At 32.0% G+C, this 112667-nt stretch overlaps 4 protein-coding genes, 4 long non-coding RNA genes and 1 pseudogene across 9 annotated transcripts; 2 read left to right on the top strand and 7 right to left on the bottom strand.

The window, feature by feature from the left end:
• Positions 1-3307: 3307 nt before the first annotated feature.
• On the bottom strand, positions 3308-5079 carry LOC148208399 (uncharacterized). Its single transcript, XR_015788542.1, has 2 exons — positions 4889-5079; positions 3308-3727 (listed from the first exon to the last, which is right to left on the bottom strand). It is a non-coding gene; the product is annotated as an uncharacterized LOC148208399 (long non-coding RNA).
• A 26634-nt stretch (positions 5080-31713) lies between these two features.
• LOC111017654 (uncharacterized) lies at positions 31714-47144 on the bottom strand (annotated as a pseudogene).
• A 3326-nt stretch (positions 47145-50470) lies between these two features.
• LOC148208400 (uncharacterized) lies at positions 50471-51310 on the bottom strand. The gene is made up of 2 exons (XR_015788480.1): positions 51121-51310; positions 50471-50790 (listed from the first exon to the last, which is right to left on the bottom strand). It is a non-coding gene; the product is annotated as an uncharacterized LOC148208400 (long non-coding RNA).
• Positions 51311-54012: 2702 nt separating this feature from the next.
• Positions 54013-55193, bottom strand: LOC148208401 (uncharacterized). Its single transcript, XR_015788539.1, has 2 exons — positions 55062-55193; positions 54013-54312 (listed from the first exon to the last, which is right to left on the bottom strand). It is a non-coding gene; the product is annotated as an uncharacterized LOC148208401 (long non-coding RNA).
• Positions 55194-58946: 3753 nt separating this feature from the next.
• LOC148208402 (uncharacterized) lies at positions 58947-60054 on the bottom strand. Its single transcript, XR_015788442.1, has 2 exons — positions 59737-60054; positions 58947-59287 (listed from the first exon to the last, which is right to left on the bottom strand). It is a non-coding gene; the product is annotated as an uncharacterized LOC148208402 (long non-coding RNA).
• A 4744-nt stretch (positions 60055-64798) lies between these two features.
• On the bottom strand, positions 64799-65472 carry LOC148208403 (beta-1,4-xylosidase). The gene has a single exon (XM_088117892.1). It carries the CDS (start codon positions 65386-65388, stop codon positions 65062-65064), a length of 327 nt encoding a protein of 108 aa, XP_087974018.1. The 5' UTR covers positions 65389-65472; the 3' UTR covers positions 64799-65061.
• Positions 65473-88578: 23106 nt separating this feature from the next.
• On the top strand, positions 88579-94615 carry LOC111017659 (vacuolar-sorting receptor 3). Its single transcript, XM_022293476.2, has 12 exons — positions 88579-89240; positions 90105-90797; positions 90880-90968; positions 91093-91162; positions 91233-91316; positions 91408-91484; positions 91576-91657; positions 92433-92515; positions 92594-92660; positions 93205-93333; positions 93673-93782; positions 94185-94615. The coding sequence occupies exons 1-12, from the start codon at positions 88931-88933 to the stop codon at positions 94281-94283; spliced, it is 1893 nt and encodes a 630-aa protein (XP_022149168.1). The 5' UTR covers positions 88579-88930; the 3' UTR covers positions 94284-94615.
• Positions 94616-98136: 3521 nt separating this feature from the next.
• Positions 98137-99927, bottom strand: LOC111017743 (uncharacterized). Its single transcript, XM_022293598.2, has 5 exons — positions 99302-99927; positions 98927-99193; positions 98765-98830; positions 98617-98682; positions 98137-98511 (listed from the first exon to the last, which is right to left on the bottom strand). Exons 1-5 carry the CDS (start codon positions 99893-99895, stop codon positions 98407-98409), a joined length of 1098 nt encoding a protein of 365 aa, XP_022149290.1. The 5' UTR covers positions 99896-99927; the 3' UTR covers positions 98137-98406.
• Positions 99928-105780: 5853 nt separating this feature from the next.
• BUB3.2 (Transducin/WD40 repeat-like superfamily protein) lies at positions 105781-109758 on the top strand. Of its 2 annotated transcripts, none has more exons than XM_022293644.2 (9): positions 105781-106099; positions 106169-106299; positions 106432-106514; positions 107259-107525; positions 107824-107899; positions 108419-108499; positions 108960-109038; positions 109132-109232; positions 109326-109758. In XM_022293644.2, the coding sequence occupies exons 1-9, from the start codon at positions 105980-105982 to the stop codon at positions 109411-109413; spliced, it is 1026 nt and encodes a 341-aa protein (XP_022149336.1). In that variant the 5' UTR covers positions 105781-105979; the 3' UTR covers positions 109414-109758. The 2 variants fall into 2 exon arrangements, with proteins under 2 accessions (XP_022149336.1, XP_087973045.1); XM_088116919.1 differs by having other exon boundaries at positions 105782-106099; positions 107243-107525.
• The last annotated feature ends 2909 nt before the right edge of the window (positions 109759-112667 follow it).

Here is a 112667-nt window from a genome sequence, read left to right on the forward strand (position 1 = left end):
AACACACGTTATTTGACCGAAGATGGTTTAAGAAATGAAAAAATCATTCAATAACCACACAAGCCTGCCTCCAGATTGCATCTGCAATCATCCACGCAGTCCAAGTCATTAACACACTGAGTCATAGGACAAAACCTTTGCTGAAGATCTCCCTTGACCTTCATCATCTTTCTAAAGTAATAATCATTCATTCCATCGGAAACTAGTTTAATCTTCTCATCCATGTCGGCAGACTCGGCCAAAGCAGCCAACAGCAACATCCCCACCATGCCCACCAAACCAACTTTCTTCCACTCCATTTTCTCTCTTTATCACTTATCTTCCTTCTCCTCTTTCTTGCCAATTGCTTGCTTGGGTCTTTGTATTTATAGAGAAAAAAATAACCTTCATTATTTTAACCTTAGATAAAAGGTGGGGGATTCATTGTTTTCAAATTATCGAGGGTAAAAGCAAGTTGGGGCTAATCCGAGCGTAGCTCAAGTGCATGTGGAAGTAATTTAATCGAGAATTTACATCTGCCACTTTATTTTTTGTCCATCCATTCTCTTTTACGGCTGTGTCCACCACATTAAAACAAATGGTCAACAATCGAAAGAAATTGAATAAATTTCTTGACACTTGATTTTTATTGTAAGGATCATACATGGATGATTTATACAGGAAGGAAAAGAAATAAGACACCAAATAATTTCCAAAATTAAATAACAACACGTTTATTTGGTGTGATTTCTTAAATAAGCTTAAATAAAGATATTTGACGGTCAATGTGGTTTCGGTGAACCAGACAATTTAATGTCATCTCAAAAGTTGATGATTCAATCTTTCACTGTAATAATTATTTATTGAATCACAAAAAACAAAAAACTAATTATTAAAAAGAGGTGTGTGACAACTGCGATAAAACATTTTATGAAATATTTCTCGGTTGTTTTTCACCTATGGGGTCAAATTAGTCAAATATTTATTCAGTAAGATATGCAATATCATAATTTAGTTAATAGTATTAACAAAGAAATTACATAAAATCACATTTTAAAGTTCAAGAATGTAATTAAACTTGTTAGAAGTTTATAAACTAAATTGTAACGTCTTAGGCCAATGAAATATTTGGGATCATGTCTTCATATTCAACATGGTCGATTGTGAGTCATCATTTGTTTTATTCGTGAATATTTTTGACGGTTATTACAGGTCAAAACAAGCTTTCACGTTAGTTGCTTGATCGTTCCAAACTATTTCATGCCCCATTTTTATTCAAAATATTAGTAAATATTTGCTTAAAAGATACTTTTAAAACGCATATAAAAAGTCAAAGACAAAATTAAAATTTGGAAATGATAGACCTATGTTAAAGTTGAGAGGTATAATATGTAATTTAGAAAAGAAAAAAAAAAGAGAAACTAATAAAACAAAAGGACATTAGCTTTAGTTAATTGTGTCGGAGTCTTTCAACACATTATTAAAATAATTGAGTGCTTTTTTTTCTTCCTTCTAAGAAAGGACATTAGCTTTATTGAGTCATTCAACCCCTTAGTTTGGATGAATTTTAAAATAAAATTTAAATATTGATAGCGATAGAAATATTGATATTTTAATTTTATAAAAATATCGATTGAAATATTAATAAAATATTGATATTCGTTGATATTTTAAAAATATATATAATAATAAAAAATTCGTACAAAATATTTAAATTAACAAATAAACATTTTAATATTTCTAAAAAGTGATTAACATTATTATTATTATGTGTATATTGTTGATATTTTGTTGATATTTTTCATATTTAGTAAAATTTTTTGTAATACTACAAAAATGTCGATTTACCTCTTATATTGATATCAAATTTATGATACATGAAAATGTCGACATGTTGACGGATATTTAATACCTTGTTTTAAACACGTGATTTTTCGATTTCTTTTAATATTATAAAGATTATAACTAATATGAGATGTTTGGCGTTGGTATGCAATTATGACTTATATATTTTAGGATGTGATTTAGGCTTTCAATTCCTTGATTTAGATATCTAAAAAATTTATTTGATTTAGATATTACTTTTAATTGTAGATGGATAGGGTTGTATCCCATTTAAAGAATTGAATTGAATATCAAATTTTATTTTATAATTATCTCTATCTTCTGTCCTCCCTAAAGATCTCGTAAATTTAGCAAAAACATTTTAATAAATTGAAAAAAAAAGCAATTGAAAAGAAAAAAAAAAGAATGAAGAATGGTAATAGAGACTAGAGTCACCCGAGTAAGTTTAAGAGAGAGTGCCAAAAAAGAAAAAATATCAATTTTGGAGATTCACGTGAATTCATATATTATCCCTTTTTCTTTTCTTTTTCTTTTTTCTTTTACGCATTTTTTCCTCCTCACTTGTCACTTCTACTTCTCTTTCCCTTTTCTTTTGTCTAATCATTCACCTCTATCTTTTTCTTGGGGATTTGACCAAAGTAATCTAAAATATTTTGGTTTTCAGAACTAACCTCAAAATTGAAAACATTTTTTTATAATCTAAAAATACTTTTTCAAACATGTCAACCATGTGAAAATACCAAATTACACTCTAAGATTGATAAAAAAAGAAAGTGCCGTGTCGAAGTAAAGAAATATGTCAAACTCGTTGAGACATTAGTATATGAATTAGATTTTAAATTGAAGGTTTTTTTGTTCGAGTCTCGACATGGTATTAGAGTAGAAGGTCTCGTGTTCCAACTCAATATTATTGTTTAATTATCTATCTATGCCCACAAGTGAAGGAAAGTATTGGATATTTATCCGCTTATTTAAAAAGTAAAATCTCAGATGAGGTTGCAAATTGTAATATACTTAAAAGCGACTTGTTTCTCCCTCAGAATTTTCAATGTTTTTTGTTTACTACTTTTGCAAGTTCCTGTTTTCAATTGTTGGAAGAAAAGATATAATCTAATCATTTTTAGATTTTTTTTTTTTTGAAACTATTGTTTAAAATAATTCTCTCTTTTTTTTTTTAAATATTTGTATGGAATTTTGACCTTTTGCCCACAAGATCTCTTTTCCATGGCAGCTTCTCCAACAGTTTAACAAAGAAAAACAAAAAAAGCAACCTTTCAAATGTCACTCTTTGTAAAAGAAAAGGAAAGGAAATTATTGAAAAGAGATAATCACGATTATCACTCTGATATAACCTTTTTTTTTTTAATACATTGCTGGGTGCTTCCAATAGCCACAACAAATATGCAAGAGTAATTTATAAAATCATTAAAGGATGATAAGTTGATACACATGAAAAAGATTACATAAAGTTTGATGGAACATGTTACACAAATTGATCACGTTGGAGAAAGTGATCAAAAGATCATAATTTATTAAAATTTCCATGGAAATAGAAAACACACATAGACGAAGAAGAAAGCGAAGATGGTTTAAGAAATGGAAAAATCATTCAATTACTACACATGAATACCTCATCATCACATCTGCAATCGCCCACGCAGTCAGAGTCATAAAAACACTCGTTTACAGGACAAAGTCGATTGTCCTTATCATCTTTCTAGGGTAATAATCATTCATTCCATTGGAAACTAGTTTAATCCTCTCATCGGTGTCGGCAGACTCGGCCAAAGCAGCCAACAGCAACATCCCCACCATGCCCACCAAACCAACTTTCTTCCACTCCATTTTCTCTCTTTATCACTTATCTTCCTTCCCCTCTTTCTTGCCAATTGCTTGCTTGGGTCTTTATATTTATAGAGAAAAAAACAACCTTCATTATTTTAACCTAAGATAAAAGGCGGGGATTCATTGTTTTCAAATTATCGAGTGTAAAAGCAAGTTGGGGCTAATTCGAACGTAGCTCAAGTTCATGTGGAATTAATTTTAGAATGAGTTGTATTCACTAAAGTGATTTAATTATAACTACTTCTGTAAAAAGTATTTAATAATAAATTATTTTGATGTTTGTTCTGATGTGGTTGTTAGAATAGGGTTAAATATATTGTTGAATTATTCATTTCTTTTTTGTTCTCATAAGTAGTTTTAGAATAGTCAGGTTGCTAAAAATGACATTACATTTCATAGGAAAAAGTTACAAGAGTGAGAGAGCCTAGGTAGTGATACAAATTTAAGAGAGGGAAAAAAATTGAGTTAGAGGAGAATTTTAGAAAACAAAAATTAGAAAATATAATATTAAAATGTATAACATAAACTAGAGCTCTACATAATCTATATTCATTTTCACCCAACGAACCCTCAATTAAACGGTTTACGTTGTATTACAGCTCGTATGAAAAAAAAAAAGAAAGGAATAATACTCTTATACATAATTTTTCCCCCCACTAATTTATGATTCATATTGTAAGAATAAGAATAAGGATAAGGATAAGGATTGAATTTGAACGAGAACTACTAAATTAGAGTAAACTACGAAAATCAGAAGTGAAGTGTAGGTAACATTATTGTACCTGATGCATTATTGTACATGATAATAATTATCATAATAATAATGCATACCAAACAATGTACTACTATAATAAATGATGGATGAATTTTTCAAAATCTTATTTTCCTTTATCAACTTACCATATTAAAATTAATATTTTTGCAAAAAAATAAAAATAAAAATAAAGAATAGCATCTCAATGCCTTGAACAATCAATGGTTTTCCTATTTTATTTATTTTTTCACCGGGACCTTTTTTTCTTTTACTAAAGTAAGATATGTTAAACAAGAAAAAACAAAAGGAGGATCTAACAGTCCGAGATTAAGACACCAAAAACTACAAGGGCAAACAGAACAACGTAAAACACGAAAATCACCAAAATAAGTCCCATGTAGAGATAAGCATGACTTCAGAGCTCCTACAACAGCTCCCAGGCCAAGTAGTGCAATGAAAATACACCTTAGCCTGAACGGCCTTGAGAAGCACAGACGATGAGCGACCCCTACCACCATGAATCCTCAGATTCCGCTCCCTCCAAAGAAGAGAGTTGATGTCCAAGCTAACCGCCACACATGACGACGAGCACAAGGACTGCTTTGATTTGATTGCATATTTTAAGAGAGGGAGATACCACAACAAGATAAATAACAATAAATGATACCTTTGTTAATTGTATAAAAAGAATGATACCTTTGTTAACATTTTCATTTTTTGTTTCGCTCTTATTTAGGTATTTGGTAACTATTTTTATTTCTTGTTTATCAATTTTTTAGAAAATGAAGGATCTATTTGGTAGCGTTTTCGTTTCTTGATTCTCATTTCCAATTTTCTTAAAAAATCTAAAATATTTTGCATTTGACTATGTTTTTTGTTTCTTGGGGAACATTCTCAAAATTATATAGAAATTTTTTAAACAACCAAAACAATTTATTCTTTCTGGTTCTCATTTCCAATTTCTGTCAACATAAATAAAGATATTGTTTTATCATTCTTGAATTCATGGGTATTAAGAGCCAGACAATTCTATTTTTCTTTATTAAAAAAGACAAAACAAAAATAAGAAATGGGAACGTTTTCAAACGAGTCTCAAGTTTCTTGTTTCTTGCTCCTATTTTAATTTTTTTTTCAAAACAAAAAACAAAAATATTATTTTACCATTTTTAACTTATAAAATACATAATAAATACATAATAAGAATGAAGAGATAATCCACCGACAGAGAGCGAGGTATATTTTCTTATTTTCAAATTGTTCATGATTTTGATAGGAAAAAATCGAGAAAGGAGTGAGAGAAAAGAATGAATGACAAGATCTCTCACTCCAATATTATCAGAAAGATGAATAAACCACCACTCACACAACAACTTAAGTTGATTGATTAAGTAAATTTAATTTATTTATTGGATATCTAACAAAAATCCCTTATTACTCACATTGTCCTCGAACCATCTTTTTCTTGAGTTTCTCTTTATTATTCTGCCCAACAATCCCTTCTCTCTTTTTCTTTCTTTTTTTCTTTCTTCTCTTTCCATTGTTTACCAAACATATATTTAAATTTGATATCTAGCCTCAATGTCTCCATATCTTAGTGCTTTAAAAAAGTAATATATTTTTTAAAATATGTTTTTGTTCTTTAAAATAGGTAATTTTAACTTTTATGTTTAATTAAGTTATACCTTGGATTTCCTAAAAAAAAAAAAAAGTTTATACAGTGGACTATATTTCTTTTAATAAATTTAAATTTATAATCATAAAGTGTTGTAATTTTTATTTTCTATTCAATATATGTTAATTAACCCATCAACTTAAAAAAAAACGGCTAACATAAACATAGCTTAACGATTAAGACATTTTGCTCATTCTTGAGAGATCGAATGTTCAATCAATTTTAGATTTGTTGTACTCATAAAACAAAAGCAAATATTTAAACCAAAAAAATACACAAAAAACTCACTAATTTAAGGTACAAATTTTGTTAGTACAACAAAAGTATGATGGTAGAGATTAATTCAAAATCTTTTGATGATTGGAGATAGAGCTGAGATATGTCAACAGTAATTTACCTTTCTGTTCTAATAGGATGAGATTATATTTTTAAATAATAATAAAACTTGATAGACATCAAAGTTGGTTTGTTCGAGTTCCTCACTGTTGTGGGCTGCTTTAAGACTTAATTTTCATTGCATCTTCTTTAAGTGGTTTTTCAAGAGTACATCATCGGATTGGTGATCTGAAAATATAGATTTAAAAACAAAAGATTCAATGAAAAAATTGTTTTTTTGTGTTTTCAACCTGTATTTGGTAGAATATTTGAAAATTAAATCTGAATTTAAAAAATTGATCGAGATGTTTAGTAGTATATTTGTAAACTAAACTAGCTTCTCAAAATTTAGATTTATCATCTTCGTCCACACATGTCATTATCAAATTGATAATATTTCTTCACGTAGTAATTTGTAATTTGGATAACTATGTCGTTAATTAGTCAAGAATATTTGTAATTTGCAACCGCCCGAGCATTTCTCTCCATTTTTCACCATCTTCTCCACAAGTTGTCCTTTATCCGAGGGAGTTCGATCACCTGGGTAAAGACATGTTCGGAAGTAATTTTAACCAAAGTAATTTTAAGGATGTTAATGCGTATTTTCAAAATATTAATAACTCTCGATGTGTTTGGGAGTGATGATAAGATGCCACAGAGATAAGCAAGCTGGTGCAATATTAGCATAACTCGGTAGTTGACATCTGCTCATTTCTTTGAGGCTGGAGGTTCAAACCGACGTACTCCTAATCTTTTGTTTTAAAAAAATTAATAATAATAAGCAAGTCGGCAATTGAGGGGTCAATATTTTTTTTAGTACAACAAGTAGAAACAGAGATTCGAAGACACGGTCTTTTCTTTATTTCAATTTTTTATTTCACACCGGAGAAGTAGAAGTCGATTCTCTTAATGCCGACGAGAAAGAACCATCATGAAGACTACGTGACATGACATTCACCTTTGTCAACCACCAAAACCACTAATCGATTATAAATTTCTTTTATTTCTAATATTTACCTCCCAACAATTCAGAAATAAACTAAGGGTATCTATACATTATACATGGTCAATATATGCTATATATAAAAACTTATCCATAATTATATCACACTTTTCTTTGTGTCTTTCAAAATAAAGAAACATATTTAAATAATTATATGTGTGGCCTTATATTATTGAAAATTTCAACATTAGATACTTCGGTGGTTAGATTTTGGAAAGAGTATGATATTTATAGAAGATAAAGGAGGGAGAGAGATATGAATTAAATATTTGTAAAGTTTATGCATACTAATTTTATAATTTAACAAATCATTTAATAGTTAATACCCATTAATAGCCTAAAAAAAGGACCGCACGTTGTCCCCTTTCTTTTATTTCAATTTACTTTTTTCATACTATTATTGGTATCTCATCTTTTCTTTATAATAAATTCCAGCCGCCATATTATTTGGGATTTGAAAATTTGAAGATTAAAGAAGAAATTGTAATTTATAGTTTATTTCATAACATTATAATATCTACATAACCCACCACCCTCTACTGATTTATTATTTATTTTGATCGAATGATGTTCATTCAAATTCAATCTTTTATGATTAGAGTTCAATTCAAATCACAAATTAATGAAAAAAAATGACCTGACCCTATTTTTCTTTAAGATATTTCTAGAAAGTATCTCTAGATGAATTAAAAAGATGAGAATGGCCAAAACGAGCATAGCTCAGCATAATTGATACATATATCCAATTAAGAAGTTATGAGTTCGAATCCATTATCTCTATATGTTGTACTAAAAAAAATTTAAAGATGAGAGTGATGCTACGCCGAATTTAATTTCTATCTGATTTTCATCTCCAAATTTGATGTAAAATTTAATTAAATTATAAATTTGATAGTGGTGTACATTGTCCCAAATATCTTTTTTTTAAGTGCATTTAAAATTAGGTACTTACCCCCATGAGGCTACAAGATGATAAGCCCGGAAGGAAATTGAATCCAAAGTTTCAGTCATACATCGGTTCCATCTCAAAATTAATTACGAAAATTTTTTTTTTTTTATAAACCTTTGTTAAATTTTTAGTGTGAGATTCTCAACGAACACTTATATCCTATGCTTAGGATGCAAGCCTCATTTAATTCATTTGATTCACGAGTAATTAGTGGAATAGTTAGTCCCTAAATTTTAAAAGATAATTAAATCCAGAAATTATAAATAAGAGTGGGAGAGTATTAATTAGGTTCGGTGTATTGTAGACTACATTTATTGAGCCTACAAAAGTTAAATATTAATTGAATTTATTTCTGTAACAGGTGGCATTTTATAAGGCCTCAAGAATCAGTTTTGTCAGTGGAATAATTTTTCTTATGCCATATATATATTCATATATATATATATATTTGTTTTCTGGAAGAATCATGCCTTACTAAATTTGTTGTTTTTAGGTCAAAACGAATATAACTTAGTGGTAATTGACATATATCTCTAATTGAGAGGTTGTGAGTTCGATCCTCACTCCCACATGTTGTACTACAAAAAGAATAAAAAAAACATGTTGAAAATGTTATCTTTATATCCTTAAGGATAAGGATTGAATTTGAATAGAGGCCACCCAATGAAGATAATGAACATATACCTAACATTGTACAAGGAGGACAAAAGTAATTGTGAAAACATATCCTTTTGGGAAAAAAAAAAAAAAAAAAAACTCTGCAAACATAGATCCGAATTTTTCTTCTTTCTTAAAAACATTTGAAGACCTTTATCGTCAACGTACTTTGCACAATTCAACGATTTTTCTATTATATTTTTCTTATTAGGTGTGTATGCATACGTGTACATGTGGCGTTAATAAATTACAAATGGCACAAACCACCCGAAAGTATAACAATTGATACAATATGATCAAACGCTTAAACTATAGAATTATTACAATTTAACTCAGGTATAAAATTTGAAAGTTAGAGTATTAACCTTAAGAATATTATATAATAGTTTTAATATTAAGAGCCGCCCTCGAGCGTGGAATCAAAATGGAAGAAAAATAGAAAGTGTAAAAGAGAAAGGGAAAGTGTAAAAGAAAGAAAAAAAAGTGTAAAACCAATATATGAATTCACGTGAATCTCCCAAACTGATATTTTTCATTTTCTTTACTTTCTCCGTTTTTTTTTTCTTTTACAATTTCTCCTGAACTCACTCGTGACTCAATTATTATTTTTCTTGAGTCCTAGACTGGTCCAAATTTGACTCGACCTGAAATTGAAACAACCCACACAGTTGGCGATTTAATTTGCATACTCATAAATAAGCGTCGTAAATCACTAGGTAGCTAGTCTTTACGTCATAGTTCAATTAAATAGAACCAAATTTTTAATAATAGAGACAACATTGTAACAAATTTTAAAGTACAGAGATCGAATCGTTACTTTTAAATTTTAGAGACTAAATCATTAATGTTGGAGGACTAAATGTGTTTTCTAACCTGATTTTTAACTTATTTAAAAAAATAAAGTGATTATTTTTTTAATTTAAATAGTATTTTGTGAATTTCTTGATTTTCATCGATTTTCTAGAAATATTCATCAATATCTACATTTTATTGACATTTTTCTCGACATTCTATAAATTCTTATTTCTTGTTCGTATCACATGTCTGGTCACTTTTGTCATTATCAAAATCAGTCTCACTTGAGTGAGGTTCCGCAATAATATATAAGTAATTTTTAAAAATTCAAAAATAATTTTGAGTAATTTCCAGTGAATTACTTGGAAGGTAGTTCCTATACAAGTGACATTTGGTTAGCTGATTGATATGAAATTTAATTTTTAAGATGGCTATTATAATTTTAAACATTTTAGTTTTCACTCTCTCTCTCTGTTTATTAAGGATATCCATATATTAATTCAATTTAATCAACTTATCAATTTAAAATTTTAAGTTAGAACGGTAGTTTATTCATGTTTAACCCTTTTTCTGTTTCTTTCACCTCTTTAGTTTTCTTCTCTCACTTTTTGCGTTCATTTCAGCCAAAACCAACCGATCATGGGTTTAGTAGATCGATCGGTATTGCAGAGCCTTCTAAAATCATCGTGCTCGAATCGACAGAAAATCGTCTTGTTGATCATTGGCGTCGGCTTGAGCTCAAAACCAACATCGATTGACCGATGCACACCCGAGGTCTTTTAATATTTTTTAAAAGGATCTTTATCTAAACCTATATATAATTTAACCTTAAGGATTTTTTTTTATTTTTAAATTTCAATATGTCCAGATTTGTACATCCAAATACTAAAATCATTGAAGAAGAAGATGCTTCATACCCACATATAAATTAAAGCTTACATTAATAATATAATATGCTTGATAATGGGTGTCACACAAGGTGAGTCCTAGACAGACTTTATTTCCATAGAGAAAGGAAGAAAGAAGAAGAAGAAGAAACGACACACATAATTTGCAGAATAAGGTGATACGATTAATTAACCACAAAAGCCATGTGAACGGCAGGTCCAGCTTTTGCACCACTTCACGCATTCGACGTCAGCGGTGCACCACACAAGGACTGCGGGGCAGATATCTATATTCACTCCATCGGACACAAGTTGAATCCCCATCCCCTCGCCGGGGCCAGCTCTGGCACAATCGGCTGCACCAGCTAACAGCAACATCCCCACCATCGCCACCAACCCAACTTGCTTCCACTTCCACTCCATTGTATTTCCTCTCTTTAATCTCTTATCAATTGCTTGCTAGTTTCTTGGGCCCTTTCTATTTATACACAACCCTCCCTCTAAATAATTACCCATCATCCAACCTAAATCAAACCTAATCTATACACTCTCGGGTTGGATGTCTGCTATATCTCATTTTTCGTTTGAGCGTTTTGAACTCTGATACCATATTAATATTCATGAGATTCCATTTCAAAATCAATTGACTATGACAGAAATGACTCATGTCTATTATAAATCTTGTTAGATCGTTTATCTGTAGGATCTTGACAATTTTTACTGAACTGAGAGTTTAAGAGTTTAATTTTAAAATACTTTCTTTTACTTACTATAAAATTACCTATAGATAAATTTTATCTTCATTTTGCTTCTATAAATTATTTATTCTATACCAAAGGATATTCCTTTGATTGTAAGCGGAATGGAGAGATTTGTTGGGTTTGTAAGGGGGTAAATAAAGTCTCACATTGGTTAGGGAAGGAAGTGATCCATAGTATAAAAGGAAGGACAATTATGTTTATTGGTATGAGACCTTCCGGGTGAAACCAAAAACAAAGCGGCACAACTTTGCTTCTGATTTCACTCCAAATATCTCTCTTATTATTAATTTTAAAAAAGTTTCCACAACATTATATGTAAATATATTTATTTTAAGTTTATTTCATTCAATAATTTTTTATGGCTTATTTATTTTTTTACAACTTTTATAAATAATTTTAAAGTTTTTATTAGTGTAACTTTTCACGGTAGGAATAAATATTGACTTACTGAATCTTTATTTAAAGTTAAAAAGTATGTAAATAAATATTTAAAATATTAATATTTATTTATTTTTTCTGGTTATACAGTCTTTTGAATGAGTGGCCAAATTAACCTAACTAAAATACTTTATGAATTCGATTGGGTTGGGAAAGTTTGGTATATAAAGAAGGGAGTAGAGAATTGAAAAATAAACAAACAAATAAAATAGGGAGCTTTCATTCTCAACATGGTTGGACCATTGCTTCTTTCATCAGAACCATTGGTGTCTGATATTTTCCTTTTCTCCTTTTTTTTTTAAATAAATCTCAGCCATCCAATCTGTTTTGGTTTTAACTTTTGGAGATTCAACATACAAAAAAACGTGCTGAATCAAGCTGGGTCCTTTACTTCATCATTGATTAGCTTTTATTTTGATGGAAGCTCTCTATTCAAATTTAATTCTTATGGTTAAAATTTAAAACAGTAATTAACAAAATAAATATATATATAATCTATTTTTAAAATGTTTTTTAGTAATATTTTAGGATGGGTTATATCATGAAGCACTTAGGGAATTCGATATTTTTCTTTATTCAAATCTAATTTTTTCCATTAAAGTTTCCAATCACAAATTAATGAAGAAAAAAATGATCTGGCCTATTTTTCTTTAAGTTATTTTTAGAAATATCTTGAGATAGGTTAAAAAAGTAGATATATTATTGGTGATCAGCAACTTATATATTTTTTTACCTTTGTACAAACTGACCGATCAATTGAAAATTTGATCGGTCGTTTTGGTCAATTTTTGGTAGATATGTTAGAGGACGAGTGAATCTGCCATGGCTATGGCTAAAAATGCAAGGTATAATCAAAGAGGAGGAATAAGGGAGGGAGATGAAGAAATTAGAGCTAGAGAGAAAAACTAATACCAAAGAAAAACGAGAGAGAGAGAGGAAGTAGAAGGAAAAAAAGGAGGGAGAGAGAAGTCGAAAAGATAGAGGGTTGAAAGAAAAAAAATAATTGAACACAATGAATTAGTTTTAAAACGAGGATAAATATGTGTCAATTATTCATATATATTCTCTTTTCCTTTTCCTTTTTCTTTTTATTTTTGTTTTCTTCTAGATATACAGTCCATAAATATCTATTTTTGAAACTCTAATGCATTTAAAAATTAGCTACGTACACGTAGGCTACAAGATGATAATTGTCCCAACTAACTAAAAAATTATAGAAACGTGGGTAGCTAGAGCGTCATAATTGTCCATCCCATCGAAAATAAAAAATAACATACAAATGTGAACATGAGTATAGTCTAACGGTAATTGGCACTTATTTATTCCTGTGAAGGCGGAGGTTCCATCCTCATATTCCTAAATTATTTTACTAAAAAAAAGTTCATAGGTACTAAATTTATAATTTAACAAATTATTTAATAGCCATTAATATCCTACCAAGGACCACATGGTGTCCTTGTTCATGCAAGTGGGACCAAACCTTTAAACAAATAAATGAGCTTTCATTTTACTTCTTTCGTACTATCATTGGTGTCCCATATTTTCTTTGTAACAAATTTCAGCCGCCTAAATAGTTTGAATTTGAATTTTTTGAGGAACTAGAAAAACAAAAACAAAAACGTAAACGTGCTCATCCAAGATGGTACTTTATTATTTTTTAGGTTCATACTTTTATCTACAAACGAAGTTTTGTATTATTGTTTATATCGCTACGGCTCTAAACACTTTCTTGTTCCTATTAACAAAACATCCCCTTTTTCTTCGCTCTCGCAAGAATAGGTTCCTTCGATGGCAGGAAAGGAAGTTGGCCACTTCTTGGCAAGTTCGGAAGCTTTGGTGAGAGGGGAACTAATGCTAATGGTGTCAAATATGACAACCTCGTTAAATGTCAATATCGATATAAATGTCAAGAAGTCATGAGTTTGAATCTCTCATCCCACAAAATGTTATATTAAAAAAAAATACTAAAAATAAAAACAAGAAACAATTGCCAAACATATTTTTGTTTCTATTTCTTTTTTTCAAGAAACAAGAAACAGAAATGGTGACCAAACGTATTTCTCTTTCTAGTTATAGAAAAGATTAGAAACAAGAAACAGGTAACACGAAATAGAAAACGAAAATAGGAAACGACAACGTTACCAAACGGACCCTAATATTCTTTTCTCTTGTCTCCAGCTTTATTAAAAAAGTCTAAGCATTTTAGAACTATTTATGTTTCTTGTTTAAACATTACTAAAATTGTACAGAAATTTTAGAAACAACAAAAACAAGTTTTTTGTAATTTCTTATTTCCGTTTCTAAAATCATAAATAAAAATATTGTTTTATCATTCTTATGAATCCATAGATGTTGGGACATGCAATTCTATTTTTCTTTAGAAACAAGAAAAATTAGAATATTACCAGACGAACTATTATTTGCCCATTTGTTCTATTCAATACAAAAAATCAATGAATCGATCGATCAGTAGAGTCTGACAAATAAAAAAACCGACAATCGACATATAAGGTTTTTTTTGGTTTGTTTGTTTGTTTAAATGCACTGACATTATATTTGTAGTCCCCGGAATTGCTTATAGAAAACTAAGGATATCACTCGTTTTCTCAACGGTACATTATTATTATTATTATTTTTTAAGTTTTGATTTATTATTAATTTTTTTTAAGTTTACGTACATCTTCTCCCCTTTCCTCTCCTCCCCTTCTCCGCCTCTGCTCTCCTCTCCTCTCCCCTTCTCTGTTCTTAATTCTTCCTTTCTATTCTTCTCCCACCTCTTTAAATCTCATTTTGTATCGGTTTTCATCAAAATCGACGATCGATATAGATATTGCAGAGCCTTCTAAAACTGTTGAGAAAAATGACTTGTTAGAACTCGGCATCAGTTTTAGCTCAAAACCAACACCGACCGATGCGCACTCATACCTATCAATAGGCACCTCTTAATTTTCAGATCTAAATTTTATTGGGTTGGTAAGAAAACAAAGTCCCACATTTGGAAAGGATGGTCCATAGTATGTAGGAAAGGACAATTATCTCCATTGAAACGAGACTTTTAAAAGTAGAACCGTGACTATGTCCAAAATAGACAATATCATACCAATACTTCAATATGTCTGGTTTGTACAACCAACGAGTACTCAATTTTGTACCAAACTCATTGAAGAAGAAGATGCTTCATATACACATAGAAAAGATTACATTAATAATGCTGCCACACAAACTGATTACATACTCCTCTCAGGAGTAGACAAGAGGTGTCAATACAAGACACGACAAACTTTATTCCATAGAACATAGAGAAAAAAAGAAAAACACAGAACAATTTGCAGAAGAAGATGATACATTATTATTATGAAGAAGCACCGAACCAAGAGAGAGCTTCAATCAGAATAACCACAATAGCCTGAAAGGCAATTCCAGTAAATGCATACTTTCTTGCATTCTGCATCAGTGGAGCACGGCAGAAGAATTTTAGGGCATGGCCCTATTGGATTATTGTTCACACCGTCGGACACTAGTTGAATCTCCTCGCCGGCGTCGGCGCCAGCAGACTCGGCTACAGCGGCCACCAGCAACATCCCCACAATCGCCACCAACCCAAATTTCTTCCACTCCATTATATTTCTTCCCTCTTATCTCCCTAATTTAATTTCTTTTTGTATTTACAGTGAACAACTCTTACTGTAAACACTACAAAATTTAAGGCTTTCAACCACGAAAATTTTTCCTCGCTGAAGCCTACATTCTTCAGCGACGAAATCCGTTACGTCGTCAGTTTTGTCGCTGATTACGTGTTGCTGAATTGTTTCAGCGACAAAAACAAGGTTTCGTGCAAATTTCATGATCGCCACATAAGTTACCATTAATTTCTTATATTTTCCTTGGCAACTAAATCTAGTAGAGTTAGACGGTTGTCCTATGTTGTCCTATGAGATTACTCTTGAGTTTTTAAGGAGTGTAAATAAAGTCTCATAGTATATAAGGAAGAACAATTATATATCTTCATTGGTATGAAGCTTTTTGAGTGAAAGCAAAAGTAAGTCGTGAGGGCTATGTCCAAAGCGGACAATATCATACGTGGGGTAGTACCGTTGTCCTTAACAATTACTAGGTGTGCACAAACTAAACCGAGGCAATTTGGAAAAGAAAATGAAAAATGAACATTTATAAAATATCATGTGCAATATGATTTTTTTTTGTTTTTTTTATTACTGAATGAGTTCCAAATAACTCAATCAAACCTATCTCAAATTGGGTAGATAATAATTGTTTGGATAACTATAATTAAATAATTGGATTGAGTCTAAACAGTACTTCAACTCAAAATAACTCAGAAACAACTGCTATAAACGAAAATAAGTCTTTGGTGCATTATAAATTTTTACATTTTAAGGGCTTTTTTTTTTGTTCTTTTTTTTTTTCCTTTTTAAAAGGGGATTAAAACAATAAATTGTTGACATTTTGGATATTTCGACGACATGCTAAAATCTTGATGATTTATTGACGTGTCTTACAATTAGAGGAAGATCGAAATTTCTCCGTGATGAAATGTGGAGCCAGTGTTTCTAGTGAGCTATGAGTATGAATGGCGAAACATTATTTGCCCATTTGGTTCTTTTCATTTATTATTCCTTTATTTTAATTTTTATCTCAAAAACTTTATAATTTAATATCATTTTTGCCTTTTTGTTTCTCTTCCTTCATTTCCCATCTCCTTATCCGAATATAAGTTTGCTTCGACACATTGGGCATCATAATTATCATTGATCGGAAAATTAAATTCCATCAACTTAAAAGTCAAATATCAATTTTCCATATCAAATTTAAGAGAATTAAACTGAATCCATTATTAAAAATTGAACTAACGGTATTTATACATAATCTAAGATGGTTAAATGATATATAATTACTATTTTATACAAAAAAGATATACATAATTAGATATCTTCTATTTATTTATTTAAAAATAGCAAAAATATATTACGTTAATTATATTACACATAACTTCCTATTATTAAAAATTATATCATTAACTACTCCATTGGTTAGATTTGTAAAGAATTTCATATTTGTAGAATATTATAAAGAAAGGAGATGTGTAGAGTGAATTAAATCAATTAGAGACATAAATTAAATATTTTTATACTCTTTTGAAGGTAGTGTTGCAGTGGCAAACACATGGAGCTTTGTGTTATCACCTACCCAAGTCATTTGAGATCGATTTCGAAAAATAAAAATAAAAAATAATTATTGTTAGTTTATATGTACTAAATTTATAATTAAAAAAATTATTTATTACCCATTAATAGCCTACCAACGACCACGTGGTGTGTCCTTGTTCATCCATTAATAACCTTTCAAATAAATAAATGAGCTTTCAATTTACTTCTTTCATCCTACCATTATTGGTGTCCCATTTTTTCTTTATAATAAATTTCAGCCACCAAACACTTAACTTAATCATTGGTGTCCTCCTTCACTTAACTTAATTATTGGTGTCTTCCTTTACGAACGATAATCCTACGTAACCTACGTATCTCCACAATAGTATGATATTATCCATTTTGGACATAGCCTTCATGGCTTTGTTTTTTGTTTCACCCAAAATGCCTCATACAAATAGAGATAATTGTTCTCTCTCATTTACCCTTGCTGATGCGAAGCCCGACTCCGGATCATTCCCTTCCTTAGCCAATGTGGGACTTTGTTTGTAATTATATTACAAACCCAACAATTCTCCCCTCGAACAAAGTACCATCAAGTCTCCCTTCAAGTAGTCACCCATCCGTCTATTCTCCGAGATCAGAACGAGAGCTTGCTCTTATCTAAAGCTCCAGACACACTTTGATAGAGCACACCTACAGATTATACCATAACCACACCTTCCGAGGCTGACTTCTTTGTTCGGCACTCGAGGATTCATCGACGCAGTTAGATTTAGATCGTGACTCTGATACCATAGCTTGTTAAAGACAACGATACTCCAAGGATCAAAAGTGTATTTTATTGTGAAGAAAACTCCCCGAGGATCAAAAGTATATTATCTAGGAAAACGTGCATTTATAGTGAGAGTTGCTTCTCTATGTTTGTCAAAAAATAACAAAAATATATTAAATAGTTACACGTGATATGTCATATTATTAAAAATTCTAACATTATTTATTAGATTTGGAAAGAGTTTCATACCTATAGAAGATAAAGGAGGGAGGGGAAGTGTGAATTAAAAGAATTAGAGGCACAAATTAAGTATTTTTAAAGACTAGCTAACATGAATATATTCCTGATTCTCGTTATAAAAAAAATTTGAAGCAAAAAACAGGAAGCAATAAACGAGAACATTACCAAACGGACTTCAATAGTATTGTTTCTTGTTTCTCGTTTTCAATTTCATTAAGAAATTTAAGCATTTGACAACTATTCATGTTTATTGTTTAAACATCCTTAAGAATGTATATAAATTTTAGAAACAACAAAAACAAGTTTCTTGTAATCTATTGTTTTACTTTTTCAAAACAAAAATATTGTTCCATAATTATTGAATAATGGATGTTGAAGGAACGCAATTCTATTTTTCTTTGTAACAAATGACGAAATTGAAACAAGAAATTGAAACATTACCCGACAAACTATTATTTGCCCACTTCATTCTTTTCAATATAAGAAATCGATGAATCGATCGGTTACTCTAGTCAACAAATAAAAAAACCGATAATCGACGTATAAGTTTTTTTTTCCTTTTTTTTTGTTTAATGCACTGACATTATATTTGTAGTCTCCCAAATTGCTTAGAGAAAACTAACGGTACTACTGGCTTTCTCAACGGTACATTAGTTTGTTTCTTAAAGTTTTAATTTATTCTTATTATCTTTTGAAGTTTACGTATATCTTCTCCCCCTTATTTTTCTTAATTCTCCCTTTCCATTCTTCTCCCACCTCTTAATCTCTTTCATATCGGTTTTGGTCAAAATAACTGCCAATATAGTCAATCGGTAGATATATGGCATAGCCTTCTAAAATCGTTGAGTTTCGACCCACGAAAAAATGACTTGTTAGTATTCGCCATCGATTTTAGCTCAAAATCGACACCGATCAATGTGCAGCCATACCTATTATACATCTCTTAATTTTCAGACGTGGTTTTAGACACAACCCTGGTCTAAACCTATACATAATTTAACGGTAACTCAGTTTTGTACCAAAACCATTGAAGAAGAAGATGCTTCGTACACATAGAAAAGATTACATTAATAATGCTTGATATGAGAGACCACAGACTTTATTTCCATAGAAAAGAGAGGAAGAAGAGAAGAAGAAAGAACACACAGAACAATTTGGCAGAACAAGACGATACAATATTATTATTGTGAAGAAGCATCAAAGCCAGAGAGAGCTTCAAGAAGAATAACCACAAGTGCCATGTGAAAGGCAATTCCAGTAAATGCATGTTTTCCAGCATTCTTCATCAGTGGAGCATCTCACAAGAATTCTAGGGCATGGCCCTATCGGATTATTGTTCGCACCGTCGGACACTAGTTGAATCTCTTCGCCGGCGCCGGCGCCGGCAGACTCGGCCACAGCGGCCACCAGCAACATCCCCACAATAATCGCCACCAACCCAACTTTCTTCCACTCCATTATTATTATATTTCTTCCTCTCTTATCTCCCTAATTTAATTTCTTATCTTTTTCTTATCGATTGCTTTGTTGGGTCTTTTGTATTTATAGAGAACAACACTGACTATAAATGATGGGTTTTCAGAAAATTCGATGATCCAAAAAAATCCCTAAATGCTTACCGTTGAGTTACCGATTTGTTTCGATTGGATTGAGTTCAAATAAATAAAAACTCTACGAGTTGGTGTGGTTAGTTCATCCAAAATAAATATGAGTTTGACTAAACCAACTCAAGGTTATTATCAATTTTAAAATAATTTCTAAAATTATATATATATATATATATATTTATTTTAATTTAACGTTGACTCATTGGTTGAAATAAGTCAAGGTAAATAAAAAAAGGTAAATAAAAAAGAATTTGGAGGTAATTAGTGCAAACTCGAAGATGGTCACATACCTTACAATTAAGTTCTTATATTTTCCTTGACAATTAAATCTAGTAGAATTAGACCGTTGTTTTATGAGATTAGTAGATGTGCTCAAGCTAGATCCGGGGCAATTTGGAAATTAAAAAAAAAAAAACTCTTTTCAATCTTGGAAATCTAGATTGAAAAAAAAAGGAAGATTTGTGAAATATCAGGTGTAATATGACTTTTTTTTCTTGTTACACTATCCCTTAAATGAGTGGTCGAAATAACTCCATCAAACCTAACTCAAACAATAACTCAAACAAATTGGGTCGGGTCTAAAAAGTATTTCAACTCAAAGAAACTCAAGACCGTAAACAAAAATAAGTGTTTGGTGCATGATAATTTTTTACATTTTAACGGTTTTTTTTTCATTTTAAAGGGAGATTTAAGATAAAATTGGGTATAATTTATCTTGAAGCTAAGGCCTACGCAACAACAATAAAGATATTTCGACAACATGCTAAAATCTTGATGATATATCCACGGGTCGTGGACATTAGAGGAAGAACGAAATTTCTGTGCGATGAAATGTTATGAGCCACTATTTTTATTGAGCTATGGGCATGAACTGTTGAGTTTGTAAGGTGATTGCAAACAAAGTCCACATTGGCTAGGGAAGGGAATGATCCATGGTATATAAGGGAGGACAATTATCTCCATTAGTATGAGGTCTTTGGGTGAAACCAAAAGTAAAGCCGTGCAGGCCATTGTGGAGATACTCAGGATACGAAGGGTACCGTTGTCCTTAACATGAATGGCGAAACATTATTTACCCATTTGGTTCTTTTCATTTATTTTTCCTTTATTTTAATTGTTATCTCAAAAACTTTATATAATTTAATATCATTTTTGCCTTTCTCTCTTCCTTCATTTCCCATCTCCTTATCCGATTATAAGTTTGCTTCAACACATTGAGCATCATAACTGTCATTGATGGGAAAATTAAATTCCATCAACTTAAAAGTCAAATTTCAATTTTCCAGATCAAATTTAAGAGAATTAAACTTAAAAAAACAAGGAAGCTTCTAATCAAATTAGAAATCAACTAACGGTATTTATACATATAATCTATGGTTAAATTATATATAATTACTGTTTTATACAAAAAAAAAATTATACATAATTAGATGTCTTCTCTTTGTTTATTTAAAAATAACAAAAATATATTAGGTAATTATATTACACATAACTTCCTATTATTAAAATTACATCATTAACTACTGGTTTGTTAGATTTATAAAGAATTTCATATTTATAGAACATTATAAAGAAGGGAAAGGCAAAGTGAATTAAAAGAATTAGAGACACAAATTAAATATTTTTAAAGTCTTTTGAAGATGGCGGGGTAGTGTGGCAAAGACGTGGAGCCTGGTGTTATCGCCTACCTAAGTCATTTGAGATCGATTTTGAAAAAAAAAATTAAATATTTTTAGCTTGTATGTACTAAATTTATAATTTAAAAAATTATTTAATACCCATTAATAGCCTACCAAGGGCCACATGGTGTCCTTGTTCATTCCATTAATAACCTTAAAATAAATGAGCTTTCAATTTACTTCTTTCATCCTACTATTATTGGTGTCCCATTTTTTCTTTAGTCACCTAACTTAACTAGTTCAAACATATGGTTGGAACAATCTCATTCTTTCAAAGGTTATTACATCTCATCTTTTTGTAATTATGATATAGCTATCATTTTTCTCCGTTAAATTGCCTTCATCTAAGGATTTCTCACCCTTTAATAAAATAGAATATTGGAAACAAATAAGAATTACTAATTTGTAAGGTTAGTAGTCATGGTACTTTTATTTCATAATATTATTTACAATCCAACCTCTATTATTTATTTTGATTGAGTTATCTTTATTTAAATCTATTTTTTATCATTACACTTCAAATCACAAATTAATGAAAAAAATGATCGCGACTTGTTTGAAATAAGCCATTTCAAGAAATATCTTGAGATGAGTTAATAAGATGAGAGTGATGCTACCAAATTTGATATCTATCTGATTTTTATCCCCACATTTGATTAAAAAATGAAATTTAAATTATAAATTTATTCCATTAAATTTGGTTAGTTGTGCCCTATTTAATCCCTAAAAAAATCATTTTTTTGAAACTTTAATGCATTTAAAAATTAGGTACATGGGCTATAAGATGATAATTGTCCCAACTAAACTGAAAAATTTAACAAAAGTGGTAGTTGGAGCGCCATCAAGTCGAAGAAAAAGAAGCAGCAGCTTCCTTAGCAAAATTATGCACCATCATGTTGCAATTCCTCCGAACATCCAACATATCCAAATTTACGCCTTCGAGTCGTTAGATTGATTTGAACAAATAATAGATTTAAAGGTTCAGACTTAGTACTCCAAAATTTGATAACACACAAAAAGATGAAAAGTTGAGAGAGTGGGAGAGAGGAAGTTAATTAAAATTAGTCTAACTTATACAAACATATTTATGATATAAAAATTTTAGAGAATTTTAAAGGGTTTAATTGAGGGAAAAAAATGGAAGGTCTCCCAACGTAAACTTAAGAGAATCAAGGGGTTATATTACCTTTTAAAGAAATTTAAAAGATTTAAATAGGGAATAAAAATATAAAGTTAACCGAGATGAATTTTTAGGTTGATTATGAATTTTTTTCTTTAGAGGTTTGTATTTAATTTAAGGTTATTTTTTCTTTCAAGAGAATTATATATTTTATTAGTTTGTATTCTCAATATTATAAGAAAAAATTAATACAAATTTATATTTTTCGATCTCAATATATTCAAATGTGATTCAGTAGTAGAATGAGTTTGAGAAAACTATTTCAGAGTAATATTTCTATGTAAAACATTTTTTTTTAACAAGCATTGAAAAAAGGAAAAACACTGATTATAAGTGTTTTTAGATACTCTTAAAAAATTTTAGAGCACCTGTGACTTGATAAGATCGATAACCAATCACCATAAAGAGAGTTCTTAAAAAAAATATTTTTAATTAGCTAAAAGTTGTATTATTACTATTTTAGAGGCAGATCAATCTTACCCTTTTAACATGTTTGATTCACTAGATTTGTGATCGAGTAAAAGTTAATGAGCCAATTAGCTAATTAGTAATGATTTTGTTTTTAATTTTTAAAAATTATGTCGGGGATGGCGATGAAATTTCATTCGAGGGACGCATCACCGTTGAGTTGACCGTTAGTCACACGTACTAACTTCACGGAGTAATTAAGTCCGGAAGCAAGTTCGGTAAAGTCAAACTACAAATTACCGAACTAAGCGAATTTTACAATAGAGATCTCCAAACTTGACTGTAACGTTTAAATAACTAACCGTACAACCGCGTTTCAACCTCAACGCGTATTTCACGTCTAGAATTACGGAAGTAACTGTGAATTTGAATTCATGATGCCAACAGTTATCTAGCCTCTATATAAATACACTAAAATTGAGTAAGTGAGGTATGCAAACTAGAATATTTGAAATTTTTGCATATTTGATTCATGTACTGACAATAACCTTTTGTAGGATCAATTTTCATCTTCGAATGTTCTTGAAAATTTTAATGCTTTAATCGAATTTTTGGGTTAAAACATGTCTATTTTCTCTCAATTTCTTCGATACATTTTTCTCTAGTTTTTTATGCATCAAATCCACTTTTTCCTCCCTTTTTTCCCACATTAAAAAGATAAAAGACCTAACAAGCGTTGGGTTTGTAAGGAATGCAAACAAACTCTCATATTGGTTAGGGATCATAGATCTATAAGAGATGACAATTACCTCCATTGATATTAAGTGTTTTGAGTGAAACCAAAAGTAAAGCTAAGGGCTATGTCCAAAACGGACAATATCATACTATTATACAACAAGAGTCGGAGCATCCAGATTTTTTTTTTTTTTTTTTTTTTACAGTTCTTCCTTGTTTTTGGGGGAAAATTCTCCAATTCTTTTCTTATTTTTGGAGTATTCTACTCCAAAGACCATTAATTAGTGGAGAAACATTGGTTACCCCCACTTTGCTCAATCTTTTCAATTTACCTACCTTTATTTGAACTGTTTTATATATCTCAAAAACTTTTCCTATCATTTTTTCTTATCTAATTCTCTTGATCATAATCTCCATCCCTCTCTGGCTATTTGGCCAATAGCAGTGCTACCATAACAACCTTCTTCATCATCTCTATCTTTGGTTCGTTTGCTTTGAAAATGGTTGTGTATTTAAAGACTCAAGGAGACTCATTTTTTAAATAAATTAAAATTTGCTTTTATTCTCTACTTGGTTGGACCATTTTTCTTTCCTCCTAACCGTTGGTGTCTGATATTTTTCCTTTTAATTGAGCAGATATGACGCTGAAAATGGGTGCCAGAATAGGGTCCATGAGTTGTTATATCAGTGGTCCATTGGCCACAATTGCTGAGCTGATGAGTTGGTACAGTCCCTCGGTGAGCTGTTATATTAGAATTGACGAGTCGATCACGTGGGCGGTTGTGAATAGATAAAGATGGAAGGATCGTGTGGATTTAAAAGACTACTGACATAAAAATGGACGGTCGAAAAAATAGCACGAGATAAAATGTATTGTTCCTTATATCTAGTATGAACATCCTACATTGGACTGGTGGGAAACTACAAAAGATACGTTCGAGAAATATGCATAGAAAAACTTAAAGGAAATACAAAATTAAAAATCCGAACCCAACGTAGCATTTTTCCTTAAGACAATTTTGTTCCATCTACAGTATGGATATACCAATCTGTGAATGCATCACTTCACACGCAAGACTCAACGAACTCACCGTATTTAAGTGCTCGTATAGAGGAAAAAAGAGAATTTTGAGGGATAATTTTCTGTGTTGCAAAAAACCACGTATTTATAGACTATATGTGGCTATTCAAATAGTCATATCTTTTCATCAAAGTTATGTCTTTTGATAAAAAGACATAAGCTTTTTAAAAGACGCACTAGTTCATGAAAAATTATGATTCTTCATTTTTAACAAAAATAATTTTATTCAAAAATTTCAACAATCCCCCACATGAATAAAATTTATTTTTAAAAACGTGTACGATTACTCATGAAGAATAACTACATCAGGATAAGTAGTCCAAGACTTTAAACTTTCCTTAGTAAAACTATGGAATTTACATAGCCGATCAGTAGTTAAAGAACTTTGAACTGTCAATTTTTTAAGAGTAAATCAAGTCCATAATAATTACATATAGATATTCTTCGAAATACTAATGGTTCTCATGTTTGTATTCATTTTGGCCTTGAATACCGTCTGGTTTCATGAGTGTTTTTAGAGAATTCAGCCGCAAAAGTTCTCATAGAAGCGGCCCCTTCACACCCACATAGGTGACTTCTTTAAAGAGTATCCCGGTAATACCCCATTTTTATAAAAGAGCTAAAGAGTCATTAAAAGCATATCTTAACCTCATCTATTTCCAGGTTAGCACTAACTTTTATAATAGGAATGGTTAGGAATTTATAATTCCTTCTTAGTGCTCCTCTGAGTTGTATACATAAATTTGTTTTCCCTTTTGAACCTAGATCTTGGGATCTCCAGTCAGCTAGGTTGGGTTACCATTATGTTAATTCTTATATTATATGCTTCAAACCCATTCCTATTGAAGACAATTTCACTCGTTCTCTTGCCAAAGCTTTCGTAAGCAGATCCCCAATATTATCTTTTGATTTCACATAATCAATTGATAGAATTCTATCAGAGAGTAATTGTCTCATAGTTTTATGTCGAGACTTAACATTATACATTAAAAATGGCACTTGAATTCATATTATACATTAAATATGATCCACCTTTGGATTTTGAATCATTAATATCAAAGATCCAATCTTCATTACTTTATCCTCCCAGTACAAGTGCAACCTGTCATTTCAAATACTTTTTAATATTCATATTATCGTCACTTTCCAATAATCTTTTCCAAGACTATTTACAAATCTTCTAAATTTACTCACTACATATGCTAAGTCCGAACGTGAGCAATTTGTAAGATTCATTAGACTGCCAACCACACACAATACTTGAATTGTGAAATACTACTACATCCAATATCTTTTTAGATAAATGGAAGTTTACATCAATGACAACCTGTTAGACTTAGTTAAGAGTATTTTTTTGCTTTTGTAAAGCGCCCCACGATTTCAAATATTTATATGAAGACCTTTCCACAACTTCTTATCCATACTTTAAAGTACATTATTCATAACAAGGATGTACTAATTACAAAAGCAATTTGGATATTTAACTATATATCCAGTTCAAGCATTTAACCATGCCGCTAAACTTAATTTCATATAAATATGAAACTATCATAGAGTAATTACTCAACACATAATTACATCCACACTCATTCACAAGAATGAAACCACAACTCTCATGAATCAATAAACTCGAGATGTATAGATAATATATCCAATATCGAACCATGCGATATATACCAATACCATCAAAGTATATATATTTACATATTGTCAACACAAAATATGTAATAACCCACTAAATCACAATATTTACAAATCTCAATTTTAAGACACTAGATTCAAGATACAAATTTGAGTGGCTTTTAGACAAACACACTTGTGTTATGTGATTCATACTCAATATAGTATTAAACATAACCTACACACAAGAACCGATGCATAAAATTGATCAATTGAATGACATTATTGGGTACAAATGTTGGTTAAGAAGCACATATCAATAAAAAAAAAACTTGCAATAAACTCATGCCACATGACAAATCAATGAATGCATTTCAAAGCATGAGTATAAAATTGCAAAATATCAATAAAATGTGATTAACAAAATTGAGATCACAACCTTTCATAACAGAGAACGAAATTGTGACAACTAAATAAAAAATGCAATTTGTTTCAAACCACAAAAAATAATAATGCATAAACCGTAGCCAAGATTGAAAACAAAATAAAATATAAAACCAAAATTGTCTTAAGATTGTTGGAGAAATATACATAGAAAAACTTAAGGAAATACAAAAATTAAAAATCTGAACCCAACGTAGCGTTGTTTCCTTAAGACAATTTTGTTCCGTCAACGGTACTTAAGGTTTTCATGAACAATTGTCTTCCAGGATAGGACAGATATACCAACCTGTGAATGTAGGACTTCACATGGAGGACTCAATGAACTCACAGTATTTAAGTACTCGTATAGAGAAAAAAGAGAGAATTTTGAGGGATAATTTTTGTGTTACAAAACTGAGAATAACCACGTACTTATAGAATATTTATGGCCACTCAAATAGTCATATATTTTCATGTAAGGTTACATCTTTTAATAAAAGAACATAAGCTTTTCAAAGACGCACCAGTTCAGGAAAAATTGTGATTCTACGTTTTTAACCAAAATAATTTTATTAATACCCAACTTTTAGACGGGGCAGAGGAATTTTTTTTTTCTTTCTTTCTTTTTAATTATTATTTGTTTTTATATGTTGGTTTCGAGGATAAGGACGATGAATGCTACGCCAAAATGATATAATAAAATAGGATTTATAAACCTTAGAAATTTTGTGTTTTAATATATATATTTTTTTACACAAAATAAAAGAAGTTTAGGAATAAGGTTGAATAACTAAACTTCTAATTGCATTTTAATTAAACACAACCCATTTTTCTCAATAAATAGAAGGTCAACACAAAAGCATAGAATAGGAGGAAGAAAGAGGAGAGGAAAGGGAAAAAAACATGGAGAGCAAGAAGAAGATTGGTTTGGTAGCGATGATGGTGGTGATGATGCTTATGATCGCTACTGTGGTCGACTCCGCCTCTCCTCCGACCGAGAATATCGTGGTCGAACTCGAACTCGTCACCGACCGTCGGGGCGTCAATGCTTTCCCAAGAAAAGTACTGAAAAATGGAGGATCTGGTGTGTGCCATGCAACAGGTTGGCCGTGCAACCCTATGTACGGTTGCCCTTTCCCCAACTGTGCTTGCTACACTGCCGGCCATTGTGGAGATTTCGTGTAAAATTATATGTTTCTTTGTTCGTCTCCTTCCATAAAATAAGTCTCTCGTTCTGCAGTATCATCTCTTTTTCGTGAGATCTCTTTCTTATGAGACTGATGATTGATTTGTGTAACAAAGTTTTTAAACGGGGAAGTTTATAAATAGTATATAAATGGGAGGAGGTTATGTTTATATATTGTGTCTTTTAAATTCAGAGTAATCTATCCGCTTAAGTTTTTCTATTTTCTTTAAAATATTAAAGAAAATGTATTAATAAAATATGGATGAGAAAATTTAAATATACAACTCGTAAATATGATATGTTATGTTTTGGTTAATTAATTAAACTATGTTCAAATTTGTTAATAAATTTAAACAATTAAGAACAGTTTTACAACATAGATATTTCGTGGTTGTTCTCTTAATTAATAATGTGACTGCTGAAAATTCTAATGTGAGGGTGATTCATGTGAGGAAGACGAGCAAAATTAAAGTCATTTTATTCAACCAGCAATTAACTTATTAAATTAAATTTCAATTAGCTAAATCAGTTCTGCGATATTATTCTGAATTTTATCCATAATTTAAGCTGAATGCTCTTGGAACCAAAAGGTCGAGTGAACCAATTGAGCGATTTGTATGGGCGATTGCCTCGACACAGTATATGAAACTTGATATATTCTCTAGAGAATCGTCCAAGACGCCATCACGCCTCCATGTTGTGCACAGAGGGAGTGAAAGTGTCAATGGTTCTCACGTCCTTTCAAAAGTTTCATTTTGATATCAGAGCTCAAAATTCTCAAACGAGCATCTTATCCAAAATGAAATTTGACTAAGATCGATAAGTCAAAAGAGTCACGATTTTGAGGAGGCATGTTAAGGATCCCACATTGAAAATATAACGGACCTAACAAAGATTTATAATATAAGTGGACTTCTTGTCTATTGATTTTGTGATGAAACCCATGATATTAATACTTACGTATGTCCCTCACTCTCTCTATCAACATAAATCGACATGAAATTCTAACAAAAGTCGGCAAGAATTTTTACGCGAATTTGACAATCAATCTAAAGCAAACTCTCACTAAGATTCTTGTCATTGTTCTGTATTCGGCGGAGTAACACACCGATACTAGACTGGGTGTAGATCATCTTGAACCAGAAGACAAGGATACGTACGTGAGGCACCGGTCCGAACATTTGACATCAATAATACCAACCACTCTTGGACAAAATTGACGGCTGAAAGTTATTATTATTATTAATTATATTGAATAATTTTATATTCAAAGGAAAACGTGTCATGTGTGTTTTTATTCGCAATATTTTAAACATTACGGATATGGCTAGTTAGTTTAAACGTAATGATCATCTTAAAAAAATATAATAATAATAAAATAAATAATCAGATAATTTTAAAATACCTAATATTCATAATATGATATTACAATTTATTACAAATATGATGTAAAGAAAATAATAATAATAAAAAAGAGATTTCATAAATCATTCAAAGATTACTCTTAAAAAATAAGTTCGGAACAAATAACAAAAATTCATTTTTGATAACAACGTTTACCTAACATCATCTTCAATTTTGAAAAACGGAAAAGAAAAAAATTGGTTTATGGAGACAAATTGTCAAACTAGACACTATTTTCAAATCGATATTTAAAGTCACTTATTTAGATTTACACTCAACCTCTCCTTATCCTATCCTATTCAAACCTAACCCGTGAACTAAATATTCTCTTATTTTGTTAAATTATATATTTGTATATAGTACTATCATTTATCAAAATAATATATGAAAAAATTCATTTTTTATTTTGTTGGATGTGAGTTAAGTTTGCTATAATGTTATATTGAATCACAAATTTTTACTAAGTGATGCAAATTTCAAAGGTTTACTCCTGTAGCATTTTTTACTGGAACAAGACAATTTTCATAACTTTTTGTCAAAGAAGTGTAAATTACCGTTCAACCAAACTGACTTTCTTTAATTATTATAGTTTGGTTTTGAGAATGAATTAAATTTAAGTCACTACACCATATAAAAGGATGAAATTTATCTAAAAAATACTTATAACCTAGCATTTCCTCTCTATAAATAGAAAAACAAAAAAGCTAAGAGCAAGAGCAAAAGAAATCATAGAATTGGAGAAATAAGTGCATATAAGAAAATGGAGAGCAAGAAGAATATTGGCTTCGTAGTGATGGTGGTGGTGATGTTTATGATCGCTACTATGGCAGACTCCGCAGCCTCCGTCGAGAATTTGGCGGTGGAGCTCTTGGTAGACGGCGGCGTTCAAGCTTTCCCGAGAAAAATTATACTGAAAAATGGAGGAAATGGTGTGTGTGAGGCAATAGGTCAGCCATGCAAATCTCAAGACGATTGCCCTTTTGACTGTGCATGCTACACCGCCGGCCACTGTGGAGATTTTGTCTAAAATTCTGTGCTTTTTTTTCTTTTGTGTCTTATCTCTGTCTTTTCCTCTTTGGATTTCTCTAATTTACCAAAATAAATCTCTCTATATGCATCATCTATCTCTTTACGAGACTTCTGAATTGTGATGATAGATCTATTTATGTAACAAAGCTTGTATTGGTGAAAGAATGGGAGGAGGGTTATGTTTTAATTATATCTTTCTTAGTTCATTGACTTTTAATAAGAAATACATATTCAAAATATAAAATTTTGTCTACTCCTATGAACTTAAGTGAATTTTTTTTTATTACCCAAAGTCGGCCTTTTGCCCCATTACCCAGGTGGTTTGCGCACTGTGAACTCAAGATCTCAACACCCAAGGTATCTCTTAGAGACTAAGTGAAAAAATAATTATTGTATTGTAAATAACAAAAGAAGATTTGAACCTACGACCACGTAGACACTCATGTTTAACTACTTAATTATACTCATATCTACCTATAAAATTTAAGTATATTTGGATCAGGTAGTAAATGAAATATCAAGAGAATACTAATGTTTAACTACCAGGATAAACTCATATCTACCTCTAAAGGTTAAATATATTTAGATCAAATAGTAATTAAGGTTAATAAAATAGAATCTATGTTAAGTTTTATATATATCAAATTTGATTTATTGGATATGATTGTGGTTGAGATATAAGTAGTAGTATTGTAAAAAAAAAAAAAAATAGAGGAGTTTATATAATATTTTACCCACTAACAAAATGTTCAAAATATATATTGAAAACAAAATTTCAATGTTTTATCTTTATTTATTTTTAACTAATAATCTTAGAATCGCCAAACTAATAATCTTAGAATCAGTTGACGGGGGAGAGGTAGTCGTAGTCATGTATCTTATAAACCTTATTAACTTAGAACAACTTAGAAGTGGCTTTCAAGATGGTGTTTCAAGATGGTGGCTCTCTCTTAGGTTCACCAAAGAGTAATATTTTTTATGTTAAGACTCTCAATGCTTTCGATGTGAGATCTTTTAAGTAACATGCCTTCTCAAGATGACAATTCTTTTTTTTATACCCACCAATCTTGATTGGATGATCTTTTTGGATCGGATGCTAGTCCTTGAAACGTGTTGGACTCCAATTCCATCTTAATACGTATAGGATAATTTCATTTCAAAATCAATTGGGTGATTGTTAATGTTTACCAAATTAAAAAAGGGGTTCCAAATCCAAACATATATCCAAAACATTAGATTTATTTTTATTTATGCACACTCTTAAAATGATATTGATCATCACATAGAGAGAGTGATGACATCATTGAAAGAAATTTCAGAAACAGCATAGTTTTCCAGTTTTTAGAGCTTCATCTTCAGTCTTCAGTTTTCAGATTTGATTATTAACCGCAGAACCCATGCGCCATGCAAATACACTCACCGGGGCAATCCGAGTCCTGTTTGCATTGCTTCAAGATTCTCGGACACCCTCTTTGATTCTCGTAATACACAACTTTCACAAACATTTTTCTTGGATAATCATTCATGCCTTGACCAACTACAGCTCCATCGTCGGAGACGAGAGGTCTCGTGGGTCTCGTGTCGCCCTCGTCGAAGGCGGCCGATGTTGCGACCAGCATCATCGCCACCAGCGCCACCACAACAACAATCTTCTTGCTCTCCATTTCAACTCCCTCTTTCGAATGATATGTTTTAATTTCTTCCTTCTTTTTCACCTTTGTTGTTTAAAGTTGCTTTGCTTGAGTCCCTTTTATAGAAGAACATAGGTGTGGTGAATATTACGTGGTGTTTCAAATAACCGTTTGATGCATATTCAAAATTCTATTTGTTTTTTTTAGAGTTTTGAAATTCTATGGCCTCGAAACTATGGACTAAGGGAATCTTTCTTGCATCTGGCTGGCCATGGCCATGTGTCTCAGCCATCATCTCTAGCTTCGTTTTCGTTTTGCCAACTGAGAGATGTGCATGGAAGCTTATTACCAAGTGGCGGAAGAAATTAAATTTTGTCCTTTTTAACTTCTAAGATCTAAAACTATACTATTTTTGTCCTTTTAGAAATGTCTAATTGGGTCCTTAGGTCTTAGGTTAATCTAATCTAATTTTCAACATTATATTAATATTCACAAAGTTTTATTCAAAATAAATTGACAATAAGAGGAGTTGTCTACCTATATTATAAACTCTTATTTGTTTAATGTGGAATCCTTAACATGCCATTTGGGTTCACCGATCGGTTAGATTTTATTTATTAACCGGACGTTTAAGCTTTTATACCATATCAAATATGTGTGTTAGAGTGCTTAAAAGCTATTTAGGTTGGTTGAGATAAGTAATGATTAAGTAGGTATTGGATAGCAAAATAATAGTAAGATCTAGTTTGTTTTATAAGTTCAAGGACTAAAATAAATATTTCGAAGGTTTATGAACCCTAGGAGAATAATTTAATAACCTCTACATAACTATTTTTATTTTTGGTTTCTTGTTTTTAATACTACTCCCACCTACTTGTTTTTTTGTGTTTCTTTTATACTTTTTGAAAATGTTTAATTATCTCAGAAAATTTTGGAAAGTACAAAAAAAAAAGGTTTTGTTTTTAAAATTCGACTAATAATAATATATGTTTATAAGAAAGGTGAAAATGTACTTAAAAAAATGGTTAAAAATTTAACATAAACTAAAAATAAATCGTTATTAAACAAGACATTAATTATTCATTTGTATTTTGATTTTTGTTTTTAAAGAAAAAAGAACAGCACAAAACTAAGGTTCATAATCAACTAAAACAGATAACCAAGTGGGAATTTGAATTTTAATTTAGTAATGATTCAACACTAGATTCGATTAGATGGACCCAATAAATGGGACATGACATGGATATTCTAATATTATATGACATTTTGTTACAAATGATTTAAGGAAACTAAAGAAAGAATATTTCATAAATCATTCCAAGATTATTTTTAAAAAAATTAAGAACAAACAACAAAAAGTTATCTTTGATAATAACATTTACCACATCGTCTACAATTTTGAGGAAAGAAAAGAAAAAATGGTTTATGGAAACAAAAAGTGTCAAAGCATATCTTTGGAAACGATTTATTTAAATCGGTGAGGATATTTAAATTTAGACTTACAGCTCATAACCTAATACTCTCTTATTTTTCTAAATTACTTATATGGAAAAATTAATTTTTTTATTTTTTATTTTTGCTTTTTGTATGTAGGTTAAATCTGCTCTAATGTTTTAGCTTAATTACATTGAACCAAAAACTCTTATAAGGGATGAAATTAAAACACTTGTTATCTAAAAACAAGTTTGCAAGTCAATTTAAGTATAGTTATATATAAAAGTTAGAAAATTTCTAATTTTCACTCTCAAATGTTATTCAACTAAGAAAATATATCACTTTTTCTCTCTGTGGGGCAACTCTATGATTTTCCAAGGTAGAAGAGCCCTGGACCAATTCGAAACAAAAATTTGGAGCGTGAAATGCAATTAGATAAATTTTTTTTTTTTGGTATTCAGATTAAATTATTAATTAGAATAATTTATAGTTTTCTTGGTTGTACTAAAAAAAATAAGGTATCCAAGCTCCACTTAGAAAAAACTTAATTTATAATCTATCTATTCTTCAATGTGAGATCTAAAAACATATTTTTCTCTGGTACTTAGGTAAGTACTATATGGTTCGGGTCTTTAGTCTAGAGATCAATCAAGTTTGGATTTTTTGGGCCTCAATTTTAGGTATTTAAAACCAATTTAAAGGAGATAGTCAAGTTTAATCCCCGTTTAAGAAAAAAAAAACAGCAACACTCATATTTATCACTTTATTAAAAACGGTTCGAAATTCAAACACATTGCACACAACATTAGACATATTTTTTATTTATGCACTCTTAAAATGATATTGATCATCACATACAGAGAGAGAGAGTGATGATATCATTGAAAGACAGATTTTATTTTTCCAGAAACAGCATCATTTTCCACTTTTCAGAGCTTCGTTATCTTGATGGCATGAGAATATTAACCGCAATGCCCGTCCACGCAAATACACTGAGCCATGCAATCGGAGTCGCGTTTGCATTCCATCCAGATTCGGGGACAGATTCTTTCCTCCTCATTGTACACCCCAATTTTTATAAACATTTTTCTTGGATAATAATTAACTTCACCAGTTTCAGCTCCACCGTCGTCGAAAGCGGCCGACGACATTGCCACCAGCATCATCACCACCATTGCCACAACAACAACGACCTTCTTGCTCTCCATTCCGACTCCCTTTCTTCCTTCTTTGTTATCTTTGTTGTTTAAAGTTGCTTCGCTTGAGTCGCATTTATACAAGAATAAATGTGCATGCATGTGGTGTGTGTCGAATAATCGTTGCATGCATATTTAAAATCTGTGCGTGTTTTAATAGTCGTTTGATATACACACAGTTTTTAGATTCCGTGGTCTTGAAACTAGGGGAATATGAGAATATTTCTTGCATCTGGCTGGCCATGGCCATTTGTCGCATCCATGCCCTCTGGCTTTGCCAACCAGAGTAATGTGCATGGAAGCTTAGAACCAAGTGGCCCCTTTGAAGAAGATTAAATATGTTCATTTCTTTTAACTTTTTAAGAGTTAAACTAGCTAGTAGTTAAAACATCAATTTTTAACTCAAGTTCAACTGATTAGATATATATATTCAATTAAAAGATTTGAAGTTTTAATTTTCATAAAAACAGGAATCGCTTCTCAGAGGTGTACCCGTAGATACCAGCATTCCTGCAGTAGAACAAGGCAATTTTTAGATTTTTTTTTACTGCATTTTCTTGGATGTTATTTGATTATTTGATAAGATTCAAGTATTCTCGTTTCTAATTTTATTAAAAATTTAAGTATTTAACAACTAATGATTCTTGTTTTTCATTTTATAGAAACATTCTCAAACGTATAGAAATTTTGAAAAAAATAAAAACAAGTTTATTGTTTATTTTTTCTAATACCAAACAGGCCATTCTTCGGACTTGGAAATACACTCTATGATGAAAATGTCAATAAAGCGGGAAAAGCCAAGTGAAATTTGGAAAATGTACAGCAAACAATGTCAAAGAGAAGCCAAAAAGGGGCCGTGCAAAAATAGATGATCCAAAGTTTCACGGGAACGATTGCATAAAACACACCGGTTTGGATTAATATGCATCAAAGGATATCGAACATGTAGCTTGTCCTGGGTGTTTAAGAATTCACACTTCTTAGGAAAGAGGAGGCCCCATAAACAAAGCAGGTGGACTATAAGATTGTTGTGCCGAGAGCCAACTTTTCAAAGAATTAACTATAAAGACCATTTGAACTATGGAGCCAACATAACCTGTCAGTCCCTTTATCCTCTGACGGATGCATAAGTATTAAGGATCCCACAATGATAAAAGAATGGACCTTACACAGTTTATAATAGACATGTACTATTCCTTTTATTGCCAGAATTGAGATGAAACCCCATAAATATTAATATGGTATCAAAATCCAAAGACTCTTAACAAGAAAGTGAGAATTTTGATGAATCCTTTACAAGACTGCTCAATAATTCCCCAAAACCCAACGGTACAGAGAGGTAATGACAACTGTGTAAAAATTAAAAAAACCAGAAGGATTCCAAATCCAAACATACAAAACATTAGATTTATTTTTATTTATGCACACTCTTAAAGTGATATTGATCATCACATATAGAGGGAGAGTGGTGATATCATTGAAAGACATTTTAGAAACTGCATAGTTTTCCAGTTTTCAGCGCTTCATCTTCAGTCTTCAGTTTTCAGATTTGATTGTTAACCGCAGAACCCGTGCGCCATGCAAATACACTCACCGGGGCAATCCGAGTCCCGTTTGCATTGCTTCAAGATTCTTGGACACCTTCTTTGATTCTCGTAATACACAACCTTCACAAACATTTTTCTTGGAAAATCATTCATGTCTTGACCAGCTACAGCTCCATCGTCGGAGACGAGAGGTCTCATGTCGCCCTCCTCGAAGGTGGCCGACGACGCGACCAGCATCATCGCCACCAGCGCCACCACAATGAAAATCTTCTTGCTCTCCATTTCAGCTCCCTCTTTTCAATGGTATGTTTTCTTACGACTTTGTTACCTTTGTTGTTTAAAGTTGCTTTTCTCCAATCCCTTTTATAGAAGAACCAAGGTGTGTCGAATATTACGTGGTGCTTCAAACAACCGTTGGATGCATATTCAAAAATCTGTAACAGATTTCATACCTAGAGTTTCGAAATTCTATGGCCTCGAAACTATGGACTATGGGAATCTTTATTGCATCTGGCTGGCCATGGCCATGTGTCTCAGCCAACATCTCTAACTTCGTTTTCGTTTTGCCAACTGAGAGATGTGCATGTGGAAGCTTATTACCAAGTGGCTGAAGAAATTAAATTTTGTCCTTTTTTATCTTCTTTGATCTAAAATTATACTATTTTTGTCCTCGATTTTTAGAAATTTCTAACTGGATCATTAGATCTTAGGTTGATTTAATTTAATTTTCAACACTATATTAATATTCGCGAAGTTTTATTTCAAAATAAATTGACAATAAGAGAAGTTGTCTACCTATATTATAACTAGAATTCTTTTTTTTTTAATGTGAATCCTTAACAGTCTTTTAGGTTCACCAATCTTTGTTAGATTTGTTAAGGATCCCACATTGATAAAATAAGGGACCTGACATAGATTTATAATAGATATAGACTACTCCTTTCATTCTCAATTGGATTTGAGATGGAACCTTATAAATATTAATAACGTTCACCAATCTTGGTTGGATTTTTATTTGTTAACGGGATCGTTTATCATTCTTGTAGTTGGTTTTAAGTTCAAAGACAAAAGTAAATATTCCAAAAAGTTTCTGAACCATACCATAAGGGAATAATTTAATTTAATAACCTCCCTAACTATTTTGTTTTTAAACACCACAAAATATTTCTTCTATAGTTACTGGACTTGGAAATACACTTTATGATGAAAGTGTTAATAAAGCGGGAAAAGCCAAGTGAAATTTGGAAAATGTACAACAAACAATGTCAAAGAGAAGCCAAAAAGAGGACGTGCAAAAATAGATGATCCAAAGTTTCACTGGAACGATTGCATAAAACACACCAGTTTGGATAAATATGCATCAAAGGATATCGAACATGTAGCTTGTTCTGGGTGTTTAAGCCTCTGTGTAAGATGCATCATATAAAGAATTCACACTTCTTAGGAAAGAGGAGGCCCCATAAACAGTCAATCAAAGTAGGTGGACTATCAGATTGTTGTGTCGAGAGCCAACTTTTCAAAGAATTAACTATGAAAAGGCCATTTGAACTGTGGAGCCAATATAACCTGTCAGCCTCTTTACCCTCTAAAGGATGCGGAAATATTAAGGATCCCACATTGATAAAAGAAGGGACCTTACATAGGTTTATAATAGACATGTACTACTCCTCTCATTGCCAATTGATTTAGAGATGGAACCCCATGAATATTAATATGGTATCAAAGTCCAACAAGCTCAAACGATTCAAACTGTAACTCGAGGTAGGGATGCTCCAAACGCCAGTTCTGTGAACGATGTCTGGTCTTGTGAGAGTGAGATGTTGTAGGATCTATTAATTCCTCATCATTATGAGATTTGGTCATTGAGGTTGCCATGGGAGTGGCAATATGAAAAGCTTCCAACATTTGAGCCTTGTGTAGTACTTCTCTAGTGTATTAGTTTGAGTAAGATGTATACCTTGAGTGGTAGGTTGTACTTCAATGCCTAGAAAGAACTTGAGATTTCCTAGATCCTTTAAAGTAAATTCATTGCTAAGTTGTAGGATTAGTTTAGATAAAAACTCAGTGTTTGTTCCTGTAAGTATGATATCATCCACATATAAGATAGACGATCAAACCAAGCTCGAGGAGCTTGTTTGAGGCCATAAAGGGATCTCTTTAATTTACAAACATGATTAGGGAGTTCGGGGTGTACATAACCTGGAGGTTGAGCCATGTAGACATCTTCTTTTAAGAATCCATGAAGGAAAGAGTTTTTGACGTCTAATTGTCTGAACGACCAATGTTGTGATATAGCAAGGGCAAGAACTAACTTGATAGTAGTGTGTTTGATAACCAAGCTAAATGTTTCATTGTAGTCTATGCTTTCCACTTGTGAGTATCCTTGGGCCACTAACCTTGCTTTATGTCATTCCACTGTCCCATCTTCCCTTAATTTAGTCTTGAATATCAACTTACATCCTACTATATTTGTGTTTGTTAGTCTTTGTGTGAATTTCCAGATGTGATTTTCATAGAGAGCTTTGATCTCATCATCCATAGCTAGCTTCCAATGAGGAATTTTCAATGTTGTCTTATACCCTTTGGGTTCTTCTACTTGTTGTACTGTTATAAAACAATTAGGATTTACTGATCTAGCATTTACTTTGCTTCTGGTGGTCATTGGATGACAACTACCAATAGTTATTTGAGGTATTTGTTGAGTCTGCACAACATTAGAACCAATATTTTGATTGTTAGTAACAAATTCAATTGGCAATTCAATGTATAACTCACCATGACTACTTAGAGCTGGAGGTAGTTGGAATTGAGATATGTTTTCATCATGCACATTATGATATGCATCAGCAGATGATTTAGTAGATGGTTCATTATGGATTTCATCAATCCTTGTTGTAATAGCAGGTAACTCAGTTTCTGACATCTCAAGATCCCTTGGTGTCTCTATTTCTGCGTTCCCGCTTATGGAAGTTGCTCTGCTACTAGTGTCCGGTATATCATCGAATTTGATCCTTGCATTTCTTCCAAGTTCTTCTTCTGCCATGATTGATTTTTGCAATCTTGTCCCTTGTATTTTGTCAACTGTTTGGAGTTCAGGGGAATGCTAAACTTTTTCATCTACATAGATACTTTCGCCCAGGCTTTGGGAGCTTTTAGCTTGGTTTTTGTCAGTTTGATTAAAAGGGAACACTTGTTCATCAAAGACAACATGTCGAGATATATAAACTCTATTGGTTGTTGGATCTAAACATCTATACCCTTTATGTATTGGACTATATCCTATAAAAACACAGGGATATGTTTGCTTAGAGAACTTATCTTTGGTATAGTTCCTCAAATAGGGAAAACATCTACAACCGACTATTTTAAGGCTATTATAGATAGGTTTCTTTTTGTACAATCTTTCAAAAGGGGTGCTCATTTTTAAAACCTTCGAAAGGCATTCTATTTACTAAGAAAGTTGTTGTAATAAAGGCATCAACCCAATACTTCATAGGCACATTAGATTGAGAAAGAATGGACAAGCCAGTTTCAACAATATGTCTGTGCTTCCTCTCAGCAACTCCATTTTGTTGTGGTGTGTGAGGACATGACATTTGATGCTTAATCCCACTTTGATCTAGGATGTTTTTTATGTTTGAGGATATAAACTCTCCTCCACCATCAGTTTGCAGGACCTTTATCCTCCTATTAAATTGATTCTCAACAAGTTTTTGAAATTTAGAGAAGCATAAATATACATCTGATTTCTTTTTTAATGGGTATATCCAAGTGAACCTAGAATAGTCATCCACAAAACTTATATAATACTTGAAACCTTGACATGAAGTAATAGGAGCGGGTCCCCATAAATCACAATGGACTTTATCAAGAGGAAACAAACTTAGTTCATTACTAGAATTAAAAGGTAGTTTGCAACTTTTACTTAATTGACAACTAGAACAAATAGACTCCTCCTTTTTCCAGTTTGACACATGAATCATGTGTTTATTGCAAAGAGATTTAAGTGCAGCATCATTTATGTGACCTATTCTTCTATGCCATTTTTTATGATCAGCTTTGTTTGATGTTGAATAAGCTGTAGTAGAAGTAGTAGTGTAGTAGGCATGTTGGGTTGGTTCTTCAAGAGCATAAAGACCTCCTTTCTTAACTCCTTTTGCTATGATTTTCCCCTGTTTGTTCTTTATAACAAAATCATCCGTAGAGAATGTTATTAAACAATCATTATCTTAAGTTAATTTACTCACAGATAAGAGGATTTTCTTCATATTTGGTACCACAAGAACTTTCTCAAGCCATAATGATCCATTTTGAGTAGAGATTTTACCATTTCCAATTTCAGTTATATCTAAAGCTTCACAATTTCCCACATACATTTGTTCATTGCCTATGTATTTTTTTTATAAGACATCTTACCTGAGTTGTTAACTACATGTGCTGTAGCTCTAGAATCTGCATATAAAGTTGGATCGGTTTTTTCCTCTAAAGCAAGAGTAGCAAGTGCCTCCGGGATGTCATCCGTTTGATAGGTATGATCAAACCTGTTCCAACACTTAATGGCAGTGTGATTAGTTCTACCATATATCTGACAAGGACTGATTTTACCTTGATTTGAAGAGAAGTTTATGTGAGCTGATTGTGGACTGAAGCTATTTTGCAGGGGCTTTTCTTGTGTATTGTGACTTCTACTGGGTTGAAAACCTCTTCCCCTAGATGAGAATTGTCTCCCTCTGCCACGACTTCTTCCTTTGTGGCTGTAAAAGGCATGATTGTGAATGATGTTTATTGATTTTTCTTCTTCTAACATCAAGTATATTCATCTGCTCATGAGCTTTTAAAGCAAGTATGAATTGGTTGAAGGTTGGATATGGTGCTTTTGAAAGCATTGCTGGTTTGAAATCTTTGTAGTTGGTGCCCAATCCTCTAGCCAATGTAAAAACCTTTCTTAAATCATCAAGAGGCTTCTTTATTGCAGCCAATTTGTCACTTAGGGTCTTGAATCCTTTGATATAATCTTCAAGTAAAAGATTTTCCTTCTTCAAACAATGAAGAGATTCGTTGATGTGGATCTCATTCTCCTTGGTGATAGATACTAATGTTTATTCTAGTGATTTCCACACTTGATATGCGCTTTCCATACCTTCAATCACAGTAAGCACTTCCTCAGTAATGATTCCTAATAACCATGAGGTTAAAAGACCATCATTGTTGAGCCAAACGGCATACAGTGGATTAGAGGTTGATTCACCATCTTTATTGATGATTTCTTCTTCTGAGCCTCACTGCTTGTCAGATGCTGATCTATTCCAAGATTTCTTACCAATGGTGAGACTTGTGACTTCCATAGAAGATAATTTGAGGAACTTAACTTCAGAGAAATCAAACTAGAACACTGGTGGAAAGACTAAATAGTAACTGTTGCTTCTGATTTGGCCATGAGATTGAATATAGCAGAATAATACCAAGAATTTCAGTAGTTTTCCTTCGTGTAAAGCTCTGATACCATGAGAATTTTGATAAATCCTTTACAAGACTGCTCAATAATTCTCCAAAAAGATATCTTTACTAAGAGGATTCATCCTCAATATAACATACATGAAGGAATATACAAGGAAAGAAAAAAAAACTCAAACTATTTCCCCTATTTACAGACTTGCTGCTATTCCTAACTAAAGAAATAAAGAGACTAAAAAGATAGAAACTATATACTTTCCTAATTTGAGAGGGAGAATATTAAGGAACAAAACCCAATGGTACATAGGGGTAATTACACAAGATTGACCAACAAAAAGACAACATAAATGCTTATGGATTTACTAAGGACAGTAAGTGATTTTAGGAGTTGCAGTGGCTAAAATCCTCATGTCTGAAGAAGGATTATTCTTTGGACTTTATGCCTCCATGATAGTGCACACATTGAATTGATTCTACACATCATTTAGGAGAGATTTTCTAATACTATATTAGCATCCTTTGACAGTATTTCAAGATTAACAGTGCACACGTTCAACTGGTAATGAGTGGGAATTTCAGTTGAAGGTTGGATAACTGTAGTATTTTGTCAAAAAGTAATATGTATAGGATAATTTCGTCTCAAAATTAATTGGTAACGAGAGGAATTGTCCATGTATATAATCAAAAGAAAAAAAAACAGAAGAATTCCAAATCCAAACATACAAAACATTCGATTTATTTTTATTTATGCGCACTCTTAAAGTGATATTGATCATCACATACAGAGGGAGAGTGGTGATATCATTGAAAGACATTTTAGAAACTGCATAGTTTTCCAGTTTTCAGCGCTTCATCTTCAGTCTTCAGTTTTCAGATTTGATTGTTAACCGCAGAACCCGTGCGCCATGCAAATACACTCACCGGGGCAATCCGAGTCCCGTTTGCATTGCTTCAAGATTCTTGGACACCTTCTTTGATTCTCGTAATACACAACCTTCACAAACATTTTTCTTGGAAAATCATTCATGTCTTGACCAGCTACAGCTCCATCGTCGGAGACGAGAGGTCTCATGTCGCCCTCCTCGAAGGTGGCCGACGACGCGACCAGCATCATCGCCACCAGCGCCACCACAATGAAAATCTTCTTGCTCTCCATTTCAGCTCCCTCTTTTCAATGGTATGTTTTCTTACGACTTTGTTACCTTTGTTGTTTAAAGTTGCTTTTCTCCAATCCCTTTTATAGAAGAACCAAGGTGTGTCGAATATTACGTGGTGCTTCAAACAACCGTTGGATGCATATTCAAAAATCTGTAACAGATTTCATACCTAGAGTTTCGAAATTCTATGGCCTCGAAACTATGGACTATGGGAATCTTTATTGCATCTGGCTGGCCATGGCCATGTGTCTCAGCCAACATCTCTAACTTCGTTTTCGTTTTGCCAACTGAGAGATGTGCATGTGGAAGCTTATTACCAAGTGGCTGAAGAAATTAAATTTTGTCCTTTTTTATCTTCTTTGATCTAAAATTATACTATTTTTGTCCTCGATTTTTAGAAATTTCTAACTGGATCATTAGATCTTAGGTTGATTTAATTTAATTTTCAACACTATATTAATATTCGCGAAGTTTTATTTCAAAATAAATTGACAATAAGAGAAGTTGTCTACCTATATTATAACTAGAATTCTTTTTTTTTAATGTGAATCCTTAACAGTCTTTTAGGTTCACCAATCTTTGTTAGATTTGTTAAGGATCCCACATTGATAAAATAAAGGACCTTACATGGATTTATAATAGATATAGACTACTCCTTTCATTGTCAATTATATTTGAGATGGAACCTTATAAATATTAATAAAGTTCACCAATCTTGGTTGGATTTTATTTCTTAATGGGATCGTTTATCATTCTTGTAGTTGGTTTTAAGTTCAAAGACAAGTAAATATTCCAAAAAGTTAACCGTACCACAAGGGAATAATTTAATTTAATAACCTCCCTAACTTTTTTTTTTTTTGGTTTCTTGTTTTTAATACCCTCTTATTTTCTGAAATTAGATATGTGCACTACTACTTAAATCATGAAATTATATGGAAAAAAATTAATTTATTTTCATTTTCTTTACTTTTTTGGATGTAAGTTAAATCAGCTCTAATGTTTTAACTTAATTCCATTAAATCACAAATTCTTATAAGGGATGAAATTAAAACACTTGTTAGCTAAAAACAACTTTGCAAGTGATCAATTTAAGCATAGTTGTATATAAAAGTTGGAAAAATTCTAATTTCCACCCTCAAATGTTATTCAACTAAAAAATACATCATTTTTCTCTTCGTGAGGCAACTCTATGATTTTCCAAGGTAAAAGAGTCTTTGACCAATTCAAAACAAAAATTTGGAGCGTGAAATGCAATTGGATATTTTTTTCATTTTCTTTTTCGGTATCCAGATTAAATTATCAATTAGAATAATTTATAGTTTTCTTGGTTGTACTAAAGAAATAAAGTATCCACACTCCGGTTAGAAAGAACTTAAATTGTAATCTATCTATTCTTAAATGCGAGATCTAAAAATATATGTTTTCGTGGCACCTGGGTAAGTACTATATGGTTCTAGTCTTTAGTGAGTCTATTAATAGAGATCGATCAAGTTTGGGCTTTTTGGACCTCGATTTTAGGTATTTAAGGGTTAACCTTCTCATTTCTTGTCTATCATTTTCAATAGGATTAGTACATATATTGTCTATTTAGGAGACCTAATTACATAAAAGGATTGAAAGTTAAAGAATTTACACTTTTGTCTAACATAATTTCTAAAATAGATGGTACCCATAATAGAAATTACTAATATATCCATCTCAATATTAAATCATTAATAAAATATGAAATTGGTTAATATTTATTAAAATATACCAAATCCCTAAAATTAAGCTAATTGAGATTTTTACAACCCACCAATTTGGTAACCCACGATTTTTAGAAACCCAATTTTCGTAACCACTTCATCTCCCTCTTCATCACTTCGACTGAAACCCAAGGTTCGCATCTCGTGCGGTTGCTTCAGAAAACTTCTCATCTTCAAGCTTCTCATCCCCGTTCTTTCAAAAGATTACTTCGGCGTCATCCGTCGCATTTATAGGGCAACATCGTCACCAGCTACGTCTCCGTCGCATTTATAGGGCAACATCTTCCTTTTTTATTGTCACTGGCTACTTCTCTGTCATCAGCTACGTACCCAAGCTTCTCATCTCCGGCGGCCTCCGTCGCATTTATAGGGCAACATCGTTTCAATTTTGCACAGAATTGAGGTATATATTTCTCAATTTAGGTTTCTTTTTTTGACAGAATCTGCTACTTTTTGGTTCCCATTATCTCTTCCTATCTGCTATTATCCTTTATAACAGTGTATATTTCAGTATATATAATATAGTCATACTGATTAGGATATATAATATATATCTAGATTAAAATATTTCCATATATAACAGTGAAACAATTTCCATGAAAAATGTATTAGGATATATAATATATCTCAAGTTTACATAGGACTTTCGGTATTACATTGGTATATACGAGTATATTTTTCTTTATTCGTTTGTTATGAGTAACGTATGTGTGGTGATATAGTGTTTAGATAAGGATATATATTATATCTCAAGATTTATGTATGTCGATATATACTGATGGTGATTCAAAGTTAAAAATCTATTGGATATATACTGTTAAGGATTTACATCAATACAAACGGATAAATTTTATATCTCATAAGGTTTAGTCTATGTTATATCAGATATATTATATATTCAATATGTTATACTTTATATCATGTCTTATAGAACTTCGTTTTGGCCTTCAACTAGGATTGTTTGCCCTGTAATGAGCCTTTAATATTTTACATGTTTTAGGTAGATATATATTAGTTGAATTACGTTAACATGGTCGAGTGCAAAGGACTACCAAAATATATAGTTTCAAGCATGAAAAATAGGAAATATCATTGCTAAATAGCAACTAGCAAGCTACAACCTGAATATCACACAAGCCTTTTTTAGCGGTTCAAAAGCACACTACACACTAATAATCATTTCTTTCACTGTTTTAGGTTAAAGTTTTGATATCAACTCTGATTACCTTTAATTCTGTCTACTGACGAGGACTTGGGTTGGATCACTATATTTGATAGATATTTAGCATCTTAATCCTTAATCACATGGCTTCCATTTAAATTTTGCTGCAGTTTCTTGGTATTGTAGCATTACGAGAATGACTATTTATTGTAGCACCGTAGCGTAGCAGACGACAAGGATGTTGTGTTGGGCAGTGAACGAAGAAGAAAAAATGGAAGAAAAAACGGAAGAAAAAACGAGAAAACTTGGAAGTGAACGAAGAAGAAAATCAGAAACAATAGAGGAGAGATGAAATAAATCTTTTTTGAGGGATTTGGAGGACACAATTAAGGAATTTGAATTCAGATAATATCTATGGGGCCCACATTTATTAAAGTATTGTGATATTAATTTATGGAAATAATAATTTTATATTTCAAAAAATCCAAATTCATTAATAAATGAAAATGCAATGGTAAATACGGAATTAAATTAAAATCCTAATTGCATAAATTTAAAAGTGTAAATTTTTAGAAATTTAGACATTTATGTAAATAAGTTTCTAAAACAGCCCTATCTCTATTAACAAATCTAAGCATTTGACAACTATTTAGGTTTCTTCTTTCTCACTTTTTAGAAACATTCTAAAGATTGTATCGAAATTTTAGAGTAACAAATACAAGTTTCTTGTTTCTTGTTCCCATTTTCAATTTGTTCTAACGTAAATAAAAATTTTGTTTTATCATTCTTAAATCTAACGAGAGAGATAGTCAATTTAATCCGGTTTAAAAAAAGAAACAACAACACTCATATTTATAACTTTATTAAAAGCGGTTCCTAAGACACATTTTTTATTTATGCACTCTTAAAATGATATTGATCACCACATATAGAGAGAGAGAGTGATGATATCATTGAAAGACAGATTTTATTTTTTCCAGAAACAGCATCATTTTCCACTTTTCAGAGCTTCGTTATCTTGATGGGACGAGAATATTAACCGCAATGCCCATCCACGCAAATACACTGAGCCAGGCAATCGGAGTCGCGTTTGCATTCCATCCAGATTAGGGGACAGATTCTTTCATCCTCATTATACACCCCAATTTTTATAAACATTTTTCTTGGATAATTAACTTCACCCGTTTCAGCTCGACCGTCGTTGAAGGCGGCTGACGACGTTGCCACCAGCATCATCACCACCATTGCCACAACAACAACAACCTTCTTGCTCTCCATTTCGACTCCCTTTCTTCTTTCTTTGTTATCTTTGTTGTTTAAAGTTGCTTTGCTTGAGTCGCATTTATACAAGAATAAAGGTGCATGCATGTGGTGTGTGTCGATAATCGTTGCATGCATATTTAAAATCTGTGCATGTTTTAATAGTCGTTTGATACAGGTTTGATATACACACAGTTTTTAGATTCTGTGGTCTTGAAACTAGGGGAATATGAGAATATTTCTTGCATCTGGCTGGCCATGGCCATTTGTCTCATCCATGCCCTCTGGCTTTGCCAACCAGAGTAATGTGCATGGAAGCTTAGAACCAAGTGGCCCCCTTGAAGAAGATTAAATATGTTCATTTCTTTTAATTTTTTAAGATTTAAAATTATACTATTTTAAAAAATCTTCTCCCCTAGACCTCGGTTTTTAATTCAATTTGAGTATAGTTCAATTAGTTAGAGATATATATATGCGATTCTTTTTGAAGTTTTAATTGCTATTGAATTAAAAAACAGGCATCGCTCCTCAGGGGCATACTCCTGGATACAAGCATTCGTGTAGTAAAAAAACAGGCATGATTTCTCAGATGTGTACTCGTATATTTTAGTTTTTTACTGCATTTTCTTAGATATTATTTAATTATTTGATTAGATTCGAGTATTCTTGTTTCTAATTTTATTTGACAACGATTATTATTCTTGTTTCTCATTTTGTAGAAACATTCTCAAAATTGTATAGAAATTTTGAAAACAATAAAAACAAATTTCTTTGTTTATATATTTTTCATGTTTCCATTTTGTTTAAACATAAATAAAAATCTTGATTTATTATTCTTGAATTTGGAACATTGAGGTCTTGCAATTCTATTTTTCTTTATTAAAAATGAAGAAACCAAAATAAGAAAATGGTTGGGTCAATCACGTTTATTAGAAGTGGACAATAGAGTGGTTCTACCAGCCAAAACTCATCTACGTATTATTGTAACACCTGCTGATGTACCTCATAGTTGGGCTGTACCTTCCTCAGGCGTGAAATTACGTCTTACGGCTTGAACCTAAAACCTCAAGAATATTCCTTTGTATTTTGTGGAAACAAATTTTCAACCCATCTAACAGCACCATTTATTCAAATCGGTCGTCGGTGAGGATATTATTTTAAGTATCCTATTTTAATTTAGACTCATAACAACTCATAAGCTAATACTCTCTTCTTTTGTGAAATTATATTTTCACTACGACTTACTAAATAATCATAAAATAATATTTAAAAATTCAATTTGTTTTAAACTTTTTTTTGGATGTGAGTGAAATCTGATCTAATGTGTTTTAGTTTTTTTTTTTTTTTTTGAGAAATAATGTGTTTTAGTTTAATTATATTGAATCACAAATTTTCATAGTGATGAAATGAAAAAACTTGTTAGCTAAAACGTCACTTTTTAAGCCAATTTAAATATAGTTCAATTGGTTAAAGATATCTTCGATCAAAAGATTGGAACATCCACCCTCGTAGACCTTTGCTTGAAAGAGAGACTTCTTCTTGGTATAACCATTCTTTATCTCTTCCGCATCTGTTGAGGAAAAAGGGGTTGGTTGAAAGGAATGGAAGAACCAAAACAGATGAAAATTGTTCAATATAATTCAAGATGATATTTTTACAAAGTCTTACATGGTTAGGTTAAATACAGAGAGTTGGTAGGGATACATAAGGAAATAAAGGAAAGCTGATAAATTGATTTTACATTAGCCAAATTACCGAAATTCATATAGGAAAGAACCAATATATTAAGAGAGATGATTGCAAGAATAATTCTAAATCACAGCTGGTATACAACTCACATATTGAAAACATGAGTTGTCATGATTTGCCAATTACTCGTTGCTTTACCTATTACTGCTATCTGTCACCTTCCTTTTTCTTATTCTTATGTACTAAAGGTTCTTGTTTACTCTTATGTGATGGACTGTTATCATTGTTTACACTTACCGTTTGTATTGGCTCCACAATTTAAAGAGATAATGTCTTGGATAAGCTATTTTACATAACTTATTTTCACAAATGGTCCAATGTTATAAATTTTACAGTTTTAGATTTCTAGATTTAAAACTTTTTTCAAATGTCAAATTTACCCATGACATTTATATTTATTATAATTTATATTTTATTTAAATGCAAAAGATTAATATTACAAATTTGATTTTGTAAACATTAAATTATGGTGTGACATAAATCAATCATTCTCATAATTCCCTAATTTACCCCTTAATATATTCTACTAAATAATGAAATTTATTACAAATATTTTTTCATTTTATTATATTTTTTGGCCAAATTTCAATAATATAGCCATTATAACATACACTTATATTGAAATATATATAAGCTATATCCAACTACCTTTTCAGTTATATAGAAATATAAACTATATCCGACTATAAACTTAAGCAACATATACTTAACAATTGTGATATAAACTATAGTCATTATAACATACACTTATATGGAGATATAACTTATATCTGGCTATAAAGTATATACAACTATATCCCTCTACAATTAACAAACCAAGCAAATAACCTACAAACTTTTCGGTTGGCGACTAGACAATGGCCGGGATAAACGGAGGGCTGGATTGATCGACGGGTGGCCGACGACAAAAAAGAAACCTCTGGATAAACGGACGGAAACAATGGACGAGCGGCTGAAGACGAAGGAGAAGCTAGACGGATTGTTCCGACGAAGAAGAAGAACGCAAACGGCGGCCGGATACGAAGGAATGGACGAAAACAGAACCATAGAAGAAGAAGAAGAAAAGTCAGAGGAATGAGGTTTTTGAATTTTTTTCAATAATGGAGGATTTTGGGGATTTGATATTTTTCACTTTTGGAAAGTCTAATTAGGCAAAATCTAAGGGATTTAAAATGTAACCTCCCAAGTAGTCCATTTTGGATTTTTAAAATTAATTAATATTGAGGTGAGATAATATATTAGTAAATTGAGTGATTGGTACCATAGAGGTTGTTTCATGACAAAAGTGTAAATTTTATACCATTCGATCCTTTTATGTAATTATAGTCTCTAAATAGTCTGTACTAATCCCCAATTTAAATCATAAAGATCAAATTTAAATTAAGCTCAAAACATAAGTTACCTTGGCATCAACGTTTTCTTCCGGTTGTCAGTAACCATCCGAACTATTTAGAATCACTCTGGCCGAGCTTAATAGCTCGGCCACTACACGTCTAAAGTTGTTATTAGGAAAATATCACATGAAATGGTCTATTATTCTCGTCCATCGTATTTTGCCCTCCAAAACATAATAAATCTGAGCTCACATCCACTAAATCACGTCATACAAATTAAGAGTGGGAGGGAGGAGATCGAAGAATGAATTAATTAAGCTAATCCTCCACTTTTATTTCTTGAAAAACATGGTTACAGAAATGGTAATATAGCATCCATCACCCTAAACTTGAGAAGTATAATTATATTTTGAGGATAAAAACACATAAAAAGGAAATGGATGGGAGGGCACAGATCGATAGATCTTGTTCTTCAAACATCCACTAAACTAGCAACTACACCATCCAGGAATGTACATGGAGCGATCGCAGTAGCACCCATCACCGCATTCGTCATCTCTGTAGCATTCACTGCTCAGTGCTCCATTTTTCAGCATTTTCTCGGGGAAATCTCCGTCGCTTTCAATCATCTGGTTAAGGACATGTTTGGAAGTAATGAGTAATGATCATTGGCAAAGTTATTTCGCTATAAATATTTTGGTAATAAGTGTTTAATAAATAAATTATTTAATTAATATTATTTTAAATGCTTCTGAACGATGTTAATGTTTGAATTTAAAAGTGATTTTGAAATATTGAACTGATATTGAATTGGATGAAAAATTCTTGGAGAGGGAGTGATAAAACTTTAAGAGATAGGAGAAAGTTGAGTTAGAGAAAAAGAAAAGGACCTTAACATGTCGTACAAATAAAAGTAAAAGTTTAAATTTATCCTAATCTATCGATTTAAGCAAACACACCTCGCTAATTGTAGCTTGATTTGAAGTGGCGAAGAGTAGCACGAGAGTCATTATTGCTGCCATAACAACCTTCTTCGTCATTTCCATCTCTTTCTTTTGCTTCTCTGGTTTGTTTGGTTTGAAAATGGTCTTGTATTTGTAGATCGAAGGAGGCTCATTTTAAAAATAAATAAAAATAGGTGGCTTTCATTCTCTACTTGGTAATCTTTTGATACATGTTCCATACATAGAGTTTTGAAAATTTGTGGCCTCGAAAATAGGGGCTGTGGAATCTCTCTTGCATCTGGCTGCGCATGGCCATTTGTCTCAGCCATCATCTCTAGCTTCGCTTTCGTTTTGCCAACTGAGTAATGTTCATGGAACCTTAGTACCAAGTGGCTGCTCTTGAATAATATTAAATATGGTCATTTTTTAACTTTTAAGATTTAAAATTAAACTATTTTAAAAAATCTGGTTAGCTAACACCTCACTTTTTACGTCAATTTGAATATAGTATTCAACTGGTTAAAAATATATATATATATATATATATATTCGATCCAAATATCTGAAGTTTTAATTTTTGTTGTTATTGAACTAAAAAAGAGGCGTTGCTTTGAGAGTTTTACTTGTAGATAGAATCATTCTTGTAGTAGAACATGGCAATTTTTTAGATTTTTTTTACTGCATTTTCTTGAATATTATTTGATTATTTGATTACATTGGAGTCTTCTTGTTTCCAATTTTATCAAGAAATCTAAACATAAGTCTTTGGCAACTATTATGATTTTTGTTTCTCATTCAAAATTGTACAGAAATTTGGAAACAATAAAAACAAGTTTCTTGTTTATTTTTCCGTTTCATTTTATTTCAACATAAATAAAAATCTTGTTTTATCATTCTTGAATCTCAGAGTGATGGAGGCTATGCAATTCTATTTTTCTTTATTTAAAAGGAGGAAACAGAAATAAGAAACAGAAACGTCACTAAATGGACCTAATTCGCTAGTTTATGTGAAAATTTAATGACGGATTAGATAGTTTTTGGCTTTTTTTTTCTTTATTAGTTTGATTTTGAGATAATGATATTAATTTCGGGAAAGCAGGAAAAAAATAAAATTAAACTAAAGTCACTAGACTAAAATGCTAAATACAAAATACATAAAAAGATGAATATTTATCTAAAACATACTAACAACCTAGAATTTCCTCTATAAATAGAAAAAAAATATACAAGGGCAAAACAATTAAGAAAATGGAGAGAGAGAAAAATATTAGGTTGGTGGTGTTGGATTTGTAAAGTGTGCAAACAGGTTAGAGAAGAGAGTGATCCAGATATATAATAGATGACAATTATGTATGAGACCTTTTGGGTAAAACTAAAATAAAGTCGTGAAGCTTAATTATATGTGTTTTTCTCTCACATGTTCAAGCTTAATTATATGTGTTTTTCTCTCCCATGTTCGGGCAAATAAATCTCAATCTCCCTCCCTCCCTTTAGTGAATAAATGGGAGGAGGGTTATGTTTAATACCTTTTACTACGGATGTATATTATAGTTAGTACATAAGAATGTTTTAATCTACAAACGGCCTACAAAGAGAGACACTTGAGCTATACTCGTATACGCTCATAAAGTGTAAATATTTAGATCATGGAGTAATTTAAGAAGATTGAGAAAAGAAAATCAAGTTTTTTGTACAACATGTAGAAAATAAATGGGGGGATCGAACTTACAACCTCTTAGTTAGAGATATATTCTAATTACTATTGAACTATGCCCGCTTTGACATTAAACTATAGGTAAGTTAACATAAATAGTATCGTAGATAATATTTAAAAATTTAAGCATTAGAATAAGATTTAAACCGGTTAATATTATAACATTAATAGAAGTTGAGAGAATAATTTATTTTTACTCGTGTTATGTACTGAACTTATTTAGGTAATTAATTATTTCATTAAATTAAACTCTTAAATATAAATAAGCGATTAAATTAATACAAATTTTATAATTAAACTAAAAACTGCACAGCAATCTGGTAGTACTCCACCTGCTTTGTTTGACTGTTTATGGGGGTATCCTCCTTTGTAAAAAGTGTAAATTCTTTATTTGGTGCATTTTACGCAGAGACATAAACACCCACTATAAAATACAGGTTTGATATCCTTTGATCCAGATTAATCCAAATTTGTGTGTTTTATGTAATGGATCAAGTGAAACTTTGGATCATCTATTTTTGCGTTGCCCCTTTTCGCCATCTCTTTGACATCGTCTAAAAACAATCATAATTATATGATACGTGATAATATTTTTTTCAACAATTTTTCAAATGAAAATCTATCGAATTGTAAAATTTGGTGTCTAGGTGAAAATTACAACACTCGTAAGTGTAAGGTGCAAATTGATACACATTGTTAAGTTCGAGATTAAAATGGATTTTTTTTCATTATGTTTATATGCATTTGTGCCCCCAACATAAAACCCTGGATCCGCCACTATTGTTTTAAAGAAATTATCAATATGATAAACGACAGGGACGATTTAAGAAGTTTGACGAAACTCATAGAGATCAAATCAATACTTTTAAAACCATAAGAACTAAATTTGATCTAAATTCAAACCATAAGGATTAAATTTAAACTGAGCGCAAAACATAAGTTCCTCAGCATCAACTTTCTTCCGATCGTGAGAAACCATCCAAACTATTTAGAAACACTCTGATCAAGCTTAATAACCAGGTCACTCCACATGTTTAAAGTTATTATTAGGAAATACCTCATGAAAGGATCTATTCTTATCCGTTCACGTAGTAGGTCGTATTTTGCCCTCCAAAACGTACTCAACCTTAGCTCACATCCACTAAATCACATCATACAAATTAAGAGTAGGAGAGAGGAGATCGAAGAATGAATTAATTAAGCTAATCCTCCACTTTTATTTCTTGAAAACATGGTTACAGAAATGGTAATATAGTATCCATAATTATATTTCGAGGATAAAAACACATGAAAAGGAAATGGATCGACAGATCTTGTTTTTCAAACATTCACCAAACTAGCAACTACAACATCCACGATGCAGGATAGAAAATGGATTCATCGCATGAGCACCCAGCACCGCATCCGTCATCTCTGAAGCAATCACCGCTCACTGCTCCATTTTTCACCATTTTCTCTGGGAAATTTCCATCGTTCAACGGGACTCCCATCGTCTGATTAAGGACATGTTTGAAAATGATTTTTCAAGATGAATATTCTTCACTAAAATTATTTTGCTATAATATTCTGATAACATGTCTTTAATAAATAAATTATTTAATTAATATATTATTTTAAATGCTTTTGACGAAAAGTGATTTTGGAATATTCAAATTATATTGAATTGGGTGAAAAATAGAATTGAAGATGTACGGGACAAAACTAGAAAGGAGCTCGAGGGAGGGACAAAAATGTTAAGGAGAGAAAAATTGAAAGATAGTGAAATTTTAGAGAAAGAAAAAAGTGAGAGACAAGGGAAAAAAAATAAAAATGGAGATATAAATGAAACTATAAAGGAGAATGACAAAAATTTTAAAGAGAAAAAATAAGTTAGTTCGAGAGAAATCGAAAACATAGAAATAAACAAAGCTAGAGAGACGAATAAAAGTTATATAGTTAGAGGAAAATAATTAAAAGAGAGAAAATAATTAACTTTTACTTGAATTCTCGAAAGGAAAAAATAGTGAAAAAGGACTTTTTTTTTATGTTTAAAACAATAGTCATTTAAAAAAAAATTGCACATCAATTGCTCAACCAAATATCATTTGTGAATCAACTCTCAATTAATCTAAGGTGGAGTAATTTTGATAACAATAAAAGTGACCTAATATGTGTAGGTTACGAATAAAAGTAAGAATTTAAATTTATCATAATCTATCAACTTAAACTAATTTGTGTTGTAGTTGATATTTAGCGAACACACCTCGCTAATTCTAGCTCGAGTTGAAGTGGCGAACAGCAGCAGGAGCGCCATTATTGGTACCATAACAATCTTCTTCGCCATCTCCATCTCTTTCTTTTGCTTCTCTGATTTGTTTGGTTTGAAAATGGTTTTGTATTTATAGATCGAAGGAGGCTCATTTTAAAAATAAATAAAAATAGGTGGCTTTCATTCTCTACTTGGTAATCTTTTGATACATGTTTCATACATGGAGTTCTGAAATTTTGTGGCCTCAAAAATAGGGGCTGTGGGAATCTCTCTTGCATCTGGGTGGGCATGGCCATTTGTCTCAGCCATCATCTCTAAGCTTCGCTTTCGTTTTGCCAACTAAGTAATGTTCATGGAAGCTTATTACCAAGTGGCCGCTCTTGAAGAATATTAAATATGGTCATTTTTTAACTTTTAAGATTTAAAATTATGCTTTTTTTGTCCTCAATTTTTAGAAATGCCTAATCGGGTCATTAAATTTTAGGTTAATTTAATTTAACTATTATTATTATTTAAAAAAAATCAATTCATTGAAGTATGTGAGAATCGTTTACAAAAGGATGAGGCCTAAATAAAAACACTTCAATTAAGAGGAATGTAGAAGCACCGTACCTACAAAAAAAAAGAAGAAGAAGAAGAATATTTGGATAACCAAAGGATGCAAAAATTATACATCTTCCCAAAGGTTTGTGAAGGATTATTGAACATTCAACCCTCAGAGTTTCTTCTATTTTGGACAGATGGATAATACTCTTTCAAATATGTGTTAAAGTGCTTACAAGGCCATGCGTACTATTTTATAATTTGACAACGAGTTGAAATATGTTTATAAGAAATGTCAAAATGTATCAAAAAAGAATTGTTTTGGAGTACAACACTTCTTTGTTGGAGATATATGTCAATTACCGCTGAGCTATGCTCGATTTAGCTACCATAAAAGAATTTTTGAAAATCAAACATGTAAACTAAAAATATAATCTTACTAAACCGGACATTAATTATTCAATTGTATTGTATGTGGCATTGCTCAGTGTTAATAAGTAACGCCAAGGAGTCCGCTACAGAAGCTGACGAAGAATTCTTTGTGGAAGAATCAGTAGGAGCTGAAACTGATTTAGAGTGAAAAGAATTCTGTGAGCGATAGTCCGGAGGATAACCATGAAGCTTGTAGCATCTATCGATAGTATGGCCTTGCAAGCCACAATGCGTACAAAATGGGCATTCACGTCTTTTCCCCTTGCAAATTGGAAGAAGAAGAGCGTGATTCTCCCGAAGTTGAAATTGAAGACGATTTAGCCAATAAAGCAATTGGCGAAGCAATTGGCGGTGTAGAAATCACGTGTTGTCGAGATTATTGAGCAACTAGGGCAAAAGCGCAATTGATGGAAGGTTCTGGCTCCATAAGAAGCAATTGAGCACGGATCTGGCTGAAGGAGTCATTCAAACCCATCAAGAATGACATTACATGCTCTGTTTGGAAATAGTCGGAAATAGCTTATACGCTGCCACAAGAACTTCGGCCACAGGTGCATGAAGGTCGATAGGAGGCCAATTCGGTCCACAATGTCTTCGATCGAGTGAAATACGTACTGATAGTCATCTGATCTTAAACTAACGTGGATAAATCATAGTGCAACTGAAAAATGCAAGGTCGATTCTGACGATGAAAACGTTCCTTGAGATCAAGCCACATTTCACGAGCCAAATCGGTGAATAATAAACTATCAGAGATCTCTTTCAATAAAGATTCAGAATCCAGGCGATGACCACGTTGTTACAGATTATCCAGGAATTAAGCAAATCTCCGGTAGGCCGAGGAATAGAACCATCTACAAACCCGATTTTGTTTTCTTAATAGTGAGAGCAATTGTCATAGAACGGCCCAGGAAGTGTAGTTTTCCTCAGTGAGAAGATCGGAGACGAGAAACAAGACTTGTATTGTCCGAGTGATGAATGAAGTAAGGATTAGCATACTGTTCAACGGGAGAATGATTCACCATAGTTGAAGCAACTGGAATCGCCGTTGGTGGAATCAGACGAAAGAACCGCAGTGGAATCGATTGGACCGATTGGATCGTTAGGCACCATAGCGAAGAAGAAGCAAGAATCAAGAATACCAAGAATGGTATATGGGCCCACAAGCGTACTCTCAGAAAATATAATTTTCATGTCATACCATATTAACATATGAGAGTAATTTAACTCTTGGTCAAGTGAGATATGCGCCTTATATATAGACCACAATACAAAAGAGTACATACTGTAATAACAGTTATTACAGTAATAAGTTACAGCTCGTACACATCCTAATATACGGAAACAAAATTGTCAAACCATCTACAAAAACCATTTATTCAAATCCCAAGGATATTATTTGTGAAATTATATATTTGCACTACTGCTTACTAATAATCATAAAATTATACACCAAGATGAACTTAACTGAGTTTAGCTCAATAGTAATTCACCTCACTTGTTGTACTAAAAAAAGTCATAAAATTATGTTGACAAATTCAATTTGTTTTAAACTTTTTTGGATGTGAGTTAAATATGCTTTAATGTGTTTTAGTTTAATTACCTTGAATCACAATCTTTTATAAACTAAGCGATGAAATTAAAAAAATTGTTAGATAAATCATTACTTTTAAGCCAACTTGAGCATAATTCAACAACGTTAAAAATATATGTCTTCAATCAATTAAAAAGCTGAAGTTCGGATTTTCATTCTCAAATGCTATTAGACTAAAAAAGACATCAATTTTTGGAGGTTTACTCATACGATACAAGCAATCTTGCATACAATTTGATTATTTGATTAGATTCAAGTAGTTTTGACCGCATTTTCTTGGACATAATTTGATTATTTGATTAGATTCGAGTAAGTTTAATATTAATTGAAAAAAAAAACTAAACTAATCTTGTCCAACCAAAAGAATACTAATAACCAAACATAAATAGTTTTTGATAAAAAAATAGTAATATGATTATTTATTAAAATTTATAATTCAATAGGAAAAAATTAAAAGTTAAAGTTGAATTTGGCTAAAAAAAAAAAAAAGAAGAAGTTAAAATTGAATTCTATTAGAAAAGTGAATTTGGGAGTGTTGTTGATTAGGAGCTAAGGCCTATTTGAGAATGATTTTAGGACGAGTGATTTTAGCAAAAATAGATTTAATGATAATTGGTTTTGTGAAATTCATTTTTATATAATTAATTTAACGTTTGGTTATATACTCAACTTTTTAGATAGAAAAAAGTTAAATATAAGAGTGAGACAAAAATTAAAAAAAAAAAAAACTAAACTTTGAAAAGAGATCTAGAGAGAGATTATAAAAATTTTTGAGAAAAAAATTAGAGATAAAAAATAAAATTAAAAATAAATAAAGTTAGAGAGTAACAAAATTTTAGAAGAGAAAAAAAACCTTGAAAATTAAGGTGAAAATAAGGTGAATATAAAGTCAATTTTTGAAAATTAAAATTACAAATAATCATTTTAAAGAGTTATCAAAGGACATGGACGATTTATGAAGTTTGATTAAACCTATAGAGACCAAATCAATACTTTTAAAACAATAAAAACTAAACTCAATCTAAATTCAAATCATAAGAATCAAATTTAAACTAAGCGCAAAACATAAGATGCCTCGGTGTCAACCTTCTTAAGGTCGTCGGTAGCCATACAATTTATTTAGAATCACTCTAGTCAAGCTTAATAACTCGGCCACCCCGCATATCTGAAGTTATTATCAAGAAAATATCACATGTGATGATCTATTTTCATTCATCCACTTATAGTAGGTCGTATTTTACCCTCCAAAACGTAACAAAACCTTAGCTCACATCCACTGAATCAAATCATACAAATTGCGTTGGAATGAATTAATAAAGCTGATCCTCCCCTTTTATTTATTGAAAAACATGGTTACAGAAATGGTAATATAGTATCCATCGCCCTAAACTTGAGAAGCATGGTGAGTGATAGTTTACCACAACATTTTGAGGATAAAAACACAAAAAAAAGGAAAAATGATAGATATTGTTTTTCAAACATCCATCGAAGTACACCATCCAGGACGGATCGTGGAGTGATCACAGAAGCACCCACGACCAGTACCGCATTGTTCATCTCTAACGCATGCACCCGTCCGGCATCTCCCAACTCCTCCATTTTTCACCATTTTCTCGACACGCCGTCCATCCTCCAATGGAAGTTTGACCATCTGGTTAAAGACATGTTTGGAAGTAATTTTAAGATGGGTATTCTTCGCAAAACTTATTTTGTTGGGATTACTTTGGTAAAAAATATTTGAAAATATTTTTGGAGGTTAATCTTTGTGTGTAAAAGTGATTTTGGAATATTTAAATTACATTGAACTGGATGAAAAGTGGTTGGAGAGGGAGTGATAAAAATTTAAGAGACGGAGTTGAGTTAGAGGAAACAAAATGAGAAGATGGAGGGGACAAAAACTTTTAAGGAGAGAAAAAAATTGAAAGAGAGTAATAAATGAAACTACAAAGAGAAATAATGACAAAAATTTTAGAGAAAAGAAATAAGTTAGAGAGAAACCAATAGGGAGGAATAAAAGTTATATAGATAGAGGAAAATAAATTTATTGTAATCTATCCGCTTAAACTCATTTGTATTTTAGTGAAAGTTTAGCAGACATACCTTGCTAATTGTAGCTCGAGTTGAAGTGGCAAAGAGGAGCATGAGTACTACCATTGCTACCATAACAACCTTCTTCATCATCTCCATCTCTTTCTTTTGTTTCTCTAGTCTGTTATTTGCTTCGAAAAGAGTTTTGTATTTAAAGAAGAGGTGACTAGCTAGACTTCATTTTAAAAATAAACTAAAAAGAAAAATGAACTTTGAATTTCAACTTATTGGTTGGATCATTTTCTTCTTTCATCTTAATCATTGGTGCCTAATATTTAAAAATATTGTGGCTCACATTTACATGATATTGTCCCTTTTTTAAAATAACCTTTCCAGCTTTGATTTTAATTTCACTCCAAATATCTCATACCAACAAAGATATTGTCTCTCACATGTATATCCATAATCTTCTCTTTCTCTAATCAACGTGGGAATTTATTTACACTCCTTTACAAACCTAACACTCTAAAATCAATTAGCTGCCCCAAGTGGATTATTAGTATTTTTAAGGGAAATACTCCAATTTAGTACTTGAATTTCTTCACAATTGTGTAATCTTGTCTATTTTGGACATAACCTTCACGACTTTGTTTTTTGTTTCGCTCAATCATACCAATGAAGATAATTGTCTTTTTTTATATGCCAATGAAGATAATTGTCTTCTTTTATACACCAATGAATAATCACTCACTTCCCTAGTCAACATGGGACTTTACTTACACACGTTTATGAACCTAACAAGTTTCATATATAAGTTTTGAAATTCTTCTTTCTTTTTTTTTTTCTTTGAGGCAATAGAGTTTTGAAATTCTATGGCCTCGAAACTATGGACTATGGGAATCTTTCTTGCATCTGGCATGGCCATGGCCATGTGTCACAGCCATGACCTCTAGCTTCGCTTTCCTTTTGCCAACTGAGTGACATGCATGGAACGCTTACTGCCAAGTGGCCGCTCTTGAAGAAGATTAAATATTGTCCTATTTTAACTTTTAAGGTTTAAAATTATTCTATTTTTGTCCTAATTTTTAGAAATATCTAATTGGATCATTAGAGATTTAGATATTAGGTAGGAAAATAATAATAATGTTAGATCTCGCTATTTGTTTACCGTTCAATGACTGAAGTAGATATTTCAAAAGTTTAAAAAGCAAAATGAAACAACTTTAAAATTTAGGAGCGTGGAATAATTTAAACTAAATAACTATTTGAATATCCGGTTTGTTGTTTTTGTCTACTTTTTGAAAATGTCTTCCAAATTGTGGAAAGTAAGAAAAAAATAATTTTACTTTTATTTTTAAAATTGGACGAAGAGTTGAAATATGTTTATAAGATCAAAATATGAAAACCTAAAAAAAAAAATTGTGAAAAAATAAACACGTAGACTAAAAATAGAATCTTCATTTGTATTTTATGGAAAAAATTTGTCAGACCATCTACGGACACAGTTTATTCAAACCGGCGAGGATATTATTTAAAGTACCCTATTTAAATTTAGACTCATAACTCATAAGCTCTTATTTTGTGAAATTATATATTTGCACTACTACTTAATAATCATAAAATTATATGGAAAAATTCAATTTGTTTTAAACTTTTTTGGATGAGATTTGCTCTAATGTGTTTTACTTTAATTATATTACATCATAAAATTTGATAAGCGAAGCGATGAAATTAAAAACCTTGTTAACTAAAACCTCACTTTTTAAGCTCATTTGAAGATAGTTCATTTTGTTTGTTAGAGATATATACCTTCGCTAAATGTTGGAATTAAGTTTTAATTTTTAGAGATTCTTTTTTAGAGATTTACTCATAGGATAGAAGCAATATTGTAGTAGAACAAGGCAATTTTTTTCTTTTTAGTCGTACATATTTTTCTTGTTTTCCTCTGTAAATAGAAAGAAAAAAAGGCTTTAAGGGCAAAACAAATAAGAAAATGGAGAAGAAGAAAAATATTGGGTTGGTGGCGATGGTGGTGATATTGGCGATGATGTTTATGTTCGCCATTGTGGTGGATTCCGACTGCCTCCACCAAGGATGTGAAGGTGGTGGCGGCGGCGCTAGCGGCGGCCGGCGGCATCCAAGCTTTCCCGAGAAAATTTATACTAAAAAATGGAGGAAGCCGATTCCGTGAAGGCAATGGGTCAGGCATGCACAAAATCTCCGTGTTTTTGTGTTTTCCTCTCTCATGTTCTGCCAAAGAAATCTCTCCCCCTCCCTAACCAAGCTTGTATTAGTGAATAAATGGGACGAGGTTTATGTTTAACACCTTTTACTAAGAATATATATTAGCCTTAGAGGAGTAGCCTTAACATGTTCCCTCAAGATCGGGATCCCATTTTTTGACCGCATGCTCTTTGAATTTGTTGGGCTCTGATACCATATTAATATTCATGAATTTCATCTCAAAACCAATTGATAATGAGAGGAGTAGTTCATATCCATTATAAATCATTATAAGGTTCCTTTTTCTTTTCAATGTGGGATCCTTAACATAGGACAAACTACAATGATATGAACTTAGTTCAACGATAATTGACACCTGCCTATAGTCAAGACAAGAGATCATGAGTTCGAATTCTCACCCTATTTGTTGTACTAATGTTTTACTTTGAAGTGTATTCATATCTACCTCAATTAAGAAGATTGAGAAAAGAAAATACATTGTTATTTATATATAAATGTTAATTCTTTAAAAAAATTCTTCCACTACAAAGAATTATATATATTTTGACTCTAGGGTAGAATATATTATTTTTATAATTATAATATTATAATTATATGAGAGGGAAAATTTTAAGGAATCGAATCAAAGTTATGAATGTGTTAACGGCTTAGCTAAATAGTATTGTAGGTAATATTTAAAAATACCATAAATTTATGCGATGACCTAATTGACAAATTTTAATAAATTTAAAAACACCATGGTAGTAGGTAGGATTTTTCGATTGCATTCTCTACTATTCTGCTTTGAACAAAGTATCATCAAGCGTCTTATAAAATGGTCATTCTATTTGCATTCACTTATTATTTAAAAATAATAATAAACTATTATTCCATACAAATTAGGATATTTTAGGATGGAAGATTTTTTTAGTCAAAATTTGAATTTATTATATATATTTTGAAAGAATTACATTTTCAATTTGTTCTTGTTTGAAATGTTGTAAACTATGTACTCATGTAGGACACATTTTATTTTCAAAAAAATATTTAATTTTGAAAGCACAAATATCCAGGCCGCGAGTGTGGAAATTGATCTATTTTTTCTTATGTTGATACTCGAGATGAGGAAGAGGAATAATTCTCTTTATATATATCCTGCTATTTCCCAACCTTGGAATTTCATTACATTCAAAGTTGAATGTGGAAAAAAACTTCAAAATTAAAATTAAGCCACTCAACTACTAAATAAAAATATTTTAGAAAAATACGAATATTTATCTAGAAAATACTTAACACCCAATAACGTTTCCTCTCTATAAATAGAAAAACAAAAATGCAAAACAAATCATAGAGCCAAGAGAGGAAAGCAGATAAGAAAATGGAGAGAGCTCGGAAGAATATGAGCTTGGTGGCGGTGGTGGTGGTGATGTTTATGACTGCTACTCCGGCGACCGCATACCTCGAGAATGTGGCGGCCGAGCTGGTGGCCGGAGGCGGCGCCGACGCTTTTCCGAGAAAAGTTATGCTGAAAAATGGAGGGAATGGAGTGTGTCTTGTTAGAGGTAAGCCTTGCAGATCTCACAAGGATTGCCCTTCCAACTGTGCTTGCTACACCGCCGGCCACTGCGGAGATTGGGTCTAAAATTCTATGTTCTTTTGGTTCTCTCTGCCATACAATAAAATCTCTCTCTCATGAGAATAATGACCAATTTCTGTAACAAAGCTTGTGTTGGTGCATAAATGAGAGGAGGGTTGTGTTTAATTTAGTTGTATTTTATTCATTAAGTTATATCAAAAATATTTATCAGAACATCAAATTTAGTCTTCTAGTCTATGGAAAATAAATTAGTTAAACTACGTTGATGTTGGCAATAAAACGAGACTAAAATTTCTAAGTGCGATAAAGATTTAACCTATAATATACTGACATGGAAGCTGATGCATGCCAGCCAAATGCCTCTCCCTTGGCTCGCCACTTCATTAGTTGGTGGGACACGTGTCTCCTTTTCCGTCGATCATGGCTGTTTTTCTTTTTTTTTTTTCTTTTTCAATTTGATAACGGCAGAGAATATAATTCATATCATATTACAACCTAACCTATGGAGGAGGGTTTCGAACTTACCATCACAATTTCAACTCTCGAAGAAATTTTTAATTTTACTTTAAAGTTTATTGGTTCATTGGTCTAAATGGACTATAATTAATTAAGAGGAAATGAATTCAAATTCCATGACAGTTGTCCCGTGAGATTAGTAACCTGACCCGAACACTTATAGATATAAAAAGAAAAAATTGATATCTTAACAAATATATTAATTGAATTTGTAAGGAGAATGATATGGGACAAAGCCTTTTGATGAAACAAAAAACAAAGGTACGAGGATTATATCTAAAGCGGACAATATTATACGGTTGTAGAGATATTTAAGGTACCGTTGTCAATTTTTTTCTTTTTTAAACTTTTTCACGCTTGAAATGGTCCTTTTTTCTCCTTATCTTGTCATTCTCCAAAATTTCTCGGTAACTTCTCTCTTTCTTAATTTTCTCTCTCTTTCCCTATCATTTCTCTCTCCCACTTTTATTTCTATCTCTAGAAATATAATTTTTCTTTTCTCCATTTATACATATTTCAACATATATTTAATTATATCTTCTCTAAATTTTCACATTTTCTCTCTCTAAATTTTTAAAACACCTTACGCATAAACTAAAATTTAGTCATCAAAACGTGCTTGTGTTTATCATATTCAAGACCCTTAATAATTTATATTAAGAAATTCGCCTCTCACATTATACACAATTAGTTCAACAAATAGAAATTTTAAGCTATCATAGATAATTCCTACAATTTATTTATCAATATAATCTAAACCAAAGACTTACAATTACGCCAAGATATTCCAACGCATAGTTATACAAATTTAGACTTCATTATTATTAAAACTATATGAAAGAAAAAGAATATTCCTACAATAATTCAATGTACAACTTTCAAAGTCTAAAAAGATGGCCGCCCACCAATTAATTTCTTGGAGACCCACCTCTTTACACATTAATATCTTCACCCCAAAATACAATCAAACAAATTTGAAGAAAAGAAAAAAAAAATCTCACAAATCAGTAAACTTTTTCACTTGAAACTTATGAATAATCCTTCCCACTTTGCCCGTTTTCTCAGCGAGGAGGATTACCATAATAAGTAGCCTTACTTGAAACCTTGCCAGGATAGGAAGATAAGCCAGATTCAAACCCATAGCTAGGTCTGGAAGATGATCCAAAGCCCTTGCTAACGCTGCGGGAATGCGTCAACTCGTTCGCCGATCGCTGCTCCGGGAACTCGAACGTTGGAGGCTGAAAATCCGATCGAGTTCGCCGGTGAGACGACTCGGCATTCAGGAGATGGTAGCTCCTACTTGAACCTATGGACTGGCTTCTATAGTTGTGTTGTGGCTTTTGCTTCTTAAGGGCATGGAGAAGATATGGAATTAAGCCCTCCATCATAAATTTTCAGCTTCTTCTTTCAAGATCTGTACAAAAGCTTGTTTGTTTTAGAGAGAAAATGAAAGCATATACACAAATTCATAATCAATGGTTGGTTTTATAGTAGAATTATGGAAGTGGGTTGGAAGATATTGATGGTGGAAATGAATGTGAAATCTCGTTTATATCCTTTGTATTTTGTGAAGGAAATGTCTTTCGGGTGAAATTGATTGGGGGCTTTTGTGTAAATTTAAATGTAATTGGATTGGCTTTTGGCTAATGCTGTGCCCTGATGGTGGAGGCATCAACTCTTGGGGGCGGCCACTAATTCAACGCAAAGACTAAGTAATACACAAAATTGTATACATCACTACAAAAATTGTGGCCAAAAAGTCAATATAAGCTTATCTAGGGCTCATTGAAAAATAGTAAACAGCAATAATACACACAAGTTGGTTTGAACGCTCACAGATATGTATACGCAGTTTCTATAAAAAAGAAGAAAAAAAATCAACTTTTCTACCATCTTAAAATAATCTCTTTCATTTTATGATGTAAAGTGTTTTAAACGATGTGTTTCATTGTCTAGAAGCTGACTACCAAAAGCCTCTTCTTGGCTGGCTGTGATTGCAAGTATTTATAATCCTCTTTTCATAATCATCTCGAACTTTGCAATCTCATTCTTGCATTATTTATAGATTTGGGTCAAGGGTTTTGCAAGCTGTTTGGCACAAACATCAAAAAGGAAAAGGATAGTTTGCTACTCCAACTTTAATTTACTCAAATAGAAGACACCACATTTGATTTTCTTTCTCCCATCTTTTTTTCCATTTGCCATGGAGATAATGTTTGACTCTTTGTGTCACCTACTCTTCTCAAACAAATCTTTGGGATTAAATGGAGGGAAAGGGGTCAATTTTGGAATGGAATAAATTAGAAGTTTCTTCTTTCTTATATTAATTTAAATTCTTGGTGTATTCATATATTTCTGCACTTTATTTTTTGCCAAAAGAAAGAAGTGAGAAAAAAAATAAAGTAAAAATTTTATTTTCAAATGCTAGAGACCCAACGCAATGACATAGGATATATGTTTTAAGTCGAGAGGAAAATCTTCCTCCCAAAAAAAAAGAATTAATTTAATAAAATTAGAGAGTAAGATCTATCAGGAGTGCACCGATGTGGGTGAGAAGACGAACCGACAGCAGTCGATCGATTTTTACACAAAATAGATGGTCGGTGGGTTTGGTCTTTACAAAGTCAACCAATCATCAGTTGGTTACTAAAAATATGTCTAAAATCAACCGATATATATGCAAAAAAAAAAACATTTTTTACAGTTGATTCCATCTCTTTTATTTTTTATTAATTAATTTATGATACATTTCTCTCCTTCCTTTTCTCTCCCTTTCGATCTCATTAATTACTCCTAGATTTTCGTCTATTTCTCCCTCTTCGTTTCCCTCCATTTCATTTTTTTCTTTAATTTTCCTTGATTGATTCAGATTCTCTCTTTTTAACTTTAATTTAGGGTTTCATGATTCCATCTCTATCTCTCAGCTTCCATCTTCTCACTCCCATCTCCATCTCCCCTCCTCTCCCACTCTTTCTCCCTCACTCTCTCACTCCCTCTCCGAATTGCACCCAACCTCCATTGCTCGATTTACGCTACAACCCAACCCCTCCGTTCAACATCGTTGAGTCCCACTCGTTATTGTCGCAACCCAGCCCTTCACAGTTTGTGAGAAAAAAAAAGTCGGTTTCTCGAAAACTGATCGACCAAACCAACAAAAATTTGGTCAGCGGAAAATTATCTATTCGGTCGATCGATTTCCATTTTTGCAAACCGACCATATATCAGTTAGCAGGAATTTCAGCCTGAAAACCAATCCGACTGACCAGTGTACACCCCTAAGACCTATTACTAAGCATATAATAGAGGTAAAGAAAAAATTAATAGAAACAATTAATTAAAAAAATAATTTATAAATGTGAAAGCTGGAATAGCTCAATTGGTTAGAGCGTGTGAGCCCTTAACCACAAGGTCGAACGTTCAAACCCTTCTTCTAGTGGAAACTATAGAGTAAGTTATTAATATTTTTAACCTCCCCAAACTAAAAACAAATTGAATGGAACCTAAAAAAAATTGAATGAATTTCACCTAAAAAACTCTAAAAATTTGACTTTTGTTTACCCTATTACAAAACTTTTATTCAACTATTATTAAGATTATATCAATTTGGCGTGTAGATCAAGGTTCTGAATTTATAAACTAAATTTTCGCCGTTGACAGCAAGGTTTTTAACATTATCTTCTCCCGTGGAGAAAACATAGAAAAATTCAACCACGTATGTGTGTGAAGTCTGAACAAGCCCTTTAGTTCGTATTATAAGCTAAGACACGTAAAGGCATTAATAATATGGATAAATCCATTGGTTCAAAATTTCATGCATTGGCTCCTATAAATACAAGCCTTGAGAAAAGCAAAAAAAACCATAAAAAAGAAAGAGATCAGAGAAATAATGGAGATGAGAAAGAAGGTTGCTTTGTTGGCTATGGTGGTTGTGGTGGTGGTTATGGGTCAATCGGCCACCGCGGCCGCCGCCGTAGAGGAAGGGATTCAGCTGCCGGCGTCGGATTACAACACGCCACCGCCTGAAAGAATCTGCCCTGTTATGATATTGCCATGCAAAACTGACTCCGAATGCTCTCCATGCTATTGTGTCAATGGGTCCTGTGTTTGAACCCAAAAAGTTTGTCATCTCTATCAACAAATTATATGTGTTCCCAATGGCTTCTGTCTTGTCTTTTTACCCCTTTTCTACGTTTACTGCAGAATAAAAACTTCCCTTTTGATCACTCTGTCATGTTTAATTTGAGCGATCATGATTCTGTACTGTTGCAATTGTGTTATTGAACTGCAAAATCAATTGGAGGTTGTTCCCATTAGTTTCCTCATATTGTTTCTCTCTCTTCATCTCTCTAATTTTCAATACTTTCTCCTTTCCACTCTCTACTTTAATTATTTCATTTAACAACCGTTTACTTTCGGGGACAAGAATCAATGAACACGAATCAAAATTTCACTGGAATTAATTGGTGAGATCTTCTTCAAATTTTGTAACCACCACATTTTAATTTGTCTTTCAACGTGGAATGCTTAACATGCTCCGATCCCATTTTTTTGATCGGATGGTCCTTTGAACTTGTTGAACTTCGATACCATATCGATATCTATGGGATTCCATCTCAAAATTATTTAACTATGAGAGAAGTAACTCATGTCTATTATAAACCTTTGTTAGTTCTCTTCCTTAACACAGTCGAGCTATCAATTGAGGTCGAGGTACTTCGTAGCTAAGCTACCAATTAAGGCCGAGATATTTCTCTTCGAAAAATGAGTTTGAAGCTTTATACCTCAGTTTATAGCCAGCAATTTTTATTGGTCCACGTGTCACATCGTTTTTCATCACCTAACACCAAACATTATCTTTTGAAATTAGTAAACGAACAAGAAACAAATATTAAAAAGAATAAAATCAGGACTGTCTACCAACTCTTAAAAAGCTTGTAGTAATTTAAAAGAAATCCTATAAAAGATTGTTATATTACAATATTAAGTGAAACCTTAATCATAAATTGAATTAGTTAGGTTATCAAATCGGTAGCTTCTTTACTCATTTGGTATTTACTTATTTGGATGATTAGTGTCACAGTCAAGCCTTAGCCAAAAATTTACAAGTTGAACGTACCTGCAACTTTAGCATCTAACCAGGAGGGCATGAGCTCACACCACGTGTCACTAAGGAACTTTAATTTTATCTAATGAAATTATTTCCAACGAAATTCAGAAGCATTAGCAGAAATAATTTATAGTAACAAAATTCAAATTTTGTCACCAAGCAAGTGAATGAATTTGAATCTAAAACCTCAAGGATATTTTTTGGGGCGGTCCAAGTTTAACTTGAGACTATATACATATACATATATATATATAACATTTTGTTTAATGATAAGGAAAGCTAACTTACGTTTCCGTTAGAAAAATCAAATTTATTGTAGTATGTAATAGGAATATACTTTTAATAAAACGAATGTGGTGTAATATCATCACTTAAACTATCACATAATGTTTTTCTTGGTTGTACTAAATCATTAGGCCCAAGAGAGTCCATATTGCAACAAAAATCTTTTGATGTATTTCTACATCAATATCAGAAGCCAGCAGAAAGTAAATATTATTGGTTTTTTTCTTTTTTAAACATAGAAAGTCAATATTGGTTGGTAGAACATTTGAAGACTTTTCCATTAAGAACCAATTGGCAGACATTATTGACTATATATATATATGGAGATTTTTTCTAAGATGAGATCTTTCTACAAAATTCATCTTTATCAATTAAGTTATTATGGATATTGAATTATTGAACTTTGGACATGGAATATATTAAAATGGTTATCATTTCCAAGACCTAATTTTCCATCCATCATCAAAGTGAGCATAGCTCAACGGTAATTGGCATATACCTTCAACCATGAGGTTGTGAGTTCGATCCCCCATCTCTACATGTTGTACTCGAAAGAAAAAAAATCCCAAAATTAAATATGTATCATCCAAACACCAGAATAGTTTTTTTTTTAAAGGAGAAATCATTTCATTAAAAGGGTACGTGAGAGACATACAAAAGAAGGAGGCTATATAAAAACGTTCCAATTAAGTAAAATGGTAGATAAATTATAATTACAAACAAAGGATGGGATTTTGAGGACCAAGTTGATGCCAAGACTATATTATATTTATCTTGTTTTTAGTTTTACTAATCTAAACTCATAAGGATGGTCCTCTTGTTTCTGTATATTCAATTTCATTTTCATATTAAGTCACTGTTAGTAGCAATGAGCAAACCCATTAAAAGTTAAAACAAACTTTATTTCAAGTATCCAAACACCAAAATTTCCATAAATTAATGTTCATAAAATATTTTGTTCAATTCATCAAATTATCGAATTTAGATGTAGCCGGTGAGATTTCAACTATAGAATATATATTTATGAGTCTGTGGGGAACTCAAAGGCTTTGGAACACCACAATGTTAATGTTAACATTCATTAAGTCACTCTTTATAGATATTTATTAATTTCTATAAATTATTTTATTCCTTTAATTAAATTATGAAATTTAAGTCAAGTATACGACATTGAAGTAATGTAAAATTAATTAAAATGTAGGACTATGACGATAAAAAAAAAACAAAAAGAAAAACATAATTGATAAGGAGCTAAAAGAAGGAATAAAATATAAATTTAGAAAGTACTAAAGAAATAGAAGTCTCGGATAGAAGACCATTAGATATCCAATATATATGATAGAGGTGTAATTTCATCGGGTCGGGTCGGCTTCGGACAAAATCGAATCAATCCGAAAAATTTCGGTTTCATTCGGGTCGGGTCCTGATTGAGTCGGGTCTTTTTTTTTTTTTTTTTGTGAGAGGGAGTGTGCCAATTTATTTGTTGTTTTCCAGATATTTCCTTTAAAATTGGAGAAATTATTGGAGGGGAGAGATTTGAAATTGAAAAGAGACCCACAAAATTTTGAATTGAGAGGAAAATTGAGAATTCCTTATTCAGATCGGGGAGATAATTGAAATTTCCTTTTTCAAATGGGGAGAAAAAATTGAAATTTCCTTTGTGAGAGTGAATACGTTATCGTCGTGCCGCCAGTGTCAATTACTGAACTTTAAGGTTGCTGTCGCACTGTCGGTTGCTACCGTTTGGGGTCACCCCCGCGTGTTGCCGTTGTGGCGGTGCCGCCTGCTGCCGTTTGGGGCCACCGCTTGGGATTCTGCTACTGTTTGCTTAATTTCTGCCGCCCGCCGCTTTTCTGCTATTCGGGTCGCTGTCACCGGCTGCTGTGGAGGTTGTCGTTGCCTGCGGCTGTGGAGGTCGTTGTCGTCTGCAGCCGTGGAGGTCGCCGCCGCATGATGCCGTCTCGTGTCGCCTAAATCGTCATTCCTTCGTTCCTTCGTTTCTTCGTTCCTTCCTTCCTTCGGGTTGCGGCGGCTTATCAAGGGAGAGCAGAGAGCAAGAGAGAATATAAGATTTAGGTTTATTGGTTGTCGGGTCAAAACCGACCCGAACCGAACCGAACTGACGTGGTTCGGTTCGATTTGTCGATTCGGTTCATTTGTTACACCCCTAATATATTAATTAAATATATCCAACTCATGAGCTTAAATTTTTAGGTTACGTGGTGATTTATTCATCATTAAGATTGTATTAGAACGGATGTAGCATTCATCATTAACATGGTATCAAAGAGGTGTCAATATGTTCAAACCCTACATTTAGGAATCACGTAGGGCACTCTACCATACCCTCAAAGTTTGTTACACGAAAGAGAGGTGAGAGGAATAGAAAAAGAGTCCCTTTTAAAAAATGTTAACAATAAATTTGATTCCTCATCGTGCGTTTTATTTTACATTTGACTTTTAAGTTTTATTTAGACTAACTTACTTTTGTAAAATTTCAAACTCTATACTATATTTAAAAATATGCACCTTCGATGAGACATGACTTTGTTTCATTACCTTTACTCATCCCGCATCCTGTGTCTCTTTTTTGGAATCTTTCAACTTATTATCCTTGCCCTTTACAAGGTGCATTGATGATTTCATAAAATAAATAAAAGTTTCTATACTTCTAAAATAAATGACGGGAACATCTTCTAGTATAATGTATTCGATTCAATTATTTAGAATTTTTAACTAGAGAGAACAATCAAACTTTTATGGATACTTTTAATTAGGTTCAACATGTAGTTTTAGGAGGATATCAAAATAGTTACTTCTTTCTGCTGGTCTAATTACGATATCTCTACATTTCTCTTAGTCGCTATGTATTTTTATATCATACGTTTGAATGATTTGGACACCGAACACACATAAGTTGGACTTGAATAAGGATATGTCATTCCTGTCACCAAACAAGTTTGTTTTATTGCATTATATATGTCCATTCATTGTTCTTGTTTTAGGAACAGACACTCAATTAGGCTGTGATCAAATGGTATTTAACCCATCGAATGGTATTTAACATCCAGAAAACTGCCAAATAAAAGGCGTCCGTTTGGTAACGTTTTTGTTTTCTATTTTTTATTTCTGTTTCTTATTTTTTTTAGAAACGATATATTTGGTAACCAATCTAAAAAGAAACAAGAAATAGGAACCGATAACGTTACCAAATGAGTCTTTAATAACCCATTTTGAATGGTCACTATATTTATCTGATTTTATTAATTGACAATTTAATTTTAAATCCAAACTTCTTTTTCTTCTTTCCATCACTCTCTGCTACCAACCCTGATTTTTTTTTATTTTACTATCCATTATTATCGTTTCTTGTAACACAAGGTTTTAAATATCGATATCGATGGAAATGTCGAGGTCTCAATTTTATGGAAATATCTAGTGAAATATCAATAAAATGTCGATGTCGATAGATATTTTTGTAAAAGTTAGAGAAATTAAAAAATTGTAAAAAGTATTTAAATTGACAAATAAACATTTTTCTATTTCTAAATATGTTAAAAATAATTAATATTAATATTATGTATATATTAGTAATATTTTGTTGATATTTTTCATATTTTGTCGATTTTTTTGTATTATGATGAAAATGTCGATTTATCCCTCTCTATCGATGTCGAATCATGGAAACATGGATATGTGGATCGAATCAAGAAACATGGATATGTGGATAGATCAAACATCGACGTGTCGACGGATATTTAGAATCACACCCTAAAAAAGTATATTCCAATCAATATTTCTCCAAAAAAATCCGTCAGAGGAAGAAACATTATTATTTGTATTAGATATTTGTGGGTTCAATTTTCTATATTTTAGTTAGATTATGGTTAGTTCAAGATATACGTATCTCACAAACCTATATTCCTTGATTTCTTAACCTAATTAAAGTATTCTTCTTAATATTTGATATACGTTACGTTTTCCTTTATTTTTAATTTTTAATTTGGCCCATCAAAATAATAGTAATATTTTTTTGATATGATCTATTTTAGTCTTTATTAAATATATGTTTAGCTTATTATTTCTGTAGCAGACGACGACATCACATTTCTATGATATGATTCTATCTACTTTTGGTTTTTTTTTTTATTTCAAAGACTTCATATCTCAAGATATTGATCTCCTCGTTGGCCAACAGTTTTTCTATTTTTCTACCGTAAATTGCACAAATCACAAAATGCTTTCATTTAAAGTTGTGTTAATTGGGAGTGATGATAGAATGAATAATTTTGAAAAATAGATTTAAGTATAATTGATTTTAAAAATCATCCAATAATAATTTGAAAATAAATTTAAAGTGGTTTTAAAATTAGAATTAATTTCTTAATGAGTCAAATTTGATTAATAAAAAAGGGAGTGACCTGTCAAAATCACTAAGCAGGAATAAGAAATTTGGCTTTCTTGAGTGGACACATCAGCGGATCAAATGTCCAATTAACTATCAAAGATTATCCATAAATCTTCTTTCCTTCCTTTCTCTTTATAGTTCACTCTCATTAATTAACTTATCTGCCATACCATACATGCAAACAAAATTTTTGCCTTCCAACGTATTTTTTACAAAAAGAATTCAAATGTTGATAGTTCTCTTCCTGTATTTATGCCCTGTAATTCGTGAAATTAGCATACATAGAAGTACTATTTAACTTGGGTCAAGGATCCACCTTAAAAAGAAAAAAGAATCTAATTAACAATGGTTTATAATATATTTGAATTATTGTTTTCCTTATCAATTAATTTTGAGATGAAACATCTATTAGTATAAGAGTTCAAAAGCTCAAACGAGCATCCGATCCAAAAATAAGATCCGATCAAAGATCGATTTGTCAAATAAGCCACGATCTTGAGGGACATGTTAAGGATCCAACATTGAAAAGAAAATGGATCTAGCAAGGATTTATAATGACATGGGCTACTCGTCTGATTTTCCATAATCACCATATAAGTGATCAATCCTTAAAAATCAATTTAAACTTATTTTAAGGAACTTTTCTAAATTCAATTTTCTAATTTGTCAAACATGATAATGAAAAGGAAAGTAATTTTGACCGTTTCAACTCGAAAGATTTGATAGAGAACAACAACAACATGACTTGTAATTTATTAATTATTGTAGCTCGAAGATTACAAGACAACTGTTAACAAAACTTACCCACAAAAGTTTCGTTAAGCACACATAAAACACCATAAAATTAACAAAACAAACCATCAACAAGAATGATCATAGATTGTTAATTCTTATAATCATATGCATGCACCAATGCCCACACATGTCCCAGGTTCAGAGCTTGGTTTCAGGCCATCGCCTAAAGATTTTCTTGAGAACAACTACTTGTTGGCATTCGTTGCAGCAGCTTCAGAGGGAAGTTCAAGCAGATGGCCGTCGCCGGTGGCAGCCTCTGCCTTAATTACAAAAAGTGGCCATAAGCAGAATCGTCGCCACCGCCAGCATGGATGCAATCTGTTTCTTCTCCATCTCTCTGATCCCTCTATGCACTTATTTGCTTTGCGTTTGAGAGTTGTGTGTTGTTTCCATGGCCTCTTGGGACTATTTTATAGCACCCGGATGCAACATTATTTTACTTCAAATGTTTGCTAAAATATTATAATATTGCTCGAAAATGTGTAGGGACACATTAAAAAACTAATTCTAGAGTAGACTGATGTTTGTGAAAAAAAAAGAAAGATGGACATATAACAATACTTATTTCTCTAAAGATTCGAATAATTTTTCCTATCTTAAAAGGAGAAAGAAAGAAAAAGTAATATTAATTATATTTCAAAACTTCACATTACAAAGTGGATAAAAGTTCCATAAAATCGAATACTTATGATAATTTAAGGACAAAGAATAAATGAATAAAAATGACCGTTAAAATCATGGTATTAAATATTATTCGAGATGTCTATATTTCTATCAACATTTTCTTGTATCCATGGATTCGACATCGACACAAAGGATAAATCGATATTTCCATGGGATTACTACATACATGGTCTATTTAGAAATCATAATTAGGTAAAAGTATAGAATTTACCATTTTGTCATGAAACAACCCTAATTAGATGGTAGTCATCACACAAATTACTAGTATATCCTTTTAAGTATCCATCTCAATATTAAATAATTATTAAAATCTAGAATTGGTAAATTGGGAGGTCAAATCCCTCAAAATGTACTAATGATACTTTTCAACCGGCTTCGACCCTCCCTTTTCTTATCCAACCGTCCGTCGCTGTCTGCCTTTCTCTCCAACCGGCTCCGTTTTTCTCTATCGCAAGAGCATTTCGTTTGCGTTTATCCCCTTCAAAAGGAGATTTCTGTCGGTTCTTCACGTCGTTTCTGCCTGCCTTCATCTTTGGACAGCGTCTGCCTGCCTTCATCTCTGGCCGCCTCCATTTTTTCTAGTGGCCAGAGCAGTTCATCTCCCGATTGAAAGGTTTGCATTCCAACAGTTGTTTTCAATTTCTGATTTCGTGTGAAATATTGTATATATGAGGATATATATTATAGTGATTTGATTAGGATATATTTTATAACTCAACTTTTATATATGCGAATATGCGGATATATACTATAGTGATTTTTAATATACATATGCCGATATATAAGTGGATATATACTGTAATTTTGAATATATTTTTTAAATATGTGGATATATGTTTATTGAGACTTCAAAAGATGTTTCCGTGATTTTGAATTGTCTTTGAAGATTGAGTGGGAGTGAATTAACGGAAAATTAATTTTTTGAAGGAGTAAATTAAGATTTTGAAGGAGTGAATTAAAGGATTTGTGTTGAAAATTAGTATGGGGCCACAATAATTAAAGGATTATGATAATAATTTATGAAATTAAATCTTTTATATTTCCAAACAAAAAACAAATAACTATAATAAATGTAAATGAGGTAAAATCAGAATTAAAATAAAATCCTAGAAATCTAAAAGTGTAAAATTAGAAAAATTTAGACATTTGTGTAAATAAATTTCTAAAACAGTCATTCGAAGACATTATCTCTATTTCCATAATATTAAAAAAATATCAACAACGTCTCACTAATATAGACATAATATTTATATTAATTATTTTCAACTTATTTAGAAAAGATGAAATGTTTAAATAATAATGATGGGTTTCAACCCAAAACTCATCGACAATGAGAGGAGTGATATAAAACCCTTTGTTAGGTCTTTACTATCTTAGTAAGATGGGATTATTAACACTAGATTTTTTATTATTAGAACTTTTACATCGACATTTTATCGATATTTCCATGAAAGTGAGGTTTCGACATTTTTATCGATATCGCATAGTGTAAGACTCGAACCAATAACAAGAGAGACGACATTTCCATCGATATCGATAATTAAAATCTTGCTTAAAACCACCCTACGATCCGTACCCTTTTAAATTGCTCGTTACCCTAGAAAAATTGAAGTTCATAGGACAGTAGAATAAAATTTATCTTAGAAGACAGAGTTAGGATGAGTTTTCGATGACTTTTAAAATAGCTATTTCTTTATAAGTGAAAAATGCTTCTTTCATGAGGTAGTTTTTGGAAGAATCATTAATTAAGTACTTTTTTAAGTTTACTTAAAATTTTTTAAATTACTTTAATGATTTAACCAAATACTATTGAAAAAATCTAAGGGCCTTTTTATTAAACTAATTTTCTTTTTTTTTTTTTATCTATCTCTAGTTCCAATCTAACCTATGTTTAAATTGGGACTCTCTCTTTTCTTTAAAATTTGTTTGCTTGAGTATAAACTTTTTTATTTTCAATTAATCATATCAACCACATTTAAAAATAATATATAGAGTCAATAAATAAAATAACTATGTGAACCAAGTATTCTTCAGTTTTACAATACCGTAAACAATTACTAGGTATTTGATAGTTTTTACTAAGATTCTATTCTAATTTAGATAATTTAACCTAAATGTTTTCAAATAATTAATTAGTTGCAACAAGCTTGTCATATAATGTATATATAACGTAAATTCCATCTCCTTTTTCAAAATAACAAATGTGATGTAATATTTATATGTAGACATTTATACTTAAGCGACATTTCAAGGAGATTTAAGTTTTGTATTTTGTAAGAATTTAATTCTTTATTCATCATCATATTTTCTATAGTTTTTAATTTTTATGCATTTTATCTCAATTATAATTGATTCTTAAAAAATAATTGCAACCATTCTGTTAATGATCTACTCATGTAGCATAAGTATTTTCACAATGATATGATATTGTCTATTTTTTGCGGTGGTGACAATGGTTGCCTAAACCAAAGTAACCAGAAGCAATATCATGGCCATCACCAACGCGGAGACAATATTTTTCTTCTCCTTTCGCTCTCTCTATGCCCTTATTTGCTTTGTTTTAGGGTTATGTTTTTTCCATTGCCTCTTGGGACTATTTTATAGCACCGGCCATGCACAATTATACTACAAAGTTTATTCCATGAGTGTTATAATATTGCTCCAATTGTTTTTTGTTTGTCTTTTTGTTTGAGTTTAAATATGTTGATTATTCTAACCATATATTTAATCCAATAGAAAGGACCGCGTAAAAGAAACTAATTCTTTCGATAAACTAAAATTAAATTACAAATTTAGCATATAAACTTTTAGCATGGTGTCTAATAGATTTCTTGACTTTAGAAAAGTGTATATTAAGTTATTGCACTTCAAATTTATGTCTTTTTAAGTCTCATGACATATTAGATACTAGAAAGTTTAGAGACTAAGTTTGTAATTTAACCATAAATTAATATTCTCTTTTATTTTATTTTTATCTCATATTAAGTGAAAAAAAATTTGAAAGCTCAATTGATCAAGACATTACTTACCTCCCTAAAAACTAAAGGTTGGAATTCTTCCCATCCTTTTTGCTTTTTCACAAAAAAAAAATAATAATAATAATTATGTCCTAATTCTTTATTTCAATATTTTTTAGTAATCCTCAAAAAATGCAAATTCCCTCTCCTTTTTTCCGTGATTTATGTCCTAATTTTTGAAATTAGCCTAAATAAAGAGATTTAACTTGGTTGGTACAAATTCTCAGCATTAGACAAAGAAATGTAACCCATATATATATAAATAAAGTAAAACTAACAACAACAACATGACTCGTAATTTATTAAATGTAGGTGGAAGATTAAAAAGTTAAGACACAAATTAGCTTTAAATAGAAAAAAAAAGAAGTAGATTAGAAGAGAGGCTAATTACCGATCGACACAAGCATAAAAGGTCATATAATGAAAGCTCATGTGATCCATTTTACGACATCTACAACCTTGGGGACAATGGGATGTTAAAAAGTTGCCGCATGCCTGTCCCCTACATTTATCATCTGATTTGTATTTCGGGCCACCACCTAAAGATTTTCGTGGAAACAAGTACTTGTTTTCATTCATGGTCACATCTTCTTTCTCAGCATCGGATGGAAGTTCGAGTTCGAGTTCGAGTTCGACCAGATCATCTTCATCCCTAGAAGATGGAAGTTCGAGTTGAAGGAGATCGTCTTCTTCCTCTGCCTTGCCCAAAAACGCCATAATCATTATCGTCACCACCACCAACGTAGGTACAATCTGTTTCTTCTCCATCTCTCTCTGATCTCTCTATGCTGTGCTCTTATTTGCTTTGTTCTTTGTTCGATTGTGTTTTGTTATATTGAGGCTATTTTATACGACGTGGCTTGGATATATTTTAAGGTTTCCATATTTTTACTCTTTTAATTAGTCAATTCACTCTTCCTCATCAATTGGAAGGAGTCGTTGCATACCTGTTAAATTGAGACTCCTTAATAATAGAGGTGTACCGTGTGCATCCTTCCAGCAATCGGGGATTCAAGGTCTTGTTGGCTCCTAATAGTTCAGTGAAAGAGATCCTAATGGAGAAATTGGTGATTTTTTTAACGTATTTAGTATATGATTAATTGTTTATTGTAATAACTATGGTTGGCAATGTATATATTGTTTTAATTTGGTCAATTTTTGTTATAAAACATAGTTGGAGAGTTTGTTTCACAAATATTAGGCAACTCGTTCAGCCTCTCTCTTACAATTTTGCTTTCTATTTATTTAATTTTATACACGCTAAATTTCTCTATATTCTTAATTTAGAAAGTTTTTTTAAAATGATTTGACAATTTTCACTTCATAATATAATTGTCATATTTAGAGCATGATATATATATGTATTTTGTATATATGAGCTAATAGCAAAGTAAGTTATTTCTTGTTAATAGGATGAGATGGTTTAATTATATATATACAAATTTCCCTATCGAGACAAGAGAAAGTCTCAACGGATCCTTCGCGCGCTGGGCATACCTCTTCTGTGCGTCTTTCTCGTGGCGGGAACAGAACAACAGGGAAAGACCCGGCCGACCCGCCCCTGACTATTAAAAGCTCGAGGGCGAGCTTTATTTAAGAGAGAATGGGGAGTGAATCGAATCCGTTTTCGTTCTTGGTTTGGTTCGGGCTCCTCTCGATCTTATTCGTAGTTAGGAAGGGGAAGGAGTCTAAATCAATGGACATTAATGAACCATCATTGATGGACGTTGCACATGACACACGATCAATTCGACTCAAGGTCCGGCGCTAATAGAAGTAGCAGAGTGAATATTTTTATTAACTACCGACACAGTGGGTCTTTAGCTTGTCCCCCTACATAATACAATAATCTAAATGAAATATTGTAGAGCTTGAACCACTCTACATCTAGAGATTTAGATCAAAGTTTCACAACAAACAACACTTCTTTTTTTGACGATTGTTCTTAAAAGAGCCAAATAAAGAATATATAGAAAGTAGAGAATATAGCTTCTTTCTCTCGATTTTTTTTTATTTTTTATATTTTTGAGATTTGAACACCAGCATCTATTGTGGTGAGAGGTAAATCTTTTTTTTTTTTAACTATGCAAACACTAATTTTTTACTTTCTTATTATCATCCTTTAACACTGTTATATTATAGTATATTAAAAGATATCGAATCTAAACAATTTTGCAACATCTTTCTTTCTTAGAACTTATAAATTATTTTCTTCCAATCATTTCGAACAACAATTTGAAGTTTATTTATTTCTTTCTTCTTCTACTACTTTTTTTTTTTACTTTTCTCTTTCACGACTTTTTATTTTTAAGGTTTCTTACTTAGCGTAATAGATCACATTTCAATTTTTCAGAGCAATGTAATGTTTAGCCACCTTTGAACATTGATGAAAGGTAAATATATACACACATGATTCATTATTAAATAAAATTCAGGAAATCGGGTCAAAATTCTGGAATCGGGAACTTAACAATCGACTGCCATTTTAGGGAATCCAAAGAGGTCAGTGAGGGACCTCGAGAAGAGTTATCAAATTTGGCTTATAACTTATACTTGTTTTTTTTATGTACACATGACAAGTAAATAAAACCGTTGGATTAAAACAATTATTTTTCAATATTTTTGAAGAAATCTTTTTTTTTTTAAATCTCCGAAAGGTCAAAAGTTGCTCTCAAACCTATTTTTAATATTTTCTCTTTTTGACCGGTTCAAATGGCAATAGCCCCTAAAACGAAGAAGACTAAACAGAGTTAAGGATCCCACATTGAAAAGAAAATGGACCTAATGATAGTTTATAATAGATATGGACTACTCATGTCATTGCCAATTGATTTTGGAGTAATGCAAGCACCGAGCCGATGGAGATGTCATAGCAAACACATAGCGGGCGGGTCACAAGGATTGCAAATATATGCACCGCAATATTTAATATCTAAAGATTTTCTTGAAAACAGGCTCTTCTTATTAGTATTATCATCCGTGGTTTGCAAACATGGGAGGGAAGTTCAATGAGATGATCTTCGCCTGTGGCTGCCTCTGCCTCACCCAAATTGGCCATAACCAATATCATGGCTACCACCAACGCCCATACAATCTGTTTCTTCTCATCTCTTTGTGCTCTTATTTGCTTTCTTCTTTGTTCTTAGTGTGGCCTACACTTTTACTTTTTTAACTAGTCAATTCACTCTTCTTAATGGATAGGATCAAGGAAGTGGTTTGGCAGACTTGTTAAACTGAGACTGATTCATACGCATTTTTTAATGTCGATATCTGGATGCAGATTTTAATACTTGTAAGTTGATTGGGCACTTGTTTGTCTTGGAAAAATGAAACCAAAATAAACAAAAGTGGCTGTCAAGAGTTTCCCATTGGGCACTTATTTGACTTGAAGAACATGCCGTAATCCTTTCGCACCTTCGTCCAGTCAAGGACAATGCTTGCTGGGCTTTTGGCCCAAGATACAAGGCCCAACTCCAATCTCTAAATGGGCGAGCCAGAAGACATCTCCCGGAAGCCCAGCCCAAAGAAAGGTCCAACTTTCAACCACTTTATGGCCCCCACTTGGGTCACAAGCCTGCATTACCAACCTCGGCGTGGGTCCCATCTCCCGCTTCATTACATAAAAAAGGTTAGGTTGTAGCTTTAATTTCTTTCAATGTGGGACGAAGAATGAGGTTGGAACTTTCTTCTGTTTTTTTTTAAAACGACTGGAGCGTGAGATTTGAACTCATGACCTTTTGATCAGAAATAAGTGTCAATTACCACTAAGTTAAACTCATGTTAGCGAGATTGGAACTTTAGAGAGAGTCTCCTCATCCACATGTCAAAATTTGAAAAAGTGAAAACACAAAAACCTCACTTTAATTTTCATATATAAAAATATAACTAATGTTAGAGATAATCTCATCATCTTAATGTTTAAAGAAAAGAAACTAATGTTTAGAAAACAGTTTAGCAAAAGCCTTTAGAGATATGAACATATGAACATACCTATCCTGGGTCCAAATTTCACCATTGAGCACAAATTTGCTTGAATGTAAGTAATGATACGAGTATGGGAAGAACAAGTATAATTTCATATTAACAATTTGACATGTGGAAAAATTTGAAGACGATAAAGTAAGGGAAAATATCTATGTTTGGAAACAAATGCTTATGCAAACTAAGATCCAAAATGGGTATATATGTAATTATGTAGATACATATGGAAAGATTTATTTCTCATCATATGGGATACTAGTTAGAGTCATGTACCTCAACTTAATTGTGTACATAAATTGAATCCTTTAGCTCCTTGAATTAAAAGCGGTATGAGGCGGCCTTATTTATCTAAACAATTTGTTTCGATGTAGAATTCTATTTTATAGATGGTGGATTTGGTCGATGGAAAGATTGATGAAGGAGACAATTGTGACGGATGCAATAAAATAGCAGCTGTCATAATATCACACAAATATCACTATAATTGAGTTGTACTAAAACAAACAAAAAGTCTTAAAAAAAAGGTGTCGGAGGCTTCAAACTCATCCGGGATCTAACTAAGTTGATGATGGACATTTTTCTTTTGAGATATAGGTCTGTATGCAGGCACAAGCACCTGAACAACAAGAGCCTGATATTGTTGTAATTGGTTTGACCGCTCTCTCGATTCTCCTTTCTGCAGTTTCTCTGTTGTCCGACTATGCTTCACACTAGCTACTTAGCTACTAGACTCGGAAACAAACTCATAATGTGCTATTTCACTTCTTCTAAGGTATCAAACATTTTTAAGCAAGCCCCTATTTCAATGATGTTGCTTTTCTTTTTTTCTTTTTTTTACAATTTTACATGTTAAACAGAGAAATAAGGATTCAGCCCTATTAACTTTGAAACAAAATTATTAATGTCTTAATTAGTTAATAAATCACATTGTAATGTCACAATTGGATAAAAGGAATAATGGTGTGATATTTGGAAATAATATTATTTCTTTTTTACAGAGCAAACCAGGGAATGAGGGAATTTTAACATACAAATCTAATTTACTAATTGTCTGGACTTATTGAACTAGCTTAAAATCCATATATATCAACTTTATTCTACAATAAAAAATTCAACCAACCCTATCTAATTATTCTAATCTAATCCTATATTAAATCGGGTAGGATATTTAACCTTAAAAACAGAACAATATTTTTACATATACCATGCCATCTGAAATTTTGATCACTACATTAATAATACAGATACCCTCTATAGTTATTGGAGATATATTTGGAATATCTGTCTCCTAATAACCTTTAAATATATCCACTTATTCGAAATATATTTTATAGTTATTTCTATTAATAGTCATGGGGTTCCATCTCAAAACCAATGGAGAGGAGTAGCCCATGTCTATTATAAACTCATGTAAGGTCCCTTATTTTATCATCCTTAACAATTTATCTCTTATACATTTTGTCTTAAAAAATATTATCATCTCCCTAATAATATTTTAGCAAATGCCTAAGAAGTACATTTTGTGTAACAGTACTTTATCTAATAGAAAAAGATCTCATGATCCTAAACCGATCTTACTTGAGATCACAAATTCCAAATTTATCTATGAAGAGCAGATCTAATTATACTAGTGTTTATGATTGCTTTCTTCTACGTAATACTAATCGATAGGATCTACTTCTTTCTTCTTCTTTTTTTTTTTTGTACAATATGTGGGGTGAGAGATCGAATGCACAACCTCTTGGTTGAAGGTATATGTTAATTATAATCACTTGTATAATCGATAAAATCTCACCGTTACAAGATCTCGTACATTAAAACTTAATGAACCGAAAACTTCTTTGGAGATATTATTGGGCAGGGATGTTAAGATTTATATCACGAAGTCAATGAGCTTAATTAATTAAGCAGTGTCGTTTAGGGAAAAAGTAATTAATGAAGAGGTGTTTAGTCAAAGAACACTGCGTTTGGATCTCATTGTTGTCTGACTCCAAAGGATAAGATTTTCAGGCATATCACGAGAGCCAAACCAAACAAGTTTTCAATCAAATCCTTTGGTTATAAAAACAAGAGATGGTCAATATATTGATATAAAGCTGGAAAAAATAATGGAGAGGAAGCACATAATTCTGATATTATTGGTGGTGGCGATGGTGGCTGCCGGAGACTTGGCTGCCGCCGCCGTCTACGGTGCTGATGCCGGTGGGGTGGTCGGAAAAAATAGTTGTGATCGGAGGAGTTGTGATCAAAAGAACCCTTGCAATGATGCGTGTCGCTGCCTTGCTTTTGGTCCTGGTCCAGGGAACTGCGTCTAGCTAATGGCGTCCCCGCCGCTGCCGCCGCCGCCGGCGGTGTTTGTGATTATTAATTCTGATGCTTTTACCTTAAATAATGGTGTTCACTGTCCATGAGTGGAACCAATTTCTGTTTACTTTTTTTTGTTTTTTTTTTTCCTTTTTTGCAACCCTTTCTTGGGTTTAATGTTGTTTGTATTGGTTACTATATGAATCTAAAGAATAATGTGTTGTTTTATTTTGATCGTTTCATTACGGGGATGTTTGGTACTGAGTGCTTTAATAGGATAGGGGCCGAGAACAAAATGTCTCCGCTTAGGTGATCGAGACAAAATGATATCCCATTTTGAAGAAGCTGACAAATCCTCTCATTCATCCTTCCGGTAGAAAAAAGTTATAGTATCTTTAATTTAGATGTTGTTAAAGGATTTTAAAGTGTTTAGAGTAGTTGGGCTTGGAGGATTTCTTATTTTTCTTCCGAACAACAAGCTGGCACACCGGGAGAGCATAGTGCAATGGAGAGTTGTATGTTGTGTTCGGGAAGGATGAATTTTCTCTCGAAAAGGAATTAATCTATTAATTTTCTCCCTAATTTTATGATTTCTTTTTATAAAAATGTAGAGCTACCGAGTATGTATATATATATATATTTTATTATTATTATTATTATTATTATTATTATTTTGTTAATTATCTAAAGTTCGTGCAATTTATTTCGCATAATCATATTAAAAAATAGCTAGGTTTCAAAGGTATAAAATTTAAGGTGTATAAACCATATTATTGATGTTTTTTCCTTTTTTTTCTTTTTAAATGCATATTATTAAGATGTTGTTAATATTAGATAATAGAATGTATTGCAAATTAAAATTTTACCTATCATGTGGGTCACATTGTATTCGTTTATATATTTTGGAAGTGATATAACAACATATTTTTGGTTTGCAATTCTACTCTCCTATTTAATTAGCGTTCATATTACTTATAACTTTGGTTTATGATTATTGTGTGTATGCATAAATTATAGCTTATGGTAATTTGCACTTGTAGTTCTAGTTTATGTTTTTGGTTGAAGTTATGATCTAGGTTGGTGGCTTGTATTTATGGTTCTAAATTTTTGTTGCGGTAATTGCTCAATAATTTGCTTTTTAGATTATAAATTTACAGCTATTCTAGCGGTAAATTTAGTTTGTGGTCCTGAGTATTTTTTCCCGCTGTTAAAGTTATAAGTTTAAATACTTGTTTTACTTTTTAGCCGGGTTATAATTCATAATTTTTCGTTATCTTTAAAGAAATTTCTATTGTATTTCTACATCGTGGTTCTAATTTTTATCATACTATTGGAGAAGTGAACTGATTTGATGTAGAATTGAAAGTTAAAAGACAATATTACACCTCTCTTACCAACTTTGCTCTACTAAGAAATCTTTGTTAGAGATATTAGGCAGAGAAATTAAGGGTTTGTTGGTAATATTTTCGTTTCTTGTTTCTCATTTTCAATTTTTTTTTTAAGAAATCTAAATATTTTTCAACTAACTTTGTTTCTTGTTTCTCCTTTTTTGGGAACAGTATAGAAATTTTGGAAACAACTAAAACTAGTTTGTTCTTTCTTGTTTTCATTTCTAATTTATTCCAAAACATAAATAAAAAAATTGTTTTATCCTACTTGAATTTTTAGAGGTTGAAACCATACAATACATTTTTCTTCATTAAAAATAAAGAAACAGAAACGTTACCAAATGAACCTTAAGGAAACACAAAATAACCAATCTGACCGCAATAGCGTTATTTCCTTAAGACAATTTTGTTCCCTCTATGGTGCTTAAGGTTTCACGAACAATTATTTCTCAGGATAAGGCGGATTTACCAACTTGTGAGTGCAGCACTTCATGCACAGAACTCAACGAATAACTTTAGTATTTAAATACCCGTATAGAGAGAAAAGAGAGAAATTTGAGGGATGAGTTTTTCTCTTTTTCAAAATTGAAAGAACCCACAATTTATAGATTATTTGTAGTCATTTAAATAGTCACTTAAATAGTCACATCTTATCTTCTGGTATAAGGTTATGTCTTTTGATAAATGACATATCATTTCACATAAGTTTGTATCTTTTAAAAGAAACACGTCTTATTATGAATAGTTGTGTTTCTTTATTTTATTCAAAAATTTCAACAATTTTTACAATATCTTCCTACTCGATTAACTTTGTCAAAAAGAAAAAATCAATATTTATATTGTATCATCAATTAATCATTAGGGATCGAACTCAAAATCTTTTAGTATGTGATATATATCCATTACTGCTAAGCTATATTCGCTTTTCATTAACATGGATAAGTTTGTACAATTTTTTCCTTTGAATATATATAATTAGAGAAAAAAAAGGAACTTTCACATTTTTCTTACAATTAACTTTTTTTTTTTGATAACTGACAATTAACAATTAAAATGCCCGTGAAGTTGAACATCTTGACTTTTTGTACTGTGAAAAAGACATACATATAATTCTGAATTATTTTTTTTTTAGCATTAAAGTCTCTTGACAATTGAGAGTACCAATCAAAGAAGTTGAATTACAACTTTACTTCCTAAATTTTCTTTCTAATAAGTCCTTAAAAAAAACATCCTGATCATTTAAAAAAATTTATGCTTTTATTAAATATTCTAGATTAAATTTATATATAATATATATGCTTCTTTATTTTTAACCAAATTTAATATATAATGGAGATATAAATCTTTAATGAATTCGGGATCGATTAAACATTTTAAAGTTCAATAACATATTAGACACAAAATTGAAAGTTTAGAGATCTAGAGACACAAAATTGAAATCGAAACCTATCAAATATTTTTTAAAATTAAAAAATTTATTAGACACGACTACGACTATAATTTAACGAAAAGAAAATTTGAAATTAAATATATATAATTATATGGTGGTTAAGCAATGGTCCATATTGAATCTCTCATTGTCTCTAATGTTAAGGGAACGTTTTTCTCGTGGGTGACCCAAATGTAGGACAATGCCATGGTTATAGATGATGTGGATGGTACCTTCATCTTTATGGTAGACCCTATTGCATTAATTCACTTTAATACTTTATCAATGACGTCGATATTTACTAATATATATATATTTTTTCCAAACTCCCGTCTATTTAATTTACTCACTCTATTTATTCTTTATCATCAATTGTTCTAATATAGTCAACTGAAATATACATCAACTCATTAAAATTACATATCCCCAACTAAAATGTTGTTAGTAATTTGAATCTCTATCCCTGCATGTTGTATTAAAAAAATATTTAAATTTTAATCTATTGGCCTATGATATATAACGAAACTAGCCGATGTTTGAGGTGGTAGTTCGGATTGATAATGATAAGTAATACAAGTATTGGGTTTTAAAGATGACTGGATTATTATTCGAAAAGTAACTATTACACTAATTAGGATTTTTTTAGTTTTTTAATTTAATATGTTGGGTGAAGGTTGGATCTTCCAATATTTTTGTTTGATAATATAAATCTTAATTAGATCCGTTGGTAATTAAAATTGATTTTATGCAAATCAGAAAAGATAAATGACAAAAGCATTAAAATAATTAATTTTAAAAAATATAGGAATTACGAGTAGAGAGATAAAAATAAAATAAAAAAAACAAAATGTTTAAAATAATAATTTCACAACCTTATCTTTTCGTTTTATTAAAAAGAAAAAAAAATTAATTCAAATACAGAGGAAAAAACAAATTAAAGAAAAGACAAATTGACATGCTTAATCGCCACGTTTCATTGCAGCTCAAAAAATCTAGCTTTCTCTAATAAATACATTTATTTATTTCTATGGCTAATAAAAAAAGATTTGTAACTTTTCATGTGACAAATAATTTTTTAATTCTGGATTTAGAAAGAAAAAAAAAAGGCTGTTCCTTTTTCTTTTTTAATTAAGCTACTCCCAAGTTCCAATCCAACCGTCCCGCTCTTAATCTCCAGTTTTTCCAGTTAAATGAAAAATAATTGCAAACTGTAAAGATTACAGTATTAAAGATGAAATTATGGTGAAATTATTGAACCAAAGAAAAGGACGATGAAAATGGATATCATCTTCATCTCAGCTTCCTTCTAGTTCCTCAGCAGAAACCCACTGAAGCATTTTCACCAAGTCAAAGCCTAGCGCCATGGAATTCTTTCACCACTGAGCTTTTTTGGGAAGATTGAAGCTCAGATGTACTGAAAATTGGGGGAAAAAAGGGAAGTAGAAAGCTTTCAGCTGTGTGTTTCCCCATTTCTTGCCAGATTTAGAAGCCGAATCTAGGAACTGGGCAAAAACCCTCTGTTTTTTAATTTAATGGGGCACCAACAAAGCTTGGGTTTCTTTCTATTTCTATGGATTCTTTTGCTATCTCCGGTTCCTCTTTCCATGGCGAGGTTTGTGGTGGAAAAGAACAGCTTGCGGGTGACTTCTCCTGAGAGAGTAAGAGGGACGTACGATTCCGCCATTGGAAACTTTGGGGTTCCTCAGTATGGAGGTAGCTTGGCGGGTGTGGTAGTTTATCCAAAGGAGAATCAGAAAGGTTGTAAAGAGTTCAGTGATTTCCAAATCTCGTTCCAGTCCAAGCCTGGGTCTCTCCCTACTTTCGTCATGGTTGATCGTGGAGGTAACTTCTGTGGTTCTTGTAATTGTTGTTCCTTTGCATGTATTGAGGTGAAATTGATGTGGTATTGGTGATTTTGAGTTACCCTTTTGATGATATGGAAAATAATTCGTGAATGGGTTTGATTTAGCTTACTTTTGTCAACGCCTGAGCACCCTTTTGGTAGATTTAGTTACTTTCCGGGTTTAAGGTCCTTTCTCGTCCGTTACTCATTGTTTTCATACTTGTAGTTGAACTGGGTTTTTAACTTCCATGTAACTTCATACTTAGTTTGCTATCTTTTGAAATGTGTATGGTTAACTTTTGGCGGTTCTGCTTTGCTAAGTTTTTTGTACAAATTTCTCAACTTGTAATTTTTCAAACATTAATGATAATAACTTCGTGTTTCTTGACAAAAGAAACTCAGTTTAAGCCCTGCTGGCTTCTCATGGCTGATAGGTGGGGTATTGTTCTAAGAATTTTGCTCAACTTCCCCTTTTCATCACTCTTAGAAACCTGGGCTATAGTTGTAATTTCATTGCTCTTGCGATTTGGGCATTTTTTAGGGTGATATGCTAAAGGTTTTTGCGACTTCGATCTGAAATGATACATTAAGTGGCAAATTGTAAGTTCGTAACTCATATCTTTCTTTGCTAAAAATTCTGGGTTCTGGATTCTTTTGAGTAGTAGAGTGATTTTCTTGGATATACCATGGAAGTAACTGATCAGTTCAGAACCTTTTTCAATGTATGATGTAGATTGGCTGGATTATTTCTCAAACGTTGCTCTTCTTTTATCTTTTGAACTTGTAGATTTTCTTGTGAGTGACAATCCTTCTTAATGACTTTTGCAATTTATCTGATATCTTATTCTGTTGCCTTTTTCCAGATTGTTTATTTGCTCTTAAGGTTTGGAATGCCCAAAAGGTCGGTGCTTCTGCAGTTCTCGTCGCAGACCACCTGGATGAGCCATTAATAACTATGGACTCACCTGAAGAGGATGGTTCAACTGCAACATATGTAGAGAATATAACAATACCATCTGCACTTATAAGAAAGAGTTTCAGTGAACAATTAAAGAAAGAAATCAGTGGTGGGGAAATGGTCAGCCTGAGTCTTGATTGGAGAGAAGCTGTTCCACATCCCGATGATCGTGTGGAATATGAGCTTTGGACTAATAGTAATGATGAATGTGGATTTAAGTGTGACATGTTGATCGAATTTTTGAAAGATTTCAAGGGTGCTGCACAGATACTTGAGAGGCGTCGCTATACTCAGTTTACGCCACATTATATAACTTGGTTCTGTCCACAGGCATTCACCTTAAGCAGACAATGCAAATCACAATGCATCAATCATGGAAGATATTGTGCTCCTGATCCAGAGCAGGATTTTAGTTCAGGGTACGATGGGAAAGATGTAGTTATTGAAAACCTGAGACAGCTTTGTGTTTTCAGAGCTGCAAATGCAACTGGAAGGCCCTGGGTTTGGTGGGACTATGTGACTGATTTTCAAATTCGATGTCCCATGAAGGAGAAAAGATACAACAAGGAGTGTGCTCACTCCGTAATTAAATCACTTGGTTGGTGAATTGTGTTTGTATTTTTTATGTTGTGAAGGACAGTGATTTGTCACTTATCATGATGAATGTTCATTTTGCACAGGGCTTGATGTAGACGTGATAGAAAAGTGCATGGGAGACCCAGAGGCTGATTCTGAAAATCCTGTCCTCAAAGAAGAGCAACAAGCACAAGTACGTATTCCTTTTCAAGGACAGTAGCATTCAAATTTTCAAAACAATGGTTTCAACTTCTTTGTTTGCAACTATTAATTTAATACTAACAACAAAATCGTGCTTGAAAATTTATTCACTTTAGATTGGAAAGGGATCAAGGGGTGATGTAACCATATTGCCAACTCTTGTGGTCAATAATCGACAGTACCGAGGTTTGTTCTCATGCTTCTTTCCCTTGGATAAAAATTTGTTCAGTTTCTTTACATGCCTCTGTCTGTGCAGGAAAGCTGGCAAAGGGTGCTGTCCTGAAAGCCCTATGTGCAGGTTTTGAGGAATCCACTGAACCATCTATTTGTTTGAGTAGTGGTAAGTTGTCTTCTCTTCTCACAGGGATAAGTTTCTTCGGTTCATATGTCAGTATAGAAACAACTTTCAAGCGGGCTAACATTCATTGCAGAAATGGAGACAAATGAATGCTTGGAGAACAATGGTGGTTGTTGGCAGGATAAAGCAGCCAACCTCACAGCCTGTAAGGTAGGAAGCAAATTGTTCGACAGTATATCGAGCTTCTATATAGCTATTTGACTGTTTTAGTTGCCAGTGATTATTTTTAGCATTTATGCAGGATACTTTCCGTGGGAGGATTTGTGAGTGCCCACTGGTAGATGGGGTGCAGCTTAAAGGAGATGGTTACACCATCTGTGAAGGTAGGCAATTAGGCACGATCAGCTTCTTCATTTCTTTTTTGGTAAGAAAGGCGATAGAACATTGCACCACAATGGGAGCAGATGCGGCCTAAGTAATAGCATATTTGTTACATGATAAAAAAGTTGTACACAAATGACACAAATACAAAAACTAATATATCAGTGATATACGTATATTAATGATTTACTTCACATTACATATATCGTTGATATACTTTATCGATAATATAGAAATGGTATATTAATGATATACTATATCATATAAATGGTATTTTGGTCATATACTTTATCTTAAGTATATTAGTAATATTTGAGGGAAAAAATTGCAATTTTTGCAAATTATTTTTCCATATAACAAATTAGCAAATATGACAATCAATTTTGTTTCCAATTATAATTTTTTGGGGTCTTTTTGTGCTTATGGTAAGGAGTCGTTACTTTACAAGCCTACTATAGTTGCAAAGACCACCACTTAAATCACTTTACAAGAAAAGATCATGTTGTGCAACAATTTGATTGCCACTCTGTTGGGGATGGGCTTTAAGCTGTTAAGTTTGTCACAACACAACAGCTATTATGATTAGAAAGTGAAAGCGGTGAAGGTTTTCTCACCAGTACAAATAAATTCTTCACTTTTAACACGGGTTTATATTTTTCGACTACTATGCTCTATTCATGAACTTCAGCTTCCATTTAAGCTTGTAAGTTTTTTCTTTTCCCCTTAATTTTAAATATGTGTACAAGCTAATAGATCTTCTCTCTTCTTTTTTCTTAGCTAGAGGGCCTGGAAGGTGCAACGTAAATAATGGCGGTTGTTGGCAAGATAGTCGTAATGGACTTTCTTTCTCAGCTTGTTTGGTTAGTTATTTTAAGGCTTTTTGTCTTTACCTTTCCTCATTAGATTTGTTGGTTATAAGTTACTTCTTGTTGTAACAGGATAATGGGGAAGTTAAATGTAAATGTCCTCCAGGATTTAAAGGTGATGGTGTCAGAAATTGTGAAGGTAAACAAACTTTGATTGTTGGCGTGCTCCATCCAGGTTTTCTAAATTTTGGCTATTTTTTCAATGCTGAAGAAAGTATGTTTATGTTAATGAAATAAACATTTCTACTCCAGAAAGTATGTTTATGTTAATGAAATAAACATTTCTACTCCATGTGCTTAAGAGGTCATCACCTTGAGTATTTAATTTCATTTCTGTTGATGATAAAGGCTAACTCATGCGTTTATTGGAATTGTTTGTACCTTTATATATAGATAATCCTATAGTAAGTTGGATACAGAAAGTCTAGAATCCTTGTTCTGATGAATTACTCTTTACAATTTTGTTTGATATTCCTTAATCTCAAAATGATTCTGCATTTAAAGTGGTGATTTAAAAAATATTAAAATAAAAGGAAAAAGAAAATCTGATGGTTACTAATTTCTGCTTGAGCTGCGAGATGCCTCGAGGTCTAGGATAATGATCAGGTTGATTTTCTGAACTTCTTTACAACAATGATTCCTGAGAAAGCTTGTCCACTCTCTATGTCGTTTTCATTAAACAGATATCAATGAGTGCAAAGAGAGGAAGGCTTGTCAATGTCCCGAGTGTAGCTGCAAGAATACGTGGGGAAGCTACGACTGCAGTTGCAGTGGAGATCTTATATATATAAGGGACCATGATACCTGCATAAGTGAGTTTTAATTTCAGCAAGATTCAATTACAGTCGTCTAAATTCTATACTTGCTCATGTTCCATCATTTAGAGGTTGGAATAAAGGTGCCGTGTAGCTATGAGCCTATGACCTTTCTCCAGCCGAATGAGTGATGAAAGTCCTATCATTCCATCGATATTTTGTTTCATGAATATGTGAATTGCGATACTTCATTTAGAATGGCACATCATTTTGACACATAGTTCATATGAATGCAATAAGTTCTGTAAAATTGTATATTTGAGTAATTAATGAAAATATAGCCAACAACACCAGAAGGATGTAACGGTTTTCTCGTCTCTCTGTCATCTTGTGCAGGTAAGCATGCTAGTGCAGCAAGATCATCTTGGAGTTTCTTCTGGATTATTTTGATAGGCCTGGCTCTGGCTGCTGGTGGGGCATATGCGGTGTACAAATACAGATTACGGGTAAGTTGTTTTTTGCTTGGCAGCTTTTATACTGTCCATGTTCGAGTATAACCGATCTCTAAAATAATAATACTAGTCCTCTTTAATAGTTTGTTTTTTCGAGTCTCACGATGTGTTCATTCTGTTTGGAAACTGTTATTAGTTCAATCCATCAGTCTATTCTGATTTAGTGTGATTCCCTTGTGGTTTTTTTCATTAGTAGCAAAATGAAAATAACCAAACATATGAAAATAGCACACTTGATAAAATGCTTCTAATAGACGGGACGGAGACTATGTTTACGACATCCTCTCTAATGCCAGAAAAACTAGGCAGACCCGGCTTCCAAAATCGGGATATCCATATATAACAGGACCCATCTTCACTGCTGGACTAAAAATGTCTATGATTTTGTTTGCGCAGGCATATATGGATTCTGAGATAAGAGCTATTATGGCACAGTATATGCCCCTGGACAGCCAAGCAGAAGTCCCGAATCACGTCAATGGGGACCGTATGTGAAAGCGACTAACATCGTTTCATTTCAAGGATTCGGATGCCTCTGCAAACGAAATGGTTCGTCGTGCTTTCTAATCGTGGTCACCGAATTTTTGGACAAATCTTATGTTGTGTTATGTAATGTACATGGTCAGACAATAAACATGGAAAAGTGAAAGCCCTCTTTGATTTGAGGCTGTAGACTTGTTAACAGATAGAAGAAATTTACTAGACTCTTTAGGTTGAAGCATCTGAGAAATCTGCCAAAATCCCAAATTGCTTCAGTTTCCATCATCAGATTTAGCTTTCATGACATTGATATTTCTTCATGTGATAAGAAATAAGCATTTTTCTTATATTTGTACCAATAAAGAGGATTGTGCTAGGTGTAAAATAACTTCGAGCCACGGTCTCGAAGCAAAATGAGAATAAAGTAGGTCTCGGGGGAATTCGAAACGGTGAAGCGTTATTTTGAAGTCTTGATATCGCTCTGTTGCTAGCGGTTACATATCGAAAGGATAGTTGCAAAGTTGCAAATTAGTCTAGGACATTCATATGGGAAATTATACTTAATTATATGGAACATTTGATGTCTCTTTACTAACTTGATTAATTTTCATGATCTTGAAAAAAAATATTCAAAAACTTTGTATTTGTATGTATATATATAAATATAGATATTTATGTCGACCAAATTTAGGACGGTTGGGAATGCTCAATCACTAGCTGACTTTACATGAGGTTTGACATAATTTTAATTTGCTTGTCAATTTATTATAAAAATATATAGATTGGTTTAAATAATATTTGACATTGACCTGAAAAAAAAAAGAAAAATATTTGACATTCAAATCCATCCACCAATAAAAAAAAGTCAAATTCAAATATAAAAATAAAATATCAAATGGGTGATCACTTAAATGGAGCTTATATTTAAAGTTTGGGTTTAATTATAATTTTCATTTTTAAATAGAAGAATGAGAGTTTTATTGTCATTATTTAATCAATGACTTATTTGATATTGATAACGGAAATAAAGCCTTTGCAAATTTTAAGTAAGTGAATTTATTTTATTGATTTAATAAAGTTTTTTTTTTTTTTTAACAAACCTTACAAAACGAAGATTTCAATTATTAAGTTTAATCAATTTCGATCGAAATTAAATTGATGGCTACATCTTGAATCTTTTACGATATTTTTGGTCCAAAGTCAAAGCATTTTATTAATTGTAACAAAAAAAAGAGAGAACAAAACAATTAAGAAAGTACAAAATTAAGAAGTCAAGAGACGAAAATGGGACCTCAAAATTTTATTTTTTATTTTTTCTTATCACAAGGAGCATATGATGATGAAGCAAAATAAATCCAAACTTTATATAATATAAATTTCTTCTAGATGCCAAAAACAAAAAAAAAAAAGAAAGAACATATGTGAAAATCCCCTGAAATATTTGACAATATTAGGGTCGTGTCCAATTCTTGTTTCTCATTCTCGTTTTTTAGAATGATAGGCGCTTTGTTATTATTCATGTTTCTCATTTCTCATTTTTAAGAAAATTTTCCAAAATTGTGTATAAATTTTGAAAACAACAAAATCAAACTTCTGGTTTCAATTTCCATTTTTTTCAAAATATAAATAGAAGTATTGTTTTTTTCATTCTTGACTCGTAAGATTTGTGTTGTATTTTTCTTTTCTTTTTTTAATTTTTGTATTCAGTGTCGTTATCTGGTATTTTTTTTTTCAAAATAGGTATGTTATGAAACTTCAAAAAACCTTTATTATATATATAATTTTAAGACTAACTTATTATGATAATAATCATAGAGCTCTAGGGGCAACTAATGAATATATGGTAGAATATTATTTTGAGTCAAATGCTAATGCCTTTGTGTGTGAACTGACTTTTTTAAAGAGTAGTTTGACATAACCTTCTTGTCAATTTTTCAATTGGTTGACTGTTCAAATTATTTATTGGTTGATATATATTATCTTGACATTCTCATTTGATGTCACAAAGAAGAAACAAAAGGTCAAAATTCAAATATAAAAATGGAATTGATTGCTTAATGAGAAGAAATTGGCTCTTCAATTATTGTATGATTAATATGTAACTGGATGATTGACGAACTTGGAAATTCATATTGAGTTTTGTCATATAATTATCGATGTGCGATACAATGCAAGTTTGTATTAGAGAAATCGAACCAGTATAGAGAGTATGTGCTATGTAAATAAGATATTGAAAATTTTAGATGATGAAAATAATCTTATAATAAAATTTGTGTACTATTCTATCTTGTATTCAATTTTCTCATTCAAAATATTCGTAAATGTGAAGGAAAAGATAGAGACCTATCATACCATTGTGAAGATACGTGGGGTAAATGCAGAATTTGGTTCTGATTTTCGATATCAATAGCTCTTACAAACACCTGTAAAGATATCGGCTTGATCGGATTTAGTTGATTCGGGTCTAGTATGGTTGGGTGGTCCAACCCAAATGATTTGACTTGGGTGGCTTGACTCATGTCGCTTCCTTAGCTTTGATCCATTAAACCTGGTAGGATAGTTTTACCCATAACAACAAGAGTCTAATTTTGTACTTTATTTTCCAATAATAATAGTGTCAAATCATGTTATGGATGCCAACTAAAGCATAACTCGCCTCGTGAAAATATTATAACTATGACTAAAAGTTCTTGGTTTGCAATTCCCACCCCATGTTGCTATACTAAAATGTTAGGAATGAAATAGTAGGATATTGGACAAAAGTGGTGAACTAATTGATTTAAGAGGATACTTATTTTGTAACATTTATTTTGCATTTTATAAGATAAAATGATAAAATAATACTGCGTTTTGAAAAAATTTGGGAAGGATGACAAAAAAAAAACAACAACAACAACCACAAACTTGATTTGTTAAGAGTGTAATTGCCACTACAAGAAAAAAGAACAGTGATCTATTTGAATCGTTTTCTCATACTAGGTTGGGATTGGTGGAGCCAAAACGACGTTCGAACGAGCTAAGGAAGAGTCGGGATCAAGACGGGACATGTCGAGATGAAGCAGGGATGAAAACAGGTGAAGCGGGTGTTGCAAGCCAGAAGGGCCGAGGAAGCAGCGCCGTGGTGCTGTCCTGATGGGCACGGGCGGAGTTCGTTTCCGTTCGTAGCGGCATGGCGATTATAAATACAGTAGCTTCCGTTTTAAGATTTCTTGAGCTGTCACAATGTAGCAGTTGAGGGGTTTTTTGTAGCAGCCGACTTTGGGGTGTTTGGTAGCCGACTTCTGGTGGTGGGCTCGAGTATTGGCAGCACAGATTGGGAGATCAAGATCATTATGTTATGGGTATTGTATCTTGATTATCATGTGAATGTTTTCATTTCTGTACCTAAGTATAGTGTTTATAATACTTAGAAACTAGGGGCTTTTGTTAGGACCTCTAGAGGGACAAATACTGGGGTGAGATATTTGAGTGTTTTGTATTCAATCTCAATGATAGTGGAACCCGTATCTGAGCTGAAGACTGGACGTAGCCCATAAACTGTTGGGGTGAACCAGTATAAATCTTGTGTCGTTTATTGCTTTCCGTTTTTTTCTCTTGCGGTGTGTAATTTGTTCAGGTAACTGGATATAACTGTGGAAGGGAAAATTATTTAGAGCCATCAATTTCCCAACATACTATAGCAATGGTTTTTAATAGACTATACTATTATTAGTTAATAGTTTATAATGAAGTGTACAACATTTTATTGGTATAGAATATTTTGAGTAAATGAACCTAGTCTTAAAAAGTGGAGAATACTTTATAAATAGATTGCATGTTTAACAAAATTGAAGTTCAATATATCACCAAAAATATATCAACTCTTTTCAATTTAGATCATTAGCATTAGAAGTTACATTAATGATTAATGTATGGCAATTTTACATCAATCTCCAATCCCAAGATCAAACCAAATCAGTTGAGCTTCCCAAATATAACTTAAAAAGAAGCAAAATTACACATATTCCTTCTTAAAATCATACCCTCTTGAGCCCAAGATGAATGAGAGTCAAGAGAGTTATATTTCAAAAGCTGGTAAAATGGTATCTCTATATATATATTGCTTTGTTTTGTTTCTACAACAAGAAATTGTGACTATCTATTGTGATGCATTGTCTTGCTTCATGAGCTTCGAGTTAAGTCCGATATCCATTCCGTTGTAAGCGATTGGTGCATACATCCATAGATCATCAGAGCTCAACAGCTGCATATTCGATTCGATTTCAGACGGAATAAACTTAGATCAGAAAATGTACTCTCCCTTTAATGATAATACATCTCAAACTTAGTTGTTCAAAAATTTACATACCTTGATTTGAAGCTGCAAAAACTTCACATATTGAACAGCTTCTTCTAGCATTGTACTGATATCAACCTGCAGGCCAAGATATAGATGCAAATGAGACTCGGGCCAACGATTAGATCATTCGATACATGATCATAAGAAATTGACTTACCTTCGTGCCGTTCGGAACGAGGCTTTGTAAGATTCTCAACCTTTCATTGATTCTTTCTCTCCTTTTCTAAAGGGGCAAATGGAAAGAGTAGCAAAATTTAGTTCAAATTTTGGTTTCAATGTGTAGGAAAGTGAAGGCATGGGAGTGGTTTGAGAGGCTTACTCTTGCATAGAGGCTTTGAGGGTCTGTGGCTGAGCCTCTGCTGGCTCTTGGCTTTCCATTTGAGGTCAGAGAAGCTGATCCTTTTGAGTTTGTACTGGAAGTGACTCCACAATTGATTTCTTGAGGCTCGTTACAGTCATCCTCAGAGCTGAAACTGCTTGTGCTCTGCCCATTAGGACTAACAATGTGATCCTCTTCATTGCAGCTAGATCCCGAAGCGAGCTTCGGGCTCTTCCGAGATCTCACACTCCTCTTCGTCTTCTCCACCTTCGTTATCGAATCACAAAGCACAATGCTGTTAGAACCAAAGATAGAACAGAACAAACAAGCATAATTATTCTTAAGATGAATGAGCGCAGGCTTTATCAATCTCACATCAGGCAAACTCGGGGAACGCTTCTTGGGGTTGTCGTCGATCGAAATCGTCGGCGCAACCTCATCGTCTCTCATAGCTTCTTCTGCTGTCACCTCGGTTCTCCTTTTCGGTTGAGAGCTCTTCCCATTGATAGCAGCAGCAACAGCAGAGTTAGTAGGGGACTGTTGGAGTCTGCATTGCCTCGTTTTTTGGCTCGAACCGTTGTCGTCGTCCAAGCGAGCGGAGTCGTCATTCCCGACATCCTCCATGGAGAAATCCAAGGACAAAGAGGCACCATTGGGGAACCAAAGAGGGTGAGAATCATTCAAGCTATAAGGATTGTTGTTGCCTTGTGGAAGCCCATAGATATTGGAAGAATCAGAAGCATCTGAGGAGTAATAAGAAGGTTCTTCCATGGCTGCCATGGCCAATGCTGGTGATGGCTCATTGGCAGCCCAATAAGAAGGTGGGATTTCCAAGCTTAAACCTGAATTTAGCTCATTTGGAAGACAATAGTTACTGAGCAAATTGACCATGAAATCAGACTCCTCAGCTGTGTATGTTCCACTGAGAGAGATCCATTCTCTTTCTGAAATGGCTCCTATGGACTCCATTCTTGGATAAAAAGAAAGAGATTTTTTTTGGAAGTTTGATGCTTGAGAAGATGGGATTATGAACTGATGAATCTCATATTTATAATCTGTTACAACAAATATTTGTTGACTTCACTTGAATTTTTTTTTTAAAAAAAAAAACATCCCAAGTTTATTGTATTCTGTTTCTAGTTTAATCCCCTGAAGAGAGAGAGATAGAGGGAAACTCTACCAAATGGGCCCAAAGCCAACTCAAATGCTAAACCAACTGTAATGGATGGATTAAAAAAATGCAGATTAGTTTTCAGTTTATCCAAAGTTAAAACTAATACTTAACACCCAAAATTTTTGTTTTTTAGTTCAAGAGCTATCAGATCAGCTTAAATATGTTACGATTAGGCAGTATAAAAATGGAGATTAAGACAAAAAGAAATAGAAAAAGAAGAACTTGGTTGGTGGGTCTCTAAGAGAATGAGTCTAGGATTTTATATGTTCAAAAAATAGGTTTAAGTGGAATAATGAACTAATGAAGGTTGTTGTTGACAAAATGACATCTGATATCTAGAAGGGACTTAGATTCCAAAAAGAACTGCCTCAGATTACCCTATGACATCTCTTCTTTTTCCTTCTTTTTCTCTGTGTAGCCCAGGTTCTTGGCCAGAGGCGAAAAGGCTACACCTCGAGTCGTTAGAGTGAGAAAATAACGATTCGGTTCGAGTTTTTACCGCGTTCTTGGATTGATGTCTTTGTATCATGAGAAGTAAGGTCAATTTGGGTGCTAGCCATAGACTTTGGGAAGACTAAAAAACTACAATAATTTTGATGGGCTGTGGTGATAATGACCCTTTAGAGCCACATTCTCAAGAGTGGAATTTTGAGTTGAAACTTCAAGATGCCCTTTGGAGGTTCCCTTTGGCCTCATTGTCCCAAAAATTATCAACAGGGTATCTCCCATTTGTAGGAAAAAATTTAACTCAGCTGATCTTAAACTCAATAGATCATAAGGTAGTTCTCGTGTTGGATCTCGTATTAATATATCGATGTCTAGTGTAGCCAAACGAAGCATATAGATTTGCAAAGCATTTTTGCATACCAAGTTAAGATTCTCTCTTAGGAGAAAATCAGCCTATAGTTGGAGAAAGTTGAATAGAAACAAATTGTAATGAATTTTTGTTTCCTGGCATTATTCGAAAGTTGATTGAAATATGGACAACTTTTTATATATCTGAACTCACACATCAAAGGAAGTACTATAGAAGAATATAACGAAAGCTGACTTTATCCTAACTTATAACTTAAGTTTTTCGGTATAATAATTCGTTCTAACTCGTTAGATATATAATTGGAAGAAATTTTGGGTTTGTTTACTGAGAAAACTCTCATAACTTAAACAGATATATATTACATTTTAAATCACTCCACTGGATTTGAATCTAAACTTGGTTAAATTAACTTCTCTTTATTTTTATTTTTTTCTCCTCCTTATTTTATATAAATTTTGTGACAACTATCCCGGCATTATTGGTTATTAAATATAATTTCAAAGTCTTGCCTCGTGTTTGGCTTCCAAGAAAATGATGAAGAACTAAAAGGAAGACAGGAAGATTTCATCACTTATTAAATATTAAAGAAACTGAGATTTGCTTGCTTGGAAATATATGCTGCCTTTAAAGATCTTCACAATACTTAAAACAAAAAAGCCATAAGTTGGAATAATGAGGTGACAAATATCAAAACATTCGCTTGGTATTCTGTCACGGTTTAACTTTGTATAACTTGAAGTTATGAAGTCGAGTTGATGTTATACAATAGCTTTTCTTATCTTAAATTACGAATTCCATTAACACATCCACCTCTTACTCTAAATACCGATTTTTATAAACATAAATTCACGAACCAAATACCAATCATATATATTTTGAGTAACTAGTTTTAAAAATTTTTTGGTGGCGAAAAACAAGAACGTTTTAGTAATGATTTTTCCGCTGCATGATAACTTTAATTTTTACTAATCATGTAATTGCAACTTTTAAAAACAGGTTTGAAAAGATACTAATATATCAAATCAAATAAACCAAATATATATTTTTGTGTATGTTGTCAAGTTGAACTCATAGAACAAGTCCTGCAGATCAGAACTCTTGTAATGAAGAGAGAGAGAGAAGAAAATTAGTTTGCTTGGAATATTCTCAAAGCCTCCCACCAAATATTCTTGAGTTATTTTCTTCTTTAAAATGTTTCCCAAGAAAAATAAACAGCAAAAAGAAAAAAAAAATATATCAATTTAAGTAGAATATTTCCATCTACGTATTACAATTATATAAATAGAGTGAATATTTAAACTTACCACCAATGAGAGAAGACATTAATCAATGCATAACTATTTTAGCTAAAATTTAATTTGACGAAGATAAAAGTTTAAAGTTTAAAATTTGCTTACTCAACAAATTACAAACCTAAGAAAATATATGAGACTCTTCCGAGAACAATAATAATTAATAAATAAATAGACTCATTTTCATGAGTTTTCCATACCATATATGTTTTTTTTATTATAAAGAAATAGAAAAAGATATAGGTACATCATTTATTTATCAATGATATAAAAATGGTATATTAATTACATAAAAAGGGGAATATGCATATTTACAAATTATTTTTCCTACATTTTCAACTTCGGTTCATTTTAATCTTTGTGCCTTCAAGATGTTCGTTTTGCTCCTTTCATTTTATTTTTTATCTCATTTTTTTCAATCACAGTTTAAACGTAACTCGACACCATACTCAAATATATTTTTCAAACTATTTTCATATAACTTCATATTAAAAAAAATTCATTGGTATGGAATTTGTGTTAAAATACTCATTCAAATTCCCTTACCTAAAAAAAAAACTTCAGTGTCACCACATTTCTCCATTTTTTAACATTGTGGATTTTTTTTCTTTTTATTTATCGAAATTCTTATATTTGTTTTTTCCCAAAAAAAAATAAAAAAAAGGTTTGTACGTGCATGCCTTCACGATGGTTTCAACTGCCTTCTTGGAAAGAGCTGGCAGCTCCATCACCCGACCAAGTATGAAAACGCGTTATTTTCCAAATTAATTACTTTTTTTTCTTCTTCCCCATTTTAAATATATCTTTTTTATATAATCTAGAAATTAAATACTTAACTTGTATGTCTTTAAATTAATTTTAAAATACCAAAAAAATATGTTGTCTTTATTAAAGAAATCGTTTGTAAATTCTTTTCATCGAATATGCATGTTGTTTATATTTTAGTTAATAAATTGTGTACTAACAAAATTTTGTGGAGAACACAATCTCAATAGATAATTGGAGTAGAAATCTCCACCAGGATGGTGATGGAAATAAAAAATGAAATAAAATAAAATAAAAACTTTGTAGCAAGTTGCAAAAGATAAATATGCTTTATTATTCAAGAGAGTGAACTGAAAAAAAAAAAAAAGTTTAAATTACATCTCTATTTTATTCTATATACTTTGATTAATAGCTATAAAAACGAGATGTGAAAAATTCTTGTAACTTTGAATCTGTACAGGATCTTGTTCTAAATGAGCAAATGGGATGACACACGTCAAGGTGGGAGATTAGATCAATTTTCTGTCAAACGATATGGATGAGAAATAAATCTCTCACCATTTCTCGAGAGTGGATTTGAAATTATGTTAAATTACAAATTTGATCTTTAAACTTTTAAATTTGTGTCTAATAGATATGTTTGAACTTTAAAATGTGTCTAATTAAAAGTAGATCATTAAACTATTCGACATTTTTTAGAATTCACGAACTTATTAGACATAAAATTGAAAGTTTAGGATTCTATTAAACACAAAATTGAAAGTTGATGATAGTTTTTATAATTCAAATATCTATTAATTTAACCTTATAATTATTAATTTTATTAAAAAAACTAATAATTTGAATTAGTAAATTGTATAAATAGTGATATTTTAATATTAAAAAAATAAGTTTAATATAATTATTAATGTTTAATTATTTAAAGTATATATAAGACGAATATTGGACTTCGGACCCCGCTCCTGCGCTACCCTTATCCCTTGGTTAGGTGGTACTACGATAATCTTTTTTTTTTCCTTCAAAATATATAATATAATCAATTTTATGACAAAAATAATTTATTAAAAATAATTTTCTATATTTTGTACTCAAGAAAAAAAAATTATTCTTTATACGAAATGACAAGGGGATGTTACGCTCTTTGCTAATATGTTATTTTATATAATAAAAATTTTGTAAGTAATAAACATTGGAGAAATAAAAGATCACTATATATGTTTGGAAATGATAATTGTTATTTTTCGTATTATAAATGTTTACTCGTTTAATATTAAAACATCATATTATCTTTTATATGTTTCTATTTCAAAATTATTTATTTTGGAATGAAGAAGGGATTAATTAGATAATATTTCTAATTAATTATGTGATAAAAAAAAGAACCATTGCTAGAGCATATAAAATAATGGATCTTACTTTTGCAACCAAAATTCTTATTAAATCATAGTTTTTTGTATTATTGAATTGCAATATTATACAAATAATTAGAAATTTGAGTACTTTTGCTGACGCCATAATAAAATAGCAAGGAAATTTATTTATTTGTTCTTTTATGGAAACTCATCTAAAGGAAAGTTTTAAATTCTTAATGTAATTTGTAAATCGTATGTTTATTTTTTCGGTTAAAAAAATATGTGAGAGTGACATTCGAACCTCTAACTTATTGGTCTAAGATATATACTCTAATAAGTTAGTTTGTAAACATTATATTCATCTCTAACCATTATTTCATATTTTAATTTAATTATATTGTTATTGAGGGTTAAAAAATCATTATTGTCATTAGATTTTCTCTTACATTTAATACTGCTTATTAATAATAATAAATAGGTTAAAAATTATTTTTGAGTACGAGAGTCTAACAAATATTATTGCAAGGTATATATCAACTACTACTGAATTATGTTCACTTTGACTTCAAATTTGAAGTCTTTGAAAGCCTATGGAACAAAAATGTAAAAATCAGAAATAATTTAATAATCATTTTAGAAATTCGACTTTATTTTTATAAATATTTTCTTACCAGTCCCACTCTTACTCCCAGGCCATAATTTTTGGAATTATTTCATCAGGCCCAAAGCCCATCAAACAATAGTCTGAGAGAGGTCATTTATAGCCCAAACCCAAAGGTTGCAGATCTATTTTTAATAGATAAATATAGTTTTAGTTTATGAGATTTAATCTCGTCAAAAAAAAAAAAAAGAAAGAAGAGTTTATGATATTTCATAAATAAATAAACTTATTTCTCTAGTTTTCATAAAATTTGAAGTTTATCGAATGTCTCACTCTTTATGCTTATACTAACAAGTTTATTAAACTCAATATCGAAAACTATTTTTTTTCGAGTGGAGAACAAACTTTGAATTTTAGAACATACACCTACTAATTTTCAATTTTAGAACATACACATATTAATAATTAAAAAATCATTTGACAGCAGAATCATCCTTCAGTCGAATGTTAATCAAAATCTTATCTAAGTTGGAGCACATGTATCCTAATGTGAGAGGACTACATGTTACGTTTGATTTTAACTTATAACAATAAGGGTCTTATCTAGTGAGCTAAAATTAATATTCGACAGTATAATTAAAATTTAAAGTCAGGGAAGAAATTTATTATTCTTTTTAAAAAATCTAGGACTAAACAAAAACCATCATAAAGACAAAATTAAAATTAAAATAGTAATTTAACTAAATATTGGATGGAATTTTAAAACGATGTATTATGTATATTTTAATTAAAAAGAAAAGAAAGAAGAATACATATACAATACACCCATTTTGAAATTTAAATTCTAAGCGTATGAAATAAAAAAAGAAGAGATCGTAAAACGAAACCCTTTTTCGCATCACTTCTCTCTTCTTCTCAGCGAAACACCAAATTCAAATTCAATTTTCGAAAACTGCTTCCCTCTTCAAGCTCTCTCTCTCACAGTAAATCTCGAATCCACAAGAGAGAAACCCTAATTCTCCATATCTCTTTTGGCGGCAACAAATTGCGCCATGGCAGCTGTTCCTCCGCCGGCTGCTGGCCGGGAGCTCTCGAATCCTCCCTCCGACGGCATTTCCAACCTCCGATTTTCCAACCACAGTGATCACCTACTTGTTTCTTCTTGGGACAAGGTAACACACTTAACTCTCTATCTCTCCTTCTAGCCAATTTCGAGCTCATCTACTCTTCCTCCTTCTCAGACTGTGCGCTTGTACGACGCCAGCGCCAACGTCCTCCGCGGCGAGTTTGTGCACGGTGGTCCTGTGCTGGATTGTTGTTTCCATGACGATTCTTCCGGATTCAGTGCAAGTGTCGACAATACCGTCAGACGGTGAGTCATTCTCTAGTTTATCTTGCGGATTCGAGTATGCTGAGGTTGAGAGTTTCTCTTATTTGTTATTTCTCCGGTTAGGAGCTTATGAGCTTCGGAAACTAGTTTAATTCTCTTTTTGGAACGTTTCAGGCTTGTTTTCAACCATAATAAGGAGGACATCTTGGGGAAGCATGATGCACCTGTTCGGTGCGTTGAGTATTCTTACGCGGCAGGTATACTTTTTTTTTTTTATGACGATTTGATTTTTAATCGAGTGCTCTGAGTTTTTGCTTTCTAGTGGAAGAGAACGGTTCTACATAATTTGTCATCTGGAGAGTTAATTATAGAATTGTTTTTGTAAGATTTGGTATTGTTCCAAAATAGTAAACGGTGGTCGAATGTCTATCTTTATCATTTTACGTTCAGAATTGGCACCTGTCATAAACAAGAACGAAACAATATTAGAGATGACACCACATACTTAACTCACTATAACCTTATTTATTGCCAAGTCATTGTAAATCTTGAGTTAGAAGATGGAATAAAAATTTGAAGAAGGACGAATTGAAAAATCTCGAACAAGGTTGAACGCTTAGCATCTTTTTTTCTTCCCTCGTGAAACTTTGTTATTCTTAAATTATTGCACAAACTAGCTTTTTGATAAGTGTGTGTTTAGTTGAAAACGCGGGAGGAAGGGATTTGTGATGCCAATTGCTGTTTCTGGATGAGAGAATTAGAATTATATACCCTCAGAGTCTACAATTGGAATATATTAGCCTCCGCATCATATGAGTTGAACTATTATTTATGCTTTTTCTATTTGAACGTGGTGAATAATAATGCTCCGTCATGCACTGGAATCTCTATGGTGCTACTCTTTAAATAAAATTCATACGATGCACTGCAGTTTAGATATCTGCTCTATTATTCTTATCTTAATGCGGGAAATTTGACAACGTAGGTCAATGGTTTTCCAGGGCAATTAATTACTGGCAGTTGGGATAAAACACTGAAGTGTTGGGATCCTAGAGGTGCAAGTGGGCAGGAACATACTCTCGTTGGGACATATCCTCAGCCTGAACGCGTTTACTCACTTTCTCTTGTGGGGAATCGTTTAGTTGTAGCAACTGCTGGAAGGCATGTTAATGTTTACGACTTGAGAAATATGTCTCAACCCGAGCAAAGGAGGGAATCCTCGTTGAAATATCAGACTCGTTGCGTGCGATGTTATCCTAATGGAACAGGTACTGATCCAACCTTTAAAATGAACATGCTGATTCATGGACTGTATTTCTTCTTGATAACGTAATTCTCCGTGTTGTCCATGTGTATGAAATTTTGGTTGATTCCCTGCTAGTCCATACTTTCCCTTTCTATAAATTTTGAGGGTATCTAACATCTTTATGGAAATGCTTTAATCATATTGCCTCTTTCTACCATGCTTTCTGTAAAGTAAGTTTAAACTAAACTGCAAGTAATCACTATCGTGGCTTTGGTACTGTAATTATTTATGGATTTATAAATTTTCTTTTCTAATTGCAGGTTATGCTCTTAGTTCAGTTGAAGGACGAGTTGCTATGGAGTTTTTTGATCCGTCAGAGGCTAGTCAAACCAAAAAGTAGGTGTTCTTGTTAGTTAAATGATAACAAGAAATGTTAAACATTGTACCTTCCATACATTTGTTTTTCATTGTGTTCTCTGCTATATGTTGAATTCCTTAATATCATATATATGCTTGAGTGGAATGAACATCTAAAGATGAAGAGCTTTTGATATATGTTTAGTCCATCTTATTACTCTGCTCAGAGTCTTGACACTATCCTCTGTTGCTTAAACTGTCATGTTTTTTTAATTCTTTCTTCGGATGGAAAATAAATGTTCATTAAGGAATATGAACTGTATAAAGGAGGCCAGCTCAGAAGCTATTAAAGTGTGAAAGCTAGGAAAAAGGGGTTCACCCCCGCAAATATTATCTTGATGGTTAAGATTCTGTATGTCATGAGAAGGTTATTCAGTTTCTAAAGCATCGTGTGATGATGATATGCTTTCTTTTAAGGCATACAAACCGGATGATATTTGTTTTTTATTGATAGTCTTTGAGCTGTAATTCCCTGTACATGATTTTGTCTTTTTATAGGTACGCATTCAAATGTCACAGAAAATCAGAGGCTGGAAGGGACATAGTCTATCCAGTTAACGCCATTGCATTCCATCCCATGTGAGTTTATGGTTTCATTTGAGTAATTGACTTAGCTTGTGTGAGAACATAAAGAGGCACCACATTACACTCTTTCAAAGTAAAATAGAGGGCCTGAACATAATAATCAGATAATTGAAGATAGTGTAGTTTTATAAGAGTGCATCTCTTCTTTTAAATCATTGGATGGGTTTAAATAATTTTCAGGTCACCATCATGTTGTGTGGTTAAAATTTCAGATAGAAATTTTTTATGGAAGGAAAGAGCCAAAACCATTTGGCAAACACTGTCACATATACGTTACACACAGAAGTTGGAAAAATGATTTACGTTGCTACATAGTTTGACTGGGTAATGATTTTACCATGTTAATCTTGGGCTGGAAATTAATAAATTATATTCTAAAGAAGTTATAATGCAAACAACCCTTTACCCTGCCTCCATATTGATCTGTTTGGCATTTGTTATTTCCATGCTGCAGTTATGGTACTTTTGCAACTGGAGGTTGTGATGGATACGTGAACGTTTGGGATGGGAACAACAAGAAGAGGCTATATCAGGTAAGACTTTTCCGCCAGTGGGCTAATAATTTTGCTTCAGTCCATGACAAGTACGATTTTTAAATCTCACCATTTTATTACTCCATCTTTCAGTATTCAAAATACCCAACCAGTATTGCGGCATTATCATTTAGTAGAGATGGGCGCCTGTTAGCTGTAGCTTCAAGTTACACATTTGAAGAGGGAGATAAACCGTATGTTCTCTCTCACTCTCTCTCGACACTCTCTCACACTAATGCCTCGATGCGTTTCTCATCGCCTTTTCTTTGTCTTGTTTTATTTTGTAGTCATGAGCCAGATGCCATATATGTCCGCAGTGTAAATGAGATAGAAGTTAAGCCAAAGCCTAAAGTGTATCCCAATCCACCTACATGATTACATTGACATCACAGAAATCTCTCCTGTGATATCCATGCTTGTCGTTCTGTAGCCCTCCATTGTTTTTCTTGCTAAGTTACTTGATGGTGGTTTAGAGCCAAGGTCCCGAGCGACTTGTGGAGTGCGCCCTTAGCATACGAAAGAGTCCACGAGACAGGCTTAACATATTTTTGTATTTTCTTTCTCTTTCAAAACTTGTGTTGTGTTCTTGGCGAGGTGAGAGAGAGACAACCTTGGATTTTGGGATGGACCCATCAGTGATATGTAGTATGTGTACAGATGCTGTGCTTCTGTAAACTTTCTCTGTTATTTAGGATATGGATAACACTTAGATTTTTCATATGTTTTATCCTTCCAACAAATTGTGTTCTTGATGTCTTTGAATTATCCAACTTGAGGTTGCTTAAGACCCAAACATGTTAGTTAAACTTCAGACCACAGACAGCCAAAAAGTAAAGCAAAATTTCGTTGTGGTTCAAACGATTGGTTCATGCCATATCACTTTAAAATAAACCAAATATAATACATTACAAACCTTTGGTTCTTAATTATCCATTATACTTTATTTTTTTGGCTCAAATTCTATTTCATCCTTAAGTTTTTATGTTAATTTGAATTCTATCTTGGTTGATAAATTTTCGTATTTGGTTGATTTTGATACATTAATTAATTTTGAAGATAAAGTATTTGAAGGGTTAGAAGGTAGGACTTTATTATCATCTTTTGTAAAATTTAGAAGTTTAGAGATGACCAAATATAGGATAAGCATAATAGTTCATTAACCGAAGGGTAAACTTTTGTTTAAAACGAGTAAATGTGTAAAAGTAGTTCGATTCTAATTTCACTTTCATGGCTAATAATTCCGATCTAATGATACTATAATATGGCTTTGGCTTTCTTTTCCATTGATTCAAAGTTGAAAAATTCTATTCCACCACTAAATTTAAAGAGAATATGAAGAAAGTTTTGGGTACCCCATGAATGATTCAGCTTTGTAATTGTTCAGTCTTGTTATCATTATTTGCTTTTTCTGTAGAGATATAAAGAGAGAGTGGAGAGAGGTGTGAAGTGGGTGAAGATCCTCCAAGCACCAATGGAGCCAGAAGCTTTTAAGGCATGCAAAAACATCATACTATGGCAATTATTGGGCAGCACCCAAAAAGGTCAGCTTAGATTTTTTGCATGGTGTCCTATAATAGCTCCTCATTTCTATGGTTTAAGCCATTGTTGGGCTGCCCTACCCTAAAAAACAATCACATTCCTTTTTCTCTTTGTATCCTGTACCAAAATTGGCTTATCTCATCCCAACAGATTTCTGTCAAGGAACCCACATTGAAAAGATAAGAAATCTTATAAAGGTTTATAATATATAGACATGAACTATTTCTCTTATCGTTAATTGATTTTGATATGAAACCCATGAATATTGATATGATATCATAACCCAAAAACTCAAATGAGCATCTGGTCCCAAAAAAAAAAAAGATCCGACTAAGATTGGTGAACCCAAAAGAGGCGAGCACCATCTTATGGGCACGTTAAACACATTGAAAATATAAACGACCTAACAAGAATTTATAATATAAATGGACTACTCTTCTCATAGCCAATTGATTTTGTGTCCATGAATATTAATATAGTATCAGTGCTCAAAAGCTCAATCGAGCATTTGGTTCAAAAGCGGTCAAAAAATGGGATATGATAATCATCGATCTTGATCCAACATTGAAAAGGCAGGGACAATATTGAAAAGGCAGGGACCTTATAAAGGTTTATAATAAGTTGAACCAAACATCTGTTGCCAAGAAGCTCCCTCCCTTTTCCTTTCCTTTCCCTTTCACTTTCCCAGGAAACAAACAAACACATGAGACAACATAATCTAATTCAACCTTGATCACAATGATCATTAGAGGTTTAATTTTTCTTGCATCATAGAGGCTAGAGCCCTTGAAAAGTTGAAAATTAAACACCCCCAACCTTAGGCACACCCAAAAGCCAAACAAGCTTCAATATATGTTTTAAACTTCTTGGATCTTATCTGATCTTTTGTAACATTCATCCCTCTAATTAAGCTTCAGTATGGTATAATGTAGTATGAATTTAATTAGAGCACACCCATTTGATGGCTTTGCTTAAATATTATTGATTAGGTCATGTGATTCTTCTGGATTATGTAGTGAACATACCACACAGCCAATGGCTGTCATGATTCACAATAAAAAAGAATTGTGGGTTCAGAAATTTGTGTTTAATATGTAAGCAAATGCATTATTAGTAGTACTGTAAATTGTTAAAATGTCAATATTTTGTTGCAGCCTTAGGAATTAGTGGCCATGTGCTTTGTGTTATGAAATCGAAGAACTTGCATTGCAAATATATAATAATTAATAATGTATGGAAATTAAGAGTACTGACTTTGATGAAAACTTAATAAAGAAGAATATTTTGGATTTCAGGCTCCCAATTGATCTGAGATGGTTACTTTTTGTCTCCCATGAATTTGCCTCATTTTGCAGTGCCAGCCAATGAGCAATTACTAGAAGATGTGATTCCCCCTTGAAATAAGGGGGATTCATTATTTGGTGGAGTTAGATATTTGTTCAACTTTTTCTCAAAAAATAAAATTATCATCTTTTGGATTAAGCTTTGCGATACTAAATCACAAAATCAGGTTTAAAAAGTTCCAATTTTGTAAAATTATTTAAAATGTCAAAGGAAACAAAATAGTGTCACGAGAAATAATGTCATCTTAATATAACAATCATATATTTTCATCGACATGACATTGTTTCATTAATGTGTTCTTTTAATATGGAAGTTGGCAAAACATACATTCAGTACATTTTATGAGTTGTTTTATAACTTTTACTCTTAACTCTGCAAGTGCTTGCATTAGTACAAAGTTAATAGTCCAACTTAATTAAGGTTAGTCACAAACTTTGAAAAATACAGGTAATATATCTAAAATAAAATAGAGATGACGTAAAATGTATAATTTAACTATAAACGAAAACCATACGATAAAACCCAACTAGTTTAAACTCTAAAATTCCTTACACTTTTGTCAATTTTCATGGAAACCCACAAAATTTTGAAATCAAAATAACTTTGAATATTGAGAGCAAAATTAAACATGAGTTTAGGAAACAAAAGTGGGCTTCCAACTTCATTCCAAAAGAGGGATCAAGAGCCTAATTAGCTTCTTTTAATTTGGGGATGAGCTTAATTATAATATTGAGATATTCTTGAGA

Source organism: Momordica charantia (assembly GCF_013281855.1).
Source record: "Momordica charantia cultivar OHB3-1 chromosome 10 unlocalized genomic scaffold, Mcharantia_2.0 BLBB01000010.1, whole genome shotgun sequence".
Classification (NCBI taxonomy): Eukaryota; Viridiplantae; Streptophyta; class Magnoliopsida; order Cucurbitales; family Cucurbitaceae; genus Momordica; species Momordica charantia.

What these genes read in the sequence shown, in the direction of transcription:
- LOC111017659 (XM_022293476.2), top strand. Translation starts at nt 88,931, where the DNA reads ATGGGGCACCAACAAAGCTTGGGTTTCTTTCTATTTCTATGGATTCTT. An exon ending in CGTCATGGTTGATCGTGGAG is followed by an intron (nt 89,241 to 90,104) that starts GTAACTTCTGTG and finishes GCCTTTTTCCAG; the next exon opens with ATTGTTTATTTGCTCTTAAG. An exon ending in TGGTTACACCATCTGTGAAG is followed by an intron (nt 91,658 to 92,432) that starts GTAGGCAATTAG and finishes CTTTTTTCTTAG; the next exon opens with CTAGAGGGCCTGGAAGGTGC.
- LOC111017743 (XM_022293598.2), bottom strand. Translation starts at nt 99,895, where the DNA reads ATGGAGTCCATAGGAGCCATTTCAGAAAGAGAATGGATCTCTCTCAGT. An exon ending in CTCAAAGCCTCTATGCAAGA is followed by an intron (nt 98,831 to 98,926) that starts GTAAGCCTCTCA and finishes TTGCCCCTTTAG; the next exon opens with AAAAGGAGAGAAAGAATCAA. An exon ending in TTTTGCAGCTTCAAATCAAG is followed by an intron (nt 98,512 to 98,616) that starts GTATGTAAATTT and finishes TCGAATATGCAG; the next exon opens with CTGTTGAGCTCTGATGATCT.
- BUB3.2 (XM_022293644.2), top strand. Translation starts at nt 105,980, where the DNA reads ATGGCAGCTGTTCCTCCGCCGGCTGCTGGCCGGGAGCTCTCGAATCCT. An exon ending in GTCGACAATACCGTCAGACG is followed by an intron (nt 106,300 to 106,431) that starts GTGAGTCATTCT and finishes GGAACGTTTCAG; the next exon opens with GCTTGTTTTCAACCATAATA. An exon ending in ATGTTATCCTAATGGAACAG is followed by an intron (nt 107,526 to 107,823) that starts GTACTGATCCAA and finishes TTCTAATTGCAG; the next exon opens with GTTATGCTCTTAGTTCAGTT.
- LOC148208403 (XM_088117892.1), bottom strand. Translation starts at nt 65,388, where the DNA reads ATGATGGAGGGCTTAATTCCATATCTTCTCCATGCCCTTAAGAAGCAA.